The following is a 144,179-nucleotide window of genomic DNA, read 5'->3' as shown; positions in this document are numbered from 1 at the left end:
TACACCTCACAGACCATACAAAACTCAGGCACCAGTCTCATCCTCAGCCTATCACCCTGCATGCAAAGCATGTTAAACTTCATAAACCTTACAAAACTCAGCCGCCAGTCTCATCCTCAACACACCAGCCTGCATGCATAGCACGATACACCTCACTGACCTTACAAAACTCAGCCACTAGTCTTATCCTCAACCTACCAGCCTGCATGCATAGCACGTTACACGTTACAGACCTTACCAAACTCAGCCACCAGCCTGGTCCTCAACACACCAGCCTGCATGCATTGCAGGATACGCCTCACAGAGCTTACAAAACTCAGCCACCATCCTCATCCTCAACCTACCAGCCTTCATGCATAGCACGTTACAACTCACAGACTTTACAAAACTCAGCCACCAGCCTTTTCCTCAACCTACCAACCTGCATGCATAGCAAGTTACACCTCACTGACCTTACAAGTCTCAGACATCAGCCTCACCCTCAACCTACCAGCCTGCTTGCATAGCTCCTCACAGACCTTACAAAACTCAACCACCAGCCTTGTACTCACCCTGACAGGCTTCATGCATAGTACGTTACACCTCACAGACCTTACAAAACTCAGCCACCAGCCTCGTCCTCAACCTATCAGCCTGTATGCTTCGCACGTTACACCTCACAGACCTTACAAAACGCAGCCATCAGTCTCATCCTCAACCTTCCAGCCTGCATGCATAGCAAGTTACATATCACATACCTTACAAAACTCAGCCACCAGCCTCATCCTCACCCCACCAGCCTACCTGCATAGCAGGTTACACCTCACAGACCTTAAAAAACTCAGCCACCAGCCTCATCTTCAGCCCACCAACCAGCATGCCTGGATAGCACGTTATACCTCACAGACCTTAGAAAACTAAGACACCAGCCTCATCTTCAGCCCACCAGCATGCCTGCATAGCACGTTACACCTCACAGACCGTACAAAACTCAGCCGCCAGTCTCATCCTCAACACACCAGCCTGCATGCATAGCACGATACACCTCCCAGACCTTACAAAACTCAGCCACTAGTCTCATCCTCAACCTACCAGCCTGCATGCATAGCACGTTACACATTACAGACCTTACAAAACTCCGCCACCAGCCTGGTCCTCAACACACCAGCCACCATCCTCGTCCTTAACCTAACAGCCTGCATGCATAGCCTGTTACACCTCACAGACCGTTACACCTCACAGACCTTATAAAACTCAGCCACCAGCCTTGTCCTCAACCTACCAGCCTGCATGCATAGCACGGTACACCTCACAGACCTTACAAAACTCAGCCACCAGCCTTGTCCTCAACCTACCAGCCTGCATGAACAAAAAACTCAGCCACCAACCTCTTTCTCAACCTGCCAGCCTGCATGCATAGTAAGTTACACCTCTCAGACCTTACAAACCACAGCCACCAGCCTTATCCTCAACCCCCCAGCCTGCATGAATAGCACGTTACACCTGTCAGACCATGCAAAACTCAGCCACCAGCCTCATCCCTAACCCACCAGCCTGCTTGCATAGCACGTTACACCTCACAGACCTTACAAAACAAAGCCACCAGCCTCGTCCTCAACCTATCAACCTTCATGCATGGCACGTTACATCTCACAGACCTTACAAAACAGAGCAACTAGCCTCGTCCTCAACCTATCAGCCTTCATGCATAGCACTTTACAACTCACAGACCTCACAAAACTCAGCCACCAGCCTCATCCTCAACCTACCAGACTGCATGCATAGCACGGAACACCTAACAGACCTTACAAAACTCAGCCACCAGCCTCATCCTCAACCCACCAGCCTGCATGCATAGCGCGGAACACCTCACAGACCTTAAAAAATCTCAGCCCCCAACCTCTTCCTCAACCTACCAGCCTGCTTGCATAGCACGTTACACATCACAAACCGTACAAAACTCAGCCACCAACCTCTTCCTCAACCTATCAGCCTGCATGCATAGAACGTTACGCCTCACAGACCTTACAAAACTCAGCCACCAGCCTTGTCCTCAACCTACCAGCCTGCATGCATAGCACGGTACACCTCACAGACCTTACAAAACTCAGCCACCAGCCTTGTCCTCAACCTACCAGCCTGCATGAACAGCACGTTACACTTCACAGACTGTACAAAACTCAGCCACCAACCTCTTTCTCAACCTGCCAGCCTGCATGCATAGCACGTTACACCTCTCAGACCTTACAAACCACAGCCACCAGCCTTATCCTCAACCCGCCAGCCTGCATGAATAGCACGTTACACCTGTCAGACCATGCAAAACTCAGCCACCAGCCTCATCCTTAACCCACCAGCCTGCTTGCATAGCACGTTACACCTCACAGACCTTACAAAACAAAGCCACCAGCCTCGTCCTCAACCTACCAACCTTCATGCATGGCACGTTACATCTCACAGACCTTACAAAACAGAGCAACTAGCCTCGTCCTCAACCTATCAGCCTTCATGCATAGCACTTTACAACTCACAGACCTCACAAAACTCAGCCACCAGCCTCATCCTCAACCTACCAGACTGCATGCATAGCACGGAACACCTAACAGACCTTACAAAACTCAGCCACCAGCCTCATTATCAACCCACCAGCCTGCATGCATAGCACGGAACACCTCACAGACCTTAAAAAATCTCAGCCCCAACCTCTTCCTCAACTTACCAGCCTGCTTGCATAGCACGTTACACATCACAAACCGTACAAAACTCAGCCACCAACCTCTTCCTCAACCTATCAGCCTGCATGCATAGAACGATACGCCTCACAGACCTTACAAAACTCAGCCACCAGCCTTGTCCTCAACCTACCAGCCTGCATGCATAGCACGTTACAACTCACAGACCTTACAAAACTCAGCCACCAGCCTAATCCTCAACCTACCAGCCTGCATGAATAGCATTTTACACCTCACAGACCTTACAAACCACAGCCACCAGCCTTATCCTCAACCTGCCAGCCTGCATAAATAGCACATTACACCTCACAGACCTTACAAAACCATGCCACCAGCCTCATCCTCAACCCACCAGCCTGCTTGCATAGCACGTTACACCTCAGAGACCTTACAAAACAGAGCCACCAGCCTCGTCCTCAACCTACCTGCCTTCATGCATAGCACGTTACACCTCACAGACCTTAATAAACAGAGCCACCATTCTCGTTCTCAACGTATCAGCCTTCATGCATAGCATGTTACACCCCACAGACCTTACAAAACTCAGCCACCAGCCTTGTCCCCAACCTACCAACCTGCATGCATAGCACGTTACACCTCACTGACCTTACAAAACTCAGCCATCAGCCTCACCCTCAACCTACCAGTCTGCTTGCATAGCACCTTACAGACCTCACAAAAAGGGAGAAGGACACTTTAGGTCAGCACAGCTTCACCCCCGCATCCTTCAACCCCAGCCACACAGGAGCCCCTTTAATTAGATTAGGGAATGGGATGGAGTGTTTAGGAATCTGAGCCACACCAGTGGGTTGGCTTAGCCTGGTCTAATCTCCATGGAGAGATTTTCTCCATTTTGGATTTTGGAATAATAGTGCCTTCTGAGACAAGAATATGCCACACGTTGGACTAAGTGCATCCCATTGTTCAGGGGTTCCCCCTGTCTGACACCCAGGACCACTGCATAAATATGGAAAAGCTGCATGGCAACTCCAATCTGCTTCCTGAAACTATGAGGAGGAGAAATTACAAAGGTCTGCACTCTAATGCCCACATGCATCAAAGTCAATTGCATTCACTAACGGTGCGAATCGCAATTTTCGGCCGTTTGCGAATGCAATTGACTAATTTGGAATGCATCATGCATTTCGCAATTCTAGGAATCGCAACCATGTTGTGATTTCTAAATTTGTGATTGCATTTAAGAAATCGCAATTTCAGATTTCTTAAATGCAATGCATGATCATTTTTTATTTGCAAATTCGCATTTTGGAAGTGGTAAATTAGCATGAAGTTGCTAATTTACCGAAAACTTTCAAATATGCACAAATTGCATTTTTGAAACTTTTAATTTAAACACACACATGCCCTTGGGGCATGTGTGTGTAAATTGCATTTAAAGTTACATTTCAGGGGTGCAGGGAGGGGTTCTTTGGACCCCCCCCTGCACCCTTGAATTTGCATTCACATTTTGTGAATCACAATTTGAAATTCGCAAAATGTGAATGCCTCCCATTCATTCCTATGGGCCTTCTTGCCCATTGGAATGAATGGGAAGGGTTTTCCTTTATTGGGATGCGCAAATTGTGAATCGCAATTAAGGAAAAATACAGAATCGCAAAAATAAATGCGATTTGTTCATGCATTGCCGTTTCTGATTTCTAAATTGCGATTTCTCCATTTTCGCAATTTAGGAATCGCAAACGGATGCAATGATGCATGTGGCTCTAAGTCTCATTGCTTCCTCCAAGAAGGATTAACAAGTGAACCCTCTACAAGCTACAGGTTAACTGAGTCCACCTGCATCCTCTCCACCAAGATGCCCTAGCCTGGAATGCGTCCAGTGGACTTTTAAGGATTTGGCTAGGTTCATTGTGGGATTTGTAGTGCCAACATCCCATGGACCGTCTCAGAGACTCCAAACCACTGGGATGGTGAAGTGGACACTTTGAACTCTCTTGGGGACCTTCTGGAAGAAGATCCAGAAGTTTGGTGAACTCGGACAAGACGGAGGTCCTCATCCTGGGCTCCTCACCCTCCGCCTGGGACGACTCCTGGTGGCCTCCCGCCCTGGGCACCGCACCCAAACCGACAGACCATGCACGAAACCTGGGCGTCATCCTGGACTCCTCCCTCTCCATGACCAGGCAAGTCAACAACGTCTCCTCGGCGTGCTTCAACATCCTACGCATGCTACGGAAGATCTTCTGGTGGATCCCCACCGAGACCAGAAAGACCGTCACCCAGGCCCTCGTCACCAGCCGACTGGACTACGGCAACGCCCTCTACGCCGGCACCACCGCCAAGCTCCAGAAGAGACTCCAGCGGATCCAGAACGCCTCAGCCAGACTCATCCTCGACATCCCACGAACCAGCCACATCTCCGGACATCTGAGAGACCTTCACTGGCTCCCCGTCAACAAAAGAATCACCTTCCGCCTCCTCACCCACGCACACAAAGCCCTACACAACCAAGGCCCGAGCTACCTCAACAGCCGAGTCAACTTCTACGCTCCCAAACGCCACCTCCGATCAGCCAACCACGCCCTCGCCGCCGTCCCCCGCATCCGAAGAGCGACGACAGGAGGAAGGTCCTTCTCCTACCTGGCCGCCAAGACCTGGAACTCCCTCCCGACCGACCTGCGCCTGACCCAAGACCACCTCTCCTTCAGGAAGAAGCTGAAGACCTGGCTGTTCGAGCAGTAGCGGCACCTCCCCCCCCAGCGCCTTGAGACCCTACGGGTATGTAGCGCGCTTTATAAGTGATTGATTGATTGATGGTTTGGGAACCTTTTTGTAAAATGCTCCAAAATTTGACCGACTCAACGCCAGTGACCAGGCCTGAATTTCAGATTCATCCAACTGAAAGCTCTGGAGCTACAAACTTCCAGGATTTCACAGGGGCACCACAGAACACCTAGAGGATGCCATTAACACGAATCTGGCCTGAAGAGGAGCCTTGCTTGGCGTCGAGAGAAAAAATTCCAGAAAAAGGACTAAGTGAGGGGTAAAATTTTGACCGTGACCTCCGGCTTAGTGTATCTGACTGGGGAATCCATTGTCAAACTTTGACTTTTTCATGGCTAAGAGTGAGCAGATGTCCTAATTTGGCACTATTGTTTTAGTGCACTAAATTGTGTTTATTCTTTAAAAAGTCATATATACTTTTATAAATTAGTTCTGGATTTTTATTGTGTGTTGTGTCTTCTTTGTTCAATGTATTGGTGTTTTTAAATGTATTACACACCTATATCCTGCTTGCTCGTTGCCAGCTACCAAGAGTTCAGCAAGGGACTCCTTCATTGAGACCCTATCTGAACCTGTTATTTTGTTTGTGGCCTAATTACTAGTGGCAAGTCACTACTTATCACTACTAATAAACCTCTTTCCAACAAAAACAAAATGTTTTTTAAAAGTTTGTATCTAGCCATCATATCTGACTCTACTGTCCTTCAAATAATTTGTGCATGGAGGGGAACTGCGATGATAGCAATTCCTGTCAATCTAGAGTGCTGTCCACAGGCCAGCGGACAACTCTACATTTTTTATGGAATTGTCCTTATCCATCCTGACTGGGTTTAATTCGTCTTCAAAACTCTGAATCAAGCCCATTGTTTTTTTTACTTCTGTCATGAGATTGGAATGAAGCCTCTTAAATATACTATGTAGGTCACTACATATGGAGCCCTGAGCAAATGTTTACATTTTGATGAATTCATCCTAAATATTAAATGTCCCTATGTAACTGTAATACCACTTTTCCAATTCCGGTTTTTACTTTTACAAATCATTGTTTTCAAGTGTTTTAGTCTGATTTGCTTACTTTAACTGAACCAGAATGAATAATTCCAAAATGGACAGATTTGCTGCAGAAAAAGAGATGTTCACATAACACGGTTTCTTTTGTTACACCTATATCTGGCTCCTGTACATTACCAAAGCTTTGTGAGTAAAAGTGAGTATATAGCTTTAGAAGAGTAAACAGCATTACCCAGTCTTGCATAGGTTCTGATCATCTTCATTTTTAGTCGTATCTGCAGGTAAATGTGAAGAAGTAAGAACATTTTTGGAACACTAGACAGCACTATGAAGGGCCTCCCAAGTTGCCATGTCTTGGCCCACGTTGTAATGGAGTGGCATTCTGTGCCAAGTCTTTCAAAAGAACTTGGAATCCTTCAAATGTTTGGACTTTTAAATTTAAACGTTAGTGCCTGCCTCTCAGCCAGCCCCAGCACTACGGGCCTCATGTTGCAAAATCACACGGTTTCTGACCACACAAATACTTATCATTATGCTCAAAACACTTTTTTATGGGTTATCTTTAGACTAGTAAAATGACGTTTGCAATTGTTTATGAATTGCAGATAGGAGGGTTTATGAAAGGGGTTTCCTCTCTCCCTTTTCCAATTCAGAAAGGAATTGATTGATAATGTGTGACTGCAAATCTGCTTGCAAACCATTGATGAGCTAATGGCTCCTAGTTGGGGTGGCAACTAAATTGCAAAGGGGAAGGCGTCCCTTTAGGACGGATGCCTCATGGTGGGAGAGCTTTTCAAAAAACTGCCGGCCAATTGAGCAGTATCTCTGCTATTTAGACTACGACCAGACAAATATAGATGTTGTTCTCCTGTTTTCACAGCTGTTGGACAAACAGGCCGAATCTCTACTTTTCAGCCAGCAGCCACATAAATATTTAAGTTTTCCTGCTATTCGCACAGCTGCCAGATGCCCAGTGCAGAATATCTACTATTTAACCAGCTGCAGGGTAAGAAGTGAAGTGTTTCTGCTATGTGCAAGGCTGCCAGCCACACAGTGCAGAATCTCTGTTTATCCGGCGAGTGAGTAAATAGTGAAGTTTTTAGCTAATTGCATGGTGCCAGCGGGACAGACCAAAATCTCTACAATTTAGTCAGCAGTCATGTAAATAGTCAGCAGTCATCTAAATATTTAGGTTTCCTGCTATTTGTACCTCTACCAGAAAGATAGTGTGGAGTCTCTACTATTTAACTAGTTGCCGGTTAAATTGTGAATTTCTTCTGCTATTTACACGGCTGTGAGCCGAACAGTTTCGAATCTCAACAGTTAAGGACGTGGGCAGGTAAATTGTCATGTTTCTCTGCTATTTGCACGGTCGTCTGCAAAACAGTCAGACTATTAGTTAGCCAGTGGCCGGTAAATAGGGAATTTTCTTTAGTATTTACAAGGTTGCCAGCCAAATTGTAAATCATTTCTACTATTTAGCCATTGATTGAGTAAATAGAAGAAAATAAATTGCTATTTACCTGAAGGCCTGGTAAATAGCTGCTAACATTTATTAATTATTGGGAAGCCGGAGAGACATGCCTGTGGGCACTGGTAGGCCTGATTATTAAGAAGTTCAGATTGTGCAGTTTAGTATTGATCATTGCCAAAGAGTGTTCGGCCGTTTATACAACAGTTGTTTGCTTTTTAACGATGTGTGTTTGTCGCAAAACAGCTGGGATCATCACGTTCAATGCAGCTGATAATTCTTACCAATTTGTTTGGTTATTTTGAATTTGGTCTTCTTCTGGGGAGATGATTTCCTCTGAGGCTTGTAAAAAGTCTCATGCACTTGATTCAAGGGGATCTTCATCTGTTATTTGATAAGCGATTGGCTCTGGGGTCTGGTTGGGTGACAGGGAGTGTTTTGTTAGCACCATAGTATTTAAGTCTACTTGGACCGTTGTTCATTTTCATTTACAGTTTGCGTGGTTTTGTTGCTCATTAGCTCTGATATCCCGAGGGCTGGGCATCCCTGGCTTTTGATGGACCATGTAAGGGAAGCCTTTGCCTTGTAGCATCTGTATAAGCTAATAATACTAAAGCGTGAGTATAGAGATCTGTTTAGCTGTTAGTCCTGCTGGCTTTCAATTTATCATGACCCTTTGAGTGGCTCCATGTCACTGTGTATCATGGGAGCCTGAAAGTATTAGATTTTTGGGGAGTTGCTCCTGCAGGGGTATTAATAGAGGTTTTATTAGTTTTGTCGGTCTCCAAAGGGTTTAGCTTTGCGTGAGAGGGTTCTATAAATATTGGGACAGATGTATGAAAAATCTGATTAGTGATTTCCTAATTGCGACAAATAGCACCTCGCAATTAGGAAATCGCTAATCAGAATGCACAATAGTAGTTGCAGCAACAATTTGAGAATCAGTATTTGTTTGGTGCGCTACTTAGGTAATCGCATTCTGCAACTTCATAAATTGTGAATTCAGTCAGAATTAGTATCCATCGTATTTTGTCATAGCCTAATGACCTCACAACTGAAAAGTGATGCTCAATTGGAAACTGCATAGTGTGCATGCTGGAGATTGTGGACAGTATCCAACAATATCGACCTGTGTGTGTTTGGCATCCACCCATGAAGATATTGAATGTCAAGAAAGGACACAGAGAAGGAGGTTGGGGCATGGAAAAGCAAAATATAATATTCAAGAAAAGAACTGGAAATATTGACAAAGCAGTGTGCTGGGCACCATCACAAACCTTTTGGGAAATCATCCCTCACAGTACTTTTATCACAAAAGAATTAAATATGGAATTCAATACAGAAAAAGTCAACTCTGTTGGTGTGATGCAGAGATCCATTGAGGGAAATCAGAAAACAATGGCAAGATCTCGGTCATGGACAAACGAGAAGGTTGCAAACTGTCTAATTGAGGCTAGAGCTACTGGAGGAGGTCCACCACTGCCCAAACCAACTGCGATAGACGCACTGGTAAAAACTACTCTGAGATCACAATCAGTCATGGATTCAGTAAAATTGATGCACCTGACATTGCAGGAGCCTCTCTAGGGAAGTATAAGATAGCATTTTTGCATACAAAAATATATGTGGTTAGGCAATGTTAAAACACTTATACATTATACAAACTTTTTAATTCTTATGTATATATACATAGGGAATGGAATCCACATAACAGTGTACATTAAAAAAGGAGTGATTGTTCATAGTGTATCATTGTAGATGTAGTGATAACACAACCAGAGAATCTGGCTCTGCCTCTGGTTCTTTAACTTAAAGACTAATCGTAACCAGAGAAGTGAGCAGTCCTTTGCGGATTATTAGAGAAACGGAATCTAACTCTGCAAGGACAAGACTTAGGCGCCTCTGGATTTTAACATTGTAAAGAAGAGCAGCAACACACATTGGGCACACCAATTCTGAACTGACTGTATGCCCACGTACCTATATCAACAGGAGCACCATATTGGTAACACGACCCAGATATACAGTTTTAATAATTTGCGTCCAACAATGGAATAATATAGAAATCCAATTCAACCCTCGTATACGGACTCCAAGGGCAATTATATTGACCCCAATACCTCGACAGAAACTAAAAGGTGTCTTGATAAAGGTGGACAAAAATTTGGAAAACCACCGAAACGCGTCGACGCTTCACCCAATATAATTCAGGATCTCGACATCTTTGCTGATATACTGTATTATAGTGCACATAGCTTAGGTGTTAACAATAGTGTCCGAATATACAATCAGTAAAGCACAAATTCCATGTCTTACAGTCTTTTCTGTCCTTGTGATTCAATCTTGCTAGCCAAAATTGAATGTCAAAAAAACCTTTTATTGTTTTGTCTGTGTTGAGTGGGTTCCACTTTGGACCACTCTCCTTTTAACATTTGTATTTTCAAATACATTGTAAGAATTCTTTATATATACTTGTATTTTGTTATTGTTTTTCCTTGACCCTCTGGCTTCTCCTAATTATTTTACGCTCAAGGGATCACTTTATTTCACTGGTGAAAACACATTAACACATTAGCTTGAGTACCACAAATTTATTAATCATGATTCCATTTTCTAACCGATATCAAGGCTCATGGAAGTGATGTACCAGAAGCCGAGGGACTTGTGAAATCTCACGGACCAATTAATCTTCATAGCCAGGGCACAGCACTCTAAGCAGAATATATAAATGACAGAGTCACAGAGCATACACATTTAGTGCAAGAAGTGTGTGGAAGAGACACACAGCGTGTCACCCAGGAAACTGTAGGGAGGCTAAGACAACTCCGGTCGATGTGGATCTCGCACTCGCCAGGTTGCCAACACAATCCTAACAAATTCTAGGAACTGCTCATAGTGATGAAAATGTGCAACTCTTTGGAGTTTTGAAGGCCTCAATGCTTAAGGTTCAGTACCTGGAATGAAAAGACAAACATGAAGAAAATCCTTACATTTGGGTTTCAAAAAATTCAATATACTCCTGCTTAAATCCAGATTTCCTTGAAGGAAAAGCTAGACATTATATTTGTCATTTGTTATTTATGGTATGTTTAGGGTAACAACACACATGGTATACCTTTTATTTTATATTATTACAAGGCAAACATACACCTTTTGTACCTTATCATTTACGTTTTGTGTCATAGAGTAATGTTACATTACTTTGCTTACATAAGTTACCATATTGGAATGTAAAGCGAGACTATGGTTTGCCAACTACCAAGCATTTGTATTATTATGCTAAATGATTTGGCACATTCAGAACTTACCCTTAGTGAGGCGTCCGCAGGCTTGGGCTGTTCTTGAGTCATCATCTTGTTGAGATGCTGATGGCTCTTTCCCCTCTTCATCAGACTCTGACTCAGACATCCAATTCTTTCTGAGTCACTATATTGTGTCATCTTGTTGAGGTGCTGATGGATCTTTGCTCTCTTCTTCAGACTCTGACTCAGACATCCAGACTTCCAATTCTTTCTGAGTCACTATATTGTGAAGAATTGCACATGTTGACATCGTTTTACAACTGATTTCTGGAGAATATTGTAAAACATCACCACACCAATGGAGACATCAGGCATTACTTTTTTAAAGTCCAAAGGTCCTCTTGTACTTCTATGTGCAACATTGTGCCGACGCTCAATCGTAAAGAAGAGTTCAGAAAGCAGTCATTATTCATGGGCGTAAGGCATAACCGCTATTGTATTGTCGTTCTAATGGAATAACAAAACACCCAAGCTCTGGGTTACAACTGGTGGACTTGCTGAAAGGTTGTTGATTTTTCTTCCATTTTAACTGTTGGGTGCTGCTGGGCATGAGTGTTCACACAGATTGTTTCCCTGACTGTTGTAGTCAGTGTGCTAATCTTGCCGGTGGTTTGGGGCACTCCTTCCCTCAAAGAGCTTGGAGACTTGTACAAGTGAGGGCTATCGATATGTGGGGGATGAAAAGAGGGCTCTTCTCCAGATGTAGCGAGCGTTATTTGATGGACTGGTGAGGACTGAGAACAGTGCTGGCATAGTTTGATGAAGGTTTCTCACACTCATTTCTTTAGTTTTCTGGGCTTTATAATAGGGAATCCCTGCAGAGTCCCTATTATATTAACAGGGTTCAATTCCCGCCTCGGCAGGTCTTGGGCTTAATTTCCGCAGACCTGATAATTCTCGCCTTAGTGCCTATTCTAATCATGGGTCCCACTCTGCAACTCTGGGCAATAGCTTGCTTAATCTCAACAACGGCCACAACCATGCTAGGATGCCTGGCTTCACCTTTAGGGTACCCAGGAGTGGGCACTTCACAGGGAATAGCCAGGAAGGGTTCCACAGCGGTATGCGTACAAGCGCCTGAGATACCCCTTCTTGGGTCGATTCGGTGCGCTATACAAATACTACTACATTTACATTTACATTACATAAGGTACCATATCTGAATGTAAAGCGAGACTATGGTTTGCCAACTACAAGGCATTTGTATTATTATGCTAAAATGATTTGGCAGATTCATAACTTACCCTTAGTGAGGCGTCCGCGGCCTTGGGCTGTTCTTGAGTCATCATCTTGTTGAGGTGCTGATGGCTCTTTGCCCTCTTCATCAGACTCTGACTCAGACATCCAGACTTCCAATTCTTTCTTGTGTCACTATATTGTGAAGAATTGCACATGTTGACATCATTTTACAACTGATTTCTGGAGAATATTGTAAAACATCACCACACCAATGGAGACATCAGGCATTACTTTTTAAAAGTCCAAAGGTCCTCTTGTACTTCTATGTGAAACATTGTGCCGACGCTCAATCGTAAAGAAGAGTTCAGACAGCAGTCATTATCCATGGGCGTAAGGCAAAACCGCTATTGTATTGTCGTTCTAATGGAATAACAAAACTCCCAAGCTCTGGGTTACAACTGGTGGACTTACTGAAAGGTTGTTGATTTTTCTTCCATTTTAACTATTGGGTGCTGCTGGGCATGAGTGTTCACTCAGATTGTTTCCCTGGCGGGTGCAGTCAGTCTGCTAATCTTGCCGGTGGTTTGGGGTACTCCTTCCCTCAAAGAGCTTGGAGACTTGTACAAGTGAGGGCTATCGATATGTGGGGGATGAAGAGAGGGCTCTTCTCCAGATGTAGCTAGTGTTATTTGATGGACTGGTGAGGACTGAGGACAGTGCTGGCATAGTTTGATGAAGGTTTCTCACACTCATTTCTTTAGTTTTCTGGGCTTTATAATAGGGAATCCCTGCAGATTCCCTAATATATTACCAGGGTTCAAGTCCCGCCTCAGTAGGTCTTGGGCTCAATTTCCGCAGACCTGATAATTCTCGCCTTGGTGCCTATTCTAATCATGGGTCCCACTCTGCAACTCCGGGCAATAGCTTGCTTAATCTCCACAATGGCTCCAACAACGCTAGGATGCCTGGCTTCACCTTGGGGGTGCCCAGGAGTGGGCACTTCACAGGTAAAATCCAGGAAGGGCTCCACAGCGGAATGCGTACAAGCGCCTGAGATACCCCTTCGGGGGTCGATTCGGTGCGCTGTACAAATACTACTACATTTACATTTACATTACACAAGGTACTATATCTGAATGTAAAGCGAGACTATGGTTGGCCAACTACAAAGCATTTGTATTATTATGCTAAAATGATTGGCACATTCATAACTTACCCTTAGTGAGGCGTCCGCTGCCTTGGGCTGTTCTTGAGTCATCATCTTGTTGAGGTGCTGATGGCTCTTTGCCCTCTTCATAAGACTCTGACTCAGACATCCAGACTTCCAATTCTTTCTTGCGTCACTATATTGTGAAGAATTGCACATGTTGACATCGTTTTACAACTGATTTCTGGAGAATATTGTAAAACATCACCACCCCAATGGAGACATCAGGCATTACTTTTTAAAAGTCCAAAGGTCCTCTTGCACTTCTATGTGAAACATTGTGCCGACGCTCAATCGTAAAGAAGAGTTCAGACAGCAGTCATTATCCATGGGCGTAAGGCAAAACCGCTATTGTATTGTCGTTCTAATGGAATAACAAAATTCCCAAGCTCTGGGTTACAACTGGTGGACTTGCTGAAAGGTTATTGGTTTTTCATCCATTTTAACTATTGGGTGCTGCTGGGCATGAGTGTTCAAACAGATTGTTTACCTGACTGGTGCAGTCAGCGTGCTAATCTTGCCGGTGGTTTGGAGCACTCCTTCCCTCAAAGAGCTTGGAGACTTGTACAAGTGAGGTCTATCGATATGTGGGGGATGAAGAGAGGGCTCTTCTCCAGATGTAGCTAGTGTTATTTGATGGACTGGTGAGGACTGAGGACAGTGCTGGCATAGTTTGATGAAGGTTTCTCACACTCATTTCTTTAGTTTTCTGGGCTTTATAATAGGGAATCCCTGCAGATTCCCTATTATATTACCAGGGTTCAAGTCCCGCCTCAGTAGGTCTTGGGCTCAATTTCCGCAGACCTGATAATTCTCGCCTTGGTGCCTATTCTAATCATGGGTCCCACTCTGCAACTCCGGGCAATAGCTTGCTTAATCTCAACAACGGCCCCAACAACGCTAGAATGCCTGGCTTCACCTTGGGGGTACCCAGGAGTGGGCACTTCACAGGTAAAAGCCAGGAAGGGTTCCACAGCGGTATGCGTACAAGCGCCTGAGATACCCCTGCGGGGGTCGATTCGGTGCGCTGTACAAATACTACTACATTTACATTTACATTACACAAGGTACTATATCTGAATGTAATGCGAGACTATGGTTTGCCAACTACAAAGCATTTGTACTATTATGCTAAAATGATTGGCACATTCATAACTTACCCTTAGTGAGGCGTCCGCTGCCTTGGGCTGTTCTTGAGTCATCATCTTGTTGAGGTGCTGATGGCTCTTTGCCCTCTTCATAAGACTCTGACTCAGACATCCAGACTTCCAATTCTTTCTTGCATCACTATATTGTGAAGAATTGCACATGTTGACATCATTTTACAACTGATTTCTGGAGAATATTGTAAAACATCACCACACCAATGGAGACATCAGGCATTACTTTTTAAAAGTCAAAAGGTCCTCTTGCACTTCTATGTGAAATATTGTGCCGACACTCAATTGTAAAGAAGAGTTCAGACAGCAGTCATTATCCATGGGCGTAAGGCAAAACCGCTATTGTATTGTCGTTCTAATGGAATAACAAAACTCCCAAGCTCTGGGTTACAACTGGTGGACTTGCTGAAAGGTTATTGGTTTTTCATCCATTTTAACTATTGGGTGCTGCTGGGCATGAGTGTTCAAACAGATTGTTTACCTGACTGGTGCAGTCAGCGTGCTAATCTTGCCGGTGGTTTGGGGCACTCCTTCCCTCAAAGATCTTTGAGACTTGTTCAAGTGAGGGCTATCGATATGTGGGGGATGAAGAGAGGGCTCTTCTCCAGATGTAGCTAGTGTTATTTGATGAACTGGTGAGGACTGAGGACAGTGCTGGCATAGTCTGATGAAGGTTTCTCACACTCATTTCTTTAGTTTTCTGGGCTTTATAATAGGGAATCCCTGCAGATTCCCTATTATATTACCAGGGTTCAAGTCCCGCCTCAGTAGGTCTTGGGCTCAATTTCCGCAGACCTGATAATTCTCGCCTTGGTGCCTATTCTAATCATGGGTCCCACTCTGCAACTCCGGGCAATAGCTTGCTTAATCTCCACAATGGCTCCAACAACGCTAGGATGCCTGGCTTCACCTTGGGGGTGCCCAGGAGTGGGCACTTCACAGGTAAAAGCCAGGAAGGGTTCCCACAGCGGTATGCGTACAAGCGGCTGAGATACCCCTTCGGGGGTCGATTCGGTGCGCTGTACAAATACTACTACATTTACATTTACATTACACAAGGTACTATATCTGAATGTAAAGCGAGACTATGGTTTGCCAACTACAAAGCATTTGTATTATTATGCTAAAATGATTGGCACATTCATAACTTACCATTAGTGAGACGTCCGCTGCCTTGGGCTGTTCTTGAGTCATCATTTTGTTGAGGTGCTGATGGCTCTTTGCCCTCTTCATCAGACTCTGACTCAGACATCCAGACTTCCAATTCTTTCTTGCGTCACTATATTGTGAAGAATTGCACATGTTGACATCATTTTACAACTGATTTCTGGAGAATATTGTAAAACATCACCACACCAATGGAGACATCAGACATTACTTTTTAAAAGTCCAAAGGTCCTCTTGTACTTCTATGTGCAACATTGTGCCGATGCTCAATCGTAAAGAAGAGTTCAGACAGCAGTCATTATCCATGGGCGTAAGGCATAACCGCTATTGTATTGTTGTTCTAATGGAATAACAAAACTCCCAAGCTCTGGGTTACAACTGGTGAGCTTACTGAAAGGTTGTTGATTTTTCTTCCATTTTAACTATTGGGTGCTGCTGGGCATGAGTGTTCACTCAGATTGTTTCCCTGGCGGGTGCAGTCAGTGTGCTAATCTTGCCGGTGGTTTGGGGCACTCCTTCCCTCAAAGAGCTTGGAGACTTGTACAAGTGAGGGCTATCGATATGTGGGGGATGAAGAGAGGGCTCTTCTCCAGATGTAGCTAGTGTTATTTGATGGACTGGTGAGGACTGAGGACAGTGCTGGCATAGTTTGATGAAGGTTTCTCACACTCATTTCTTTAGTTTTCTGGGCTTTATAATAGGGAATCCCTGCAGATTCCCTATTATATTACCAGGGTTCAAGTCCCGCCTCAGTAGGTCTTGGGCTCAATTTCCGCAGACCTGATAATTCTCGCCTTGGTGCCTATTCTAATCATGGGTCCCACTCTGCAACTCCGAGCAATAGCTTGCTTAATCTCCACAATGGCCCCAACAACGCTAGGATGCCTGGCTTCACCTTGGGGGTGCCCAGGAGTGGGCACTTCACAGGTAAAAGCCAGGAAGGGTTCCACAGCGGTATGCGTACAAGCGCCTGAGATACCCCTTCGGGGGTCGATTCGGTGGGCTGTACAAATACTACTACATTTACATTTACATTACACAAGGTACTATATCTGAATGTAAAGCGAGACTATGGTTTGCCAACTACAAAGCATTTGTATTATTATGCTAAAATGATTGGCACATTCATAACTTACCCTTAGTGAGGTGTCCGCAGCCTTGGGCTGTTCTTGAGTCATCATTTTGTTGAGGTGCTGATGGCTCTTTGCCCTCTTCATCAGACTCTGACTCAGACATCCAGACTTTCAATTCTTTCTTGTGTCACTATATTGTGAAGAATTGCACATGTTGACATCATTTTACAACTGATTTCTGGAGAATATTGTAAAACATCACCACACCAATGGAGACATCAGGCATTACTTTTTAAAAGTCCAAAGGTCCTCTTGCACTTCTATGTGAATCATTGTGCCGACGCTCAATCGTAAAGAAGAGTTCAGACAGCAGTCATTATCCATGGGCGTAAGGCAAAACCGCTATTGTATTGTCGTTCTAATGGAATAACAAAACTCCCAAGCTCTGGGTTACAACTGGTGGACTTGCTGAAAAAGTTATTGGTTTTTCATCCTTTTTAACTATTGGGTGCTGCTGGGCATGAGTGTTCAAACAGATTGTTTACCTGACTGGTGCAGTCAGCGTGCTAATCTTGCCGGTGGTTTGGGGCACTCCTTCCCTCAAAGATCTTGGAGACTTGTTCAAGTGAGGGCTATCGATATGTGGGGGACTGTTGAGGACTGAGGACAGTGCTGGCATAGTTTGATGAAGGTTTCTCACACTAATTTCTTTAGTTTTCTGGGCTTAATAATAGGGAATCCCTGCAGATCCTCATAGTTTGCGATGGACATAGTTACAGGAGGCCCACTTGGCTCTTTGTTTTTTAAGCTGAGCTTTCTCTTCCTTCCTATTTGGGGTTTTGTTGCTTGTGTTCAGGTGAAAAGTTTTGTTTTAATGTCAATTCTTTTTTACTTTTTCGAAATCATCCTGTAGTTGCTGTTGGAGTTTGGATGAGGAATGTGTCCGTTCAATATCATTCTCTTCTGAAGTTGTTAGATCACATCTTTCAATGTGATTAGTATATGAAGGGGGTTGAGGCTCAGTTTCTAATTTTTTATTTCCTTTGAAAAGGAGGGAATACTATTTCGTTTTTGGGTTAAAGTTGGGTGCAGTTTGATTTCATATCAAACTTGTATTTCTTTGCTTTTGAGTCATTTGTCTCTTATGCTGTTCTTTTTTTAAATACAAGGCTTAAGTTCTTCTTTTAATATATCATTGTGCATCAGGTTTCCTCGATTTTGCGCTGCAGCAAAATCCTCATTCTTTTGTCTGTGTATATTTGCTTTTTTTTTTCGTTGTGTTTGCAGATTCATTTGCCAAAGGCAATAAGTCCATTGTTGAGGTGGGTGATGGATCTTCCCCTAAAAGCCAGAGATTTTCATAGAGTTTCGATCATTTTTTTTTCCGATGCACTGTAGGCATATTATTAGAGAGTGATCAGGCTCCAGGTGTGAAATTATAATGCCGCACTTGGCAATTGTTGATTTTTGTATCGTAATGCAGTCAAGCACATTCTAGTATTTTATTACGACTGGTATGGTTTTTCTACTTTCTCCTTTCAATGCAGAAAAAAATGCTATTTTTTTATTGATTTTTCAGAAAAAAAAATTGGGACATTTTGGAGATACGTCAGGAGTTTGAAAATGTTGCCTTGTTCAAGTAATCATGTTCCCTCTAAGGTTGTATTGCGGTTCTAATAGAATAAAAAAAAGACTTAAGCTCTGTGTTACAGCTGGTAGATTTGCTGAAAGGGTGTTGACTTTTCTCCTATTTCACCTATTGGGTGTTCCTTGGCCTGAGTGCTCACACAGATACCTTCCCTGTCATGTGCTGTCAGTGTGATAATCTTGCTGGTGGTTTGGGATACTCCCTATCTCAAAGAGCTCGGAGTCATGTACAAGTCAGGCTCTTCCATGTGCGGGAGATGAAGAGTGGGCTCTTCCCGAGATTTAGCTAGTGTTATATTTTGGACTGGTGAGGACTGAGAACAGTGCTGGCGTATAATTTGATGAATGTGTTATCATTATGTTAAATGCACCTGTACACCATGAGGGCTATAAGTTAGATATCTGCATCTGCTCAGCTGGGCGAAATGATGGAGGGGCAAATGGTGGCTGCAGGGAATGGGGGAGCGAGGACAAAGCTGAGAAGTTTTCAGTAGAGCTTACATGGTCAGACAGGACACAACAGGCGAGTTTGGGAGGCCAAGCAGTTTTAAGCCCAGACAGCAAGGTAGCAAGGAGGGACACAGAGATGGGGTGGTTCAGAGGGGAGTTATTCACATAGCTGCTGCCATTGGACTCAACTGACAGCATCCACTCCAGAGTCTCAGAGACTACAGGAGACATGGGAACCCAAGCAACTGGGCAGATCAAGAGAAAAGTAAAGCATCTCGCTATGTATCTACTCAAAGCATGCAGCGGAGGGGGCCAATTAACAGCTTGTCCTGGAATATACATGGACTTGGGAACAAAACAAAGAGATGCATAGAGGTTCAGTATCTAAAACCCTAGTGACATGAAGGGGCAATGTTACAAGAAACACACCAGAAGGGAAACAACCGTGAGACACTGAAAAGGGGGATATAAAGTGCTTGCGCATTTGGGACACACATCTCACTCAAAGGGAGTAGGACTGCTAATCAAGAAGTCAACGCTCATCATACTTGTGTCGACGTCCAAGGGTGATAAGTTGAAGAGTCGGGCTGCTAAGACGGCATGCACATCACCCTTTGCTCCCTATAGATCCCACCTAAACTCCTTGCATAGACCTTGAAGACACTGGGCACGCTCCTATTGCTCTTACCTGACTGGGAACTAATTTTAGGGAACTTCAATCTAGTGGTGAGTGATGGGGAGGATAGAAACTCACAATGACAGGGACGGGCAAGGGAGATTCCTTTGGTGGGATTCTGTTGGGTCAAAGGTCTATCTAACATCTAGACAAGCAGCACCCCTGGGCATGAGAAAAGACTTTCCACTCCAGAGCGTGCAACAGTTTATCAAATAACGATCATTATATTGGAAGAGTCACTGCACTAGACTGATTGCGAATGGGATCTCAAATCACTCACAGATCTGGGCCATGCTGCAGGACACATATGTGGATAGAGACAGGGCCTTTACTCAATACCTATGGTACCTCAAAGATATAAGCATCACTCAGGAGTTGAGAAAAGGTACTGTCCACTACTTTGAAGAAAACTTGGGTACAGTAACCTCAAAGCTCATGGCATGGGAAGCCTACATGGTGGTCCTGAGGGGCTTCAAAAGTTGTAAATATGAAAGTAAGTCATTACTGAGGGTACAACAGCAAGAGGAAGGGGACCTGGCTGATAATAAAGAGAGAACCACTGCCTTGGTCTTGCAGAACCGACTAAATGAGGTAGACAATAGACCATGGAGGTTCCTGTATGGCTGAGCAAGAAAGGGATAGAAATTTGGTATAGGAAATACGGCGGAAGAAGGAGCCGCCCGTCAAGAGGCAAACAGAAATAGTGGAAGAAATCGCAAGTTACGATCAAGACCTACATCGGTCAATCATGAGCAAGAGACAAAGGGACACAGGAGGCTTCCTCAAACATATGTGCCTCCTGGTCCCGATGCCAGAGGAAACAAATTAACTAGATGAAGACATAGTATAATGTGAGACAGTTAGGACCATCAAATACATTCATCTGGGAAAGCTCCAGGGCTGAATACATTTCCAATAGAACTATATAAAAGTATGGCTTGGCGCCGCACAAGAGTCAGATGTTCCCTGAAGCCAATGAAATAAGCCAGATACCCTATGACCAGCAGTTAGCTATGGTAGTGGCAGTCCTGAAAGACAGGAAACCATCAGATAGTTGTGCCTTTCTATAGGACTATATCAATGCTTAATACTAGCGAAAGTACTGGGCACCCGACTAAGGCAGGTCATCTTGAAACTGGAGCACCTGGATCAGTTGGGCTTCATGCCTCATGGGGCACTAGGCTGTACCTCAAACACCTATATGGCAACCTTACTAGATTCAGAGCTCACCAAAAAGATTAATCCATGCTATACCTTTACACCGCAAAAGTCTTCAACACTCTGAAGTGTTGGAAAGGGTGGGTCAGAGGTCAAGGTCTTCGACACTCTGGCCAGGACATACCTACCGGAAAGTGTTGGAAAGAGAGGGTCAGAGGTCAAGGTCTTCAACACTCTGATGAGGACATACCTAGCGGAAGCATTGGAAAGAGTGGGTCGGGGTTCAAGGTCTTCGACACTCCGGCGAGTACATACCTACCAGAAATGGTTGGAAAGAGCGGATCAGAGGTTAAGGTCTTTGACACTCTGGCGAGGACATACCTTCTGGAAGCGTTGGGAAGAGCAGGTCAGAGGTCAAGGTCTTCCACACTCCGGCAAGGACATACCTACCGGAAGCGTTGGAAAGAGCGGGTCAGAGGTCAAGGTCTTCGACACTCCGACAAGGACACACCTACTGGAAGCGTTGAAAGAGTAGGTCAGAGGTCAAGGTCTTCGACACTCCAGCGAGGACACACATACTGGAAGCATTGGAAAGAGTGGGTCGGAGGTCAAGGTCTTTGACACTCCGGCGAGGACTTACCTACTGGAAGCGTTGGAAAGAGTGGGTCAGAGGTCAAGGTCTTCCACACTTCGGCGAGGACATACCTACCGGAAGCGTTGGAAAGAATGGGCCAGAGGTCAAGGTCTTCGACACTCCGGCGAGGACATACATCCCGGAAAGTGTGGGAAAGAGTGGGTCACAGGTCAAGGTCTTCGACACTCCGGTGAGGACATATCTATCCGACGCGTGGGAAAGAGTGGGTCACAGGTCCAGGTCTTCCACACTCCGGTGAGGACATACCTACCTGCGCATGGGAAAGAGTGGGTCAAAGGTCAAGGTCTTTGACACTCCGCGGAGGACATATCTAGAAGACACGTGGGAAAGAGTGGGTCAAAGGTGAAGGTCTTCGACACTCCGGCGGGGACATACCGACCTGACGTGTGGGGAAAAAAGGGGTCAAATGCCAAGATCTTCAACAGTCCGGCGAGGACATACCTACCTGATATGTGGGAAAAAGAGGGTGAAAGATCAAAGTCTGCAATACTCCGGCGAGTTCATACCTACCTGACGCATGGGAAAGAGGGGGTTAAAGGTCAAGATCTTCAACACTCCGGCTAGGACATACCTACCTGACACATGGGAAAGAGGGGGTCAAAGGTCAAGGTCTTCAACACTCCGTCGAGGACATACCTACCTGACGTGTGGGAAAGAGTGGGTCAAAGGTCAAGGTCTTCAACACTCCGGCAAGGACATACCTACCTGACTCATGGGAAAGAGAGGGTCAAAGGTCAAGGTCTTCAACACTCCGGTGAGGACATACCTACCTGACGCGTGGAAAAGAGGGGGTCAAAGGTCAAAGTTTTTTACACTCCGGTAAGGACATTCCTACTAGGAAGTGTGGGAAAGAGTGGGTCAAAGGTCAAGGGCTTCAACACTCCAGCGAGGACATACCTACCTGATGCATGGGAAAGAGGGGGTAAAATGTCAAGGTCTTCAACTCTCCGGCGAGGACATACCTACCTCACGTGTGGGAAAGAGTGGATCAAAGGACAAGGTCTTCAACACTGTGGAGAGGACATATCTACCTAATGCGCGGGAAAGAGGGGTAAAATGTCAAGGTCTTCAAAATTCCGTCGAGGACATACCTGCCTGACGCGTGTTAAAGAGGGTGTCAACGATCAAGGTCTTTAACATGCCGGTGAGGACATATCTCCCTGGCGTGATGTGAAAGAGGAGTCAAAGGTCAAGGTCTTCAAAACCCCGGAGAGGACATACCTACCTGATGTGTGGGAAAGAGGGGGTCAAAGGTCAAGGTCTTCAACACTCTGGATAGGAGATATCTTGCTGCTGCATGGGAAAGAGGGAGTCAAATGTCAAGGTCTTACACACTCCGGTCGGGAAATACCTACCTGACGTGTGGGAAAGAGGAGGTCAAAGTTCAAGGTCTGCAATACTCCGGCGAGTTTATACCTACCGGACGCATGGGAAAGAGGGATTGAAAGGTCAACACTCCGGCGAGGACATACCTACTGGACGTGTGGGAAGGAGGGGGTCAAAGGACAAGGTCTTCGAAACTCCCTCAAGGACATTCATACCGAAAAGTGTGGTAAAGAGTGGGTCAAAGGTCAATGTCTTTGACACTCCGGCGAGGAAATACCTACCGGTAAGGTTGGGAAAGAGAGGTCATAGGTCAAGGGTTTCAACACTCCGGCGAGGGCATACCTACCTGATGCATGGGAAAGAGGGGGTAAAATGTCAATACCTGCCTGACGCGTGGGAAAGAGGGTGTCAACGGTCGAGGTCTTTAACATGCCGGCAAGGACATACCTTCCGGACAAGTGGGAATGAGGGGTCAAAGGTCAAGGTCTTCAACATTCCGGCGAGGACATACCTACCTGCCGTGTGGGAAAGAGTGGATCAAAGGTCAAGGTCTTCAACACTCTGTAGAGGACATATCTACCTGATGCGTGGGAAAGAGGGGTAAAATGTCACGGTCTTCAACATTCCGGCGAGGACATACCTACCTGACGTGTGGGAAATAGGGGTCAAAGGTCAATATCTACAATACTCCGGCGAGTACATACCTACCGGACGCATGTGAAAGAGGGGGTCAAAGGTCAAGGTGTTCAACACTCCAGTGGTACATACCTACCTGAAGCTTGGGAAAGAGGGGATCAAAGGTCAAGGTCTTCAACACTCTGGGGAGGATATAACTAACTGACGTGTGGGAAAGAGAGGGTCAAAGGTCAAGGTCTTCAACACTCCAGCGAGGACATAGTTACCTAATGCTTGGGAAAGAGGGGGTCAAAGGTCAAAGTCTTCAACACTCAGGCGAGGACATACCTACCTAACCTGTGGGGAAGAGGGTTTCAAAAGTCAAGGTTTTCAACACTCCGGCGAGGACATACCTACCTGATGCAAAGGCAAAAAGGGGTCAAAGGTCAAGGTCTTCAACATTCCGGTGAGGACATCCCTTTCAGACGCGTGGGAAAGAGTGGGTCAAAGGTCAAGTTCTTCGACACTCCGGTGAGGACATACCTACCTGACGCGTGGGAAAGAGTGGGTCAAAGGTCAAGATCTTAGACACTCCGGCGAGGACGTTCCTACCCGAAAGTGTGGGAAACAGTGGGTCAAAGGTCAAGGTCTTTGCAGCTCCGGCGAGGACATCACTACCGGAAAGTGTGTGAAAGAGTGCGTCGAAGGTCAAGGGCTTCAACACCCTGGCGAGGACATACCTACCTGATGCATGGGAAAGAGGGGGTCAAAGGTCAAGGTCCTCAACATTCCGGCGAGGACATACCTACCTGACGCATGGGAAAGAGGGGGTGAAAGGACAAGGTCTTCAACACTCCAGCGAGGATATACCGACCTGATATGTGGTAAAAAAAGGGGTCAAATGGCAGCAAGGTCTTCAACAATCCGGCGAAGACATGCCTGACGCGTGGGAAAGAGGGTGTCAAAGATCAAGGTATTCAATACTCCGGCGAGGACACACCTGCCTGACTCGTAGGAAAGTGGGGGTCAAAGGTCAAGGTCTTCAAAACTCCGGCGAGGACATACCTACCTGACGCGTGGAAAAGAGAGGGTCAAAGGTCAAGTTCTTCAACACTCCTGTGAGAACATAATAGGTATGCTCTGATAGCAGAGGCATGGGAACGAGTGGGACAAAGGCTTCGACACTTCGGCGAGGACATACCTACCTGACGCGTGGGAAGGAGGGGGTCAAAGGTCAAGGTCTTCGAAACTCCGGCGAGGACATACCTACCTGACACGTGGGAAAGAGGGGGTCAAAGGTCAAGGTCTTCAACACTCTGGAGAGGAGATATCTACCTCATGCGTGGGAAAGAGGGGGTAAAATGTCAAGGTTTTCAACATTCCAGTGAGGAAATACCTACCTGACGTGTGGGAAAAAGGATGTGAAAGGTCAAAGTCTGCAATACTCAGGCGAGTTCATACCTACCGGATGCATGGAAAAGAGGGGGTCAAAGGTCAAGATCTTCAACACTCCGGCGAGGACGTACCTACCTGACGCGTGGGAAAGAGGGGGTCAAACGTCAAGGTCTTCAACACTCCGGCGGGGACATACCTACCTGACAAGTGGCAAAGAGTGGATCAAAGATCAAGGTCTTTAACACTCCGGCAAGTATATACCTACCTGACTCATGGGAAAGAGAGTATCAAAGGTCAAGGTCTTCCACACTCCGGCGAGGAAATACCTGCCTGACGCGTGGGAAAGAGGGTGTCAACGGTCAAGGTCTCTAACATGCCGGCAAGGACATACCTTCCGGACACGTGGGAACAAGGGGTCAAAGGTCAAGGTCTTCAACATTCCGGCGAGGATATTTATACCTGATGTGTGGGAAAGAGGGGTCAAAGGTCAAAGTCTTCAAAACTCCGGAGAGGACATACCTACCTGATGCTTGGGAAAGAGGGGGTCAAATGCCAAGGTCTTCAACACTCTGGAGAGGACATATCTACCTGCTGCATGGGAAAGAGGGAGTCAAATGTCAAGGTCTTCAACACTCTGGAGAGGACATATCTACCTGCTGCATGGGAAAGAGGGAGTCAAATGTCAAGGTCTTACACACTCCAGTCGGGAAATACCTGCCTGATCTGGGGGAAAGAGGGGGTCAAAGGTCAAGGTCTGCAATACTCCGGCGAGTTTATACCTACCGGAGGCATGGGAAAGAGGGAGTCAAAGGTCAAGGTATTCAACACTCCGGCGAGTACATACATGCCTGTTGGTGGGAAAGAGGCGGTCAAAGGTCAAGGTCTTCAACAATACGGCGAGGACATAACTACCTGAAGTGTGGGAACGAGGGGGTCAAAGGTCAGGGTCTTCAACACTCCTGCAAGGACATAGCTATCTGACGCTTGGGAAAGACGGGGTTAAAGGTCAAGGTCTTCAACACTCCGGCGAGGACATACCTACCTGACGCGTGGGAAAAAGGGGGTCAAAGGTCAAGGTCTTTAACACTCCGGCGAGGACATACTTACCTGCCGCGTGGGAAAAAGTCGGTCAAAGGTCAAGGTCTTCATCACTCCAGCGAGGGCATCGCTACCTTACACTTGGGAAAGAAGGGGTCAAATGCAAGGTCTACGACACTCCGGTGAGGACATACCTACCTGATGCGTGGGAAAGTGGGTGTCAAAGATTAAGGTCTTCAATACTCCGGCGAGGACACACCTGCCTGACTCGTAGGAAAGTGGGGGTGAAAGGTCAAGGTCTTCAACATTCAGGCGAGGACATACCTACCTGACGCATGGGAAAGAGAGGGTCAAAGGTCCAGGTCTTCGACACTCCTGGGTGAACTTACCTTTCACAGTCATGGGAAAGAGTGGGTTCAAAAGCTTCGACACTTCGGCGAGGACATACCTACCTGACGCATGGGAAAGAGGGGGTCAAAGGTCAAGGTCTTCAACACTCTGGAGAGGAGATATCTACCTGATGTGTGGGAAATACTCCAGTGAGGACATACCTACCTGACGTGTGGGGAAAAAGGGGGCGAAAGATCAAAGTTTGCAATACTCCCGCGAGTTCATACCTACCGGACGCATGGGAAAGAGGGGGTCAAAGGTCAAGATCTTGAACACTCCGGCGAGGACATACCTACCTGAAGCATTGGAAAGAGGGGGTCAAACACTCCGGCGAGGACATACCTACCTGACTCATGGGAAAGAGAGGGTCAAAGGTCAAGGTCTTCAACACTCCAGCGAGGACATACCTAACTGACATGTGGTAAAGAGGGGGTCAAAGGTCAACGTCTTTAACACTCCGGCGAGGACATACCTACCTGATGTGTGGAAAAAGGGGGTAAAAGGTCAAGCTCTTCCACACTCCGGCGAGGACAAACCTACCTGACTCATGGGAAAGAGAGGGTCAAAGGTCAAGGTCTTCAACACTCCAGCGAGGACATACCTAACTGGCACGTGGGAAAGAGGGGTTAAAAGTCAAGGTCTTCAATACTCCTGCAAGGACATACTTACCTGACACGTGGAAAAGACAGGTGTCAAAGGTAATGGTCTTCGACACTCCAGCTAGGACATACCTACCTGACGCGTGGGGAAGAGGGGGTCAAAGGTCAAGGTCTTCCACACTCCGGCGGTGACATACCTACCTGACGTGTGGGAAAGAGGGGGTCAAAGGTCAAGGTCTGCAATACTCCAGCGAGTTCATACCTACCTTAAGCATGGGAAAGAGGGAGTCAAAGGTCAAGGTGTTCAACACTCCGGCAAGTACATACCTGCCTGTTGGTGGGAAAGAGGGGATCAAAGGTCAAGGTCTTCAGCACTCCTGCGAGGACATAGATACCTGACGCTTGGGAAAGACGGGGTCAAAGTTCAAAGTCTTTAACACTCCGGAGAGGATATACCTACCTGACGTTTTGGAAAGAGTGGGTCAAAGGTCAAGGTCTTTGCAACTCCGGCGAAGGACATTACTACCGGTAAGTGTGTGAAAGAGTGCGTCAAAGGTCAAGGGCTTCAACACTCCGAAGAGGACATACCTACCTGATGCATGGGAAAGAGGGGGTCAAAGGTCAAGGTCCTCATCATTCCGGCGAGGACATACCTATCTGACACGTGGGAAAAAGGGGGTAAAAGGACAAGGTCATCAACACTCCCGCGAGGGCATGGCTACCTGACGCGTGGGAAAGGAAGGGTCAAAGGTCAAGGTCTTCGACACTCTTGGGCGAACTTACCTATCACAGTCATGGGAAAAAGTGGTTTCAAAGGCTTCGACACTTTGGCGAGGACATACCTACCTGACGCGTGGGAACAAGGGGGTCAAATGTCAAGCTCTTTAGCACTCCAGTGAGGACATACCTACCTGACGTGTGGGAAAACTCTGGAGAGGAGATATCTACCTGATGCGTGGGAAAGAGGGGGTAAAATGTCAAGGTCTTCAACACTCCAGTGAGGACATACCTACCCGACGTGTGGGAATAAGGGGGTGAAAGATCAAAGTCTGCAATACTCCGGCGAGTTCATACCTACCGGACGCATGGGAAAGAGGGAGTCAAAGGTCAAGATCTTCAACACTCCGGCGAGAACATACCTACTTGACGCGTGGGAAAGAGGGGGTCACACACTCCGGCGAGGACATACCTACCTGACGTGTAAGAAAGAGTTGGTCAAAGGTCAAGGTCTTCAACACTCCGGCAAGGACATACCTACCTGACGTGTAGCAAAGAGTGGGTCAAAGATCAAGGTCTTTAACACTCCGGCGAGTCATGGGAAAGAGAGGGTCAAAGGTCAAGGTTTTCAAAACTCCAGCGAGGACATACCTACCTGACATGTGGTAACTAGGAGGTCAAAGGTCAACGTCTTCAACACTCCGGCGAGGACACACCAACCTGATGTGTGGAAAAAGGGGGTCAAAGGTCAAGCTCTTCAACACTCCGGCGAGGACATACTTACCTGCCGCGTGGGAAAAAGGCAGTCAAAGGTCAAGGTATTCAACACTCCGGCGAAAAAAGGGGTCAAAATCAAGGTCTTCAACAATCCGTTGAGGACATACCTACCTGATGCATGGGAAAGTGGGTGTCAGAGATTAAGGTCTTCAATACACCGGCGAGGACACACCTGCCTGACTCGTAGGAAAGTGGGGGTGAAAGGTCAAGGTCTTCAACATTCAGGCGAGGACATACCTACCTGACGCATGGGAAAGAGAGGGTCAAAGGTCAAGGTCTTCAACACTCCTGGGCGAACTTACCTATCACAGTCATGGGAAAGAGTGGGTTCAAAGGCTTCGGCATTTCGGCGGGACATACCTACCTGATGTGTGGGAAGGAGGGGGTCAAAGGTCAAGGTCTTCGACACTCCGGCGAGGACATACCTACCTGACTCGTGGGAAAGAGTGGGTCAAAGGTCAAGGTCTTCAACACTCTGGAGAGGAGATATCTACCTGATGCGTGGGAAAGAGGGGGTAAAATTTCAAGGTCTTCAACACTCCAGTGAGGACATACCTACCTTACGTGTGGGGAAAAAGGGAGCGAAAGATCAAAGTCTGCAATACTCCGGCGAGTTCATACCTACCGGACGCATGGGAAAGAGGGGATCAAAGGTCAAGATCTTCAACACTCCGGCGAGAACATACCTACCCTGACGCGTGGGAAAGAGGGGGTCAAACACTCTGGCGAGGACATACCTACCTGACGTGTGAGAAAGAGTGGGTCAAAGGTCAAGGTCTTCAACACTCCGGCAAGAACATACCTACCTGACGTGTAGCAAAGAGTGGGTCAAACATCAAGGTCTTTAACACTCCGGCGAGGACATACCTACCTGACTAATGGGAAAGAGAGGGTCAAAGGGCAAGGTTTTCAACACTCCAGCGAGGAGATACCTACCTGACATGTGGTAACTAGGGGGTCAAAGGTCAACGTCTTCAACACTCCGGCGAGGACATACCAACCTGATGTGTGGAAAAAGGGGGTCAAAGGTCACGCTCTTCCACACTCCGGCGAGGACATACTTACCTGCCTTGTGGGAAAAAGGCAGTCAAAGGTCAAGGTCTTCAACACTCCGGCGAGGGCATCGCTACCTGACACTTGGGAAAGAAGGGGTCAAATGCAAGGTCTTCAACACTCCGGTGAGGACATACCTACCTAATGCGTGGGAAAGTGGTTTTCAAAGATTAAGGTCTTCAATACTCCGGCGAGGACACACCTGCCTGACTCGTAGGAAAGTGGGGGTGAAAGGTCAAGGTCTTCAACATTCAGGCGAGGACATACCTACCTGACGCATGGGAAAGAGAGGGTCAAAGGTCAAGGTCTTCGACACTCCTGGGCGAACTTACCTATCACAGTCATGGGAAGGAGTGGGTTCAAAGGCTTCGACACTTCGGCGAGGACATACCTACCTGACGTGTGGGAAGGAGGGGGTCAAAGGTCAAGGTCTTCGACACTCCGGCAAGGACATACCTACCTGACGCGTTGGAAAGAGGCGGTCAAAGGTCAAGGTCTTCAACACTCTGGAGAGGAGATATCTACCTGATGCGTGGGAAAGAGGGGGTAAAATGTCAAGGTCTTCAACACTCCAGTGAGGACATACCTCCCTGACGTGTGGGGAAAAAGAGGGCGAAAGATCAAAGTCTGCAATACTCCAGCGAGTTCATACCTACCAGATTCATGGGAAAGAGGGGGTCAAAGGTCAAGATCTTCAACACTCCGGCGAGGACATACCTACCTGACGCATTGGAAAGAGGGGGTCAAACACTCCGGCGAGGACATACCTACCTGATGTGTGGAAAAAGGGGGTAAAAGGTCAAGCTCTTCCACACTCCGGTGAGGACATACCTACCTGAGGCATGGGAAAGAGGGTGTCAAAGGTCAAGGTCTTCAACACTCCGGCGAGGACATACCTAACTGGCGCGTGGGAAAGAGGGGTCAAAAGTCAAGGTCTTCACCTACCTGCAAGGACATACTTACCTGACACGTGGGAAAGACAGGTGTCAAAGGTCAAGGTCTTCGACACTCCAGTGAGGACATACCTACCTGACGCGTGGGAAAGAGGGGGTCAAAGGTCAAGGTCTTCCACACTCCGGCGGTGACATACCTACCTGACGTGTGGGAAAGAGGCGGTCAAAGGTCAAGGTCTGCAATACTCCAGCGAGTTCATACCTACCTGAAGCATGGGAAAGAGGGAGTCAAAGGTCAAGGTGTTCAACACTCCGGCAAGTACATACCTACCTGTTGGTGGGAAAGAGGGGGTCAAAGGTCAAGGTCTTCAACACTCCTGCGAGGACATAGATACCTGACGCTTGGGAAAGACGGGGTCAAAGTTCAAAGTCTTCAACACTCTGGAGAGGATATACCTACCTGACGTTTTGGAAAGAGTGGGTCAAAGGTCAAGGTCTTTGCAACTCCGGCGAAGGACATTACTACCGGTAAGTGTGTGAAAGAGTGCGTCAAAGGTCAAGGGCTTCAACACTCCGAAGAGGACATACCTACCTGATGCATGGGAAAGGGGGGGTCAAAGGTCAAGGTCCTCATCATTCCGGCGAGGACATACCTATCTGACATGTGGGAAAAAGGGGGTAAAAGGACAAGGTCATCAACACTCCCGCGAGGGCATGGCTACCTGACGCGTGGGAAAGGAAGGGTCAAAGGTCAAGGTCTTCAACACTCTTGGGCGAACTTACCTATCACAGTCATGGGAAAAAGTGGTTTCAAAGGCTTCGACACTTTGGCGAGGACATACCTACCTGACGCGTGGGAACAAGGGGGTCAAATGTCAAGCTCTTTAACACTCCAGTGAGGACATAGCTACCTGACGTGTGGGAAAACTCTGGAGAGGAGATATCTACCTGATGCGTGGGAAAGAGGGGGTAAAATGTCAAGGTCTTCAACACTCCAGTGAGGACATACCTACCCGACGTGTGGGAAAAAGGGGGTGAAAGATCAAAGTCTGCAATACTCCGGCGAGTTCATACCTACCGGACGCATGGGAAAGAGGGAGTCAAAGGTCAAGATCTTCAACACTCCGGCGAGAACATACCTACTTGACGCGTGGGAAAGAGGGGGTCACACACTCCGGCGAGGACATACCTACCTGACGTGTAAGAAAGAGTGGGTCAAAGGTCAAGGTCTTCAACACTCCGGCAAGGACATACCTACCTGACGTGTAGCAAAGAGTGGGTCAAAGATCAAGGTCTTTAACACTCCGGCGAGTCATGGGAAAGAGATGGTCAAAGGTCAAGGTTTTCAACACTCCAGCGAGGACATACCTACCTGACATGTGGTAACTAGGAGGTCAAAGGTCAACGTCTTCAACACTCCGGCGAGGACACACCATCCTGATGTGTGGAAAAAGGGGGTCAAAGGTCAAGCTCTTCCACACTCCGGCGAGGACATACTTACCTGCCGCGTGGGAAAAAGGCAGTCAAAGGTCAAGGTCTTCAACACTCCGGAGAAAGAAGGGGTCAAAATCAATGTCTTCAACACTCCGTTGAGGACATACCTACCTGATGCATGGGAAAGTGGGTGTCAGAGATTAAGGTCTTCAATACACCGGCGAGTACACACCTGCCTGACTCGTAGGAAAGTGGGGGTGAAAGGTCAAGGTCTTCAACATTCAGGCGAGGACATACCTACCTGACGCATGGGAAAGAGAGGGTCAAAGGTCAAGGTCTTCAACACTCCTGGGCGAACTTACCTATCACAGTCATGGGAAAGAGTGGGTTCAAAGGCTTCGGCATTTCGGCGGGACATACCTACCTGACGTGTGGGAAGGAGGGGGTCAAAGGTCAAGGTCTTCGACACTCCGGCGAGGACATACCTACCTGACTCGTGGGAAAGAGGGGGTCAAAGGTCAAGGTCTTCAACACTCTGGAGAGGAGATATCTACCTGATGCGTGGGAAAGAGGGGGTAAAATTTCAAGGTCTTCAACACTCCATTGAGGACATACCTACCTGACGTGTGGGGAAAAAGGGAGCGAAAGATCAAAGTCTGCAATACTCCGGCGAGTTCATACCTACCGGACGCATGGGAAAGAGGGGATCAAAGGTCAAGATCTTCAACACTCCGGCAAGGACATACCTACCTGACGCATTGGAAAGAGGGGGTCAAACACTCCGGCGAGGACATACCTACCTGACATGTGGGAAAGAGTGGGTCAAAGGTCAAGGTCTTCAACACTAGGACAAGTACATACCTACCTGACGTGTGGTAAAGAGTGGGTCAAAGATCAAGGTCTTTAACACTCCGGCGAGGACATACCTACCTGACTCATGGAAAAGAGAGGGTCAAAGATCAAGGTCTACAGCACTCCAGCGAGGACATACCTAACTGACATGTAGTAAAGAGGGGGTCAAAGGTCAACGTCTTTAACACTCCGGTGAGGACATACCTACCTGATATGTGGAAAAAGGGGGTAAAAGATCAAGCTCTTCCAAACTCCGGTGTGGGAAAGAGGGTGTCAAAGGTCAAGGTCTTCAGCACTTCGGCGAGGACATACCTAACTGGCGCGTGTGAAAGAGGGGTCAAAAGTCAAGATCTTCAATACTCCTGCAAGGACATACTTACTTTGACACGTGGGAAAGACAGGTGTCAAAGGTCAAGGTCTTCGGCACTCCAGCGAGGACATACCTACCTGACGCGTGGGAAAGAGGGGGTAAAATGTCAAGGTCTTCAACACTCCAGTGAGGACATACCTACCCGACGTGTGGGAAAAAGGGGGTGAAAGATCAAAGTCTGCAATACTCCGGCGAGTTCATACCTACCGGACGCATGGGAAAGAGGGAGTCAAAGGTCAAGATCTTCAACACTCCGGCGAGAACATACCTACCCTGACGCGTGGGAAAGAGGGGGTCAAACACTCTGGCGAGGACATACCTACCTGAGGTGTGAGAAAGAGTGGGTCTAAGGTCAAGGTCTTCAACACTCCGGCAAGAACATACCTACCTGGCGTGTAGCAAAGAGTGGGTCAAACATCAAGGTCTTTAACACTCCGGCGAGGACATACCTACCTGACTAATGGGAAAGAGAGGGTCAAAGGGCAAGGTTTTCAACACTCCAGCGAGGAGATACCTACCTGACATGTGGTAACTAGGGGGTCAAAGGTCAACCTCTTCAACACTCCGGCGAGGACATACCAACCTGATGTGTGGAAAAAGGGGGTCAAAGGTCACGCTCTTCCACACTCCGGCGAGGACATACTTACCTGCCTTGTGGGAAAAAGGCAGTCAAAGGTCAAGGTCTTCAACACTCCGGCGAGGGCATCGCTACCTGACACTTGGGAAAGAAGGGGTCAAATGCAAGGTCTTCAACACTCCGATGAGGACATACCTACCTAATGCGTGGGAAAGTGGTTGTCAAAGATTAAGGTCTTCAATACTCCGGCGAGGACACACCTGCCTGACTCGTAGGAAAGTGGGGGTGAAAGGTCAAGGTCTTCAACATTCAGGCGAGGACATACCTACCTGACGCATGGGAAAGAGAGGGTCAAAGGTCAAGGTCTTCGACACTCCTGGGCGAACTTACCTATCACAGTCATGGGAAGGAGTGGGTTCAAAGGCTTCAACACTTCGGCGAGGACATACCTACCTGACGTGTGGGAAGGAGGGGGTCAAAGGTCAAGGTCTTCGACACTCCGGCAAGGACATACCTACCTGACGCGTTGGAAAGAGGCGGTCAAAGGTCAAGGTCTTCAACACTCTGGAGAGGAGATATCTACCTGATGCGTGGGAAAGAGGGGGTAAAATGTCAAGGTCTTCAACACTCCAGTGAGGACATACCTCCCTGACGTGTGGGGAAAAAGGGGGCGAAAGATCAAAGTCTGCAATACTCCGGCGAGTTCATACCTACCAGATTCATGGGAAAGAGGGGGTCAAAGGTCAAGATCTTCAACACTCCGGCGAGGACATACCTACCTGACGCATTGGAAAGAGGGGGTCAAACACTCCGGCGAGGACATACCTACCTGATGTGTGGAAAAAGGGGGTAAAAGGTCAAGCTCTTCCACACTCCGGCGAGGACATACCTACCTGAGGCATGGGAAAGAGGGTGTCAAAGGTCAAGGTCTTCAACACTCCGGCGAGGACATACCTAACTGGCGCGTGGGAAAGAGGGGTCAAAAGTCAAGGTCTTCACCTACCTGCAAGGACATACTTACCTGACACGTGGGAAAGACAGGTGTCAAAGGTCAAGGTCTTCAACACTCCAGCGAGGACATACCTACCTAACACGTGGGAAAGAGGGGGTCAAAGGTCAAGGTCTTCCACACTCCGGCGGTGACATACCTACCTGACGTGTGGGAAAGAGGCGGTCAAAGGTCAAGGTCTGCAATACTCCAGCGAGTTCATACCTACCTGAAGCATGGGAAAGAGGGAGTCAAAGGTCAAGGTATTCAACACTCCGGCAAGTACATACCTACCTGTTGGTGGGAAAGAGGGGGTCAAAGGTCAAGGTCTTCAACACTCCTGCGAGGACATAGATACCTGACGCTTGGGAAAGACGGGGTCAAAGTTCAAAGTCTTCAACACTCCGGAGAGGATATACCTACCTGACGTTTTGGAAAGAGTGGGTCAAAGGTCAAGGTCTTTGCAACTCCGGGGAAGGACATTACTACCGGTAAGTGTGTGAAAGAGTGCGTCAAAGGTCAAGGGCTTCAACACTCCGAAGAGGACATACCTACCTGATGCATGGGAAAGGGGGGGTCAAAGGTCAAGGTCCTCATCATTCCGGCGAGGACATACTTATCTGACATGTGGGAAAAAGGGGGTAAAAGGACAAGGTCATCAACACTCCCGCGAGGGCATGGCTACCTGACGCGTGGGAAAGGAAGGGTCAAAGGTCAAGGTCTTCAACACTCTTGGGCGAACTTACCTATCACAGTCATGGGAAAAAGTGGTTTCAAAGGCTTCGACACTTTGGCGAGGACATACCTACCTGACGCGTGGGAACAAGGGGGTCAAATGTCAAGCTCTTTAACACTCCAGTGAGGACATACCTACCTGACGTGTGGGGAAACTCTGGAGAGGAGATATCTACCTGATGCGTGGGAAAGAGGGGGTAAAATGTCAAGGTCTTCAACACTCCAGTGAGGACATACCTACCCGACGTGTGGGAAAAAGGGGGTGAAAGATCAAAGTCTGCAATACTCCGGCGAGTTCATACCTACCGGACGCATGGGAAAGAGGGAGTCAAAGGTCAAGATCTTCAACACTCCGGCGAGAACATACCTACTTGACGCGTGGGAAAGAGGGGGTCACACACTCCGGCGAGGACATACCTACCTGACGTGTAAGAAAGAGTGGGTCAAAGGTCAAGGTCTTCAACACTCCGGCAAGGACATACCTACCTGACGTGTAGCAAAGAGTGGGTCAAAGATCAAGGTCTTTAACACTCCGGCGAGTCATGGGAAAGAGAGGGTCAAAGGTCAAGGTTTTCAACACTCCAGCGAGGACATACCTACCTGACATGTGGTAACTAGGAGGTCAAAGGTCAACGTCTTTAACACTCCGGCGAGGACACACCATCCTGATGTGTGGAAAAAGGGGGTCAAAGGTCAAGCTCTTCCACACTCCGGCGAGGACATACTTACCTGCCGCGTGGGAAAAAGGCAGTCAAAGGTCAAGGTCTTCAACACTCCGGCGAAAGAAGGGGTCAAAATCAAGGTCTTCAACACTCCGTTGAGGACATACCTACCTGATGCATGGGAAAGTGGGTGTCAGAGATTAAGGTCTTCAATACACCGGCGAGGACACACCTGCCTGACTCGTAGGAAAGTGGGGGTGAAAGGTCAAGGTCTTCAACATTCAGGCGAGGACATACCTACCTGACGCATGGGAAAGAGAGGGTCAAAGGTCAAGGTCTTCAACACTCCTGGGCGAACTTACCTATCACAGTCATGGGAAAGAGTGGGTTCAAAGGCTTTGGCATTTCGGCGGGACATACCTACCTGACGTGTGGGAAGGAGGGGGTCAAAGGTCAAGGTCTTCAACACTCTGGCGAGGACATACCTACCTGACTTGTGGGAAAGAGGGGGTCAAAGGTCAAGGTCTTCAACACTCTGGAGAGGAGATATCTACCTGATGCGTGGGAAAGAGGGGGTAACATTTCAAGGTCTTCAACACTCCAGTGAGGACATACCTACCTGACGTGTGGGGAAAAATGGAGCGAAAGATCAAAGTCTGCAATACTCCGGCGAGTTCATACCTACCGGACGCATGGGAAAGAGGGGATCAAAGTTCAAGATCTTCAACACTCCGGCAAGGACATACCTACCTGACGCATTGGAAAGAGGGGGTCAAACACTCCGGCGAGGACATACCTACCTGACATGTGGGAAAGAGTGGGTCAAAGGTCAAGGTCTTCAACACTACGGCAAGGACATACCTACCTGACGTGTGGTAAAGAGTGGGTCAAAGATCAAGGTCTTTAACACTCCGGCGAGGACATACCTACCTGACTCATGGAAAAGAGAGGGTCAAAGATCAAGGTCTACAGCACTCCAGCGAGGACATACCTAACTGACATGTAGTAAAGAGGGTAAAAGATCAAGCTCTTCCAAACTCCGGTGTGGGAAAGAGGGTGTCAAAGGTCAAGGTCTTCAGCACTTCGGCGAGGACATACCTAACTGGCGCGTGTGAAAGAGGGGTCAAAAGTCAAGATCTTCAATACTCCTGCAAGGACATACTTACTTTGACACGTGGGAAAGACAGGTGTCAAAGGTCAAGGTCTTCGACACTCCAGCGAGGACATTCCTACCTGACGCGTGGGAAAGAGGGGGTAAAATGTCAAGGTCTTCAACACTCCAGTGAGGACATACCTACCCGACGTGTGGGAAAAAGGGGGTGAAAGATCAAAGTCTGCAATACTCCGGCGAGTTCATACCTACCGGACGCATGGGAAAGAGGGAGTCAAAGGTCAAGATCTTTAACACTCCGGCGAGAACATACCTACCCTGACGCGTGGGAAAAAGGGGGTCAAACACTCTGGCGAGGACATACCTACCTGACGTGTGAGAAAGAGTGGGTCAAAGGTCAAGGTCTTCAACACTCCGGCAAGAACATACCTACCTGACGTGTAGCAAAGAGTGGGTCAAACATCAAGGTCTTTAACACTCCGGCGAGGACACACCATCCTGATGTGTGGAAAAAGGGGGTCAAAGGTCAAGCTCTTCCACACTCCGGCGAGGACATACTTACCTGCCGCGTGGGAAAAAGGCAGTCAAAGGTCAAGGTCTTCAACACTCCGGCGAAAGAAGGGGTCAAAATCAAGGTCTTCAACACTCCGTTGAGGACATACCTACCTGATGCATGGGAAAGTGGGTGTCAGAGATTAAGGTCTTCAATACACCGGCGAGGACACACCTGCCTGACTCGTAGGAAAGTGGGGGTGAAAGGTCAAGGTCTTCAACATTCAGGCGAGGACATACCTACCTGACGCATGGGAAAGAGAGGGTCAAAGGTCAAGGTCTTCAACACTCCTGGGCGAACTTACCTATCACAGTCATGGGAAAGAGTGGGTTCAAAGGCTTTGGCATTTCGGCGGGACATACCTACCTGACGTGTGGGAAGGAGGGGGTCAAAGGTCAAGGTCTTCAACACTCTGGCGAGGACATACCTACCTGACTTGTGGGAAAGAGGGGGTCAAAGGTCAAGGTCTTCAACACTCTGGAGAGGAGATATCTACCTGATGCGTGGGAAAGAGGGGGTAAAATTTCAAGGTCTTCAACACTCCAGTGAGGACATACCTACCTGACGTGTGGGGAAAAATGGAGCGAAAGATCAAAGTCTGCAATACTCCGGCGAGTTCATACCTACCGGACGCATGGGAAAGAGGGGATCAAAGTTCAAGATCTTCAACACTCCGGCAAGGACATACCTACCTGACGCATTGGAAAGAGGGGGTCAAACACTCCGGCGAGGACATACCTACCTGACATGTGGGAAAGAGTGGGTCAAAGGTCAAGGTCTTCAACACTACGGCAAGGACATACCTACCTGACGTGTGGTAAAGAGTGGGTCAAAGATCAAGGTCTTTAACACTCCGGCGAGGACATACCTACCTGACTCATGGAAAAGAGAGGGTCAAAGATCAAGGTCTACAGCACTCCAGCGAGGACATACCTAACTGACATGTAGTAAAGAGGGTAAAAGATCAAGCTCTTCCAAACTCCGGTGTGGGAAAGAGGGTGTCAAAGGTCAAGGTCTTCAGCACTTCGGCGAGGACATACCTAACTGGCGCGTGTGAAAGAGGGGTCAAAAGTCAAGATCTTCAATACTCCTGCAAGGACATACTTACTTTGACACGTGGGAAAGACAGGTGTCAAAGGTCAAGGTCTTCGACACTCCAGCGAGGACATACCTACCTGACGCGTGGGAAAGAGGGGGTAAAATGTCAAGGTCTTCAACACTCCAGTGAGGACATACCTACCCGACGTGTGGGAAAAAGGGGGTGAAAGATCAAAGTCTGCAATACTCCGGCGAGTTCATACCTACCGGACGCATGGGAAAGAGGGAGTCAAAGGTCAAGATCTTCAACACTCCGGCGAGAACATACCTACCCTGACGCGTGGGAAAAAGGGGGTCAAACACTCTGGCGAGGACATACCTACCTGACGTGTGAGAAAGAGTGGGTCAAAGGTCAAGGTCTTCAACACTCCGGCAAGAACATACCTACCTGACGTGTAGCAAAGAGTGGGTCAAACATCAAGGTCTTTAACACTCCGGCGAGGACATACCTACCTGACTAATGGGAAAGAGAGGGTCAAAGGGCAAGGTTTTCAACACTCCAGCGAGGAGATACCTACCTGACATGTGGTAACTAGGGGGTCAAAGGTCAACGTCTTCAACACTCCGGCGAGGACATACCAACCTGATGTGTGGAAAAAGGGGGTCAAAGGTCACGCTCTTCCACACTCCGGCGAGGACATACTTACCTGCCTTGTGGGAAAAAGGCAGTCAAAGGTCAAGGTCTTCAACACTCCGGCGAGGGCATCGCTACCTGACACTTGGGAAAGAAGGGGTCAAATGCAAGGTCTTCAACACTCCGGTGAGGACATACCTACCTAATGCGTGGAAAAGTGGTTGTCAAAGATTAAGGTCTTCAATACTCCGGCGAGGACACACCTGCCTGACTCGTAGGAAAGTGGGGGTGAAAGGTCAAGTTCTTCAACATTCAGGCGAGGACATACCTACCTGACGCGTTGTAAAGAGGCGGTCAAAGGTCAAGGTCTTCAACACTCTGGAGAGGAGATATCTACCTGATGCGTGGGAAAGAGGGGGTAAAATGTCAAGGTCTTCAACACTCCAGTGAGGACATACCTCCCTGACGTGTGGGGAAAAAGGGGGCGAAAGATCAAAGTCTGCAATACTCCGGCGAGTTCATACCTACCAGATTCATGGGAAAGAGGGGGTCAAAGGTCAAGATCTTCAACACTCCGGCGAGGACATACCTACCTGACGCATTGGAAAGAGGGGGTCAAACACTCCGGTGAGGACATACCTACCTGACATGTGGGAAAGAGTGGGTCAAAGGTCAAGGTCTTCAACACTCCGGCAAGGGCATACCTACCTGACGTGTAGCAAAGAGTGGGTTAAAGATCAAGGTCTTTAACACTCCGGCGAGGACATACCTACCTGACTCATGGGAAAGAGAGGGTCAAAGGTCAAGGTCTTCAACACTCCAGCGATGACATACCTAACTGACATGTGGTAAAGAGGGGGTCAAAGGTCAACGTCTCTAACACTCCGGCGAGGACATACCTACGTGATGTGTGGAAAAAGGGGGTAAAAGGTCAAGCTCTTCCACATTCCGGCGAGGACATACCTACCTTGAGGTGTGGGAAAGAGGGTGTCAAAGGTCAAGGTCTTCAAAACTCCGGCGAGGGCATCGCTACCTGACACTTGGGAAAGAAGGGGTCAAATGCAAGGTCTTCAACACTCCGGTGAGGACATACCTACCTGATGCGTGGGAAAGTGGGTGTCAAAGATTAAGGTCTTCAATACTCCGGCGAGGACACACCTGCCTGACTCGTAGGAAAGTGGGGGTGAAAGGTCAAGGTCTTCAACATTCAGGCGAGGACATACCTACCTGACGCATGGGAAACAGAGGGTCAAAGGTCAAGGTCTTCGACACTCCTGGGCGAACTTACCTATCACAGTCATGGGAAAGAGTGGGTTCAAAGGCTTCAACACTTCGGCGAGGACATACCTACCTGATGTGTGGGAAGGAGGGGGTCAAAGGTCAAGGTCTTCGACACTCCGGCAAGGACATACCTACCTGACGCGTTGGAAAGAGGGGGTCAAAGGTCAAGGTCTTCAACACTCTGGAGAGGAGATATCTATCTGATGCGTGGGAAAGGGGGTAAAATGTCAAGGTCTTCAACACTCCAGTGAGGACATACCTACCTGATGTGTGGGGAAAAAGGGGGCAAAAGATCAAAGTCTGCAATACTCCTGCGAGTTCATACCTACCAGACGCATGGGAAAGAGGGGGTCAAAGGTCAAGATCTTCAACACTCCGGCGAGGACATACCTACCTGACGCATTGGAAAGAGGGGGTCAAACACTCCGGAGAGGACATACCTACCTGACATGTGGGAAAGAGTGGGTCAAAGGTCAAGGTCTTCAACACTCTGGCAAGGGCATGCCTACCTGACGTGTAGCAAAGAGTGGGTCAAAGATCAAGGTCTTTAACACTCCGGCGAGGACATACCTACCTGACTCATGGGAAAGAGAGGGTCAAAGGTCAAGGTCTTCAACACTCCAGCGAGGACATACCTAACTGACATGTGGTAAAGAGGGGGTCAAAGGTCAACGTCTTTAACACTCCGGCGAGGACATACCTGCCTGATGTGTGGAAAAAGGGGGTAAAAGGTCAAGCTCTTCCACACTCCGGCGAGGACATACCTACCTGAGGCGTGGGAAAGAGGGTGTCAAAGGTCAAGGTCTTCAACACTTCGGCGAGGACATACCTAACTGGCGCGTGGGAAAGAGGGGTCAAAAGTCAAGGTCTTCACCTACCTGCAAGGACATACTTACCTGACACGTGGGAAAGACAGGTGTCAAAGGTCAAGGTCTTCGACACTCCAGCGAGGACATACCTACCTGACGCGTGGGAAAGAGGGGGTCAAAGGTCAAGGTCTTCCACACTCCGGCGGTGACATACCTACCTGACGTGTGGGAAAGAGGCGGTCAAAGGTCAAGGTCTGCAATACTCCAGCGAGTTCATACCTACCTGAAGCATGGGAAAGAGGGAGTCAAAGGTCAAGGTGTTCAACACTCCGGCTAGTACATACCTACCTGCTGGTGGGAAAGAGGGGGTCAAAGGTCAAAGTCTTCAACACTCCTGCGAGGACATGGATACCTGACGCTTGGGAAAGATGGGGTCAAAGGTCAAAGTCTTCAACACTCCGGCGAGGATATACCTACCTGACGCGTTGGAAAGTGTGGGTCAAAGGTCAAGGTCTTTGCAACTCCGGCGAAGGACATTACTACCGGTAAGTGTGTGAAAGAGTGCGTCAAAGGTCAAGGGCTTCGACACTCCTGGGCGAGTCATGGGAAAGAGTGGTTTCAAAGGCTTCGACACTTCGGCGAGGACATACCTACCTGATGCATGGGAAAGAGGGGGTCAAAGGTCAAGGTCCTCAACACTCCGTCGAGGACATACCTGCCTGACACGTGGGAAAAAGGGGGTAAAAGGACAAGGTCATCAACACTCCGGCGAGGGCATGGCTACCTGACGCTTGGGAAAGAGTGGGTAAAAGGACAAGGTCATCAACACTCCGGGGAGGGCATGGCTACCTGACGCAAGGGAAAGGGAGGGTCAAAGGTCAAGGTCTTCGACACTCCTGGGCGAGTCATGGGAAAGAGTGGTTTCAAAGGCTTCGACACTTCGGCGAGGACATACCTACCTGACGCTTGGGAAGGAGGGGGTCAAAGGTCAAGGTATTCAACACTCCGGCGAGGAGATACCTACCTGACGCGTGGGAACGAGGGGGTCAAATGTCAAGGTCTTCAACACTCCAGTGAGGACATACCTACCCAACGTGTGGGAAAATGGGGGTGAAAGATCAAAGTCTGCAATACTCCGGCGAGTTCATACCGACCAGACGCATGGGAAAGAGGGAGTCAAAGGGCAAGATCTTCAACACTCCGGTGAGAACATACCTACCGGACGCGTGGGAAAGAGGGGATCAAACACTCCGGCGAGGACATACCTACCTGACATGTGGGAAAGAGTGGGTCAAAGGTCAAGGTCTTCAACACTCCGGCAAGGGCATACCTACCTGACGTGTAGCAAAGAGTGGGTCAAAGATCAAGGTCTTTAACACTCCGGCGAGGACATACCTACCTGACTCATGGGAAAGAGAGGGTCAAAGGTCAAGGTCTTCAACACTCCAGCGAGGACATACCTAACTGACATGTGGTAAAGAGGGGGTCAAAGGTCAACGTCTTTAACACTCCGGCGAGGACATACCTACCTGATGTGTGGAAAAAGGGGGTAAAAGGTCAAGCTCTTCCACATTCCGGCGAGGACATACCTACCTTGAGGTGTGGGAAAGAGGGTGTCACAGGTCAAGGTCTTCAAAACTCCGGCGAGGGCATCGCTACCTGACAGTTGGGAAAGAAGGGGTCAAATGCAAGGTCTTCAACACTCCGGTGAGGACATACCTACCTGATGCGTGGGAAAGTGGGTGTCAAAGATTAAGGTCTTCAATACTCCGGCGAGGACACACCTGCCTGACTCGTAGGAAAGTGGGGGTGAAAGGTCAAGGTCTTCAACATTCAGGCGAGGACATACCTACCTGACGTGTAGCAAAGAGTGGGTCAAAGATCAAGGTCTTTAACACTCCGGCGAGGACATACCTACCTGACTCATGGGAAAGAGAGGGTCAAAGGTCAAGGTCTTCGACACTCCTGGGCGAACTTACCTATCACAGTCATGGGAAAGAGTGGGTTCAAAGGCTTCGACACTTCGGTGAGGACATACTTACCTGATGTGTGGGAAGGAGGGGGTCAAAGGTCAAGGTATTCGACACTCAGGCAAGGACATACCTACCTGACGCGTTGGAAAGAGGGGGTCACAGGTCAAGGTCTTCAACACTCTGGAGAGGAGATATCTACCTGATGCGTGGGAAAGAGGGGGTAAAATGTCAAGGTCTTCAACACTCCAGTGAGGACATACCTACCTGACGTGTGGGGAAAAAGGGGGCGAAAGATCAAAGTCTGCAATAATCCTGCGAGTTCATACCTACCAGACGCATGGGAAAGAGGGGGTCAAAGGTCAAGATCTTCAACACTCCGGCGAGGACATACCTACCTGACGCATTGGAAAGAGGGGGTCAAACACTCCGGCGAGGACCTACCTACCTGACATGTGGGAAAGAGTGGGTCAAAGGTCAAGGTCTTCAACACTCCGGCAAGGGCATACCTACCTGACGTGTAGCAAAGAGTGGGTCAAAGATCCAGGTCTTTAACACTCCGGCGAGGACATACCTACCTGACTCATGGGAAATAGAGGGTCAAAGGTCAAGGTCTTCAACACTCCAGCGAGGACATACCTAACTGACATGTGGTAAAGAGGGGGTCAAAGGTCAACGTCTTTAACACTCCGGCGAGGACATACCTACCTGATGTGTGGAAAAAGGGGGTAAAAGGTCAAGCTCTTCCACACTCCGGCGAGGACATACCTACCTGAGGCGTGGGAAAGAGGGTGTCAAAGGTCAAGGTCTTCAACACTCCGGCGAGGACATACCTAACTGGCGCGTGGGAAAGAGGGGTCAAAAGTCAAGGTCTTCACCTACCTGCAAGGACATACTTACCTGACACGTGGGAAAGACAGGTGTCAAAGGTCAAGGTCTTCGACACTCCAGCGAGGACATACCTACCTGACGCGTGGGAAAGAGGGGGTCAAAGGCCAAGGTCTTCCACACTCCGGCGGTGACATACCTACCTGACGTATGGGAAAGAGGGGGTCAAAGGTCAAGGTCTGCAATACTCCAGTGAGTTCATACCTACCTGAAGCATGGGAAAGAGGGAGTCAAAGGTCAAGGTGTTCAACACTCCGGCAAGTACATACCTACCTGTTGGTGGGAAAGAGGGGGTCAAAGGTCAAGGTCTTCAACACTCCTGCGAGGACATGGATACCTGACGCTTGGGAAAGATGGGGTCAAAGGTCAAAGTCTTCAACACTCCGGCGAGGATATACCTACCTGACGCGTTGGAAAGTGTGGGTCGAAGGTCAAGGTCTTTGCAACTCCGGCGAAGGACATTACTACCGGTAAGTGTGTGAAAGAGTGCGTCAAAGGTCAAGGTCTTCGACACTCCTGGGCGAGTCATGGGAAAGAGTGGTTTCAAAGGCTCTGACACCTGACGCGGGGAAAGGAGGGGGTCAAAGGTCAAGGTCTTCGACACTCCGGCGAGGACATACCTACCTGAGGCGTGGGAACGAGGGGGTAAAATGTCAAGGTCTTCAACACTCCAGTGAGGACATACCTACCCGACGTGTGGGAAAAAGGGGGTGAAAGATCAAAGTCTGCAATACTCCGGCGAGTTCATACCGACCGGACGCATGGGAAAGAGGGAGTCAAAGGTCAAGATCTTCAACACTCTGGCGAGGACATACCTACCTGACGCGTGGGAAAGAGGGGGTCAAACCCTCCAGCGAGGACATACCTACCTGACGTGTGGGAAAGAGTAGATCAAAGGTCAAGGTCTTCAACACTCCGGCGAGGACATACCGACCTGACGCCTGGGAAAGTAGAGGTCAAATGGCAAGGTCTTCAACACTCCGGCGAGGACATACCTACCTGACGGGTGGGAAAGGGAGGGTCAAAGGTCAAGGTCTTTGACACTCCTGGGCGAACTTACCTATCACAGTCATGGGAAAGAGTGGGTTTAAAGGCTTCGACACTTCAGCGAGGACATACCTACCTGACGCGTGGGAAGGACGGGGTCAAAAGTTAAGGTCTTTGACACTCCGGCAAGGACAAACCTACCCGATGCGTGAGAAAGAGGGGGTCAAATGTCAAGGTCTTCAACACTCCAGTGAGGACATACCTACCTGACGTGTGGGAAAACTCTGGAGAGGAGATATCAACCTGATGCGTGGGAAAGAGGGGGTTAAATGTCAAGGTCTTCAACACTCCAGTGAGGACAAACCTACCTGATGTGAGGGAAAAAGGGGGTGAAAGATCAAAGTCTGCAATACTCCGGAGTTCATACCTACCGGACGCATGGGAAAGAGGGGGTCAAAGGTTAAGATCTTCAACACTCCTGCGAGGAGATACCTACCTGACGTGTGGGAAAGAGTGGGTCAAAGGTCAAGGTCTTCAACATTCCGCCAAGGACATACCTACCTGACGTGTAGCAAAGAGTGGGTCAAAGATCAAGGTCTTTAACACTCCGGCGAGGACATACCTACCTGATGCATGGGAAAGAGAGGGTCAAAGGTCAAGCTCTTCCACACTCCGGCGAGGACATACCTACCTGATGCGTGGGAAAGAGGGTGTCAAAGGTCAAGGTCTTTAACACTCCGGCGAGGACATACCTAACTGGCGCGTGGGAAAGAGGGGTCAAAAGTCAAGGTCTTCAATACTCCTGAAAGGACATACCTACCTGACGCGTGGGAAAGAGGGGTCAAAGGTCAAGGTCTTCTACACTCTGGAGAGGACATAAATACCTGATGCGTGGGAAAGAGGTGGTAAAATGTCAAGGTCTTCCGCACTCCGGCGGTGACATACCTACCTGACGTGTGGGAAACAGGGGGTCAAAGCTCAAGTCCTGCAATACTCCAGCGTGTTCATATCTACCGGAAGCGTGGGAAAGAGGGAGTCAAAGGTCAAGGTGTTCAACACTACAGCGAGTACATACTTGCCTGTTGGTGGGAAAGAGGGGGTCAAAGGTCAAGGTCTTCAACACTCCTGCGAGGACATACCTACCTCACTCTTGGGAAAAAAGGGGGTCATAGGTCAGGGTCTTCGACACTCATGAGAGGACATACCTACTTGATGCTTGGGAAAGGGCAGGTCAAAGGTCAAGGTCTTCGACACTCCATCAAGGACATACCTACCTGACGCGTAGGAAAGAGGGGGTCAAAGGTCAAGGACTTCAACACTCCAGCGAGGACATACCTACCTGTCTCGTGAGAAAGAGGGGGTAAAAGGTCAAGGTCTTCAAAACTCCGGAGAGGACATACCTACCTTACACGTCAGAAATAGGGGGTCAAAGGTCAAGGTCTTCAATACTCCGGCAAAGACATGCCTACCTGATGAGTGGGAAAGAGGGGGTCAAAGCCCACGGTCTTCAACACTCCGGGGAGGACATACTTACCTGACGCGTGGGAAAGAGGTGTTTCAAAGGTCAAGGTCTTCAACACTCTGGCGAGGTCGTAGCTACCTGACGCTTGGGAAAGAGGGGGATCAAAGGTTAAGGTCTTTAACACTCCGGCGAGGAGATAGCTACCTGACGCGTGGGAAAGAGGGGTCAAAGGTCAAGGTCTTCAACACTCTGGCGAGGACATACCTACCTGACGCATAGGAAAGAGGAGGTTCAAAGGTCAAGGTCTTCAACACTCCAGCGAGGACATAGCTACCTGAAGCGTGGGAAAGAGGGGGTCCCAGGTCAAGGTCTTCAACAAACCGGCGAGGACATAGCTACCTGACAAGTGGGAAAGAGTGTGTCAAAAGTCAAGGTCTTCAACACTCTGGCGAGGACATACCTACCTGACGCTAGTGAAAGAAGGGGTCAAAGGTCAAGGTTTTCAACACTCCGGCAGGGACATACCTACCTCAAGCGTGGGAAAGAGGGGATCAAAGGTCAAGGTCTTCAACACACCGGCGAGGACATAGCTACCTGACTCATGGGAAAGAGGGGTTCAAAGGTCAATGTCTTCAACACTCCGGCGAGGACATACCTACCTGACGCATTGGAAAATAGGGGTCAAAGGTCAAAGTCTTCAACATTCCAGAGAGGAAATACCTTTCTGACAGGTGGGAAAGAGGGGGGTCTAAGGTCAAGGTCTTCAACATTCCGGATAGGACATACATACCTGACGCGTGGGGGGAAAGAGGGGGTCAAAGGTCAAGGTCTTTAACATTCCGGACAGGACTCCTCTACCTGAGGCATGGGAAAGAGCGGCTTCAAAGGTCAATGCCTTCAACACTCCGGCGAGGACGTAGCTACCTCATGCGTGGGAAAGAGGGGTTCAAAGGTCAAGGTCTTCAACACTCCGGTGAGGACATACCTATCGGAAAGCGTGGGAAAGAGGGGTCAAAGGTCAAGGTCTTCAATACTCCGGCTGGAACATACCTACAGGAAAGCGTGGGAAAGAGGGGGTCAAAGGTCAAGGCCTTCAACACTCCGGCAATGACATACCTACCGGAAAGCATGAGAAAGAGAGGGTCAAAGGTCAAGGTCTTCAACACTCCGGTGAGGACATACCTATCGGACGCGTGGAAATAGGGGTTCAACGATCAAGGTCTTCTACACTCCGGCGAGGACATAGCTACCTGACGCGGTCAATGTCTCCAGCACTTCGGCGAGGACATACCTACCTGACGCATTGGAAAACAGGGGGTCAAAGGTCAAGGTCTTTAACACTCCCGCGAGGACATACCTCCTGGAAAGTGTTGAAAAGAGGGGGTCAAAGGTCAAGGTTTTCAACACTCCGGCGAAGACATACCCGCCACTACTGAGAGGACATATCTACTGTCTGTGTGTGAAAGAGGGAGTAAAAAGTCAAGTTCTTCAACACTTCGGAGTGGACATACTTACCTGATGCGAGGGAAAGAGGGGGTCAAAGGTCAAGGTCCTAAACATTCCGGCGAGAACATACCTACCTGACACTTGGGAAAAAGGGGGGTTAAAAGACAAGGTCATCAACACTCCGGCGAGGGCATGGCTACCTGGCGCTTGGGAAAGAGTGGGTCAAAGGTCAAGGTCTTCAACACTCCGGTGAGGACATATCGACCTGACGCGTGGGAAAGAAGGGGTCAAATGGCAAGGTCTTCAACACTCCGGCGAGGACATACCTACCTGACGCGTGAGAAAGGGAGGGTCAAAGGTGAAGGTCTTCGACACTCCTGGGCAAACTTACCTATCACAGTCATGGGAAAGAGTGGGTTCAAAGGATTCGAGACTTCGGCAAGGATATACCTACCTGACGCGGGGAAAGGAGGGGGTCAAAGGTCAAGGTCTTCGACACTCCGGCGAGGACATACCTACCTGAGGCGTGGGAACGAGGGGGTAAAATGTCAAGGTCTTCAACACTCCAGTGAGGACATACCTACCCGACGTGTGGGAAAAAGGGGGTAAAAGATCAAAGTCTGCAATACTCCGGCGAGTTCATACCGACCGGACGCATGGGAAAGAGGGAGTCAAAGGTCAAGATCTTCAACACTCTGGCGAGGACATACCTACCTGACGCATGGGAAAGAGGGGGTCAAACACTCCAGCGAGGACATACCTACCTGACGTGTGGGAAAGAGTAGATCAAAGGTCAAGGTCTTCAACACTCCGGCGAGGACATACCGACCTGACGCCTGGGAAAGTAGAGGTCAAATGGCAAGGTCTTCAACACTCCGGCGAGGACATACCTACCTGACGCGTGGGAAAGGGAGGGTCAAAGGTCAAGGTCTTCGACACTCCTGGGCAAACTTACCTATCACAGTCATGGGAAAGAGTGGGTTCAAAGGCTTCGACACTTCAGCTAGGACATACCTACCTGACGCGTGGGAAGGACGGGGTCAAAGGTCAAGGTCTTTGACACTCCGGCAAGGACAAACCTACCCGATGCGTGAGAAAGAGGGAGTCAAATGTCAAGGTCTTCAACACTCCAGTGAGGACATACCTACCTGACGTGTGGGAAAACTCCGGAGAGGAGATATCAACCTGATGCGTGGGAAAGAGGGGGTAAAATGTCCTGGTCTTCAACACTCCAGTGAGGACATACCTACCGGACGCATGGGAAAGAGGGGGTCAAAGGTCAAGATCTTCAACACTCCTGCGAGGAGATACCTACCTGACGTGTGGGAAAGAGTGGGTCAAAGGTCAAGGTCTTCAACATTCCGGCAAGGACATACCTACCTGACGTGTAGCAAAGAGTGGGTCAAAGATCAAGGTCTTTAACACTCCGGCGAGGACATACCTACCTGATTCATGGGAAAGAGAGGGTCAAAGGTCAAGCTCTTCCACACTCCGGCGAGGACATACCTACCTGATGCGTGGGAAAGAGGGTGTCAAAGGTCAAGGTCTTCAACACTCCGGCGAGGACATACCTAACTGGCGCGTGGGAAAGAGGGGTCAAAAGTCAAGGTCTTCAATACTCCTGAAAGGACATACCTACCTGACGCGTGGGAAAGAGGGGTCAAAGGTCAAGGTCTTCTACACTCTGGAGAGGACATAAATACCTGATGCGTGGGAAAGAGGTGGTAAAATGTCAAGGTCTTCCGCACTCCGGCGGTGACATACCTACCTGACGTGTGGGAAACAGGGGGTCAAAGCTCAAGTCCTGCAATACTCCAGCGTGTTCATATCTACCGGAAGCGTGGGAAAGAGGGAGTCAAAGGTCAAGGTGTTCACACTACAGCGAGTACATACCTGCCTGTTGGTGGGAAAGAGGGGGTCAAAAGTCAAGGTCTTCAACACTCCTGCGAGGACATACCTACCTCACTCTTGGGAAAAAAGGGGGTCATAGGTCAGGGTCTTCGACACTCATGAGAGGACATACCTACTTGATGCTTGGGAAAGGGCGGGTCAAAGGTCAAGGTCTTCGACACTCCATCAAGGACATACCTACCTGACGCGTAGGAAAGAGGGGGTCAAAGGTCAAGGACTTCAACACTCTAGCGAGGACATACCTACCTGTCTCGTGAGAAAGAGGGGGTAAAAGGTCAAGGTCTTCAAAACTCCGGAGAGGACATACCTACCTTACACGTCAGAAATAGGGGGTCAAAGGTCAAGGTCTTCAATACTCCGGCAAAGACATGCCTACCTGATGAGTGGGAAAGAGGGGGTCAAAGCCCACGGTCTTCAACACTCCGGGGAGGACATACTTACCTGACGCGTGGGAAAGAGGTGTTTCAAAGGTCAAGGTCTTCAACACTCTGGCGAGGTCGTAGCTACCTGACGCTTGGGAAAGAGGGGGGTCAAAGGTTAAGGTCTTTAACACTCCGGCGAGGAGAAAGCTACCTGACGCGTGGGAAAGAGGGGTCAAAGGTCAAGGTCTTCAACACTCTGGCGAGGACATACCTACCTGACGCATATGAAAGAGGAGGTTCAAAGGTCAAGGTCTTCAACACTCCAGCGAGGACATAGCTACCTGAAGCGTGGGAAAGAGGGGGTCCCAGGTCAAGGTCTTCAACAAACCGGCGAGGACATAGCTACCTGACAAGTGGGAAAGAGTGTGTCAAAAGTCAAGGTCTTCAACACTCTGGCGAGGACATACCTACCTGACGCTAGTGAAAAAAGGGATCAAAGGTCAAGGTTTTCAACACTCCGGCAGGGACATACCTACCTCAAGCGTGGGAAAGAGGGGATCAAAGGTCAAGGTCTTCAACACACCGGCGAGGACATAGCTACCTGACTCATGAGAAAGAGGGGTTCAAAGGTCAATGTCTTCAACACTCCGGCGAGGACATACCTACCTGACGCATTGGAAAATAGGGGTCAAAGGTCAAAGTCTTCAACATTCCAGAGAGGAAATACCTTTCTGACAGGTGGGAAAGAGGGGGGTCTAAGGTCAAGGTCTTCAACATTCCGGATAGGACATACCTACCTGACGCGTGGGGGAAAAGAGGGGGTCAAAGGTCAAGGTCTTTAACATTCCGGACAGGACTCCTCTACCTGAGGCATGGGAAAGAGCGGCTTCAAAGGTCAATGCCTTCAACACTCCGGCGAGGACGTAGCTACCTCATGCGTGGGAAAGAGGGGTTCAAAGGTCAAGGTCTTCAACACTCCGGTGAGGACATACCTATCGGAAAGCGTGGGAAAGAGGGGTCAAAGGTCAAGGTCTTCAATACTCCGGCTGGAACATACCTACAGGAAAGCGTGGGAAAGAGGGGGTCAAAGGTCAAGGCCTTCAACACTCCGGCAATGACATACCTACCGGAAAGCATGAGAAAGAGAGGGTCAAAGGTCAAGGTCTTCAACACTCCGGTGAGGACATACCTATCGGACGCGTGGAAATAGGGGTTCAACGATCAAGGTCTTCTACACTCCGGCGAGGACATAGCTACCTGACGCGGTCAATGTCTCCAGCACTTCGGCGAGGACATACCTACCTGACGCATTGGAAAACAGGGGGTCAAAGGTCAAGGTCTTTAACACTCCCGCGAGGACATACCTCCTGGAAAGTGTTGAAAAGAGGGGGTCAAAGGTCAAGGTTTTCAACACTCCGGCGAAGACATACCCGCCACTACTGAGAGGACATATCTACTGTCTGTGTGTGAAAGAGGGAGTAAAAAGTCAAGTTCTTCAACACTTCGGAGTGGACATACTTACCTGATGCGAGGGAAAGAGGGGGTCAAAGGTCAAGGTCCTAAACATTCCGGCGAGAACATACCTACCTGACACTTGGGAAAAAGGGGGGTTAAAAGACAAGGTCATCAACACTCCGGCGAGGGCATGGCTACCTGGCGCTTGGGAAAGAGTGGGTCAAAGGTCAAGGTCTTCAACACTCCGGTGAGGACATATCGACCTGACGCGTGGGAAAGAAGGGGTCAAATGGCAAGGTCTTCAACACTCCGGCGAGGACATACCTACCTGACGCGTGAGAAAGGGAGGGTCAAAGGTGAAGGTCTTCGACACTCCTGGGCAAACTTACCTATCACAGTCATGGGAAAGAGTGGGTTCAAAGGATTCGAGACTTCGGCAAGGATATACCTACCTGACGCGGGGAAAGGAGGGGGTCAAAGGTCAAGGTCTTCGACACTCCGGCGAGGACATACCTACCTGAGGCGTGGGAACGAGGGGGTAAAATGTCAAGGTCTTCAACACTCCAGTGAGGACATACCTACCCGACGTGTGGGAAAAAGGGGGTAAAAGATCAAAGTCTGCAATACTCCGGCGAGTTCATACCGACCGGACGCATGGGAAAGAGGGAGTCAAAGGTCAAGATCTTCAACACTCTGGCGAGGACATACCTACCTGACGCATGGGAAAGAGGGGGTCAAACACTCCAGCGAGGACATACCTACCTGACGTGTGGGAAAGAGTAGATCAAAGGTCAAGGTCTTCAACACTCCGGCGAGGACATACCGACCTGACGCCTGGGAAAGTAGAGGTCAAATGGCAAGGTCTTCAACACTCCGGCGAGGACATACCTACCTGACGCGTGGGAAAGGGAGGGTCAAAGGTCAAGGTCTTCGACACTCCTGGGCAAACTTACCTATCACAGTCATGGGAAAGAGTGGGTTCAAAGGCTTCGACACTTCAGCTAGGACATACCTACCTGACGCGTGGGAAGGACGGGGTCAAAGGTCAAGGTCTTTGACACTCCGGCAAGGACAAACCTACCCGATGCGTGAGAAAGAGGGAGTCAAATGTCAAGGTCTTCAACACTCCAGTGAGGACATACCTACCTGACGTGTGGGAAAACTCCGGAGAGGAGATATCAACCTGATGCGTGGGAAAGAGGGGGTAAAATGTCCTGGTCTTCAACACTCCAGTGAGGACATACCTACCGGACGCATGGGAAAGAGGGGGTCAAAGGTCAAGATCTTCAACACTCCTGCGAGGAGATACCTACCTGACGTGTGGGAAAGAGTGGGTCAAAGGTCAAGGTCTTCAACATTCCGGCAAGGACATACCTACCTGACGTGTAGCAAAGAGTGGGTCAAAGATCAAGGTCTTTAACACTCCGGCGAGGACATACCTACCTGATGCATGGGAAAGAGAGGGTCAAAGGTCAAGCTCTTCCACACTCCGGCGAGGACATACCTACCTGATGCGTGGGAAAGAGGGTGTCAAAGGTCAAGGTCTTTAACACTCCGGCGAGGACATACCTAACTGGCGCGTGGGAAAGAGGGGTCAAAAGTCAAGGTCTTCAATACTCCTGAAAGGACATACCTACCTGACGCGTGGGAAAGAGGGGTCAAAGGTCAAGGTCTTCTACACTCTGGAGAGGACATAAATACCTGATGCGTGGGAAAGAGGTGGTAAAATGTCAAGGTCTTCCGCACTCCGGCGGTGACATACCTACCTGACGTGTGGGAAACAGGGGGTCAAAGCTCAAGTCCTGCAATACTCCAGCGTGTTCATATCTACCGGAAGCGTGGGAAAGAGGGAGTCAAAGGTCAAGGTGTTCAACACTACAGCGAGTACATACTTGCCTGTTGGTGGGAAAGAGGGGGTCAAAGGTCAAGGTCTTCAACACTCCTGCGAGGACATACCTACCTCACTCTTGGGAAAAAAGGGGGTCATAGGTCAGGGTCTTCGACACTCATGAGAGGACATACCTACTTGATGCTTGGGAAAGGGCAGGTCAAAGGTCAAGGTCTTCGACACTCCATCAAGGACATACCTACCTGACGCGTAGGAAAGAGGGGGTCAAAGGTCAAGGACTTCAACACTCCAGCGAGGACATACCTACCTGTCTCGTGAGAAAGAGGGGGTAAAAGGTCAAGGTCTTCAAAACTCCGGAGAGGACATACCTACCTTACACGTCAGAAATAGGGGGTCAAAGGTCAAGGTCTTCAATACTCCGGCAAAGACATGCCTACCTGATGAGTGGGAAAGAGGGGGTCAAAGCCCACGGTCTTCAACACTCCGGGGAGGACATACTTACCTGACGCGTGGGAAAGAGGTGTTTCAAAGGTCAAGGTCTTCAACACTCTGGCGAGGTCGTAGCTACCTGACGCTTGGGAAAGAGGGGGATCAAAGGTTAAGGTCTTTAACACTCCGGCGAGGAGATAGCTACCTGACGCGTGGGAAAGAGGGGTCAAAGGTCAAGGTCTTCAACACTCTGGCGAGGACATACCTACCTGACGCATAGGAAAGAGGAGGTTCAAAGGTCAAGGTCTTCAACACTCCAGCGAGGACATAGCTACCTGAAGCGTGGGAAAGAGGGGGTCCCAGGTCAAGGTCTTCAACAAACCGGCGAGGACATAGCTACCTGACAAGTGGGAAAGAGTGTGTCAAAAGTCAAGGTCTTCAACACTCTGGCGAGGACATACCTACCTGACGCTAGTGAAAGAAGGGGTCAAAGGTCAAGGTTTTCAACACTCCGGCAGGGACATACCTACCTCAAGCGTGGGAAAGAGGGGATCAAAGGTCAAGGTCTTCAACACACCGGCGAGGACATAGCTACCTGACTCATGGGAAAGAGGGGTTCAAAGGTCAATGTCTTCAACACTCCGGCGAGGACATACCTACCTGACGCATTGGAAAATAGGGGTCAAAGGTCAAAGTCTTCAACATTCCAGAGAGGAAATACCTTTCTGACAGGTGGGAAAGAGGGGGGTCTAAGGTCAAGGTCTTCAACATTCCGGATAGGACATACATACCTGACGCGTGGGGGGAAAGAGGGGGTCAAAGGTCAAGGTCTTTAACATTCCGGACAGGACTCCTCTACCTGAGGCATGGGAAAGAGCGGCTTCAAAGGTCAATGCCTTCAACACTCCGGCGAGGACGTAGCTACCTCATGCGTGGGAAAGAGGGGTTCAAAGGTCAAGGTCTTCAACACTCCGGTGAGGACATACCTATCGGAAAGCGTGGGAAAGAGGGGTCAAAGGTCAAGGTCTTCAATACTCCGGCTGGAACATACCTACAGGAAAGCGTGGGAAAGAGGGGGTCAAAGGTCAAGGCCTTCAACACTCCGGCAATGACATACCTACCGGAAAGCATGAGAAAGAGAGGGTCAAAGGTCAAGGTCTTCAACACTCCGGTGAGGACATACCTATCGGACGCGTGGAAATAGGGGTTCAACGATCAAGGTCTTCTACACTCCGGCGAGGACATAGCTACCTGACGCGGTCAATGTCTCCAGCACTTCGGCGAGGACATACCTACCTGACGCATTGGAAAACAGGGGGTCAAAGGTCAAGGTCTTTAACACTCCCGCGAGGACATACCTCCTGGAAAGTGTTGAAAAGAGGGGGTCAAAGGTCAAGGTTTTCAACACTCCGGCGAAGACATACCCGCCACTACTGAGAGGACATATCTACTGTCTGTGTGTGAAAGAGGGAGTAAAAAGTCAAGTTCTTCAACACTTCGGAGTGGACATACTTACCTGATGCGAGGGAAAGAGGGGGTCAAAGGTCAAGGTCCTAAACATTCCGGCGAGAACATACCTACCTGACACTTGGGAAAAAGGGGGGTTAAAAGACAAGGTCATCAACACTCCGGCGAGGGCATGGCTACCTGGCGCTTGGGAAAGAGTGGGTCAAAGGTCAAGGTCTTCAACACTCCGGTGAGGACATATCGACCTGACGCGTGGGAAAGAAGGGGTCAAATGGCAAGGTCTTCAACACTCCGGCGAGGACATACCTACCTGACGCGTGAGAAAGGGAGGGTCAAAGGTGAAGGTCTTCGACACTCCTGGGCAAACTTACCTATCACAGTCATGGGAAAGAGTGGGTTCAAAGGATTCGAGACTTCGGCAAGGATATACCTACCTGACGCGGGGAAAGGAGGGGGTCAAAGGTCAAGGTCTTCGACACTCCGGCGAGGACATACCTACCTGAGGCGTGGGAACGAGGGGGTAAAATGTCAAGGTCTTCAACACTCCAGTGAGGACATACCTACCCGACGTGTGGGAAAAAGGGGGTAAAAGATCAAAGTCTGCAATACTCCGGCGAGTTCATACCGACCGGACGCATGGGAAAGAGGGAGTCAAAGGTCAAGATCTTCAACACTCTGGCGAGGACATACCTACCTGACGCATGGGAAAGAGGGGGTCAAACACTCCAGCGAGGACATACCTACCTGACGTGTGGGAAAGAGTAGATCAAAGGTCAAGGTCTTCAACACTCCGGCGAGGACATACCGACCTGACGCCTGGGAAAGTAGAGGTCAAATGGCAAGGTCTTCAACACTCCGGCGAGGACATACCTACCTGACGCGTGGGAAAGGGAGGGTCAAAGGTCAAGGTCTTCGACACTCCTGGGCAAACTTACCTATCACAGTCATGGGAAAGAGTGGGTTCAAAGGCTTCGACACTTCAGCTAGGACATACCTACCTGACGCGTGGGAAGGACGGGGTCAAAGGTCAAGGTCTTTGACACTCCGGCAAGGACAAACCTACCCGATGCGTGAGAAAGAGGGAGTCAAATGTCAAGGTCTTCAACACTCCAGTGAGGACATACCTACCTGACGTGTGGGAAAACTCCGGAGAGGAGATATCAACCTGATGCGTGGGAAAGAGGGGGTAAAATGTCCTGGTCTTCAACACTCCAGTGAGGACATACCTACCGGACGCATGGGAAAGAGGGGGTCAAAGGTCAAGATCTTCAACACTCCTGCGAGGAGATACCTACCTGACGTGTGGGAAAGAGTGGGTCAAAGGTCAAGGTCTTCAACATTCCGGCAAGGACATACCTACCTGACGTGTAGCAAAGAGTGGGTCAAAGATCAAGGTCTTTAACACTCCGGCGAGGACATACCTACCTGATTCATGGGAAAGAGAGGGTCAAAGGTCAAGCTCTTCCACACTCCGGCGAGGACATACCTACCTGATGCGTGGGAAAGAGGGTGTCAAAGGTCAAGGTCTTCAACACTCCGGCGAGGACATACCTAACTGGCGCGTGGGAAAGAGGGGTCAAAAGTCAAGGTCTTCAATACTCCTGAAAGGACATACCTACCTGACGCGTGGGAAAGAGGGGTCAAAGGTCAAGGTCTTCTACACTCTGGAGAGGACATAAATACCTGATGCGTGGGAAAGAGGTGGTAAAATGTCAAGGTCTTCCGCACTCCGGCGGTGACATACCTACCTGACGTGTGGGAAACAGGGGGTCAAAGCTCAAGTCCTGCAATACTCCAGCGTGTTCATATCTACCGGAAGCGTGGGAAAGAGGGAGTCAAAGGTCAAGGTGTTCACACTACAGCGAGTACATACCTGCCTGTTGGTGGGAAAGAGGGGGTCAAAAGTCAAGGTCTTCAACACTCCTGCGAGGACATACCTACCTCACTCTTGGGAAAAAAGGGGGTCATAGGTCAGGGTCTTCGACACTCATGAGAGGACATACCTACTTGATGCTTGGGAAAGGGCGGGTCAAAGGTCAAGGTCTTCGACACTCCATCAAGGACATACCTACCTGACGCGTAGGAAAGAGGGGGTCAAAGGTCAAGGACTTCAACACTCTAGCGAGGACATACCTACCTGTCTCGTGAGAAAGAGGGGGTAAAAGGTCAAGGTCTTCAAAACTCCGGAGAGGACATACCTACCTTACACGTCAGAAATAGGGGGTCAAAGGTCAAGGTCTTCAATACTCCGGCAAAGACATGCCTACCTGATGAGTGGGAAAGAGGGGGTCAAAGCCCACGGTCTTCAACACTCCGGGGAGGACATACTTACCTGACGCGTGGGAAAGAGGTGTTTCAAAGGTCAAGGTCTTCAACACTCTGGCGAGGTCGTAGCTACCTGACGCTTGGGAAAGAGGGGGGTCAAAGGTTAAGGTCTTTAACACTCCGGCGAGGAGAAAGCTACCTGACGCGTGGGAAAGAGGGGTCAAAGGTCAAGGTCTTCAACACTCTGGCGAGGACATACCTACCTGACGCATATGAAAGAGGAGGTTCAAAGGTCAAGGTCTTCAACACTCCAGCGAGGACATAGCTACCTGAAGCGTGGGAAAGAGGGGGTCCCAGGTCAAGGTCTTCAACAAACCGGCGAGGACATAGCTACCTGACAAGTGGGAAAGAGTGTGTCAAAAGTCAAGGTCTTCAACACTCTGGCGAGGACATACCTACCTGACGCTAGTGAAAAAAGGGATCAAAGGTCAAGGTTTTCAACACTCCGGCAGGGACATACCTACCTCAAGCGTGGGAAAGAGGGGATCAAAGGTCAAGGTCTTCAACACACCGGCGAGGACATAGCTACCTGACTCATGAGAAAGAGGGGTTCAAAGGTCAATGTCTTCAACACTCCGGCGAGGACATACCTACCTGACGCATTGGAAAATAGGGGTCAAAGGTCAAAGTCTTCAACATTCCAGAGAGGAAATACCTTTCTGACAGGTGGGAAAGAGGGGGGTCTAAGGTCAAGGTCTTCAACATTCCGGATAGGACATACCTACCTGACGCGTGGGGGAAAAGAGGGGGTCAAAGGTCAAGGTCTTTAACATTCCGGACAGGACTCCTCTACCTGAGGCATGGGAAAGAGCGGCTTCAAAGGTCAATGCCTTCAACACTCCGGCGAGGACGTAGCTACCTCATGCGTGGGAAAGAGGGGTTCAAAGGTCAAGGTCTTCAACACTCCGGTGAGGACATACCTATCGGAAAGCGTGGGAAAGAGGGGTCAAAGGTCAAGGTCTTCAATACTCCGGCTGGAACATACCTACAGGAAAGCGTGGGAAAGAGGGGGTCAAAGGTCAAGGCCTTCAACACTCCGGCAATGACATACCTACCGGAAAGCATGAGAAAGAGAGGGTCAAAGGTCAAGGTCTTCAACACTCCGGTGAGGACATACCTATCGGACGCGTGGAAATAGGGGTTCAACGATCAAGGTCTTCTACACTCCGGCGAGGACATAGCTACCTGACGCGGTCAATGTCTCCAGCACTTCGGCGAGGACATACCTACCTGACGCATTGGAAAACAGGGGGTCAAAGGTCAAGGTCTTTAACACTCCCGCGAGGACATACCTCCTGGAAAGTGTTGAAAAGAGGGGGTCAAAGGTCAAGGTTTTCAACACTCCGGCGAAGACATACCCGCCACTACTGAGAGGACATATCTACTGTCTGTGTGTGAAAGAGGGAGTAAAAAGTCAAGTTCTTCAACACTTCGGAGTGGACATACTTACCTGATGCGAGGGAAAGAGGGGGTCAAAGGTCAAGGTCCTAAACATTCCGGCGAGAACATACCTACCTGACACTTGGGAAAAAGGGGGGTTAAAAGACAAGGTCATCAACACTCCGGCGAGGGCATGGCTACCTGGCGCTTGGGAAAGAGTGGGTCAAAGGTCAAGGTCTTCAACACTCCGGTGAGGACATATCGACCTGACGCGTGGGAAAGAAGGGGTCAAATGGCAAGGTCTTCAACACTCCGGCGAGGACATACCTACCTGACGCGTGAGAAAGGGAGGGTCAAAGGTGAAGGTCTTCGACACTCCTGGGCAAACTTACCTATCACAGTCATGGGAAAGAGTGGGTTCAAAGGATTCGAGACTTCGGCAAGGATATACCTACCTGACGCGGGGAAAGGAGGGGGTCAAAGGTCAAGGTCTTCGACACTCCGGCGAGGACATACCTACCTGAGGCGTGGGAACGAGGGGGTAAAATGTCAAGGTCTTCAACACTCCAGTGAGGACATACCTACCCGACGTGTGGGAAAAAGGGGGTAAAAGATCAAAGTCTGCAATACTCCGGCGAGTTCATACCGACCGGACGCATGGGAAAGAGGGAGTCAAAGGTCAAGATCTTCAACACTCTGGCGAGGACATACCTACCTGACGCATGGGAAAGAGGGGGTCAAACACTCCAGCGAGGACATACCTACCTGACGTGTGGGAAAGAGTAGATCAAAGGTCAAGGTCTTCAACACTCCGGCGAGGACATACCGACCTGACGCCTGGGAAAGTAGAGGTCAAATGGCAAGGTCTTCAACACTCCGGCGAGGACATACCTACCTGACGCGTGGGAAAGGGAGGGTCAAAGGTCAAGGTCTTCGACACTCCTGGGCAAACTTACCTATCACAGTCATGGGAAAGAGTGGGTTCAAAGGCTTCGACACTTCAGCTAGGACATACCTACCTGACGCGTGGGAAGGACGGGGTCAAAGGTCAAGGTCTTTGACACTCCGGCAAGGACAAACCTACCCGATGCGTGAGAAAGAGGGAGTCAAATGTCAAGGTCTTCAACACTCCAGTGAGGACATACCTACCTGACGTGTGGGAAAACTCCGGAGAGGAGATATCAACCTGATGCGTGGGAAAGAGGGGGTAAAATGTCCTGGTCTTCAACACTCCAGTGAGGACATACCTACCGGACGCATGGGAAAGAGGGGGTCAAAGGTCAAGATCTTCAACACTCCTGCGAGGAGATACCTACCTGACGTGTGGGAAAGAGTGGGTCAAAGGTCAAGGTCTTCAACATTCCGGCAAGGACATACCTACCTGACGTGTAGCAAAGAGTGGGTCAAAGATCAAGGTCTTTAACACTCCGGCGAGGACATACCTACCTGATTCATGGGAAAGAGAGGGTCAAAGGTCAAGCTCTTCCACACTCCGGCGAGGACATACCTACCTGATGCGTGGGAAAGAGGGTGTCAAAGGTCAAGGTCTTCAACACTCCGGCGAGGACATACCTAACTGGCGCGTGGGAAAGAGGGGTCAAAAGTCAAGGTCTTCAATACTCCTGAAAGGACATACCTACCTGACGCGTGGGAAAGAGGGGTCAAAGGTCAAGGTCTTCTACACTCCGGCGAGGACATACCGACCTGACGCCTGGGAAAGTAGAGGTCAAATGTCAAGGTCTTCAACACTCCAGTGAGGACATACCTACCTGACGTGTGGGAAAACTCCGGAGAGGAGATATCAACCTGATGCGTGGGAAAGAGGGGGTAAAATGTCCTGGTCTTCAACACTCCAGTGAGGACATACCTACCGGACGCATGGGAAAGAGGGGGTCAAAGGTCAAGATCTTCAACACTCCTGCGAGGAGATACCTACCTGACGTGTGGGAAAGAGTGGGTCAAAGGTCAAGGTCTTCAACATTCCGGCAAGGACATACCTACCTGACGTGTAGCAAAGAGTGGGTCAAAGATCAAGGTCTTTAACACTCCGGCGAGGACATACCTACCTGATTCATGGGAAAGAGAGGGTCAAAGGTCAAGCTCTTCCACACTCCGGCGAGGACATACCTACCTGATGCGTGGGAAAGAGGGTGTCAAAGGTCAAGGTCTTCAACACTCCGGCGAGGACATACCTAACTGGCGCGTGGGAAAGAGGGGTCAAAAGTCAAGGTCTTCAATACTCCTGAAAGGACATACCTACCTGACGCGTGGGAAAGAGGGGTCAAAGGTCAAGGTCTTCTACACTCTGGAGAGGACATAAATACCTGATGCGTGGGAAAGAGGTGGTAAAATGTCAAGGTCTTCCGCACTCCGGCGGTGACATACCTACCTGACGTGTGGGAAACAGGGGGTCAAAGCTCAAGTCCTGCAATACTCCAGCGTGTTCATATCTACCGGAAGCGTGGGAAAGAGGGAGTCAAAGGTCAAGGTGTTCACACTACAGCGAGTACATACCTGCCTGTTGGTGGGAAAGAGGGGGTCAAAAGTCAAGGTCTTCAACACTCCTGCGAGGACATACCTACCTCACTCTTGGGAAAAAAGGGGGTCATAGGTCAGGGTCTTCGACACTCATGAGAGGACATACCTACTTGATGCTTGGGAAAGGGCGGGTCAAAGGTCAAGGTCTTCGACACTCCATCAAGGACATACCTACCTGACGCGTAGGAAAGAGGGGGTCAAAGGTCAAGGACTTCAACACTCTAGCGAGGACATACCTACCTGTCTCGTGAGAAAGAGGGGGTAAAAGGTCAAGGTCTTCAAAACTCCGGAGAGGACATACCTACCTTACACGTCAGAAATAGGGGGTCAAAGGTCAAGGTCTTCAATACTCCGGCAAAGACATGCCTACCTGATGAGTGGGAAAGAGGGGGTCAAAGCCCACGGTCTTCAACACTCCGGGGAGGACATACTTACCTGACGCGTGGGAAAGAGGTGTTTCAAAGGTCAAGGTCTTCAACACTCTGGCGAGGTCGTAGCTACCTGACGCTTGGGAAAGAGGGGGGTCAAAGGTTAAGGTCTTTAACACTCCGGCGAGGAGAAAGCTACCTGACGCGTGGGAAAGAGGGGTCAAAGGTCAAGGTCTTCAACACTCTGGCGAGGACATACCTACCTGACGCATATGAAAGAGGAGGTTCAAAGGTCAAGGTCTTCAACACTCCAGCGAGGACATAGCTACCTGAAGCGTGGGAAAGAGGGGGTCCCAGGTCAAGGTCTTCAACAAACCGGCGAGGACATAGCTACCTGACAAGTGGGAAAGAGTGTGTCAAAAGTCAAGGTCTTCAACACTCTGGCGAGGACATACCTACCTGACGCTAGTGAAAAAAGGGATCAAAGGTCAAGGTTTTCAACACTCCGGCAGGGACATACCTACCTCAAGCGTGGGAAAGAGGGGATCAAAGGTCAAGGTCTTCAACACACCGGCGAGGACATAGCTACCTGACTCATGAGAAAGAGGGGTTCAAAGGTCAATGTCTTCAACACTCCGGCGAGGACATACCTACCTGACGCATTGGAAAATAGGGGTCAAAGGTCAAAGTCTTCAACATTCCAGAGAGGAAATACCTTTCTGACAGGTGGGAAAGAGGGGGGTCTAAGGTCAAGGTCTTCAACATTCCGGATAGGACATACCTACCTGACGCGTGGGGGAAAAGAGGGGGTCAAAGGTCAAGGTCTTTAACATTCCGGACAGGACTCCTCTACCTGAGGCATGGGAAAGAGCGGCTTCAAAGGTCAATGCCTTCAACACTCCGGCGAGGACGTAGCTACCTCATGCGTGGGAAAGAGGGGTTCAAAGGTCAAGGTCTTCAACACTCCGGTGAGGACATACCTATCGGAAAGCGTGGAAAAGAGGGGTCAAAGGTCAAGGTCTTCAACACTCCGGCTGGAACATACCTACAGGAAAGCGTGGGAAAGAGGGGGTCAAAGGTCAAGGCCTTCAACACTCCGGCAATGACATACCTACCGGAAAGCATGAGAAAGAGAGGGTCAAAGGTCAAGGTCTTCAACACTCCGGTGAGGACATACCTATCGGACGCGTGGAAATAGGGGTTCAACGATCAAGGTCTTCTACACTCCGGCGAGGACATAGCTACCTGACGCGGTCAATGTCTCCAGCACTTCGGCGAGGACATACCTACCTGACGCATTGGAAAACAGGGGGTCAAAGGTCAAAGTCTTTAACACTCCCGCGAGGACATACCTCCTGGAAAGTGTTGAAAAGAGGGGGTCAAAGGTCAAGGTTTTCAACACTCCGGCGAAGACATACCCGCCACTACTGAGAGGACATATCTACTGTCTGTGTGTGAAAGAGGGAGTAAAAAGTCAAGTTCTTCAACACTTCGGAGTGGACATACTTACCTGATGCGAGGGAAAGAGGGGGTCAAAGGTCAAGGTCCTAAACATTCCGGCGAGAACATACCTACCTGACACTTGGGAAAAAGGGGGTAAAAAGACAAGGTCATCAACACTCCGGCGAGGGCATGGCTACCTGGCGCTTGGGAAAGAGTGGGTCAAAGGTCAAGGTCTTCAACACTCCGGTGAGGACATATCGACCTGACGCGTGGGAAAGAAGGGGTCAAATGGCAAGGTCTTCAACACTCCGGCGAGGACATACCTACCTGACGCGTGGGAAAGGGAGGGTCAAAGGTCAAGGTCTTCGACACTCCTGGGCAAACTTACCTATCACAGTCATGGGAAAGAGTGGGTTCAAAGGATTCGAGACTTCGGCAAGGATATACCTACCTGACGCGGGGAAAGGAGGGGGTCAAAGGTCAAGGTCTTCGACACTCCGGCGAGGACATACCTACCTGAGGCGTGGGAACGAGGGGGTAAAATGTCAAGGTCTTCAACACTCCAGTGAGGACATACCTACCCGACGTGTGGGAAAAAGGGGGTGAAAGATCAAAGTCTGCAATACTCCGGCGAGTTCATACCGACCGGACGCATGGGAAAGAGGGAGTCAAAGGTCAAGATCTTCAACACTCTGGCGAGGACATACCTACCTGACGCGTGGGAAAGAGGGGGTCAAACACTCCAGCGAGGACATACCTACCTGACGTGTGGGAAAGAGTAGATCAAAGGTCAAGGTCTTCAACACTCCGGCGAGGACATACCGACCTGACGCCTGGGAAAGTAGAGGTCAAATGGCAAGGTCTTCAACACTCCGGCGAGGACATACCTACCTGACGCTTGGGAAAGGGAGGGTCAAAGGTCAAGGTCTTCGACACTCCTGGGCGAACTTACCTATCACAGTCATGGGAAAGAGTGGGTTCAAAGGCTTCGACACTTCAGCGAGGACATACCTACCTGGCGCGTGGGAAGGACGGGGTCAAAGGTCAAGGTCTTTGACACTCCGGCGAGGACAAACCTACCCGATGCGTGAGAAAGAGGGGGTCAAATGTCAAGGTCTTCAACACTCCAGTGAGGACATACCTACCTGACGTGTGGGAAAACTCTGGAGAGGAGATATCAACCTGATGCGTGGGAAAGAGGGGGTAAAATGTCAAGGTCTTCAACACTCCAGTGAGGACATACCTACCTGATGTGAGGGAAAAAGGGGGTGAAAGATCAAAGTCTGCAATACTCCGGAGTTCATACCTGCCGGACGCATGGGAAAGAGGGGGTCAAAGGTCAAGATCTTCAACACTCCTGCGAGGAGATACCTACCTGACGTGTGGGAAAGAGTTGGTCAAAGGTCAAGGTCTTCAACATTCCGGCAAGGACATACCTACCTGACGTGTAGCAAAGAGTGGGTCAAAGATCAAGGTCTTTAACACTCCGGCGAGGACATACCTACCTGATTCATGGGAAAGAGAGGGTCAAAGGTCAAGCTCTTCCACACTCCGGCGAGGACATACCTACCTGATGCGTGGGAAAGAGGGTGTCAAAGGTCAAGGTCTTTAACACTCCGGCGAGGACATACCTAACTGGCGCGTGGGAAAGAGGGGTCAAAAGTCAAGGTCTTCAACATTCCAGAGAGGAAATACCTTTCTGACAGGTGGGAAAGAGGGGGGTCTAAGGTCAAGGTCTTCAACATTCCGGATAGGACATACCTACCTGACGCGTGGGGGGAAAGAGGGGGTCAAAGGTCAAGGTCTTTAACATTCCGGACAGGACTCCTCTACCTGAGGCATGGGAAAGAGCGGCTTCAAAGGTCAATGCCTTCAACACTCCGGCGAGGACGTAGCTACCTCATGCATGGGAAAGAGGGGTTCAAAGGTCAAGGTCTTCAACACTCCGGTGAGGACATACCTATTGGAAAGCGTGGGAAAGAGGGGTCAAAGGTCAAGGTCTTCAACACTCCGGCTGGAACATACCTACAGGAAAGCGTGGGAAAGAGGGGGTCAAAGGTCAAGGCCTTCAACACTCCGGCAATGACATACCTACCGGAAAGCATGAGAAAGAGAGGGTCAAAGGTCAAGGTCTTCAACACTCCGGTGAGGACATACCTATCAGACGCGTGGAAATAGGGGTTCAACGATCAAGGTCTTCTACACTCCGGCGAGGACATAGCTACCTGACGCGGTCAATGTCTCCAGCACTTCGGCGAGGACATACCTACCTGACGCATTGGAAAACAGGGGGTTAAAGGTCAAGGTCTTTAACACTCCCGCGAGGACATACCTCCTGGAAAGTGTTGAAAAGAGGGGGTCAAAGGTCAAGGTTTTCAACACTCCGGCGAAGACATACACGCCACTACTGAGAGGACATATCTACTGTCTGTGTGTGAAAGAGGGAGTAAAAAGTCAAGTTCTTCAACACTTCGGAGTGGACATACTTACCTGATGCGAGGGAAAGAGGGGGTCAAAGGTCAAGGTCTTCAACATACCTGAGAGAACATACCTTTCTGACAGGTGGGAAAGAGGGGGGTCAAAGGTCAAGCTCTTCAACATTCCGGAGAAGACATACCTTCCTGACGCGTGGGAAAGAGGGGGGGTCAAAGTTCAAGGTATTCAACATTCCGGACAGGACATACCTACCTGAAGCTTGGGAAATATGGGGTTCAAAGGTCAAGGTCTTCAACACTCCAGCGTGAATGTAGCTACCTGCCACATGTGAAATAGGGGGTCAAAGTCCAACGTCTTCAACACTCCGGCGAGGACATAGCTACCTGACGCGAGGGAAAGAGGCGGTCAAAGGTCAAGGTCTTCAACACTCCGGCGAGGACATAGTTACCTGACGCGTGGGAAAGACGGGTCAAATGTCAAGGTCTTCAACACTCTGGAGAGGACATACCTACCTGACGCGTGGGAAATAGGGGGTCAAAGGTCAAGGTCTTCAACACTCCGGCGAGGACATAGCTACCTGACGCGTGGGAAAGAGGGGTCAAATGTCAAGGTCTTCAACACTCCGGAGAGGACATACCTACCTGACGCGTGGGAAATAGGGGGTCAAAGGTCAACGCCTTCAACAATCCAGCGAGGACATAGCTACCCGACGCTTGGGAGAGAGGGGGGTCAAAGGTCAAGGTCTTCAACATTCCAGAGAGGACATACCTACCTGTCTTGTGCGAAAGAGGGGGTAAAAGGTCAAGGTCTTCAAAACTTCGGAGAGGATATACCTACCTTACACGTCAGAAAGAGGGGGTCAAAGTTCAAGGTCTTCAATACTCCGGCAAAGACATACCTACCTGACGAGTGGGAACGAGGGGGTCAAAGGCCAAGGACTTCGACACTCCGGCAAGGACATACCTACCTGACGTGTGGGATAGAGGAGGTCAAAGGCCACGGTCTTCGACACTCTGGGGAGGACATACCTACCTGACGTGAGGTGTTTCAAAGGTCAAGGTCTTCAACACTCTGGCGAGGTCGTCGCTACCTGATGCTTGGGAAAGAGGAGGTTCAAAGGTCAAGGTCTTCAACACTCCAGCGCGGACATATCTACCTTATGCTTGGGAAAGAGGTGCTCAAAGGTCAAGGTCTTCAAAACTCCGGCGAAGACATACCTACCGGAAAGTATAGGAAAGAGGGGGTCAAATGTCAAGGTCTTTAACACTCCGGCGAGGACATACCTCCCGGAAAGTGTTGGAAAGAGGGGGTTAAAGGTCAAGGTTTTCAACACTCCGCCGAAGACATACCCGCCAGTAAGTGTTTGAAACAGGGGTTCAAAAGTCAAGGTCTTCAACACTACTGAGAGGACATACCTACCGTATGTGTGTGAAAGAGGGAGTAAAAAGTCAAGTTCTTCAACACTTCGGAGAGGACATACCTTCCTGATGTTTGGGAAAGTGGGGGGTCAAAGGTCAAGGTCTTCAACATTCCAGAGAAGACATACCTTCCTGACCCTTGGGAAAGAGGGGGTCAAAGTTCAAGTTCTTCAACATTCCGGACAGGACATACCTACCTGAAGCGTGGGAAATAGGGGGTTCAAAGGTCAAGGTCTTCAACACTTCGGCGTGAACGTAGCTACCTGCCACGTGGGAAAGAGGGGGTCAAAGGCCAAGGTCTTCAACACACCAGCGAGGACAAAGCTACCTGACGCGAGCGAAAGAGGGGGTCAAAGGTCATGGTCTTCAACACTCCAGCGAGGACATAGCTACCTGACGCATGGGAAAGAGGGGGTCAGAGGTCAACGTCTTCAACACTCCGGCGAGCATATACCTACCTGACGCGCAGGAAAGAGGGGATTCAAGCGTCAAGGTCTTCAACACTCCAGTGAGGACATAACTACCTGAAGCATGGTAAAGAGGGGGTCAAAGTTAAAGGTCTTCAACAATCCGGTGATGACATAGCTACCTGACGCTTGGGAGAGAGGGGGTCAAAGGTCAAGGTCTTCAACACTCCGGCGAGGACATAGCTACCTGACGCATGGGAAAGAGGGGGTTAAAGGTCAAGGTCTTCAAAACTCTGGCGAGGACATACCTACCTGGCGAGTGGGAAAGAGGGGTCAAAGGTCAAGGTCTTCAACACTCCGGCTGGAACATACCTACCGGAAAGCATGAGAAAGAGAGGGTCAAAGGTCAAGGTCTTCAACACTCCGGTGAGGACATACCTATCGGACGCGTGGAAATAGGGGTTTAAAGATCAAGGTCTTCTACACTCCGGCGAGGACATAGCTACCTGACACGGTCAATGTCTCCAACACTTCGGCGAGGACATACCTACCTGACGCATTGGAAAACAGGGGGTCAAAGGTCAAGGTCTTTAACACTCCCGCGAGGACATACCTCCCGGAAAGTGTTGAAAAGAGGGGGTCAAAGGTCAAGGTTTTCAACACTCCGGCGAAGACATACCCGCCACTACTGAGAGGACATATCTACTGTCTGTGTGTGAAAGAGGGAGTAAAAAGTCAAGTTCTTCAACACTTCGGAGTGGACATACTTACCTGATGCTAGGGAAAGAGGGGGTCAAAGGTCAAGGTCTTCAACATACCTGAGAGAACATACCTTTCTGACAGGTGGGAAAGAGGGGGGTTCAAAGGTCAAGCTCTTCAACATTCCGGAGAAGACATACCTTCCTGGGAAAGAGGGGGGTCAAAGTTCAAGGTATTCAACATTCCGGACAGGACATATCTACCTGAAGCGTGGGAAATATGGGGTTCAAAGGTCAAGGTCTTCAACACTCCAGCGTGAATATAGCTACCTGACACATGTGAAATAGGGGGTCAAAGTCCAACGTCTTCAAAACTCCGGCGAGGACATAGCTACCTGACGCGAGGGAAAGAGGCGGTCAAAGGTCAAGGTCTTCAACACTCCGGCGAGGACATAGTTACCTGACGCGTGGGAAAGAGGGGTCAAATGTCAAGGTCTTCAACACTCTGGAGAGGACATACCTACCTGACGCGTGGGAAATAGGGGGTCAAAGGTCAAGGTCTTCAACACTCCGGCGAGGACATAGCTACCTGACGCGAGGGAAAGAGGGGTCAAATGTCAAGGTCTTCAACACTCCGGAGAGGACATACCTACCTGACGCGTGGGAAATAGGGGGTCAAAGGTCAACGTCTTCAACACTCCGGCGAGGACATACCTACCTGACGCGCAGGAAAGAGGGGATTCAAAGGTCAAGGTCTTCAACACTCTGGCGATGACATAGCTATCTGAAGCATGGGAAAGAGGTGGTCAAAGTTCAAGGCCTTCAACAATCCAGCGAGGACATAGCTACCTGACGCTTGGGAGAGAGGGGGGTCAAAGGTCAAGGTCTTCAACATTCCAGAGAGGACATACCTACCTGTCTTGTGCGAAAGAGGGGGTAAAAGGTCAAGGTCTTCAAAACTTCGGAGAGGATATTCCTACCTTACACGTCAGAAAGAGGGGGTCAAAGTTCAAGGTCTTCAATACTCCGGCAAAGACATACCTGCCTGACGAGTGGGAAAGAGGGGGTCAAAGGCCAAGGACTTCGGCACTCCGGCAAGGACATACCTACCTGACTTGTGGGATAGAGGAGGTCAAAGGCCACGGTCTTCGACACTCTGGGGAGGACATACTTACCTGACGTGAGGTGTTTCAAAGGTCAAGGTCTTCAACACTCTGGCGAAATCGTCGCTACCTGATGCTTGGGAAAGAGGAGGTTCAAAGGTCAAGGTCTTCAACACTCCAGCGCGGACATATCTACCTTATGCTTGGGAAAGAGGGGGTCAAAGGTCAAGGTCTTCAACACCCCAGCGAGGACATACCTACATGACGCATGGAAAAGAGGGGCTCAAAGGCCAAGGTCTTCAAAGCTCCGGCGAAGACATACCTACCGGAAAGTATGGGAAAGAGGGGGTCAAAGGTCAAGGTCTTTAACACTCCGGCAAAGACATACCTCCCGGAAAGTGTTGGAAAGAGGGGGTCAAAGGTCAAGGTTTTCAACATTCCGCCGAAGACATACCCGCCAGTAAGTGTTTGAAACAGGGGTTCAAAAGTCAAGGTCTTCAAAACTACTGAGAGGACATACCTACCGTATGTGTGTGAAAGAGGGAGTAAAAAGTCAAGTTCTTCAACACTTCGGAGAGGACATACCTTCCTGATGTGTGGGAAAGTGGGGGGTCAAAGGTCAAGGTCTTCAACATTCCAGAGAAGACATACCATCCTGACCCTTGGGAAAGAGGGGGTCAAAGTTCAAGTTCTTCAACATTCCGGACAGGACATACCTACCTGAAGCGTGGGAAATAGGGGGTTCAAAGGTCAAGGTCTTCAACACTTCGGCGTGAACGTAGCTACCTGCCACGTGGGAAAGAGGGGGTTAAAGGCCAAGGTCTTCAACACACCAGCGAGGACAAAGCTACCTGACGCGAGCGAAAGAGGGGGTCAAAGGTCATGGTCTTCAACACTCCAGCGAGGACATAGCTACCTGACGCATGGGAAAGAGGGGGTCAGAGGTCAACGTCTTCAACAGTCTGGTGAGCACATACCTACCTGACGCGCAGCAAAGAGGGGATTCAAGCGTCAAGGTCTTCAACACTCCAGTGAAGACATAACTACCTGAAGCATGGGAAAGAGGGGGTCAAAGTTAAAGGTCTTCAACAATCCGGTGATGACATAGCTACCTGACGCTTGGGAGAGAGGGGGGTCAAAGGTCAAGGTCTTCAACACTCCGGCGAGGACATAGCTACCTGATGCATGGGAAAGAGGGGGTCAGAGGTCAACGTCTTCAACAGTCCTGCGAGCACATACCTACCTGACGCGCAGGAAAGAGGGGATTCAAGCGTCAAGGTCTTCAACACTCCAGTGAGGACATAACTACCTGAAGCATTTGAAAGAGGGGGTCAAAGTTAAAGGTCTTCAACAATCCGGTGATGACATAGCTACCTGACGCTTGGGAGAGAGGGGGTCAAAGGTCAAGGTCTTCAACACTCCGGCGAGGACATAGCTACCTGACGCATGGGAAAGAGGGGGTTAAAGGTCAAGGTCTTCAAAACTCTGGCGAGGACATACCTACCTGGCGAGTTGGAAAGAGGGGTCAAAGGTCAAGGTCTTCAGCACTCCGGCGAGGACATACCTACCTGACGCGTGGGAAAGAGGGGGGTCAAAGGTCAAGGTCTTCAACATACCTGAGAGAACATACCTTTTTGACAGATGAGAAAGAGGGGGATCAAAGGTCAAGGTCTTCAACATTCCGGAGAAGACATACCTACCTGACGCATGGGAAAGAGGGGGGGTCAAAGTTCAAGGTATTCAACATTCCAGACAGGACACACCTACCTGAAGCGTGGGAAATAAGGGGTTCAAATGTCAAGGTCTTCAACACTCTGGCGTGAACGTAGCTACCTGACACGTGGAAAAGAGGAGGTCAAAGGCCAAGGTCTTCAACACTCCGGCGAGGACATAGCTTCCTGACGCGTGGGAAAGAGGTGGTCAAAGGTCAAGTTCTTCAACACTCCGGCGAGGACATAGCTACCTGACACATGGAAAGAGGGGGTCAAAGGGCAAGGTCTTCAACACTCCGGAGAGGACATACCTACCTGACGTGTGGGATTGAGGGGGTCAAAGTTCAAGGTCTTCAACACTCCGGCGAGGACATAGCTACCTGACGCATGGGAAAGAGGGGGTCAAAGGTCAAGTTGTTCAACACTCCGGCGAGGACATAGCTACCTGACACATGGAAAGAGGGGGTCAAAGGGCAAGGTCTTCAACACTCCGGTGAGGACGTAGCTACCTGACGCGTGGGAAAGAGGGGGTCAAAGGTCATGGTCTTCAACACTCCAGGGAGGACATACCTACCTGACGCGTGAGAAAGACGGGGTCAAAGGTCAAGGTCTTCAACACTCCGGCGAGGACATACCTACCTGACGTGTGGGAAATAGGGGGTCAAAGGTTCAGGTCTTCAACCCCCCGTGAGGACATAGCTACCTCATGCATGGGAAAGAGGGGGTCAAAGGTCAAGGTATTCAACACTAAGGTGAGGACATACCTACCGGAAAGCTTGGGAAAGAGGGGGTTAAAAGGTCAAGGTCTTCAACACTCCGGCGAGGACATATCTACTGGAAAAATGCGAAAGAGGGGGTCAAAGGTCAAAGTCTTCAACACTCCGGCGACGACATACCTACCGTAAAGCATGGGAAAGAGGGGGTAAAAGGTCAAGGTCTTCAACACTCCGGCGAGGATATAGCTACCTGATGCTTGGGAAAGAGGGGTTCAAAGGTCAAGGTCTTCAACACTCAGGCTAGGACATATCTACTGGAAAGTGTTGGAAAGAGGGGGTCAAAGGTCATGGTCTTCAACACTGCAGCGATGACATACGTACCAGGAAGTGTTGGAAAGAGGGGTTCAAAGGTCAAGGTCTTCAACAATCCGGAGAGGACATACCTACCGTATTTGTGGGAACAAGGGAGTTAAAGGTCAAGGTCTTTAACACTCTGGAGAGGACATACCTACCTGATGCGTGAGAAAGGTGGGTCAAAGGTCAAGGTCTTCAACATGCCAGAGAGGACATGCCTATCTGACGGCTGGTAAAGAAGGGGGTCAAAGGTCAAGGTCTTCAACATTCCGGAGAGGACATAACTACCTGATGCTTGGGAAAGAGGGGGTCAAAGTTCAAGGCCTTCAACACTCCGGCGAGGACATACCTACTTGACGTGTTGGAAAGAGTGGGTATACGGTCAAGTGCGTGAGTGACTAATGAAATAGAGGCATGAGTGACCTAGTGGCAAACAACGAAGATGACATACTTGCCATGAGCAAAGAGTTCAAGAACATACTGGGTTCCCTATCTAATAAGGTTGAAGAAATCAAGGCGCTCTGGGAAAATTGAAAGATTCGGAAGACGGATCACGTTGAGATAATGTGCTGATCTGGAATGTTTTGGAACAGAGAAATGTAATGACATCATCCTGTACTATAAAAGGCTCTTTTCCAAAAATGTACTCAAAGTGGGCCCACCGCATGAGATTCCCATAATCCAGGCACATCGAGTAAGAGCACTGCGGGAAGCGCTTAGATACCTCTGGGTGATAAGGCCGTTTATTAAAATATAATAACATAACATAACATAACATTGGAATTGTCCTACTGGATAGCTTGAAATACTATTCTGCATTGAAATGAGCTATTCCTAAAAGTAGATACAGTGATTCTGGGAAACAGAGGCTACGCATAAGCTTTGTATGAACCCGAGACAATGGCAGAACTAAAGTGTCATACTAAGTCCATGATTCGATCACGAAAGGAGACCGCTAGATAATTGTATGGGAGAAGGCATTAGTGAATCAAACCCTGATATGGGACAGTGTGGCACAGACTGATGTGCAGAAAACGCAGAGATCTGAGGGATGAGACTAGATATGAATCCGAAAATTGGGGGCTTGTGCCAAGATGGGAGGCTGATACACCGGGGTTGTCCTTTGGGAGGGCTGCCAGATGGCTGAGACGGAGGTATTTTTCTAGCTCCAGACACACCACAGTATGTCGACTCATATAGTGGTGGGAGCATAGGTTGCAAAGGCACTCCCGCTGAAAGACCACCCTGCTGTCAGAACCCCGGGACCTTACAAAGAAACCATCTAACTTGCTTATAGCTGCTCAACAATTACTGAAATGCCATAGAGAAGCTAAAGAGAGCACCCTCGAGAAATAGTGATCTGGGTTAGTTTTTGCCTGGTCCAGTCGCTCTTTCTACATACATCCCACTAAACAAAATCTAGGTTGTGTAAGATGGGGTAAAATAGGGTCACATCTCCATGCCAGAGGATGCAGCCGATTGGGAACCTTTCTTCATGCACAATGGGGCTGCCCAATGTAGGCTGCATGGGCGTGCCAGAACGATGTCACTGGATCCCAGGCAAAACTGTCTCCCAGGCTAGAGGTACTCAACATTTGGAGAGATTGAACACACCCCACACACACAGAACTCTCCCCACCGTTGGGTTGATAACAGCAAAAAGGAATGGGGCAAGAAATAAGGATCTGATATGCCTCAAAATGTGACCTCTGGGTAAACAGGCATAGATGGGTGCATGTTGGTGGAACAGCAGGTCTATGAGTGGAGAAGCCACACCTATAAGTGGGAACGCATATGGCAGCAATGAAGAATGCACAAGGGACAATAGTGGTCTGGTACTTGTGTGAGGCAAAAAAAGAAACCACTTACAGGATAGTGGAGAATGGAAACGACAATTTGGAGCTGTCAGAGCAAAAAGGTTTGGTGTGCTAATCTTGCTGAGTGCTTGAGGTACTCCTGTCCTCAAGAAGCTTGAGGACATGTACAAGCGAGGCCTATCCATGTGCAGGGGATGAGGAGAGGGCTCTTCCACAAATCTAGTTAGTGCAATTTGATTGACTGATGGAGAGGGAGTAGAGCTGGAGTGTTTTGATGGTGATTTGTGGCACTATTTTTGTAGTTTTCATGTGTCATAAAAAGGATGCCTTGCAGTACCTGACAGATTGTAATGGATTTAGTTATAGAATGTCTCTGTCACTCTATTTTCTGTTGATTTGGGGTCTTGTTGCTTGTGTTCATGATAAAAGTTAAATGCTTTTTCCATCTCAACCAGTAGATCTTGATGGAGGTGGGTGGTGATTGGGGTGATCCAATCTCACGCTCCTTTGAAGGTGGATCACAGCTTTTAACATGATCAGTGTATGAATGTGATTGTTTCTTTAAATATATGACTTAAATGTTTTTTTCAATTTTTCATTGTGCGGCCAGTGTCCTTGACTTTCTGTCTGTTGCGTGTTGCCATTGTATTAGCAGATTTGTTTGCCTAAGGCAATAGATTCTTTGTTGAGGTGGGCGGTGAATCTACCACTACAAGCTCAGGATTTTTCACAGGGTTTGATAGTTTTTTTTGTCTCATGCTGTAGGCAATATTGGACAGTGAGTCATCGCAATACTTGTGAACATTGGTCTGCAGAGGGTTATGTTAGGTGAACCGTAGCTTGGTATCTCTATCCAGTTTGTTGCTGTTGCAAATTGTGTCACACCAATGTCTCTCAAATTTTGCCTTTGCACAAGATGGTAGTGGTCTCAGAGAGTCTTCAAATTCCTTAATTTGCTCTGATTTTGTCAATTTTGAATCGGCGCAATGCTGCAGTTTTACCAATTTAGAGTCAATTGTTGGAGTGGAATTTGGCTGGCTGTGTGGGAGATTCAGTTTAAATGTGCCCAACACTGATTGGAATATTGATGGAACATTCCCAATGTTTTAAGTATTTGTGGCAGGGACATGCCCATGGCTCTGATTTGGTGTTATCTTGTGGCCAAATTATTAAGGAGTCTAGATTTTGCAGAATGTTCCGCCCTTAATGCAGTGGCTAGTTGCCTTTCAAACAATTAGATGTCCTCTGGAAGAACTCTAGAGAACTATAATGACAGGAGAAAGGGAAATACTATAAGTTCAGTTCAGTTAGTCACATTAACAAAAGTAAATTCAACATTTAACAAGAGTAAATACAACAGCTGCCCTGATTTAACTGAATACGTTTCTCATGGTGTGGACTGACAGGTTCAGTTTTTTCGCTCAAACATACACAGTAATTCAGGTTGTAAGCCAAAGAAGAACAATGTTCCAGTTATGGACCCTGCAATGTGCCAGCCTTTTTCTGGCCAATAATAGCTGCTTCCATCCGAGAAATCATAGGCCGGAGGTGGTCACTTTCCCCAGGAAGGCAAATGCAGTCTCATTCTTTGTGTAGGACAGGAATGGCCATGTCGGTATCGTATCAGTCTGTCTCATACAATCTTACATTCTTTTCAAGTTAACCTAGTGTATGACAATGAACCTTTAAACAGAAGAGCTGCTTGTTTAACCACTGAGGGCTAGGTGTACAAAGCTTTTGTGAGGTCGCAAACTTCCCTCATCACAGAATACTATGGCGATCTCCAAATAACAATTTTTAATGTACAAAGGCCAAATTTGCAATTCAGTAATCGATTACTGAATTGCAAAATGGGTTTGCGAATCGGTATTAGTAAGGGGCGTGTTTAGTGCGTCCATTTCTAATATCGAATCGCAGTGGAATGGTGAATGTTTTGCAACCGACATGAGGTTGCAAAACATTCAAATCTTTCCGCGCACTTCAAGTAGGTGGTAACACATTTAGAAATGGAAAGGGACCCCTCGGGACCCATTCCCCTGTGAGAATATTTGCAAAAACATTTTTTAGGAGCAGGCAATGGTCCCATGCACCACTGCCTACTCTTAAAAAATTAAAAGAAAGCTTTTTTTTTCTTTTTGAAACAAATCCCATTTTCATACCTGTAATGGACACATGTAACTGCAATGACTACATGAAAAGTTCCCGCTAAAATAAAATCCCATATCTCACATACAGTGCAATCTGCCAACAGACAAATTGCATCGCGTCTCTCACAGCATTCAACAAATACAGTGGACTCTCACAAGTAAGAGTTTACTTTCCAACATTGAATAGCATTACAACTTGCTTCACATTTACTCATAAGTTAACTTTATAACTATTTGATAAAGCTCTAGCAAGTAGTGTAACATTAAAGAAACATCTTATAGTAGGGCGAATTAAAATCTCCTATAGCATCATATTGTTACTTATGTAAGCATAACAGCCCATTAAACCTCTATCTTATCATATGCTGGGACAAAATCCTGATCTATAAAATCAACAAAACAGCTACAGATCAAATTAGTAAATTGAATCAGAAGAAACTAGCAACCTGCAATCTTGCGCTAAGGTAAGGAGTAAGATACTGGTATCTTAAATCACGTCCACAAATGTTGTTACTGCTAATGCTGAATAGGTCACTGTCACTGTGTGAAATGCATCATTCACACTATGACATCACCAAACATCTATCAAGCTTCAGACTAGCGGTTCATGGGCACTAATCTCATGACAACGAGGGAATACTGGTGCAAGAAAGTTCACCTATTTCTAATCAATAATTAGACAGATTTTCTCTTCATATCTGGTATCAATTTATAAATCACTGTGCAATACTCAAATTAATTTAGGACAAATCTTTAATACATGTGTCTTAACCCATTAGAGTTGAGGAACCTGCCACCCGCCAGACTTTATACAGCCGTCAGTACCTTCTGCAGCATGATGGGGTGAATAACAATTTCTGCTTGCCTCCCTCCGCCCATGGTGGTGTTATGTCATCCCTAAAATTATCTTGGTGGTCCTAGGGTAGTGTTATCACGTGGGTATATAATGTTTTGTTAAAACACTGGAATGCCTGTACTATCAAAGCATTCTCCATAATAGGTTCTCCGTTGTATGTACACAGGGATCGAACCACCATTCTTGGTTGCACACCTTTCAGTATCAGCAAGAGGACACTTCGCTCCCCACATAAGTCCCGGCCCAGGTATGTTTCCCAAGGTAGACCATTTTTCTAAATTCTGCAAACAGGAAATCAATTGGGCAAGTGCGGAGGTGCTGGGAGAGATATTGTATCATTGTTAAGGTACATTTAACGGTGTACAAACAGAATATCGAGGACAAAATGTTGAGGTGCACAAATACGAAGTTCGAGATATCAGAGGTCAGAAATATCGACAGCAAAAATATAGTTGAGAATATAAAATTCAGGTAAATAATATCGATTTCACAAATACCAAAGTCTTCAATATCGTTTGCAAAAATACAGTTGTTAAAAATATCGTTTTTTATTATGGTTATGTATTTTAGTGTATATTTTATATGCATGTGATGTATGTTGTGAATAACAATTGTTTGTATTTTTTATATTTGTAGTAGTTATAAAAAAAATTATCTACATTTTGCACTTTTAGTTCTTAGGCGAGTTGTGGGTTCATAGGGGCATAGGTTGGGAGGTAATTTAATTATAATAAATGTATTATTATTTCTTTTTTAATATGAATTTTAATATGAATCATGTGCTTATAATTCCATAGTGGGTTGTGGGTTTATAGGGGTTTAGGGTGGGAAGAAATGTAAATATATTAAATGTATTAATTTGTTTAATATGAATTTTGCGCTTTTAGTTCTGTAGCTGGGTTGTGGGTTTATGGGGGAATAGGGTGGGAAGTAATTTAATTATTTAAAATGTATTGATTAATTTGTATTTATTATCATTTGTTTTATTGATAGTTTTTAGTGTTAAATGTGCATATCCATTTATTATTATTAATTATTATTTAATTGTCAATACTTTTTTTATATACAATGTTTTAGCCTGTTCCCTCATCTTACTTCGCCCTCCCACCCCTAACTCCTCGTTATCCCCTTATCAGCTTTATATCACTCCACCCTCCCTCCTTTCCCCATCTCCTCCAACCTTTAGATCATCATGCTTCATCTTAGTCCCAATCCCACGTCTGAGTCCAACCCTGCTCTCTCCTCCCTACACCCCTCCCTCACCAAACATGGCTCCAACCCTTGGTCCATTCTCTACCCTCCCAATCATTCTAAAAATGCTAAGAAAAAGTTCAAACATAAATAACTAATCCGGCATCCTGAAACCCTAATTGTGGGTAACTACCCCAGCCTCATGTCCCCTATAATGACCAACTACATTTTCTATTCTAAGCGCCCCTCCAAATGGAAGAGCACTGTAGGAGAGTAGGGTCTGCTTTCCTATGGTCACCCCAGATTTTTGCTTTTTGCTTCACTGGTTTTCGACATAATGTCGAAAACCAGTGACTGTGCACTCGGGCCTCATGAACTAATTGTTACTGGACATTATGGGAGAAATTTTGGACTTTGCGTATGTTTACCTTGCTTGGTTTCAGCTTCCGAGCCCCCTACGTCACCCCACTTCCATCAATGTCTGTATAGGGGCCCGCGCCCTCCCAAATAGCCTATTCCAGCTATTTGGTTTTGGGTGATTTAAGAATGGATATATATATTTTTTAATTCCGAATTTGGTGTGGGCCTGCTAATCAGACCCACAGCCTGCTGTTCTCTCTCTAAATTCACATCCATGTACTTTAGGTACATGCCCAATTGGACATTGGGTCACCTTATCAGCCCATGTACAGTGTACTATAGGTACCCAGGGCATAGGTGTATCCAAGGCCTCCCCTGGCTGGCTATCCAAACTGACACAACTGGCTGATCACTCAGCTGGGGCAAGGTCGTGTAATCACCCCTTGCTTAGATATAGTATACCTATATCTAAACCTATATCTGGACACATATATACCTATTAGTCACTCCTATGGCAGGCCTTAACAAACCTGGAGGCAGAGTGCTTGGTTTTATGTGAGATGGTGCTCTAGCATGAGCTGAGCCTGTCTGCAGCTGTAGGGACCAACTGCCTTAGCTGTTCCGGGCTATTGCCATACCATATACTCTTAAGTGCATTATAATCCTCACGGTTACTTGCTAACTTTGGTTTGGCTTTATCAAAACATGTTGTTTCAGGTGTCATATGCTTTGGAATGCTACCCCCTCACCAATCCTGGCGACGGGGTAGCATTCCACCCTTCTAGAGGGAGAAGACATGTTACTTTGCTTAAACGCGTTTAAATCTAACCAAAGCCCCAGCATCACAAAATGGATGCTGCTGCCACAGACACAAGTCTGGCCTCCTGCTGCTGACCGAAACTCCGGCAGGGGAGGCCTGGACAATTGGTATCCTGTCACAGGGAGGTGTTACACCACCCCAGACAGGAGATAGTGGATTGTAGCAGGGAGGGTTGAATGAAACTAGACACTGCCTGGGGAGCACAAGGCTTCCCATGCATAGTCCAGTTAAAACCGGTGCTGGGACACTCCAGTCCCAGCTCTGGTGCGAAACTGGACAAAGGGAAAGGGGTGTAACCACCCCCTTCCTGGGTCCCACCCATAGGAGGGGCCTAACAGGTAATCCAGCCCCTTGATTTGGAATAAAGGTAGGAGCTGTGCCCAGGAGGATTAGATTATCCTGAACGAAACTTTGATACAGAACTCTGGACCCTTCGAAATCTTACTCGACGTGGAAGACTGAAGAATCTCCCTTATGGTCAAGGAGTGACCACCCTGTGCAAACAGGCACCATCCAGCGCCCAATGGTTTGCTTTGTTGCAGTTCCTGCTGGAACACAAGCGACAGAGATCAACAAGACCCAACTTCTCTGATTTACAAAAGCCCAAGCCCCGTGCAGCTTGTGCACCGAAGATCTCCCCTCCACACTCATCGAGTGCTGCGTGGGGCCCTTTTGCATTTTCCTGCTTGACGCATTGGTCCAGTCACTTGCCCATTGGCTAGTGGTCCCAGAACCAACAAACCTTAAAATATACACTGCCAGTCTGGTTGCTCCAGACTGGCCCTCGCTCCCCTGAAAAGGAGCCACCGCTCTGACCTTGCTGAGTAAGAAGCGATCTTCGAGTCCTGCATGGGTTGCATTTGGTAAGGCCTGTTAACTCCAATCTGGAAGCCGACACTGCCGACAGCGAGAACCTTTGTGGGACAGCTCGTGCTCCACTCCTGGTCAACCTCAATGCCCCAGAGTCCACGTGGCAGCGGAGACAAGCTTCATGACAACCACCTGATTGCGCCCAACATCGCCTGGTTCCTTCCTGGTTCCATCCTGGTCACTGGCTAGTGACCCAGACTCTGTCCCCTCTGCTTTCAGGTACTCTACATCTTCGATCCACCCTTGGATCCAACCGGACTCTTCTCTCCTGGCCGCCTGCAGCATCTTCATCTCCAGGCTCCATAGATCTCCACGACGAAACCAGACACACTTTGGCACCTATACACCCGCTTCCTGTGGGTGAGGTAACAAACTAACACTGGTGCTCCTGTAGTGGTTTACACCTCTAGTGTCCTAGTTTAAAGTGGGGTAATTCTATTCCAGTCGGAAGACTTCCAAAACAATAACTCTATAACTTTTACGAGCCATTGACTTTGTATTGGTGCATGCGTGTGCTTTAGGCACTGCACCCGTGTCCTTCGGGCCTCTCCCGACTTCATCACTGTTAGTCCCGAGTAGTCCCAGGGATTCACAATGCTCTAGCCCTTACCATTGTTCGAGAGGTGGTACTTATACCACTATTTTAGTATATGGTTTGAGTGGCACTGGCCACCGGGCCTATCCAAAATTGTGCAACTTTTGAATGTTTAACTGTGCTTTTGTTTAAACGCTTGTGCCTCTGCACTCATAAAGAGTACAGAGGATTATTCTAGTAATAAATACATATATTTTTATAATATATAACTTGTGTGGCATCCTTTCATTTGGTATAACAGGATTGCATATGGTAAAACAGCTGGCTTCACATGCCCTCTTGAGCTTAGCCTAATTCTGCTTAGTCCATGCTACCCCTAGGATAGCTAGTCTATAAGGTTGACTTTACAACCACCACCATAAGGGATTGTTTGGACTGATACAGGGTGCCCACAGAACTGTGGATATCATACTTCAGGCCAACTTCTCACAAGCACCTTCCTACACTACCTCCCAGTTACTAAATCTAACAATATTCCTTACGGTTTCAAACTATCTATTACTCCCTCCCATTTTTCCCCTTTTGAAATGGACATCTCCATCTTCAAACTGGAAATATCTTCATGCAAGCCTCTGAACACCACCTCAACATATTCGAGCATCATTTCAGCACTCTGTCCCACCAGTTGCCCTTACCTACTCCTCTCCTCTCTACTCCCTATTCCCCAGACACGTTCCTGTGCTCCCCTGCTTCCACGACAAATACTCTTCTTCCCCTAGACATCTCTAGCCTCAAGGATATATCCTATTCTACAGTGACCCCTGCCTGCTTGCAGGCCGGGTCGCTCCACTGCTGCTGCACACCTCAACCGGTGTGTCAGCGCCTCCCTAGCTGCCGCTGCCACTCCACCGTGAGTTTCGGTTCTTGTCCCCCTGCATTTGTATCTCTCCTTTGTGCCAGTATTTATTTTGTGTGCCTCTCTACTGTACCGTTGCCCTTGCTTCGGCCCGTTCTCCCCCCACCCACCTCTCCTCTTCGGGTTCTCCTCAGCCCGTTCCCGGCCGCTGCTCCCCTGCAGCCCTGCCCCCTCGTAGTCCATTCCCCACCTCGCTCCTGCCTCCCAACTGCTCCTCCCTCCCTCCCCGCCTCAAATAGCAGCCACTGCGTGACAGCAGGAGTGACCCCTGTCCCTGCTTGCAGGCTAGGTCGCTTCCCTGCTGCCGCACAGCTCCACCGGTGTGTCAGCACCTCCCTCGCTGCTGCTACCACTCCACTGTGAGTTTGTCCCCACTGTCTGCCGTGCCCCGCTGGTCTAGTATTCTGTTCTTGTCTCCCTTCATTTGTATCTAATCTTTGTACCTGTATTTATTTTTTGTGCCTCTGTACCCTACCGTTGCCATCGAGTCGGCCCATTCAACCCTCCCCCTCTTCTCTTCAGGTTCCCCTCAGCCCGTTCCCTGCCACTGCTCCCCTGCAGCCCCGCCCCCTCAAAGCCAATTCGCCGCTCTGCTCCTGCCTCCCAGCTGCTCCTCCCTCCCTCACCGCCTCAAATGGCAGCCGCTGTCGGACCGCGCAGCGGGCGTGCCGCTGGTGTGCCGGAAGCGCGCCAGAGGCAAGCTCGTCTGCGGCCGTCCGCACCTGGACCGCGCCCAATGCCAGAACCCCTGGCCCCGCGAACTCGTCGACACCAGACTCCGCTACCACGCCAGCACCCTCCATGCACTCAACGCCGGCCGAAACCACACCTGCTTCCAGGCCTCCCCAAAACAGACCCACGGACCCTTCTCTTGCCGCACGTGCAGCTTCACCTGCGACAGAGCCACCAAACATCCAAGGGGAGGACCCAACCACCTTCACTGCATACTCCTCAACACCCGCTCCGCACGCAAACATGCCATCGAGCTCAGGGATCTGCTCGACACCTCTGCCCCAGAGGTAGCCTTCCTGACCGAGACCTGGTGGAAAGACTCCTCTGCTCCCGCTCCCAGTGAAGGTCATCAAGAAAATCATCAACATGCACCTGGCCTGCCTCCTCGAAGACAACAACATCTTGGACCCGTGCCAGTCCGGATTCAGACAAAACCACAGCACCGAGACAGCCTGCATCACTGCCACAGACGACATCAGGTGCCAACTAGACAACGGTGAAACATCAACCCTCATCCTCCTGGACCTGTCAGCCGCCTTCAACATGGTCTGCCATCGCACTCCAAAGACATGCCTTCAAGAAGCCGGAATCCAAGAGAAGACCCTCGACTGGACCACGTCCTTCCTCTCCGGCAGAACCCAGAGTGTCATCCTCCCACCCTTGCGATCCGAAGCAACCAACATCATCTGCGGCATCCCCCAGGGCTCATCCCTCAGCCCAACGCTGTTCAACGTCAACATGGCCCCCCTTGCACAAGTGGCCCGCAACCACGACCTCAACATCATCTCCTATGCCGACAACACCCAGCTCATCCTCACCCTCACAAAGGACCCAAACCAACCTCCACGAGGGAATGAAGGCTGTCGTCGACTGGATGAGGAAAATCGTCTGAAGCCTAGGACGACTCCTGGTGGCCAACCACACTGGGAACAGCACCAACACCCACCGACCATGCACGCAACCTGGGATTCATCCTTGACTCCTCCCTCTCCATGTCTAATCAGGTCAACACCGTCTCGTCCTCCTGCTACAACACCCTCCGCATGCTCCGCAGGATCTACAGGTGGATCCCAACCAAAACAAGAAGAACGGTGACACAGGCCCTCGTCAGCAGCAGACTGGACTACGGCAACGCACTCTACCCAGGAATCCCAGCCAAACACCTACAACAACTACAACGCATCCAAAATGTCTCCGCCCGACTGATCGTCAACGTCCCCCGCCGTAGCCACATCATCCCCCACATGAGAGACCTACACTGGCTCCCCATCGACAAGAAAAACACCTTCCAGCTCCTCATCAACGCACACAAAGCACTCCACAAAGCTCGACCAGCATACCTGAACAGCAGACTCAGCTTCTATATCCCCACCCGCCAGCTCCGCTCCACCAACCTTGCCCTCGCCCCTGTCCCCCACATCCAACGCATGACCTCCGGCGGTATATCCTTCTCCTACCTCGCCGCCAAGACCTGGAACACCCTCCCTACCCACCTATGGCAGACCCAAGACCTACCAGCCTGCAGAAGACTCCTCAAGCAGTAGCGGCACCCCACCTCCCCTCAGCGCCTTGAGACCCTCACGGGTAAGTAGCGCGCTTTACAAGTACTCTGATTTATTGATTGATTGATTGATTGATTAATTGATTGATTGATTGATTGATTCATTGACTTCCTATCTACCACCCAACCCCGAACCCCCCAAAAAATCTCAAACTCACTCACCATCCGCGAAACTCCCATGCAACCGTTACCTTCTGACCCTAAGCACCACTGCTAACCCCTCTCCTTCCCCCCAAGCTCCCCTCTTAGCCCGTACCACCATACCCCCTCCTGCCCCTACACCCCCTCTCCGAATTTCCCACGACCCCCAACTCTGATGTTGTCTCTCCACTCACCCCTTACACCCTCTCTTCTCCTACTATTCCATCCCGAACACCTACAACTATCACATCCCTCTCCATGCCTGTCCCTCCATCACACTCCCAGATCACCCTCCTCTCCCCCAGACCTCCCCCATTCCCACAGCTTCAGCACCCCGCTTACCACCCCCCAGGCCTCTCACCCTCTCCCAACACCAGATATCTACCCAACCAACTATGAACACACCTCCTCCACTACTCCTCCTCTCCTCCTGCCCCATTTACCTCTTTAACTATCCCGTCCTTCCCCATGTACCGCCCCTCCCTGTCTGCCAGAACTCCCCTCCCCCCACAGACCTCCTCACTCCCACAACGTCAGCACCGTTCTCGCCCCCCCAGACCTCCGACCCTCTCCGAACACCAGAACACCACCCCCGACCAACTCAGAACACACCTCTTGCCTCAACTACATCCCACCTCACTCTTTTAACTCAGACACTTTGCAACATTGACTGCAATATTGCTTACTTGGTATCTGAAGTCGCCCAGCTTAGAGAGGATTTCAAAGACTTGAATTCCCTTGACCCCCAAACCCGCCGCTTCTGGTCCACTTCACCATACAGCTGGTCCTCAAAAACCCACTAATCCTAAACCTTGGAAAACCACACCACTACACAATCATACACATAGACCTCTTCGCACCTTAAGTGACCACTCCACCACTAACCTATCCAGCATCTGGAACTCCTACCCGCCCAATAACCTCACTTAAGGATACGGCCATTCCTCACTCCAACATCCCTGTTATTATGGGGACCAGCAGAATATCCTCCTCTCCTGCCTCCCCCAGACGCCCTTCTCAACTTTCTGCCATTCACTCGTGCCCCCCCCAAAAAATAACCCTAAGCCCTTGGCCTGCATGCTCGTGAACTGCCATTCTGCGGTTCAAGATGCGACCAAAATTTCCGAAACTATCCTTAGTGAAGATGTAGACGTCGCCTTCCTCACGGAAACATGGCTCAATGATCATTCAACACCCATCCTTGACTTATTTCCCCCCCCCTCCCCCCCCCGGTTACTCTATCATCAGAAAAGACAGACCAAAGAGAATAGGAGGTGGATTAGCAATAATCTTTAAAAGCGAACTCTAGCTCTCCCTAATCAAAAACACAGACTTTCCCCCATGCGTCTACACAACATCTATCACCCTCCGGGTAAACCTCTTCCCTTCGCTGGGGTATTATCTGACCTTTCTTACTCAATCATCACTTTCTAGCTCTATAAATCTCTTCCTAGGAGACTTAAACCTTCACTGGAATGTACACGAGGACCCTATTATCAAACTTCTCAATAACCTTCCTGAGATTTATGACTTCAAGCAACTCTGCCATTCCCCAACCCACTCTAAAGGGGCTACTCTTGATGCCAACATTGCAAATGATTTGGCATCCCTATCCAACATTATCCCTGTCAATTGGTCTGACCACCACCTCATGCTGTTCATGATCTCCCTCTTAGCCCTGCCCCCCACCTAAAAACAACAAAACCAACATTTCTACCAGAAACCTTAATCTTATCACCCCTGGGGTACTGGAGGCCAAACTCCAAGCTTAACTTAGTTGCACCCCTCCCTCTCTTAATGCAAATGAGCTCACTGATCACTATAATAAAACTGTCTCAGAGGTTTTAGATCAACTGGCACCATCCAAACTAAAATCTCAAAAAAATATCCCTTCCAAATCATGGTTTGACTCAGCCCTCACCAATGAAAGACGTGCTATCAGACTGGCTGAAATAACTTGGAGACAACACCCTTCCCCCTCCAATCTCATCCTCCTGAGAACCGCTAGATCTACTTTCAGGAAACACATTTTCTTTGAAAAGTAATCCTTCTTTCGTTCACAACTCGCCCATGCCAAAAATAGACCCAGAGAACTGTTCAACATTGTTAGAAACCAAACCTCCCCCGCCCCCTCCACTTGACGGCCTCCTCCAACAAATGTGAAGAAATTGCTAACTTTTTCTCCGAACAAATCACCAAAATTGACCAATCTTTCATTTTAACTCAGATCCCTCCCAACCTCCAAAATACCCATGTTACTACTCCAACACCCTCCCACCTGATCCTGCCCCCTGCCGCCCCCAACACCAACTTTCAATAAGCACTCCTAAAACCTATCCTGACAAAATACAGCTAAACAATAATGCCTCCAGCAGAATTTCCACTCCGTTTCGGAACTAGAAGTCTTTAACATCCTGTCAAAATTAAAACCGCCCTCTCACACAAAGACCCCCATCTACCCTTGTCCAAGACCTAGCACATCATTGTACCTTGTTGGACCAAACTCATTAACTTTTCCCCTTCCTCGGGGTGCGTCCCCGTCTACCTACAACTCGGACGAATCAACCCCATTCCTAAAAACCCTAAGGCTGACCCCAATGACCCTAATAACCCTCACCCCATCTCAAACCTCCCCATTCTTTCAAAATCCCTTGAAAAATGTGCCCTTCTTCAATTGGATAAATGCATTGACACTTACAACCTACTCGACCATCTACAATCCGGTTTCCGTAAAGGGGACTGCACTGAAACTGCATTGCTAAATATAGTTGATGACATCCACCACACCCTGGATAATGGTGAGACCTGCCTACTCATTCTCCTAGACCTCTCTGCAGCATTTGATTCAGTTAACCATTTAACCTTACTCAATACACTTAAACTTAGTTTCGGTCTTAATGGCACTGTCCTGAACTGGTTCACCTCCTATTTCCAACACAGAACACAGCAAATCAAAATCCAAAACTGTCTCTCTAGCCCCACTCCTGTCTCCCTTGATGTTCCCCTAGGAATTATGCTCTATCCTGCTCTATTCAACTTATTTATTGAACCCCTTACCCTCCTACTTAAAAAACGGTATTAACTGTCACCTGTATGCCGATGATACCCAACTGTACTATAAAATAAAATCCCACTTAGATGTCCTACACCTTAACACTGCCCTGGCTAATATACAAACCTGGTTCTACTCAAATCATCTCAAACTCAAACCAAACAAACTGAAATCATTATTTTCTCTCTTAAAAACAACCCACTCCCCATCCAAACATGGATCTCTGACCTTAATGCCCAAAACTGTTTGCTCTCCTTATCCGAATTAGTAAAATCCCTTAGCATCACCAGTGGCAGTAAGTTAACCCTCAATTCCCATATAAAAATTCAGGAAACGGAGCACTTCTCACGCTTCACATCTCAAAAAAATCAAACCTTTCATTCCACTGTAAGATTTCAAATCTGTTGTCCAATCTCTAGTCCTCTCGAAAATTGGCTATGGCTACTCTCTGGATCTCCCAAAGTCCACCTTGCCCCCCTCAAATCCGTTCTGAATCCAGCGGTCAGGCTTACAACTGACTGCAAACGCTCAGACCACATCTCGCCTGCTCCTAAGACCCTTGAATAGCTTTCTATCGAAGGCAGATCCTCCAATACAATAGCCTGCATTACGTACAAAGCCCTTCATCAAAGGACCCTGCTTTACCTCTCAAACAAGCTCAATAAAGCGGGCAGTGCCCGACCAATGAGAAGCACCAACTGTCTCCTCCTCGCCCCCCTCTGTTAAAAAAGAAAGCTATGCAATCTCGCTTCTTCTCTGGTAAGGCTCCCAGCATCTGGACTGCCCTCCCTAGAGATCTATGACTCAACCCTTCATACGCCAGTTTAAAAAAAGACCTTAAAATGAGCCTGCACACCAAATATCAGGGTCCTTAATCCTTCCCATACCATACCTGTTATACTCCCTCTTCTTGAAACCCCGTCTTCCCCCTCTCTTCACTCCTCCTGTGTCGACCCCACCTATTCACCCCCTTCCCTACCCATCTTCACCTTTTCTTCCACCCTACCACCCCTTTCTGAACACTTCCCCTCACCCCCTTTCTCTCACTCGCACAACCCTTCCTTATTCGCAAAAAATGAGTCCACCTCCTTTATACTGTGTAATAATTTGTAATTACTCTATTCACTTGTTGTTTTGTAAATTGCTACTTCTTTGCATTTTTTTAAGTCAAGCTATCTTACTCAATGTGGTTCTCAAAGTTTGTCATGTCTGAAGGCTTCTTTTGGACACCATTGTTTTGTATTCCATGTACTATTGTCATTCCAATGTAAAGCGCTCTGTTACCCCCGGATGGAGCCAGCGCAATATAAAACCTTTTAAATAAATTAATAAATAAAATAAATATTACATTTCAATTAATTAATTATTACATAATTATGGTAATTATGTCTTTTATTTTAGGTGTGTGTTGCGATGTTTGTAGATATAAATGGCGGAAAGTAATTTCATTTAAATTCATGAATTAATATTTGATTGTTAATTAAATTTAATTAATTTGTACATTAATTATGGTAACTGTCAAATTAATTTTAAGTGTGTGTTGTGGTGTTTGCAAGTGTAAATGGTGGGAAGTAATTTGTGTTTAATTAATATATAGTTGTTAATTAATGTTAATATTTTCATATTTTGGGTAATTTTTGAATATTTTTTGTTACATTTATTTTTTAAAGGGGTAAAGGGTGGGTATTAAATACAGTTTAATAATATAATTATTAGTTTTTCATAGTAATTGATTATAATTTTAAGATAACTTCTAAATGTGTTTTATTATTTTATAGTTTAGTTTAGTTTGTGTTGTGCAAATTATAGTGTTAAAGTGTGTGTAGTAGATTAATGTTTAAAAAATGTATTAGTAAGATTATTTTAATTGTTTATTAATTATGTAAAATATGTAAATAAATGTAATTAAGAAATGTGAAGTGTTCTATCATTAGTACGGTGTTATATGTTAGGAAATTATATAAATACATTTATTTTGTCATTAGTTGATTTTATTGTAAGTATTTTAAAATAAATATGTGTTGGTAAATGTTTTTGTTATTTTTTGTATATAGTATTTGTAAGCTTCTGTTATATGTAATTACTATTGTTATATGTGTTCTTTTTATATGTTTCAAACATTAATTTAGAATATTGATTATTCATTTTTGTTATATTTTTGATTTTTTAATATATATATATATATTTTTTTTTAGGTGTTTCAGTGTGAATAGTAATTTCTTTTACTACAGTATGCAGAACTTTCCCTACTGTTGCACTCATTGGAGTGGTAATAGTAATTTTTACCCCTCCGCTATCAAACACTTACCCTACTGTTGCACTCACTAGAGTGGGAATAGTAATTTTTACCCCTACACTATCCAGTACTTTCCCTACTGTTGCATTCACTGGAGTGGGAATAGTAATTTTTACCCCTCCGCTATCCAGCACTTTCCCTACTGTTGCACACACTGGAATGGGAATAGTAATTTTTACCCATCTGCTATCCAACACTTTACCTACTGTTGCACTCTCTGGAGTGGGAATAGTAATTTTACCCCTCCGCTATCAAACACTTTCCCTACTGTTGCACTCACTGGAGTGGGAATAGTAATTTTTACCCATACGCTATCCAGCACTTTTTCTACTGTTGTATACACTGAAGTTGAACATGTTATTGTAAAGACTTTAAAATAGTTTAATGTTTTAATTTATAATATAATGTTTATCATTAGATTTTATGGTATTGGTGTTTTTGTATATATATATTTATTTATACAGTTTCATAATAATAAAAAATAGTTTACAAATTGTTTTAAAATAAATATATATATTACATTTTATATACATATGTTTAAATTAAATTCATTTGTTATATTTATTCAAATGTATATTAAATCCAATACATTTTCAAGTTATTTTATTTTTTATATATTTAATATTATTTTTATATATATTAAAATCGATATTTTGTACAACTATATTTTTCTCCTCTATATACTTTTTTTAATTAGTACTTACAATTATAAATATAGGATGTCAATATTTTCGACATCAATATTAAAAACTCGATATTTGGGTATGAGGATGTTTTGGGGGAAGATGTTCTGTCAGTTAACCGTTTTAACTCCCTCTTAAGACTCCAAAGCCAGGTCCACATGGATTTAAGGACTTCGTATGCTCTGAGATTGCTGTCCATCATATGTAAACTTTAAATGCTTCCAAGATTGTTTGATAAGAAGCAACTGACCCTACATTCTGTTCAAAATATTCAACTATGACCCGTCCCCTTTGCTTTGAATGCTGCGTCCCTTAATGCTGACGATGGAAACACCTGAGGTTCATGTCTTTATAGTAAGTCGGGTAAAATAATGGCAAGTACAACGGATGAGTGGTCGGAGAATTTGCAGGGTTAGTAACAAAGGGAGTGGACCCAGGGGACCTCCTTGGGGGATTGCACCAAGAAATCAGTCCTCAAATATGTGTTGTGGGCAGCGGAGCACTATGAGTATGCCTTTGCTTCCCCCCGCAGCTTACACGATACATCCACTAAACCATCATGCTCAAGGATTTATTGCAAGGCATATGGTGCACTGGCACTGGGGGCACTAGTCATGTCTCTGTGTCTGCTATTGAGATCTGAATTAAGAACTAGGTTAAAGTTTTAACCCCCAAGTAACACATGTCACCATGTCTACGATAACCCTGCATAACGTCCTCAAAAAACTTTAGAAGTCAAAGTTAGGTGTGTAGGAGTTTTTGACTGTGATGGCAAATTCATAAAGTAAGCCAGCTAAATAAATTAATCTGCCCAAGGAGTCTCAATGAATATAATTAAATGAGAAAGGCAATGTTTGATGGATTAAAACTACAACTCTAGCGATGTATGAGCTGTAGGAAGCAAAGTAATGTGTGGTTCCCCACTGATGCACAAAGTTAGCCCTGTCCCAAGGTATCAGGGGCATTGTTGAAGAAAAGTCACTTCTGCCCCGTGTCTTTCTAAATATGCGAGTATCAATCTGCTTTTTTAGGGATTCCAATGCCTTGTACATTATATCTCATACACCAAATTATATTTGCCACCCTTGAAAAGGAAAAAACATAGTACACATTAATCAACCTGATGCAAATATCCATCAACAGTGGTGTTATGAAGGTCAAGTAGCTCCAGACAACTCGCTCCTCAGTGAATGCCGCCAAACCAAAATTGTGAATGAAACCAAACTCCTTATCTCCCACCTCCTGTACTGATAGCCCAACCATCTGTGACAACTGAAAAACTCAGCAACTCAGTTCAGAAAAGCAAATTTGTGCTTATCACAGAAAACTAGAACATTAGAGCCAGCTACAGGCACACACCCCAGTGCAGCACAACTATGATTTGAAATTAAATACTCGGGGAATATTTACAAGCCCCTTGCGCCACTGGAGTATCACTTTTTTAATGCTCTGGTAGCGCACAGTGCAGGCCAATATCTACAAGTCCCTTTAAAGCCGCTCTGCGTGGCTTTTCTTGGCTTTGTAGATAAGGTGAAAGACCACACAGCACAAGTCGCTGCGTTACCATATAATCTGGAAGGGAGGCGTTCCCATGCAACGCCTTGGATTTTGACACAGCCCCAGATTTACAACATAGCATGAATCTGCGGCAGTGCCAAAAAACATATGCCTCCCCAGATCAGACATAGCGAGAAGAAATGTTTACATTTATCCTAGTTATTTCCACTTTCCTTGTGTGCTGCATTCAGCAGCACACATAGAAAGAGGATAACACCTCTTGTGACTGTGTTTATGCAGGAAGGTGTCCCTTGCTGCACAAATATAATCATGCCAACAACACAGACACCTTGCACCATGGTGCAACGGTTCCTGCGTTAGCGCACATCTGCAATTTATGATTTGGCACTGGATAAAAGAATTGGAATGCACTGTATCTTGTAAATGCAGTGTATTTCTGTCCTTTTAAATTGGCATAGGGCCGCACATCAATACTTTGTAAATATGGCTGTTGAATTTTGCAACAAATGACTAAGGCAGGGTAGAACATCAGGTTGTCGTAACTGTTATTGTTCGGACCACCTATAAGTGTATAGCTAAGACACGCTGCCCTCTATTACTGTCAGCACATCAGAGCTAAGTGTCCACTCCAGGGGACGTCGTTTGTGAAGGAATAGTTAAGGGGGCCATTCCTGGTAGGAATGCTATCGCTGATCGGCCATCAGCAAAAAAACAACCAAAACAAATAACTTCACCACTGCAGTGCATTTTGGTGAAAGCAATCAATCTCAGCAAAGGTGGTCAAATACGAGAGACAGCACTCCACACATACAATGCACATATGTAACTGCAATAACTATATGAAAAGACCTCAGTCTCATAAATTTACATCCCATATCCCACATACCGTGGAATCTGACAACATAGAAATGTGGCAGACTTTTCATCATCTCTCCAAAATCAGAGAACAAATGCAGTGGACTTTCACAAGTAAGAAATTACTTTCCAGCAACGATTAGCATTAAAAAGTGCAGCACGTTTTCACAAACATAAACTTTCTAGCTGTTTAAAAAAGTTCAGGCAAGTAGTGGCACATCAGAAAGTCATTTTACAACAGCCCTGATTAAAATCTTCTAAAACATGCAATTTTCATTTAGGTAAACATAACTGCCCACTGAACTTCTATATCATCTTGTGCTGGGACATACTCCTGATCAATAAAATTGATGTTAAACTTACTAATAAAATTTGTCAAGTGAATTCGCAGAAAGCAGCATGCTGCGACCTTACTCCATGAAAAGCAGCGAGACACTGGGGACTTGAATCAACAGGTCTTTTTACTGCTTATGCTGAACAGGTCACAATGCGGAACACATCATTCACACTATGACATCGCCAAACTTCACAGAGCTTCAGGCTAGCAGGCCAGGGCCCCTAATGCCATGGCAACAAGGGAGCTCTGGTACAAGATAGTTCACCTATTGCTAATAAATTATTAGACAGATTTTCCTATCATATTTGTTGTCAATTTATAAATCACTGTCCACTACAACATTCAATTTAGAATGTACCTCAAATAAATGCCTCTGGTACTTGTTAATATCAAATTCAAAATAATTTAGTAAAAGGAAGACCAGTTGATAAACACAAAGAGATTTTAAGGGACTCATTTACAAACATTTGATTCACTGCAGTGCTGTAGGCCTTTCTGCTGCACTGCCGTGTGTCAAAAGAAAATGGCAGGAATGCGCTGTATCTATAAGATACAGCGCATTCCTGTCCTTCTCCCCTGCGCCAGGGCACAAGCAGCAGCCGTGCTCCAACACTGACACCCTTGCGTCATGTTGCCAGGGTGCCTGCATTGAGGGTATGATTATTTTTGTACATGAAGGAACACCTTCCTGCAAAAAAAACCAATAATTCATGTAATTTGCCTCTTTCTGTGCGTGCTGCAGAATGCATCAAGCATAGAAAGTGGAAAAAAAACAGGAGGAGTAAAAGTATTTCTCCTTGCTGCGCCACTCCCACGCCTCCCATGCCTAGTATTATGACGCAATCCCTGGTTTGCGATTCCTCGGTTGCGTACCTAAAGCGACTTGCTTGTACTCAACCCTCGTTAAATAACTCGTAATGTACCAACTAACATGTCTTGTCTTATTAATATTGCACTACACAACATTTTTAGTATCTAGGGGAAGCTCGCCTATGTCGTTTCACTAATCATAATTCGCTTGCACTAAAATTGCCACGGCTACACAGGATTTTCTATTGTGCATGCGTCTGCCACACTCACATGACATGACGTATCTCTTTGCTTGGAGGGAAACTTTTGCTTTTGTGCACTAGAACTAAGATGGCTGCTCTGTGTCTTAACGTGCAAGAAGCTTGCATCGCTGCTTTTGCTAAGCTGTTCGTTCTGCCTATTACTTAATGCTATAGTTAAAATAAAATAATGGGAATAGTGTAGAGATAAGTGGTATACAGAACATTCATTTATTTATGTGTTCTAAAACTGTTTCTTTTCTATTTTTACATTTATTGCATTTCTGGGCCTGAGATGTGTTTGAAACTCCATTTTGAAAACCTACACTGCACATGCGCACAAGAGTCCAGGAAACCTCGACTCAGGACATTGAATGGAAGCCACGTCTTGGCTTGCTAGAAAATGAGCCTGGGAAACTGACCCTTCAACCCTACAAGAGGAAGCTGAATTGTACAAATGGTAATACATTGTATTTGTCATTGATACATTCACTGCCGGGTGGCATAAAAGTACATGGGAAAATAAAATGATGGGTGGGAACGTTAATTTAAATACCGAATGGAAGTGACCTCATATTATTATGGTGTGATGACCTCTCCTCGTCTTTTGTCCCATCAAAACTGGGGATTCACACATTTGCAACATTGGGGGGTGGTACACTGCTTTGGAAAATGGTATAACTAGGGTAGGCTTAGCTAGTTAGATTGTCTGACTTGTCCGAATAGCTGACCTGTCACTGACCCAACGATAGAGCAGAGGGGCTGGCGGAGCACTCTGTCAGAAGAATCGATAACCCAATCGGGGTTCTGGGAAGGAGTTCTATAACCCAATCGGGGTCTGACTGTTGCTGCAGCCAACAGTCAGACCCCGATTGGGTTATAGAACTCAGGCGCAGACGCAAGCGTTGCGCTTTAGCTGGGGGTGCCAGTCTTAGCCTGTGTTGGTCTTGTCCTGATTCAATTTGGCCCGTACCTGTCCTGATTCTGGTCTGCACCTGTTCTTTCCTGCTGGCACCTGCAATCTTGGGGTTCTATCCTTTATCCCAGCACGTTGCCAGGGTTGGTCTTCACACCATTCTAGGTAACTATAAAGTGTGGGTTTGTCATTGTACTGTTTTACCTTTTCTACCACCTATGTTTAAATGCTTAACAACATTTCTTTCCAATTCATTGCATATTTCGTTTCAATCTTCATCCTTCTAACTGATCGAGCAATTATTGATTTATTATGGTTTCAGACATTTAAGAATTTACATAGGATAAAGAACTTAAACCTTTCGCGAGTTTGTGGTTATTTATGAAACACAAATGTTATTTAATGCCTATTATTCTAACACCTTTGATCCCTTAGGATTCTAGGTACTGGTGGCTTGGATTTGTAAGTCAGTGGTATAGGTCCTAAAAAGGAAAATTATTGTATGTGGTTAGAAGCTGAGGTTCACCTGTTCAAAGTGTGTATGTGATTTTTATGGGCCCAGGTGAGTATGGTAAAACAGACAGGTGAGCCCGCGCTCTATCAGTATTACTTTGGTAGCAGAGCTATGGTTAGGGTTTACTTTAGATAGGTAGTTAGTTGTAGTTAGTTGGTTAATTGAATTGCATTTGTATATTTGAGTTTATATTGATTTTTATGTATTTACCAAACTTGTTCGTACCTGTTATATGTTTGTTTTGGAATCTCTGGGTATAGAATAGCGGGTGGTAAATGGAAGCCACACTGCAGTGAGGTCACTTGCCTGTAAAAGTAAGTGTATGGTTATGTAAAACCAGAAGCAATATTTAGGACTTTCTGTATAAATGTGTGAATAATTGATAGCAAAGAGTTCGCTAGTAAAACTTTGGTGTGATATCACCTAGAAAGGGTCACACTGAAGAAGTAACAGGTTCTTCTGAGCTTGATTGACAGCAAAGGGGTTCGAAACTTTGGCCTTATATCACCTAGAAAGGGTCAGCTCAAGGGAGTAACAGGTTCTCTGATGCTTGCTTGAAAGGTAGACGGAAGGGATCTACTTGTAGTATGTGAAGCGGAAGCGGAAGGGATTTACTCGTAGTGAGGGCAATCATCTTTTCTTTGAATAAGTCACTCAGGCACAGTGGCAAATGTTTTACGTGTTAATTAATGAAATGTGCATTTAAAGTATAAAAAAAAATCTGAGAGACTTGTTGGTATTGGTGAAGCTTTTTGTAAACAATTGAGTGTCATCAAGAAGTAAAGCAGTATCAACATATGTGTTGCATTTAGACCCAGCAATAATAGGAAATTGACCCGATAGGAAGTACTTGGGTTTTGCGCAAGAACAATACATAAGAGGAAGACCTCATATCATGTACGGAGATAAAAGAAAAATGTCATTTGTCAAGAGAATTAAGAACTTTTTTAAGAAAGATAAAGTCATTAAAACCAGAGAAGGGATTAGTATTCAACCACCAAATACGCCCACATCATACATGATGGTTGAAAGGGGCTACCACATTTGTGTGTGGTTAGAGAACTGGATGGAATATAGTAAAGAAGAAAGAATTTTGGCCTTTCCAGAAAATGGTACCTTCAATGGTAGAATTTTGTATAATTTGAGGACTCAAATGAATGAATTAGATCCCAGACCTAGATTGACCCAGTACAAAGCATTAGAAGAATGGGAAACTGAGGCTTTTGAGCGAGATAGACCCAGAAATGACAGAAATTGGAGTAAATTTTATCCCAGATTTCCCAAAGAAACCAGAGATAAGTAAATGAAGAAATGGAGACAATCTATGTTAGTAGAAGGATTATATCCTATATTTTCATTAGAAGAACCATCAGGAAGTAAATTTACAGAAAAAAAGAAAAATCTAATGACTAGTGTTGAACCAGAAGATGATTACCTGGAGGGTTTATTAATGAAAAATCCGCCACCTTATAATGAGGAGCCAAACCAAGTTAATCCTAGTGCTCCGTTCTTAAAGCCACCTTTGGTTCCGTAAGTAATACATGAGACTTCATTAGAAAAGGTGTTACAGGAAAAGGGAACGAGAAGCAATAAATAAACAGAGAAATGAATTAATTCAGAAAACTACACAGTTAAATACAAGTCCCGAAGCCTTAACAATTCCAGTGTCTACAGGTCCTGTTGTTCCCTTGTATGGAGATAAACAGACTAGTCCTAAACCTCGTGTACTGACTACACCTGTAGTACAGCCAAGAAAAAAAACATTAATAGTGGATGATTAAGCAAGTAAATGTGAGTTGAAAATTCCTATGATGGATTTACCTATAAGAGAACCGGTAAGTAGCTCAGTCAGGAAAACTACTCCAGCAAGTTCTAGAGAGGTACGAATGGAAACAACCTCAGGTACAAGAAGTAGTACTGTAGTTACCCCAGAAGAATTCGAGAGATGGTCCAGAGAAATAGAAAAGCCAAAATCACAGCCAAAAGCATTGGATATTTTTAAATTAAGAGTTGAATTGGAAGAATTCCTTGCTGGAAACGTGGGGTTAGATAGATTAAATACATTGAATGAAGATGAATTGTTTTTTATATGCCGAAGTATCACTCGAAATACAAAAGCGTTCCATGAAAAGTTAACGAATTTGGCAAATGAAATGGGAATTGATATTGGTAAATCTAAAGTGTTGAAGAAACCTTACCGAGCTGAATTTTCCGACAAAGGTTTAGAAAACCTGAATGTGTCGGGTTGTAAATTGTAAATAAAAGAGCTATTATCACTATTGCAAAAATGGGGTGATTTAGAAAGGTGGAAAGTTAGATGGACAAAGAAAAAGGAAGAAGCCCAAAAGTACTGTATCAGAATATGTATTGAAAGAACCAGAAAAGGTAGAAAAGATGTGCCCTATGAGAGAAATGCCAGGAGGAGGTTATGTGCATTTCCCATGGTCCCAACAGGATATTTTATCATTTACAAATGATTTCCCAAAACTTAGTGAGAAACCCGTAGAGTGGTACAGCCAGGTCGAAAGATGTGTAAAGGTCTCGAAAGTGTTGCTAAAAGATTTGGATGGGTTATTTGACATTGTTGTTCCTGTAGATCTATGGACACAGTGTAAAATAGCAGTTGATTGGTCTAATGATGAGTACCATAGAGATCCAAAAACAGGAGCGCCATCAGATGAAGTGATGAAGATATATAATAAAGTAATATTGTACTTGAAAGGAAATGTAGCCCTTAAGGAAACTGATTGGACTAGAATAGACAGAACGATTCAGAATAAAGATGAATCTGTACATGCATATTATGAACTACTTTTACAGGTATTCAAGCAGTATAGTGGATTGGAAACTATTGGCACGCAAGATAAGACCCATTTTAGATATTGTTTTGTGTTAAGATTAAAACCAGAAATCTCGCAAATGATTAAAGATCGTAAGATTTGTTGACAGAACAAACCAAATGATGAAATATCAAAATATGCAAAATCCTGTGAAGATGAAATTGACAATAAACGAAAGAATTTAGAAGAAAAAGTAATGTAGGCACAAGTAAAGTTAGCAGAGCAACAAGAACTCCAGTTAAATCAATTGAAAAATAGTCAGAATCAAGGAGGTGGAAGCAAGGGTAAACCAAGAGGAAAATTCAACAGAGATGAAGCCAAAAAGAAGTTTCCCTATCACGTGTACGGAAAATTGGGGCATTGGTAGAACGAGTGTAAAGCTGTATTGAATAATAACCCTGTCCAAACTGAAAATTTGAATTCACAGACACAGAATGGGGTGTCAAGGAAGCAACAGCAACTTGTAATACAGAACGAGTTATCACTAGCGCCTATGCCAAATTCTGGGAGTCAAGCCCCATACAGTGTGGATACCACAAATTGGGAGGGAAGTGGTAAAAGGGACAAAGTGACACCACAATTTCTTTTGAGTGACACATACTTTGATGAAGACAGTTTCTAACGGTACCTGAGAGGGGAGGACGAGGAGTGCCTACTTGGACCATCCTTGTCAGGTTTCAGGTTCCTTTTGCGCCTACCTAATGCCAAAAAACTACATTTCCAATGAGCCTTCTCCGAGGGAGGTACTTAATGACCACACGTGCTGAAGCGAATGCGCGTAATTCTGTTTGTTTCCCAGTTACGGAGATGAAGTCCGAGAGTTCAGTTCTCTTGTCTATCGTTGGGTTCCTTGGTACATCGTGTTTGGTGAGTGAACATCGAGCGGCTACGCCTTCATCCCAGTAACGGAACGCTGTGTGTCGGCAGACCACGAGTTACCGGCTACGCTTCGTTTTCTCTGGCTGATACTGTTACTGCAGCATTCTTTCAGCACGGCTGCGCCTTGGGGGGTAACGGAACCTGGTGTGACGGCTGGCCACGCGTTACTGTTATAATCTCTGTCTCATATTTGGATACGTTGCGGAACATAGTGGTGCCACTACATGTTGCCGTGACATTGGATTCTTCTTTTCCGGATTGCGGAACGCAGTGTGTTTCGGCCACGCGTTACCGTTCATGATTAATCATTATACGTTAGTAGCGGAGTAAGGTGTGTTTGGGGACCACTTACTGCCGTGTATCCTGTGTATGTTCCTTTCTCCAGTGAAACAGCGGAGAATTGTGGTGGCTACTACGTTCTGCCGTGTGTGTTATAAGCTGCATTGGAATACACTATATATCCTTTATCTAAGGTGGAATATGGCTATACAATATTCCAGGAACTAGGAACCGTGATAAGGTCTTATGTTTTGCTGAACTTTCAATGGTTATAGACTGCCAGTGAAGTCTCAACCTAATTGGATACAGAGGTCTAAGCTCAAGAGCAGAGAACAGGACTTATATATTATTCTTGTTTCCTTTCTTGAACTGCTGAATGCTTGCTAGCTCGTTGTTCAGGTGTGTCCAAGGGTTTTTAGACATTGTCCTCAAAGCGATAATTTATGAGAGTAGCTATTGGATTGTATGCCTTGTATAAACTTGTGTTCTTGTGTCATTTCAGAGCCTTTGTCCCAGCAGTTCCTTTCCCTTCCCTTTTATCTCTCGCCTAATGGTTCGAACTCCCTGTATTCTAATATCAGGGTGTTGGTAACATTGGGAGGTGGACCCCTAATAGCAACGACCGGATCCTGTGGAGCATATTCTTGACAATCCTTGCCAGTAGATCAGTCAGGTCCATATATTGAAGGGAAAGTTGAAGGAAATTATGCTAACTTTTTATTGGACACGGGCGCTGCCCGTTTTACAGTGAGAACAGCAGAGGTTCCAAAACTACCCCTCTCGGGAGAGGCGATCCCAGTAGTGGGTGTTTCTATTAAACACATTAGTACCCCAATAACCGAACCAATGGAAGTCAGAATAGGCAATTTCAAAGAAATGCACAAGTTTGTTGTATGCGATTCCAGTCCAGTAAACCTATTAGGTAGAGACTTGTTGTGTAAAATGAATTGCACTATCTTTTGCACACCAAGTGGTGTTGAAATTCAAACCCCAGATGAAGATGGAATTTATAAATGAATGTTAGCAAAACAGGAACCTGAAAATGAAAAGTTAACTCTGGAAGATTTACCCATACAGCACATGGTAAATCCTAATGTGTGGGATTTTACAGGAAAGGACTTAGGATTAATGGCAAATGTCGACCCAATAAAAGTAACAGTAAAAGAAGGTGCAGTTTATCCAAATATTCGACAGTATAAAATGAGCCCAAAAATAAAAGCAAGAGTTGCAGCAGAAATAAAGCGCCTAGTTGAAGCAGACATTTTGCAGGAGATATTGAGCAGTCAGGGTAATTCAGCCATAATCGGCATAAAGAAACCGAGCGGAAAATACAGGGTCATACAGGACCTCAGCAAGGTTAATAAAATTGTTGTCTCATGTTGTCCAGTTGTGCCAAACCATGCTGTGATTTTGTATCAAATACCGTGGGCAGCAGGCTAGTTTACTGTAATAGATTTGTGTCACGCATTTTTCTCTATACCATTACATCCAGATAGCAAATATCTTTTCTCGTTCAAATTCGACAACCATCTCTACGTTTGGAACCGTGTCCCTCAGGGGTACACAGAAAGCCCATCGATTTTTAATCAGAATTTAAAAAAGTGACTTGAATCTTTGGTACTACCTGGACAATGAGTCCTGGTACAGTATATAGACAACGTACTGGTGGCGTCTAAAACTCGAAATGACTGTGTTGTTGATACCATTGCTTTACTGAATCATTTGGGTGAAGGAGGACACAAAGTATCACTTGAGAAACTGCAGTTTTGCACCACATCAGTAAAATATCTGGGGCACCAGATAGAAAGAGGTGTCAGAAGCGTTACCTCAGAGAGAATCAGAATAATCGTAAACATTGTTCTACCTCAAACACAAAAAGAAATCAGAATGTTTCTTGGAGTTGTAGGTTATTGCAGGCAGTGGATTCTGGGATTTGCAGTCCTAGCAAAACCATTGATACAAATGACAAAGAAAAGATCAAAAGACCCAGTAGAATGGGATGACAAAAGCATGTCATCTTTCTGAAAACTACGAGATTGTCTGTGCTCAGCTCCAGCATTAGGAATGTCTGACTATTCTTAAGATTTTGCACTGTTTTGTAACATACGGGACAATAGTGCACTTTCAGTTCTGATTCAGACACATGGTCTAATGAGACATCCTGTGGCATATTTTTCTTCACACAGGATCCAGTGGCATCTGCATTGCCAGGATGTCTGAAAGCAGTAGCTGCAACTTGCATGAGCCTTGAGCAAAGTGAGTCCATTATTATGGGACATCCCGTCACTGTGTATGTTCCAAATGCAGTTGTGAGTTTGTGAACAAGAACTAAAACTCATTATTTAACTCCTAGTCGGCTGACCAACTTTGAGCGAATTCTTCTGGGTGCAGAAAATGTGACCATTGCTAGGTGTAATGTTCTGAACCCTGCAACACTATTACCTGACTCACACTTTGCAGAAGTCAAAAATGAGATTGAACATAATTGCATTGACCTTACAGAATACTGTACCAAACCTCGCCCAGACATAAGAGAAGAGCCATTAATAAATTCAGAGCATGAGCTATTTGTAGATGGTTCATGTATGCGACACGAGGAAGGAGGATTGTGTGCTGCTTATGCAGTGTATACTTTATGGGGTCCAGTAGAAGCATCCTATTTACCTGGAGTCAAGTCTGCACAAGTAGCAGAATTATTTGCATTGGCAAGGGCTTGCAAAATTGGGAAAATTTTTAAAGTAACCATTTACACTGATAGCCAGTGCGGCAATGGGGCTGTGCATGACTTTAGCCAACTCTGGATGCAAAGGGAGTTTCTGACTTCATCAGGTACTCCTATTAAAAATGGAAATTAAGTGAAAGTCTTGCTAAAATCAATTCAAATACCAGAAACAGTGGCTGTGGTCAAGTGTGCTCCTCACCAATCTGGAAACGACAGAGTGACAGCAGGTAACCAATATGCTGACCAATTAGCCCAATACTGCACCAAAAATATAATGGCAATAAACAAGAAAATTGATGCGAGTGGAAACAGCTGCCAACTTATGTTGCTTGGAAGAGTGAAAACGTGGGAAGAAGTGAGAGATTTGCAAAATGATGTAGAATAGAAGGAAAGGGAAGAATGGGCAAAGATAGGTTGTCAGAGAAGGCATGAAGATGGTGTCATTATTTACCTTGATGGTAGGCCTGTGTTACCAGACTGTATGCTTGCTCCTATGGCTAGGATGTATCACGGAGATTCCCACCTAAGGCGGGATGCCATGATCAGGTTGTTCAGACAAATCTAGTTCAATGCGAAGTTGAGGAATGTAGCAGAGAGTCTTTGCCAGAGGTACCTAGTTTGCCAGTAAATGAATCCTAGGAAGAAAACTGAACTGTTACCAGGAAAGATTGGAAAGGCAGAGGGTCCCTTGTTACGACTACAGATTGATTTCATACAGTTACCCCTTTTTTGAGGACTGAAATATGTTCTTTTCATTGTCTGCCTATTTTCAAAATGGGTGGAAGCTTACCCTACTTGTAGAAATTATCGCATCCCTATAGCTAAAATTCTACTTAGAGAACTCATATCACGTATCGGTTTTCCAGAAACAATTGAATGAGACCGAGGGTTTAATAATGAAATAATTGGTCTTGTCTGTGAAGCATTCAAAACTGAGCAAAAGCGTCACTGTGCATATTGCCCAGAGGCTTCTGGAGTCGTAGAACAACTGAATGGCACAATTAAGTCAAGATTGGGAAAGATATATGAATCTACCCGATTGGAATGGCCTGATACCTTACCTCTTGTTCTGATTGGACTCAGAAGCATCCCAGACAGAAACACAAGCTTGAGTCCTCATGAGATACTCATGGGAAGAGCAATGAGGCAGGCTTGGGTGCCAGGACACAAGCTGATAAATATATCTGATGACTTAGTACTGGAGTACTACAAAGAACTGGCTGACCAAGTGCGTTCTATCTCTCACCAGGTTGGAGACGACACTGTCGCCAGACAATCAACTTCAGCACACGATCTGATTCCAGGAGATTGGGTTGTGATAAAGGAAGATACTCAAAAATCTTGCCTAGCTCCAAGGTGGGGAAGACCACAACAAGTGATATTGGTTACCACTACAGCTGTGAAGTGCAAGGGAATTCCGAATTAGATCCATGCGAGTCACACCAAAAGAGTGACCGAACCTGATGAGACTGAAGCTGAAGGTTGTGTAGCTGAGGGGGTCACAAGAAGTTGATTCCGAAGTAGTTGATGTTGAACAACCGAGCACTAGTCAGGATAAATGAATTCCAGTGATTGACATTCCTGCAGATTTCGTAAGAAGCAGAAGTCAAACCTATCTAGATAGACAGAGCGATAGTAAAGATGAGTCAGGAATAGAAGAATATACTCAGATTACAGAACTCAAAGCCAATAGTAATTCTGAGGAGGAACAGATAAGGAGAGATCAATATACTCAGACATTCAAGATACCTGTCACAGCTCCAGAGTCTGAGGAGGGCCAGATAGGAATTAGGGCGAAGGCTCAGGAAGAAGAAGAACAAGAGATCGAGATACCTGAGCAGGACCAGATAGGTGTAGAAAAACATGTTCAGGAAGAAGAAGGCAAACAAAGTCAAAGTCAAATTCAGCACACTCCTGAACAAGGCCAAATTAGTATCCAGGCAGAAGAAACAGAAACAAGACCTGGACAAAGTCAGATACAGAGGGATACAGAAGATGAAAATGTACACATTGTGCCACAACTAAAATAAAATAAAAGAACAATTGAAGAAACTCAAAGCACAGTGCCAGCTAAAAGACTTAGAAAGGGAGATAAGTGGCCTGGTTTTGTCAAAAGATTGATATGTCTCCTAAAAAGCAATAAATGAAGAACCAGAGCAAGTAAACGAAATATCAAGTCAAGCTGGACCATCCACAGAACAACTAAGAAGGAGAAGTCCACGACTGAAAAGCCTGAATAACAAGTTCAGAGGCCCTGAATGGACCTACGCCATCCTTGAAGATTTCGAAAAATTAGAAATTAGTGGCGAAAGTGATGACAAATTAGTTGCTGAACAAGCCGACAAAGAAGTGATACCAACTTGAAAAGTTCACAGGTTAAAATCTGTGGAAAAGTTACAAAGAGGGGTTAAGTCTCCTAAGTCAGTAATGGCTGATCATACTGTTAATGGAAGACCAAAAAGAAACTGTTTAAAAAAATGCTGTAGAATATGCACATGTAGTATAGTAATAGTACTCATAGTATGGCTCGGACTGACTGCAGCTATTCCTTATTTAATGAGTAGAGACATGAAGAATAACACTAACATATATGAGAAGGTGGATGTACCTGAAAGGATAAATACACATGACAGGATGGATAGTCTCAGACAGCAAAAGATAGATTTTGAAAAATCAGATGAGATAGGATTACACTATAGTAGAGTTAGAAATAGTACACACTTGAACGTATTTGCTAACTTATTAGTACACTATGTCGAAGCCATGGAAATAAGAGATTGTTATGTTTGAATGAAATTACCCAGATCTGTTGCAGAAGGTGTGACATACCACCATTTGCCCCGGACATATGGTATTTCATGTAGTATTTTAGCTTGTTTATTTTATAAGAAAGGACCATTACACTATTACTATTCTAACTCAGATGTGATATTTTCTGAACTTCCTATACGTAGTAACCTGGATCCTGTACATACTAAAAGTGACATGACATGTTATAAGGGTAAATATTTCCTAACAGTAGGTACAATAGCTATAGCTGAAGCACACAAGAACAATTTAACATACCCGAAAAGGAGAAAATATTTTTGACTTTAGTTGAGAAGAGGAGACAGGATTTCCAGAGAAAAGCCACTGAACAGAAAGGAAAGATTCCTAAATGGGCTGAGAATATAGGGTTTACCTCAAATGGCAAGACTCATGCTGCTATGTTGCTGGATTTCGAAAAGAAAGGGAAACGCTGTCTCCACAGGGAGAGAACAAGTTATTATAACAATATATTCATTGGTTTCAGTGAATGTGAACATAATTGTAAAGTAATTGGGGGTTGCGGATTCAAAGATGGAACTAAACCTGTGTTTCCTGGAATTTATTACATTTGCGGGAACAGAGCATATTTTAAATTGGCTGACCATTGGTATGGAAATTGCTATTTTGGAATAGTATTCCCAAAAGTATATCATGTAAATAAAATCACTGGAAGCAATGAAGAAGCTAATGGATTAATACGTAAAGAAGAGCTAGTTTTTCCGAAATTGTAGGTGATATATTTAGTGCCTTGATACCTTCAGTAGGAGTGGTTCTGAATACTCAAAGAATCTACAAATTATGAACAGTGGTGGATCGCTTATCAACTGACACTGCTGGAGGATTTTTAATGATCAATACTGAATTGGTTGCGATAAGATCAATGGTTTTACAAAATCGACTTGCTCTTGATACATTGTTGGTAAAAGAGGGCAGAGTCTGCAGAATATTGAAAGTGCAACATTGTTGCACGTAAGTATGGGCGGAAAATCCGTTACGCTCGCGGATTTTGCGGATTTTCGGTAAATTCGCAATCCGCGAGATTTGCGAATTTCCCGCAAAATCCGCAAATTCGCACGCAGCGGATTTTTTTTTTCTTGGTGATACAATTTTGCGGCGTGCAGCGTTTATCATCGTTTGCCAAGTTGTTTTTCTCGATATTTTGCGAGTGCTGCGCCATTTTGGATCTTGCTGCGGGATCCCGCGGGAATTTGGCGAGGGCGATTACGTCATCGCGGCTTGCCAACTTGCACAGCGAGAGTTTGTCAACGCGAGTACGGCGAGATCGCGTCTCGCGGTACTTCGCAATTGCGAGATTTGAGATGCGGCGAGCAGCAACAATCTCGCACAAGCGAAAATATAAAATTTGCAATTCTGCACAAGAAATCCACCAGCAAGCAACATAAACCTTCTTGAAATGATGATTTTTATCTGAATAACTCCTTAGGTTGACATTTGCCTGCACTTTTTTAGCGAGGAGTCCATTTTGGGGAGGGGGGAGGGGGGTGGGAGGAAGGAAGTGCCCCACAGTCTTCAACTTCCTGTTCCTGTCCCGCAGGCTCCTCTTAGTGCTTTGTCCATCTCCTGGTCACTTTTCATTTGGATCTGGAGCTGGAAGGATTACTTTTTGTGGATGCTGCTGGATATTTGGATTTGAGGCCTTTTTGACTTTCTTTGGATCACTGTTGGATTAGAAATTTTACAAGTAAGTTTGTTTGGGGCATTACAGTAGCTGCAACTACAATTTTGGAATTTTCGATTTTTGGGCTGTTTTGGGGCCTTTTGCCCAGGGGTACTCAGTGGTGGGTGGACTGAGTCTTTCTGTGGGGTGTCTTGAACTTAAACATCATGGAGGGCATGGATGGATTGGGATTGTGCTGATTTTTCAGTGATTTTCGATTTTTGGGGCTGTACTTGTGGCCTTTTCACCAGGGGTATTTGAGTCTAGCATGGGCCTAGTCTTTCTGTGGGGTGTCTTGAACTTAAACATCATGGAGGGCATGGATGGAATGGGATTGTGCTGATTTTTCAGTGATTTTCGTTTTTTGGGGCTGTACTTGTGGCCTTTTCACCAGGGGTATTGAGTCTTGCATGGGCCTAGTCTTTCTGTGGGGTGTCTTGAACTTAAACATCATGGAGGGCATGGATGGAATGGGATTGTGCTGATTTTTCAGTGATTTTCGATTTTTGGGGGTGTTCATGGGGAGGGACAGGCCATGTGGCTGGGGGCCATTTTGAGTGCTGCTACAGGCCCTGGCCATGTGCAGGGAGGCAAGTGGCCATTTTGAATGTAGGCATTGTTGTTAGGCCTGCAACCATTTTGCAGACTTTTCAACCTTTATGCCCAGGGGTAGTGAGTCTTGCATGGGCCTAGTCTTTCTGTGGGTTGTCTTGAATTTAAACAACATGGAGGGCATGGATGGAATGGGATTGTGCTGATTTTTCAGTGATTTTCGTTTTTGGGGGCTGTACTTGTGGCCTTTTCACCAGGGGTATTGAGTCTAGCATGGGCCTAGTCTTTTTGTTGGGTGTCTCTTTGAACTTAAACATCATGGTTGGCATGGATGGAATGGGATTGTGCTGCTTTTTCAGTGTTTTTCGATTTTTGGGGGTGTTCATGGGGAGAGACAGGCCATGTGGCTGGGGGCCATTTTGAGTGCTGCTACAGACCCTGGCCATGTGCAGGGAGGCAAGTGGCCATTTTGAATGTAGGCATTGTTGTTAGGCCTGCAACCATTTTGCCTACTTTTCAACCTTTATGCCCAGGGGTAGTGAGTCTTGCATGGGCCTAGTCTTTCTGGGGGGTGTCTTGAATTTAAACATCATGGAGGGCATGGATGGAATGGGATTGTGCAGATTTTTCAGTGATTTTCGTTTTTGGGGGCTGTACTTGTGGCCTTTTCACTAGGGGTATTTGAGTCTAGCATGGGCCTAGTCTTTCTGTGGGGTGTCTTGAACTTAAACATCATGGAGGACATGGATGGAATGGGATTGTGCTGATTTTTCAGTGATTTTCGTTTTTTGGTGCTGTACTTGTGGCCTTTTCACCAGGGGTATTGAGTCTTGCATGGGCCTAGTCTTTCTGTGGGGTGTCTTGAACTTAAACATCATGGAGGGCATGGATGGAATGGGATTGTGCTGATTTTTCAGTGATTTTCGATTTTTGGGGGTGTTCATGGGGAGGGACAGGCCATGTGGCTGGGGGCCATTTTGAGTGCTGCTACAGGCCCTGGCCATGTGCAGGGAGGCAAGTGGCCATTTTGAATGTAGGCATTGTTGTTAGGCCTGCAACCATTTTGCCTACTTTTCAACCTTTATGCCCAGGGGTAGTGAGTCTTGCATGGACCTAGTCTTTCTGTGAGTTGTCTTGAATTTAAACATCATGGAGGGCATGGATGGAATGGGATTGAGCTGATTTTTCAGTGATTTTCGTTTTTTGGGGCTGTACTTGTGGCCTTTTCACCAGGGGTATTGAGTCTTGCATGGGCCTGATCTTTCTGTGGGGTGTCTTGAACTTAAATATCATGGAGGGCATGGATGGAATGGGATTGTGCTGATTTTTCAGTGATTTTCGATTTTTGGGGGTGTTCATGGGGAGGGACAGGCCATGTGGCTGGGGGCCATTTTGAGTGCTGCTACAGGCCCTGGCCATGTGCTGGGAGGCAAGTGGCCATTTTGAATGTAGGCATTGTTGTTAGGTCTGCAACCATTTTGCCTACTTATCAACCTTTATGCCCAGGGGTAGTGAGTCTTGCATGGGCCTAGTCTTTCTGTGGGTTGTCTTGAATTTAAACATCATGGAGGGCATGGATGGAATGGGATTGTGCTGATTTTTCAGTGATTTTCGTTTTTTGGGGCTGTACTTGTGGCCTTTTCACCAGGGGTATTGAGTCTTGCATGGGCCTAGTCTTTCTGTGGGGTGTCTTGAACTTAAACATCATGGAGGGCATGGATGGAATGGGATTGTGCTGATTTTGCAGTGTTTTTCGATTTTTGGGGGTGTTCATGGGGAGGGACAGGCCATGTGGCTGGGGGCCATTTTGAGTGCTGCTACAGGCCCCTGCCATGTGCTGGGAGGCAAGTGGCCATTTTGAATGTAGGCATTGTTGTTAGGCCTGCAACCATTTTGCCTACTTTTCAACCTTTATGCCCAGGGGTAGTGAGTCTTGCATGGGCCTAGTCTTTCTGTGGGTTGTCTTGAATTTAAACATCATGGAGGGCATGGCTGGAATGGGATTGTGCTGATTTTTCAGTGATTTTCGTTTTTTGGGGCTGTACTTGTGGCCTTTTCACCAGGGGTATTGAGTCTTGCATGGGCCTAGTCTTTCTGTGGGGTGTCTTGAACTTAAACATCATGGAGGGCATGGATGGAATGGGATTGTGCGGATTTTGCAGTGTTTTTCGATTTTTGGGGGTGTTCATGGGGAGGGACAGGCCATGTGGCTGGGGGCCATTTTGAGTGCTGCTACAGGCCCTGGCCATGTGCTGGGAGGCAAGTGGCCATTTTGAATGTAGGCATTGTTGTTAGGCCTGCAACCATTTTGCCTACTTTTCAACCTTTATGCCCAGGGGTAGTGAGTCTTGCATGGGCCTAGTCTTTCTGTGGGTTGTCTTGAATTTAAACATCATGGAGGGCATGGATGGAATGGGATTGTGCTGATTTTTCAGTGATTTTCGTTTTTTGGGGCTGTACTTGTGGCCTTTTCACCAGGGGTATTGAGTCTTGCATGGGCCTAGTCTTTCTGTGGGGTGTCTTGAACTTAAACATCATGGAGGGCATGGATGGAATGGGATTGTGCTGATTTTGCAGTGTTTTTCGATTTTTGGGGGTGTTCATGGGGAGGGACAGGCCATGTGGCTGGGGGCCATTTTGAGTGCTGCTACAGGCCCCTGCCATGTGCTGGGAGGCAAGTGGCCATTTTGAATGTAGGCATTGTTGTTAGGCCTGCAACCATTTTGCCTACTTTTCAACCTTTATGCCCAGGGGTAGTGAGTCTTGCATGGGCCTAGTCTTTCTGTGGGTTGTCTTGAATTTAAACATCATGGAGGGCATGGCTGGAATGGGATTGTGCTGATTTTTCAGTGATTTTCGTTTTTTGGGGCTGTACTTGTGGCCTTTTCACCAGGGGTATTGAGTCTTGCATGGGCCTAGTCTTTCTGTGGGGTGTCTTGAACTTAAACATCATGGAGGGCATGGATGGAATGGGATTGTGCTGATTTTTCAGTGATTTTCGATTTTTGGGGGTGTTCATGGGGAGGGACAGGCCATGTGGCTGGGGGCCATTTTGAGTGCTGCTACAGGCCCTGGCCATGTGCTGGGAGGCAAGTGGCCATTTTGAATGTAGGCATTGTTGTTAGGTCTGCAACCATTTTGCCTACTTATCAACCTTTATGCCCAGGGGTAGTGAGTCTTGCATGGGCCTAGTCTTTCTGTGGGTTGTCTTGAATTTAAACATCATGGAGGGCATGGATGGAATGGGATTGTGCTGATTTTTCAGTGATTTTCGTTTTTTGGGGCTGTACTTGTGGCCTTTTCACCAGGGGTATTGAGTCTTGCATGGGCCTAGTCTTTCTGTGGGGTGTCTTGAACTTAAACATCATGGAGGGCATGGATGGAATGGGATTGTGCTGATTTTGCAGTGTTTTTCGATTTTTGGGGGTGTTCATGGGGAGGGACAGGCCATGTGGCTGGGGGCCATTTTGAGTGCTGCTACAGGCCCCTGCCATGTGCTGGGAGGCAAGTGGCCATTTTGAATGTAGGCATTGTTGTTAGGCCTGCAACCATTTTGCCTACTTTTCAACCTTTATGCCCAGGGGTAGTGAGTCTTGCATGGGCCTAGTCTTTCTGTGGGTTGTCTTGAATTTAAACATCATGGAGGGCATGGCTGGAATGGGATTGTGCTGATTTTTCAGTGATTTTCGTTTTTTGGGGCTGTACTTGTGGCCTTTTCACCAGGGGTATTGAGTCTTGCATGGGCCTAGTCTTTCTGTGGGGTGTCTTGAACTTAAACATCATGGAGGGCATGGATGGAATGGGATTGTGCGGATTTTGCAGTGTTTTTCGATTTTTGGGGGTGTTCATGGGGAGGGACAGGCCATGTGGCTGGGGGCCATTTTGAGTGCTGCTACAGGCCCTGGCCATGTGCTGGGAGGCAAGTGGCCATTTTGAATGTAGGCATTGTTGTTAGGCCTGCAACCATTTTGCCTACTTTTCAACCTTTATGCCCAGGGGTAGTGAGTCTTGCATGGGCCTAGTCTTTCTGTGGGTTGTCTTGAATTTAAACATCATGGAGGGCATGGATGGAATGGGATTGTGCTGATTTTTCAGTGATTTTCGTTTTTTGGGGCTGTACTTGTGGCCTTTTCACCAGGGGTATTGAGTCTTGCATGGGCCTAGTCTTTCTGTGGGGTGTCTTGAACTTAAACATCATGGGGGGCATGGATGGAATGGGATTGTGCTGATTTTGCAGTGTTTTTAGATTTTTGGGGGTGTTCATGGGGAGGGACAGGCCATGTGGCTGGGGGCCATTTTGAGTGCTGCTACAGGCCCCTGCCATGTGCTGGGAGGCAAGTGGCCATTTTGAATGTAGGCATTGTTGTTAGGCCTGCAACCATTTTGCCTACTTTTCAACCTTTATGCCCAGGGGTAGTGAGTCTTGCATGGGCCTAGTCTTTCTGTGGGTTGTCTTGAATTTAAACATCATGGAGGGCATGGCTGGAATGGGATTGTGCTGATTTTTCAGTGATTTTCGTTTTTTGGGGCTGTACTTGTGGCCTTTTCACCAGGGGTATTGAGTCTTGCATGGGCCTAGTCTTTCTGTGGGGTGTCTTGAACTTAAACATCATGGAGGGCATGGATGGAATGGGATTGTGCGGATTTTGCAGTGTTTTTCGATTTTTGGGGGTGTTCATGGGGAGGGACAGGCCATGTGGCTGGGGGCCATTTTGAGTGCTGCTACAGGCCCTGGCCATGTGCTGGGAGGCAAGTGGCCATTTTGAATGTAGGCATTGTTGTTAGGCCTGCAACCATTTTGCCTACTTTTCAACCTTTATGCCCAGGGGTAGTGAGTCTTGCATGGGCCTAGTCTTTCTGTGGGTTGTCTTGAATTTAAACATCATGGAGGGCATGGATGGAATGGGATTGTGCTGATTTTTCAGTGATTTTCATTTTGGGGGGCTGTACTTGTGGCCTTTTCACCAGGGGTATTTGAGTCTAGCATGGGCCTAGTCTTTCTGTGGGGTGTCTTGAACCTAAACATCACGGAGGGCATGGATGGAATGGGATTGTGCTGATTTTTCAGTGATTTTCGTTTTTTGGGGCTGTACTTGTGGCCTTTTCACCAGGGGTATTGAGTCTTGCATGGGCCTAGTCTTTCTGTGGGGTGTCTGGAACTTAAACATCATGGAGGGCATGGATGGAATGGGATTGTGCTGATTTTGCAGTGTTTTTCGATTTTTGGGGGTGTTCATGGGGAGGGACAGGCCATGTGGCTGGGGGCCATTTTGAGTGCTGCTACAGGCCCTGGCCATGTGCTGGGAGGCAAGTGGCCATTTTGAATGCAGGCATTGTTGTTAGGCCTGCAACCATTTTAACTACTTTTCAACCTTTATGCCCAGGGGTAGTGAGTCTTGCATGGGCCTAGTCTTTCTGTGGGTTGTCTTGAATTTAAACATCATGGAGGGCATGGATGGAATGGGATTGTGCTGATTTTTCAGTGATTTTCGTTTTTGGGGGCTGTACTTGTGGCCTTTTCACCAGGGGTATTTGAGTCTAGCATGGGCCTAGTCTTTCTGTGGGGTGTCTTGAACTTAAACATCATGGAGGGCATGGATGGAATGGGATTGTGCTGATTTTTCTGGGGTTTTTTTCGATTTTTTTGGGGTGTATAACTGAACTGATGTTCCTCTGTCTTCCATAGTTTTTAGGTGCACAAGACTCAAGAGAACCACCAGTGCCAGGAAGAAGTCCTGCAGCGGTGTGTGTGTGCAGCATAACGTCACGCGACGTCACGTCTGGCCTCAGACAACTCTACAATTCGTGCAACTGCGGCCTGCTGTCTGACCTGCTCTGAAGAAGATGGCCCCAAAAAAAGGTCTCCGTAGCTCCTCTAGCTAGAAAGTTGCTAGTAAGGAGCAGAAGAAGCAAGTTACCAAGGAGGCTGGTGTGCCAACCGCCACGTTTTTTGGGAGCAAAAAAAAAAGTACGCCTGCAGCAGCAGGATCTGCTGGGGACCAAGCTGGGAGCAGCACCCCCGCTCCATTGGGTTCAGTGCCTCCACCACCACGCCAACTTAAGTCAAAGCCCTTGAGTGCTTCAGAGGCAGTCAGTGTACTTCTCCAATCACCATCGTACAGTGATGTTGGCTCATCGCAAGAAAGTAGCAGCAATGTCCCTGAATCAACACAAGTTGTTGTAACTCATCTGACAAGTGTTGAACAACCACAGCCGCAACAACAACATGTGCAAGTAGTACAAGCCCAAGTACATGTGGAAGGAGAGGCAGCGCAAGGAGATGCGCAAGCAGAGGTGCATGGAGGGTCACAAGTGCCCACAATAGTTGTTCCTCCCGAAGTAGGGGCACATCAGGAAATTGACAATCAGACCGAGGTATCATTTGAGGAAGCCACTCCTCCTGATGATCATTCATTGTCTTCCACATCCCTAGCAAGGAAAAGATCAAGGGGGGTGTCTACATCTTCTTCAAGCTCACCTCCTACTGATGATCTGGATGACGAATGGGTACCACCCCGGCAGCCTGAGAGTGAGGCACACCATGATCTGACAAAGATACCTAAGCGGAAAAGGAAGGTCGTCGAAAAACTCATAGCTATGGAGTGTGATGAGGCTTAACAAGAAGTGACGCATACTGCTGCTGATGAAGCCCTTCACGATGACGATCCAGTCATCATAATGGTCACTGCAGCCCCAGCGGGCATGCAGCAAAGAGGCATTTTGACCCTATCCTGAGAAGCTGCTGAAAGTGATGATGATGTCGACGAGGAGTCAATGGAAACACAACAATCATTGGATTTGGAGTTAACTAGTACACCAACACCTACCGCTTCCATATTTCTTCCTCGCAAGAAGGGACTTCCATCCACCTCGACCTCAATTAGTGGTGGTGAAAGTGCAAAACGTACTGAAGTTCGGCAATCCACATCCTCCACTTCATCTGGCATTAGCAGCAGGACCACCACCACCAGTATCGCCGCCTCCTCCGGCCCCCAAAGACATTTCAAGTCTCCAGTTTGGGACTTCTTCAGTGTTTGCCCAAGAATGGAAAACATAGCCATTTGTAGCATGTGTAAGCTTCGAGTTAGTCGTGGTAAGTTTGGTACCAACTATGGTACCGGAGGCCAGAGAGGTCATCTTAGGAGAGCGCACCCTGTCCAATGGTTTGCGCACCTAGAGGCGGTCAAGGAAGCCCGAATTGCACGTAATGAAAACGTTGATTTTTCATCTGATGATGACGAGGAGGAAGAAGACAATTCAAACACTTCACTTACACCCAGTACCCCTGTCAGCAGCACACCCCATGTGAGCCACACTAAGAGTGTGGGAGAGAGTGAGACATCAATGCGGAAAAGTTCATCAGCGAGCGTAACTGGGTCGAAGATATCATCATCATCCCGTAAATCCTTGGTCCAGGACAACATTAAAAAGATGTTGTTTACAGAAGCGCAATATGAACGCAACCACCCACTGATGCGTCTGTATAACACTAAGCTGGCTAAAATGCTAGCGCTGGACCTTCTCCCATTTTCTTTTGTAGAAGGGGTTGGTTTTCTAGAATTAGTGGCAGCGCTCTGCCCTAAATGGAAGGTTCCTAGCCGGTTCTATTTTGCCCGAGTTGCGGTTCCAGCACTACATGAAGATGTTCTGGAGGTGATTGGGGCAGCTTTGCAGAAGAGTGCTGTTCACACTATACATCTGACAACAGACATGTGGACCAGTGGCGCAGGCGCTGATTACATGTGCATCACTGCACACTGGGTCTCTTTTTCAGGGGCTAAAGCAAAGCTAAACGCAGGTGTTGACCCGGACATTGTTTTTAAAGCTGCTCGGAAACATGCAACACTAGCCATGTTTGGTTTGGAGAAACGTCACACAGCAGAAAACATTTTGGATGTCTTTAACACAAAGGTCCTTAACTGGCTGTCCCCAAAAAAACGCCAGGTTGGTTATGTTTCCGTGGACTATGGCGCCAATATAGTTAAGGCCATGAGGCTGGGTTACTATTCCAGAGTGCCGTGTTTGGCGCACTGTATAAACCTGGTTGTCCAAAAATTCTTGGGTAATAAAGGCAGTGCAGCGTACAGAGTATTGGACACCTGCCGAAAAATGTGCAACCATTTCAGCCATTCTTTTAAGGCCCGGAAGCAGCTGAGGAGCCTGCTATATCAACGTCAAATGCCAGTGAAAGCACTCATCCACGAGGTGGTAATACGTTGGAACTCAACCTTCTACATGCTTGAGCGTCTGTATGAGCAATATACGGTACTCGATCAATATTTCTTTACAGAGGGTACAGCTCAGGAGGACCTGAGGATGGGTGCGGCGCAATGGAACATAGTTCAAAGCCTGACACGCATGCTTCGTCCTTTTGAGTTCTTCACGCGTGCAGTCAGCAAGGAGGACTGTAATTTGGGAAAAGCTATCCCATTGTTGTACATGCTGGAGCACCAACTGAAGGAGGTGTGTTCTGTGTTTGAAAAAGATGTAAAAAACCAAGACTCTTTTGTTCTGGCTGAGAAATTATTAGAGCTCCTACAAGGTGATGAACGTCTTAAAATGATCCACTCAGAAGAGCATTACATTTGTGCTACTATTCTGGATCCACGCTACAAAAAGGCGCTGGCAGGCCAAGCATTCTTTCCTTTTGATGATGAACATGTTCCAAAGTACAAACGTTGGCTAGCCTTGTCAGCCAAGAGGTTTGAAAGAGAACGGCAGAAAATTGAAGGAAATGGCAGTACATCAGCAGGCCATCCCCAGTCAAAACAATCCACTTCTGCACCTGTGGCTGTGGCACAAGTGACCTCTCAGCCGTTAAAGACACCGGCAACCGGATCATCTGCACCAGACACAACAGAAACATTGGAGGCTGAAGAGGATTGGCTAGCTCGGCTTGGGTATGGTTCTCAAAAGGGCAGAGGCACAGCAACAGCAAAGCAAAGTGGAGGAACCTTGGATGAGGACCTTGAGTCGATGGTGAAGGACTATCTGAATGACTCAACAGAGGTCTATGTTAATGCTGACCCATTGGCGTATTGGCATGGGAAAAAATAATTGTGGCCAGAGCTCACCAACCTGGCTTTAAACTACTTGTCTTGCCCACTCGCAAGTGTGTCTTCTGAACGTGTTTTCAGTGCTGCTGGTGGCATTGTAACTTCCAAACGGAGCCGCCTCTCGCCCAAAAATGTGGAGAGGTTAACAATGATCAAGATGAATCAGCACCTCATACCACCAGATTTCAGAGTAAGAGAAAGCGCGCCGGATGAAGACGAGGTGGCCAGCAACATAGATGAGGGAATTTCTACTCTGTCAGGTGACACTGAGCTCACCCTGCCTGAATTCGCAGAGTATGATGACGAAGCCTTATTCTTATTCCTGGACCGTGATACCGAGCCCTGAAAATGAGACAACGAATCAATAACTTTCTTTTTCGTCCTTATTCACTTTTATTCCTGTTTGTCTGTCTTTCTTTGTTGTGCACAGTTAATATATTTCAAACTTTAATCAGATAATCACAAAAACAAGCCCATCAGCAGAACTGTCTTCACTGGTTTGCTAATTGATTTGAAGGTGGTGCAGTCTGCATTCCTCAGGTTCACAAGTTCAGAAGAACATGCTCCTCTATCCTCCTCCTCCAGACTCCTATTTCCATCAAAGCAGAAGGCTGGTTTACGCCCAATGAAGAAAGACTCAGCACTTGTGGGGGTGTTGTTCTACCTCTTTGCAGGTGAGTTGACGGCTCTGGGACCATTGTTGGGAAGCTCTAATACCGGATAAAAGTGGTTTGGACCAAATCCGAGGCGCACATTTTTTAGTGTTTTTGCTGACTTGCTTGCCTTTGAGGTGCTCTTAGGGGGGGTTCCGTCTGTTTGTGGGTGAGTTTCGGGGTCTGTCAGCACTGCTGGGACACTCTAATCTTGATTGCATTTGCTTTTCAGGAAATTTGTGGTGGCAACCCCGACTTATGGCCTAGCTACGCAGCGCGTTTGGACCGAAGGCCGAGAAATATTGTAAGTAGGAGATGTTGGTTTTGGCCTGTTTGGGGGTGTTATGCTTTTTGGCGGGTGGGTTGGCGGGTCTTGGGGCATTCCTGGGAAGGTCTAATACCGGGTAGAAGTGGTTGGGACAAAATCCAGGCCGATTTTTTTTTGTTGCTATTTCTGACATTTTGCTCAATGTAGCGTTTTCGGGGGCCTGTTTGGGGGGCTTCCTGGTGTTTGTGGGTGGGTTTCGGGGTCTGGGCGCACTGCTGGCTATATATACTTTACTTTGCAAGAGGTTTGAAGCAAATCCATGGTGGCAGAGGGGAGTTAGGGCCTAGCTTCTACTCGTTTTCTCCTGGGTTGACGGCTCTGGGGCCATTGCTGGGAAGCTCTAATACCGGATAAAAGTGGTTTGGACAAAATCCACGCAGATTTTTTTGTTGTTGCTATTTCTGACATTTTGCTCAATGTAGCGTTTTCGGGGGCCTGTTTGGGGGGCTTCCTGGTGTTTATGGGTGAGTTTCGGAGTCTGGGAGCACTGCTGGGACACTCTAATCATGATTGCAATTGCTTTTCAGGAAATCCGTGGTGGCAAACCGGACCTATGGCCTAGCTACGCAGCGCGTTTGGACCGAAGGCCGAGAAATATTGCAAGTATGAGATTTTGCTTTTGGGCTGTTTGGGGGTGTTATGCTTCTTGGCGGGTGGGTTGGCGGGTCTTGGGGCATTCCTGGGAAGATCTAATACCAGGTAGAAGTGGTTGGGACAAAATCCAGGCCGATTTTTCTTTGTTGCTATTTCTGACATTTTGCTCAATGTAGCGTTTTCGGGGGCCTGTTTGGGGGGCTTCCTGGTGTTTGTGGGTGGGTTTCGGGGTCTGGGCGCACTGCTGGCTATATATACTTTACTTTGCAAGAGGTATGAAGCAAATCCATGGTGGCAGAGGGGAGTTAGGGCCTAGCTGCAGAGCGCGCGCGGAGTGATTTGGGAAATTTGGAAAAAAATGACAAAGTCCCCATTTTTGTACTTTTGCTCTTTGGCTGTTTGGGGGTCTTCTACTCGTTTTCTCCTGGGTTGACAGGTCTGGGGCCATTGCTGGGAAGCTCTAATACCGGATGAAAGTGGTTTGGACAAAATTCACGCCGTTTTTTGTTGTTGCTATTTCTGACATTTTGCTCAATGTAGCGTTTTCGGGGGCCTGTTTGGGGGGCTTTCTGGTGTTTGTGGGTGAGTTTCGGGGTCTGGGAGCACTGCTGGGACACTCTAATCTTGATTGCATTTGCTTTTCACGAAATCCGTGGTGGCAAACCGGACCTATGGCCTAGCTACGCAGCGCGTTTGGACCGAAGGCCGAGAAATATTGTAAGTAGGAGATGTTGCTTTTGGCCTGTTTGGGGGTGTTATGCTTTTTGGCGGGTGGGTTGGCGGGTCTTGGGGCATTCCTGGGAAGGTCTAATACCGGGTAGAAGTGGTTGGGACAAAATCCACGCCGATTTTTTGTTGTTGCTATTTCTGACATTTTGCTCAATGTAGCTTTTTCGGGGGCCTGTTTGGGGGGCTTCCTGGTGTTTGTGGGTGGGTTTCGGGGTCTGGGCGCACTGCTGGCTATATATACTTTACTTTGCAAGAGGTTTGAAGCAAATCCATGGTGGCAGAGGGGAGTTAGGGCCTAGCTGCAGAGCGCGCGCGGAGTGATTTGGGAAATTTGGAAAAAAATGACAAAGTCCCCATTTTTGTACTTTTGCTCTTTGGCTGTTTGGGGGTCTTCTACTCGTTTTCTCCTGGGTTGACGGCTCTGGGGCCATTGCTGGGAAGCTCTAATACCGGATAAAAGTGGTTTGGACAAAATCCACGCCGATTTTTTTGTTGCTATTTCTGACATTTTGCTCAATGTAGCGTTTTCGGGGGCCTGTTTGGGGGGCTTCCTGGTGTTTATGGGTGAGTTTCGGGGTCTGGGAGCACTGCTGGGACACTCTAATCTTGATTGCATTTGCTTTTCAGGAAATCCGTGGTGGCAAACCGGACCTATGGCCTAGCTACGCAGCGCGTTTGGACCGAAGGCCGAGAAATATTGCAAGTATGAGATTTTGCTTTTGGGCTGTTTGGGGGTGTTATGCTTCTTGGCGGGTGGGTTGGCGGGTCTTGGGGCATTCCTGGGAAGGTCTAATACCGGGTAGAAGAGGTTGGGACAAAATCCAGGCCGATTTCTTTTTTTGCTATTTCTGACATTTTGCTCAATGTAGCGTTTTCGGGGGCCTGTTTGGGGGGCTTCCTGGTGTTTGTGGGTGGGTTTTGGGGTCTGGGCGCACTGCTGGCTATATATACTTTACTTTGCAAGAGGTTTGAAGCAAATCCATGGTGGCAGAGGGGAGTTAGGGCCTAGCTGCAGAGCGCGCGCGGAGTGATTTGGGAAATTTGGAAAAAAATGACAAAGTCCCCATTTTTGTACTTTTGCTCTTTGGCTGTTTGGGGGTCTTCTACTCGTTTTCTCCTGGGTTGACGGCTCTGGGGCCATTGCTGGGAAGCTCTAATACCGGATAAAAGTGGTTTGGACAAAATCCACGCCGATTTTTTGTTGTTGCTATTTCTGACATTTTGCTCAATGTAGCGTTTTCGGGGGCCTGTTTGGGGGGCTTCCTGGTGTTTGTGGGTGGCACTTTTTGTAACTTAGGGTTTGTTAGGGTTAGCCCTAGCAGCAGGATTGCATGTGTTTCGGGGTGTTCTAGATTTTTGCAACTGAGTTCTGGGGTCTTAGAGCACTCGTGAGAATGTGTAATTTTGGTTGCAAGTCATTTGAAGAAAATCCATGGTGGGAAAGGGGGGATTTGGCATAGTTAAAGAAAGCCTTTGCCACTATTCTTAACTTAGGGTTCGTTAGGGTTAGCAGTATTTCTATTGCATGTGTTTGGGTGGGGGGGTTTTCGAGTCTTGGAGCGATGCTGGCTATGGATACTTTTGCTTGGTTGCTTGCAAGTGGTTTGAATGCAATCCACGGTGGGTAAGGGGGTACTTGGGCCTACTTTTACTTTCAAAGTACGTTTTGTCACCAGTTTTCTGCTAGGCCTCGTTTTTTGAGATTTGATTGGGGGTCTTCTACATTTTTGCGACTGGCTTTAGTAAGGGTCTGGGTGGGAGCACTGCTGGGAAGATCTTATTTTGTTCTAAAACACAGTTTACAGGACACCTAGCTTGAGGGGAAAGATCCGCTACGTTAATTTGCCCATACTTATTTATCCTTCAAAAGGTGACTCAGACAGAGTACGCACTTTCAAAAATATTGTACTGTCTACTAGGAAAATCAAAGTGTGACTTTTTGCACTCCACAGCCTACATACCTTATATTTATTTATCAGTGATGTTGTAATATTATATCACTTCCTGTTTTTCGTTGAATAATTTCAGGCCGGGTTTCAGTCTGTGCAATGGGGAAAAAAGGATGGAGTCAGGCTTCACATTAGCGAGCCACAATTCAGCATCAGGCAGGCAGTGGACAGGGTGTCTTCTGGTCACCAACATTGATGGACGAAGCGTCAGCTGCAATGGAGGAGTGCCGCTAATAAGAGGATTTTTTTTCTGCAGGCAACTTACTTACCAAATTCAACAGGACAACTACAACAACATACAGATACAGTATCCTTTGTCTTTTTCTCTGACTGTGACTGCATTTCTTGGATCTCTCTCTGCTTCTAAATTGATCCCTTAACACATCACTTAGTCCACTCCACTATCACATCTGCACCACACATAGTCATTTGTAAGTGCTCCTACGTAATTCGCAAGTCGCAGCACGCCCCAGCCCGTAGAGGACTGGGATGGCCCCAATGATGAAGCATGTCACCAAGGGGCAACCCTGGTGAGTGAGGGGACACCTAGAAAAAGAGCAATTTCTCCTTTTCTATCTACTATACCTTCCAGACCAACCCCATTGAGTGTTGTGAATGGATTTATAGTGACCAGCAAGGCTCTCAGGTATCTGGCAACAGAGACCTTATGTTGAATATAGTTATCAATAATTCCACACACGCCCTGTACTGTCGCATTCTTTCTTCCACAGTTGTCGAAAGTACTACTTACTTTTCACTGACATGCATGCAGTAGTGCATGCACTTTCAAAGATTGATGGATAGGTTTGTACCCAAAGATTTGTTTATGTTCAATTGTTTGTCCATGCTGTGCTTTTTTTACAGGGTGTCTTCTGGTGACCAACATCGATGGACGAAGCGTCGGCTGCAATGGAGGAGTGTCGCTAATAAGAGGATTTTTTTTCTGCAGGCAACTTACTTACCAAATTCAACAGGACAACTACAACAACATACAGATACAGTATCCTTTGTCTTTTTCTCCGACTGTGACTGCATTTCTTGGATCTCTCTCTGCTTCTAAATTGATCCCTTAACACATCACTTAGTCCACTCCACTATCACATCTGCACCACACATAGTCATTTGTAAGTGCTCCTACGTAATTCGCAAGTCGCAGCACGCCCCAGCCCGTAGAGGACTGGGATGGCCCCAATGATGAAGCATGTCACCAAGGGGCAACCCTGGTGAGTGAGGGGACACCTAGAAAAAGAGCAATTTCTCCTTTTCTATCTACTATACCTTCCAGACCAACCCCATTGAGTGTTCTGAATGGATTTATAGTGACCAGCAAGGCTCTCAGGTATCTGGCAACAGAGACCTTATGTTGAATATAGTTATCAATAATTCCACACACGCCCTGTACTGTCGCATTCTTTCTTCCGCAGTTGTCGAAAGTACTACTTACTTTTCACTGACATGCATGCAGTAGTGCATGCACTTTCAAAGATTGATGGATAGGTTTGTACCCAAAGATTTGTTTATGTTCACAATTGTTTGTCCATGCTGTGCTATTTTTTCTTGTCTCCCAAAACCTTTCCCAAAACCCCCCGTACCCATCCATTTTTCAAACCCTAACCCTCTTCCCCCGGGCTGTGTGGTTTTGATTGATGTGTGACTAAATTACAGCAATAAATCCACACACTTGCTGGGGAGGATAAGGTGATAGCAACAGGCTGGTGAAGAAATCAGAGGATATATTCTTACTCTGCTTGACAAAGACCCATGGCTAATGTCAAAGAACTTCAACCGAATTAGTTATACTTTACCATTTGTTAGGCTTCAATGTGGCACTGTTCTAGTGTACTTCTGTCACCTGCTATATTCTCTATTGTACAGTTGTATTGCTCAGGAGGACAAACCAGATTTCATTTTCTTTTTTTTCATAGGCATGCAACTGCCACTGTGTCACACCACTAGTACCACCGCTATGAGGAAATTTTATCCGCCCAGGATTGCCAACCTTATTCGCTGTTTCCCGTGGAGCCAGCCCTGGGCCTAGCCCTACTTGCAAACAGAAATTACAGGTAAGATAGGCGTTTGGTTGGAGGTAGTATAATGGAGTATTAGGAGAGACGAGAGATTGGATTGACGGTAGTACTACTAAAGTCCTAGGACTATTCAGGAAAACAAACTTACTGTTAAACCCCCACCCACCAGACTCAAACGCAGTAAAAAACAGGTATGGTCAGATAAAGTTTCAAAAAGTATATTTTTATAGCCCTAACAAAAGAATCTCCCGCAAGACCCTCCCTAACCCCAACGATTGTCCTTCAAAAGTCCCCCAAAAACCCAACTCCCAATTCCCACCCCCCAAAAGTCTCTAAAAAAGGGGCAAGTGACACTATGGCAGGGTGCTGTTGGATTTAGCAGCCAGGGCATCATGCTCCTTGCGGAGGGTGGCAAGTTCGAAGCGGAGGCCCTCCACCAAGTTCTTATAGTTATGGACCTCCTGCTCCAGGTAGGACAGTCTGAGGGATAAGCGGCGCCGGTGTGCCTTGCAAATCCTGTGAGGGGCAGCTGCTTTCTTTGCTGCTCGGCGGTGGCGTTTGGCTTTGGTAGCCCGGCTCCGTACCGCTGGAGCACTGCGCTGGCTGGCAGCCCGCACGGAGGAGGATGCAGCTGTCCCAGTGGACGTTGTTGTTGTACCAGACTGGGTCTCCTCCTCCTCCAGGGCCACCAGCCGCCGATATTCAGCGACAGTGGCATCCAGCCTCCGTTGCCGGGCCATTCGAGCCAGCTCCTTCCTCCTTGATGGTGTCTTGGATTTGGAAGGAGCAACTACATGAAAAAAGAAAGACATAGTCTGTAACCAATGCTCCTTAAGATTAACACAAAATGATTGAGCAGAAAGTTGTCACAGTACAAGTAGCAAATTGAAAGCACAGTACATAACTATTGAGGACAGTATCTATGTAACCTCCGACTTCTTCATCCTTGCTCTAACATTAGTGGGAGTTTAAGGAACAAATTCTACGAGCACTATGGACTTCCATTACAGTCGACTATGACAGTACACCACTCTTATTCCTCTTCTTCTCTCTTGTTTAGGAAAATTGGTACGTTATCTTATGCAAGCCGGCATAATGCCAGCGCAGTGAACTTGCACCCGAGAAAAACAGACGCACACCATGGTGAGTGAGACAGACTTGCGTTACTGTACCGGTCCAGTACATGCAGGTGGTGAAGCTCTTACTTTTCTATTACGGGTGGCACTGAGAATACTCTGTTAAAAGGGCTACTGCTTAATTAATTTAGCTTTCACCCTACAGTGCAAATGAGTATTAGAAAAGGAAAATGAAGAAGCTAAATTATCTGATTATCTATCACTTCACATGGGATGTATTTGATGACATATGGGATGACTTTAGGTGCTTTGCTTATTATTGAGTGAACAGTGATACCCCCACACATGAATGACGTACTACTACTAAACTAAAGTTATTAAGAGAGGTAGGGAGTGTCCACCGTAATAACCGGATATATGCTGTGCTTGCAGTTGCAATACAAACTACTGCTACTATTCATGGTAGTATTTGGACAACGTTACAACTTCTTTTCCTTGCCTTTCCTACACTGGAACGGACGTGCGGGTGCGGTGTTACATGCTCTTCAAAGTAACACTTAGTTCATCCAGTGACCGTCTACTCTCTCTAGATACACATATGCTATCTAAGAGTCAGATAGTACCATGAATGATCCAGGCATCCATCCATTCAAAGTATATGCACACATACAGTTTCTGTCTCACCCACCCAGGCTGTTCTCCTTCCACCCATCCTTGCTTCATCATTCACCCAGCCATGCACCATACCATATTCTTTCCTTCCCAGCCACCTCGGGGACCAAGCAAACACATATCATTCTTCTTTGCCAGTCATCATTACATTTCTCGTCCTTCCACACTTACTTACACCCTTCTTTCGCTTTTCGTTCATCCCATCCATCAAGTTCACCTCTGATCTGATTGGGATTCTTCTCGCCAAAAACTTCACAGCTAAGTCGAAGTACATTTAGAGGAGGCTACTACCTGGTTTATTTATAATACACCTGTGCAGAAAGCACACTCTGCAGTCTTCAATCTCAATGACTAAGGAATGTATAGCTTACCTCTGCCCGCCACCACCGTGTGAACCCTCACAGGCATGTCCCTGTCCGGCACTTGCACCGCCTCCTCCCCAGAGTTGTCCTCCTCGTCCAATGCCACCACCACCTCCGCGCTGGACCCATCTCCAGATGTTCCACCTACAAAGTACATTTCATAATGTTAGAATACACCACTCACTACTATATAATATTTGGTCTAGGAGGAAGAAAGAAATGTGAAAAAAACAGTGTACAATTTAATAATTTATGACTGTGTACTCTAAAGTAAAAATGTCCCTTTTTCCAGGGAAGGCTGTTGTCTTGCTGCACTTTTTGGCACAACTGATGAATGTTTGCTTTTTACTTTTTAACACGCAACACTTTTTCTCCTAACAGACAGAAGCTTGACTTCTAAGAACACGAGCAGGATCAAGTTCAAACCAGGTGAGAGCTCGGCTCGACCACAAGAAATGTGTCCAATTAATTGTCAGCACTAAGCACTTTTCCATTTTCAGTTACACGTTCACTTTTATGACAAACTTGATTTTAATAAATGTGTTTACTTTTAATAAAGCTTTTAAACTTAAATGGACTCTGTGGTTTTTGGTCCTCCAGACTAGAGTGGATGAGCTAAAGGTTTTGGAATTTTTGCAAGCATGAGTCCGTGCCTCTGCCATCGGTGACTTTGGGAGCTAAATGACTCTGCCACACTATCTAGTCAGTAAGGAGATTGGGGGTTCAACTACAAAGTCTGTTATCACTGAGGTATGTGGAAAGTCTAACAGCACCTATTATAATTGATAAGCTAAGCAATGCATTATTTAGTGTCCATAGTTCTGTTTGTGCAGATTTGTCCCTGCAACAGTAGTAGAATGGATTGTCCTCCTATCCAAACCAAAAGTAAAGTAGTATCTTATTCTTTCTTGGTGGTCATTCACCTTTTTATTGTTGTCAATGGTCAAAGCATAAACATTTAGAATACTTGAAAAGACATTATGGATAATCCCAGAGGACTGCACTCAGTGCATAGAGCTATTGCTGACTAGAATGGGAGTCCAATGGAAATGCCAAATGTGCAATCTTAGTTAGCTACACAGACAGACTAATAAGAATAATCTAGTAATACCACACGGAGTCATAGTCGAGGCAGGATAAGAATTTAGATCCTGTCTACAAGAAGATCAAAGACGATTTAGAAAAAATCGAATGAGGAACGCTAGGAAAAAATAAGTACTCTATATCAAAATTAAAACTTACTGGGGCCAGCAAAGGAGCCCTCGCCTGCCCGGTCCTGGCCTGCATCGTCAACAGCACCCTCCTCCTCCTCCTCCTGTGTCCTCCTCTTGCCCCTGGGGGAAGCTGATGTACAACATGAAAGAAAGAAAAACAGAAAACATGGATGATATTTCTCAACCAAATCAAACATTTCAAAAGAACTAACAAAATATTTTTGCGAAATAGCAAATAGGGAACGACTCCACGGGATATATTATTGACCAATCTCATGTGGTCGACTACGTTATTACTTTATTATTGCTTGATTTGCGGACCGTTGAATTGGAAACTACCCTATGTAACTCACTAAACAAAGTACTAAAAAGGTTTGCCTAGGATTGGCAGGCAGCAGTCCGCAGCACGCAAAGTGACAGCCAAAGTCCATCGTGATTGAAGATCAGCGACAACACTAAAGTTTCCTACTACATTAACCAGTCATTAAAATACTCAAACTATTAATCCACCACCACTATTTCTTCTTATCGCCATGTGTACAAAGGAAGGACTGGACTTGAGTCTGTAGGGGCTGATTTAGAAGCCCCTTGCTGCTCTTTTGCTCCATTGTTGCGTGACTTTTGTGACGCAGCGACAGCACAAAAGAGGCGCAATGGTGCGGCGTATATTAACAACGTGACGCATATGGGAGATGCATCACGTTGTAAAGCCCTGCGCCAATAGGGGGCGTTCCGGCGCAAGGGAGGGCGTTCCTGCGCAGGAACGCATCCTAAAAGTGGCTGAGGGAAATCTACAAGATTTCAATCAGTCACTTTGAGGACAATAATGCGTGACTCAAACCCTGCGCCTGCTTGAAGCAGACGTACGGCTTGACGCAGCATTGGGGAGATAGGGCACCCCAGAGCATTGATGGAGCTGCACCATCGTTGCGACGCAACTCCAGCAATGCGCCGCCTTTACGGCACTGATGCGTAACGCTTTGGTGACGTTTTGGGCCCATGGTGCGCCGCATTGTAAATACGGCGCACCATGGGTGATAGTGGCGTGGCGCACAATTACTGGCGCATCCCTGCTACTTTGCAGGGATGCGCCGGTAATTAAAAATCAGAACCTTAGTGTGTAGCATTACGCAGTTCTTTAAACTACACTCATACATAATTTCACAGGCCAATGAAATGAACACAAAATCTAAAACAAATAAGCATAGTAGCAACACTACTGAGAAGAAGGAGAGCAGTGTACCTGAAATGCACAGAAGATTTTGAAATATAATTTACCTACAATGTAATGAGCAGCATTATTGCTCTTGGTAAAAAACAAAAATTTGCAATAGAATAACACAGCAGGAGAAAACATAGTAGTAAAGAAATAGCTACTACTACTCACCAAGCCCGGGGATCTCAAGGCCAAGGAGGTTGAGCAGATCTCGCTCACGGGTCAGGACATCCGTCCAGCGGTGGGTGGCCTGGTTGTAGGTGCACCAGACCCGAGAGTGGTGGTAAATGGCCTGGCACACCTTCTCCCACCGCTTCCGGCGCTCCCGGACCCCGTACCCGGCACTGATCTTGCCGCCTCCCATGATGGTCCTGGGGAGGCGGCGCTGAACATAAAAAATGAGTTGGCCCACCTCCTCCGGGGTAAAGATCTCCCTGGGTACGACCTCCTCCTCCCCCCTCAAACGCCCGCACGGGAGCCGGACACGGGGTGCGGGACCCTTCCCCTTTTTGGGATGCTTCCCGGCTCCCTTCACCATGGTCTGGGCGGAAAGGAATAAAGAAAATAGAATAGGGAAGAGAAGAAAAGAAAAGAGTTTAAAAAAGTAGTTTAAAATTAACCAAAAGTAGCAGTAAACACAAAAATATAGGGCTAGAAAAATAGAGGGATAGATAATAAGTAAAATAGATTAAAAAAAACTTCAAACAAGCAAAGGATGGCAGAGATTGACAGAGGATACAAAGACCATGCCCAGAACCATAGCAATGAATGAGAAACAAGATGGCCGCGCCAGTTCACGACCGCGCGGGTAAGTTCGCGCGAGATTTTCCTTGCGAACACGCGCTAAACTGTACTGGCAAGCCGCAGACTTTGCGAGATTACACTTCGCACCCGGAAACGGAAATACGTCAGGCAAACAAGATGGCCGCGCCCTTGAACGACCGCGAGAGTAACTTGGCGCCTTGCGCTACGAGCGGCTCGCAAAAACGCACAAAACCTTGCCAACTAACACGCCGCAAAAAAAACAAATTGCATATTCGCACAAATTTGCGGCTTCCGAATCCGATCTCGCGCGTGTTCTCGCCCCGCGAATCCTGCGAAATTGCAGAAAAACGAGTTTTTCAAAACTGAAAGCACTCGGCAGGGGCAAGAGTTCAAACTCATCATTAGTAACAATTCCCTGTAGTGCTTCCTGACTGGGGCCCCTCCAGAATTCAGTTGCTAGTTGCACCAATTGTATGACCCTGCTCTGACCCTCACAGCAGGCTCATAGAATAGCTACAAGTAGGCCACAAAGGTCCTGGGGAAAAAAAATGCACTGCAACAGAAAGCAAAATTACAGATAAGGAAGCAGGTGCCAGACTGGAATTTTAAAACAGTGACACATTAATAAACTAACCCCAAATTAATTCATGTCAGTTGAAGCAGGGCTGGTGTGCTTACTTTTCCCCCCCATAATCTACAGTAATGATGAACCAGAGGGTGGCATTGATGTAACAGAGGGTTGCAGTGGTGAAACAGAGGGTGCTGGTAACCTGTGATGATGAACCAGACGTAGAAACAACATAATCGCGACCGTTGCGTGCCGAAATGTAAGTTCGCAATTGCGAACTGGTTCGAAACCCTCGCGAACTGGCAGAAATCCTTGCAAACACAAAAAAAAAATCTGCAAATTCGCAAGAATTCGCAGATTTTGCGGATTGCGTGTTCGAAAATCCGCAAAATTCGCGAACGCGAGATTCGGAAAATTCGCCCATGCTTAGTTGCACGTACATACCTGGCAAAAGTGTTGAAATTAAAAGGTATGTAAAGAATATTACACATTTGGAAAAAGAACTCAAACCACTGGAGGTTGATACTGCATGGAAGAGACTTACAGATGGTCTCTCCTCTATAGGTAGTTGGTTTTCTAACGTAGTAAAAGGTTTTGTAGGTAGAATACTGATTCCAATGGTGGGAGTAGGTCTGTTAATTTTAGGGATAATAATGTGTTGCAAATATCATAAGCACAAAAAAACATATACAGTAAATAAGATAGGAAAGAAAAGAAATATTGATTAAATTGAGTTAGAAGAGTTGAATGGAAATTTGTACAATAAAGTGAAAAACTTTCACATGAATAATGAAAAGAAACAAGATTAGTGATGGCATTAAATATCATCAAAGAGGGGATTGATGGAGCAAGGTTGTACGCGTAAAGTGACGTGATTGTACTTAACCCTCTTAAAATAACTCGTAATGTACTAACTAACATGTCTTGTCTTATTAATATTGAACTACACAACATTTTTATTATCTAGGGGAAGCTCGCCTATGTGCTTTCACTAATCATAATTCGCTTGCACTAAAATGGCCGCTGCTATGCAGGATTTTCTATTGCGCATGCGTCGGTCACACTCACGTGACATGACATATCTCTCTGCTTGGAGGGAAACTTTTGTTGCTTCTGCGCACTAGAACTAAGATGGCTGCTCTGTGTCTTAACGTGCAAGAAGCTTGCATCGCTGCTTTTGCTAAGCTGTTTGTTCTGCCTTTTACTTAATGCTATAGTTAAAATAAAATAATGGGAATAGTGTAGAGATTAGTGGTATACAGAACATTCAGTTATTCATTTTTCTGAAACTGTTTTTTTTCTATTTTTACATGTATCGCTTTTCTAGGCCTAAGGTGTGTTTGAAACTCCATTTTAAAAACCCACACCACACATGCGCACAAGAGTCCAAGAAACCTCGACTCATGACATTGAATGGGCGCCAAGTCTTGGCTTGCTAGAAGATGCTCCTGGGATCCTGACCCTTCAACCCTACAAGAGGAAGCTGAATTGTACAAATATTGATACGTTGTATTTGTTATTGATGCATTCACTGCCGGGTGGAATAAAAGTACATGGGAAAATAAAATGATGGGAAGGAACGTTGATTTAAATACAGAATGGAAGTTACCCCATATTAATATGGTGTGATGACCTCTCCTTGTCTTTTTGTCCAATCAAAATCGGAGATTCACACATTTGCAACATTGGGGGGTGGTACACTACCTTGGAAACTGGTGTAACTCGGGTAGGCTTAGCTAGTTAGATTGTCTGACTTGTCAGAATAGCAGACCTGTCACTGACCCAATGCGCTCAATAGGTGATCGAGAGCAGAGGTGCTGGCGGAGCACTCTGGCAGAAGAATCGATAACCCAATTGGGGTTCTGGGAAGGAGTTCGATAACCCAATCGGGGTCTGACTGTTGGCTGCAGAGAAGGTGTGATGCAGGCGTTGCGCTTTAGCTGTGTGTGCCAGTCTTAGCCTGTGGTGGTCTTGTCCTCAATTTGGCCCATACCTGTCCTGATTCTGGTCTGCACCTGTTCTTTCCTGCTGTCACCTGCAATCTTGGGGTTCTGTCCTTTATCCCAGCCCGTGTCCAATGTTGGTCTGAACACCATTCTAGGTAACTATAAAGTGTGGGTTTGTCATTGTACTGTTTTCCCTTTTCTACCCACCCTGTTTAAATGCTTAACAACATTTCTTTCCAATTCATTGCATATTTCGTTTCAATCTTTATCCTCTAACTGATCGAGCAATTATTGATTTTTTATGGTTTCAGACATTTAAGAATTTATATTAGATAAAGAACTTAAACCTTTCCCGAGTTTGTGGTTATTTATGAAACGTGAATGTTATTTACTGCCTATTATTCCAACACCTTTGATCCCTTAGGATTCTAGGTACCGGTGGCTTGGATTGGTAAGTCAGTGGTATAGGTTCGAAAAAGGAAAATATAATATCTGGTTACAAGCGTAGGTTCACCTATTCATAGTGCGTATGTGATTTTTATGGGCCCAGGTCAGTATGGTAAAACAGGCAGGTGAGCCGGCGCTCTATCATCATGCGTAGGATTATGACGCAATCCCAGGTTTGCGATTCCTCGTAAATATGGGAATGCTTCACATTCCATGCGTGTTGTGTGGGAAAACCCACAGCAACACACATGGAACTCACCTTTAACGCAGTGTCCTGCATGAAAGGGGCACATATTTACAAGGCAATGAAAAGCACCATACAGTGGCTTTGCGTGACCTTGTAAATATGCTGTGGCACTTTGTGCCACCGGAGCGTCAAAAAAGTGATGCTCCATTGGTGCAAAAGGCCACTGGGGCCTCGTAAATGAGGCCCCAAGTGTCCAACCAATACATCTACAGAAGATGTAATAATCACTTTTCATAAATAACACTGTACACCGTGGCTGTCATAGAGACATAGCAATGAAGAAAAACTCCTTACATTTGGAAGTGCATCTTTTCATTCACGACTAAGCACATGCAGATTTATGCTTTATTCAATGAAGTTCCTGATATATTTTTTGTTAATTGTGCAGCTGCCCTGGAGTACCGCAACAGCTTGACTTCTTAATCTGCTGCTCATGTAAAGCACACTAATCCCTTTAAGCCAAGTTCGCAATATATAAAACTGCCCAAACATAAGAATTAAAGAAAGCATATTTGGATTTTATGCCAAGAAGGAAAAGCCAACTTCAATTTAGTAGTAGTAAAGTTACAACTCCTAACTTTAGGACTCCTAAATGCCTTCTGTGAATACTGAAAGTTTTAAAATTAGGATTTTTCTCAACTTTACAACTACTAAACTGAGAAAAATCCTAATTTTAGGACTTTCGGTATTCACAGAAGGCATTTAGGAGTCCTGAAGTTAGGAGTCCTAACTTTGCTACTACTAAACTGAGAAAAATCCTAATTTTAAGACTTTTGGTATTCACAGAAGGCATTTAGGAGTCCTAAAGTTAGGAGTCCTAACTTTACTACTACTAGTCCTAAAGTTAGGAGTCCCACCTTTACTACTCCTAAACTGAGAAAAATACTAACTTTAGGACTTTCGGTATTCACAGAAGGCATTTAGGAGTCCTAAAGTTAGGACTCCTAACTTCACTGAATACCGAAATGAGTAAGTGTCTTCTGTGAATACCAAAATGAGTAAGTGCCTTCTGTGAATACGAAAATGGTAGTAAGTTTAGGATTATGTCTTAAGTTAGTTCTGTGAATCGGGCCCTGTGTTCATCATTTTAAAACCAGCTGTCATACTTACTTGTCCCTCTTTTTAGACTTTCTTAAAACCACTCTGTGACTGTCATGTTACTTAACGAGCTTGACCTGTAAAAGACAAATGCATATTCGGATATCAGTTCTTCCCCACATATTGTCAACTCCTCCAACACCTTGTGATATGGTTTGACAGACACAAACACAGACACAGACACTGAACCCTCTCTCCATGTATCCTTGAGAACCGTCTTCCTGGCTTCTATCAAAATCTTGTTCTTATCCATCGCTGATAACCAGTCAGCATTAGTGACAGCTCTGACCATGCCATCCTTTCCACCATCCAAACATGCCCCAACCTTCTTAACCTCATAACCCCCCATCAATTCCCTATTATTTTGTAGTCATGGAAGGCAATCTGCCCTCCATTTCCTTCACCCCAGAATGTACTACAATGTTTCCCCATACCTACATTCTGAAATGTCCCATTCCCCACACTGCCGCCAATATCTCTCTCTCAATGAACAAAGAGTTCTTTTCTGAAGAATTCAAAGCTCTAGAAGCCAAGGCTACAGTCAGGTCTCTGCCACGGTGCCCCAATCCCTGAAGTAGTGGCATCCACCATAACTATGGATTGTCTGTTGATATCAGAAGGTGTGAGCATGCCCGCTTCTTATATCTCACGCGTGAGACCTTGAATTGCCCAAATATATTCTTTGCCCCAAGAGATTTGAATTTTTTTTACTATCACCCAGAGATCCATTCGTTTTTTTCCGCTATAGTAGTCACAAACTTTGAATTATATAATATCAAACCCATGAAAGATCTGAGCTGATCTTTGTTGCATCAAGTTTGGCCTCTTTAGCCTAGCAAAGAGTTTCTTATCACTGTCTCTTTGGAATTTTTGTTTTGAACATCTTCCAAAGCGGGAACTTCTTCATGCTGGTCATCCTAGATTTTAGCAGTGTTATCTTTAGAAGCCACATCCACTGATCCCACTCTGCCTCTGTTTTCATGACATACACTGTTGAAGTAACTAACCCCTAGATGCATCATTGTAACATTTTGCGATTTCTTAATTGCGAAAATGAAGGAATCGCAATTAAGAAATCGCAAAATGCTATGCATCAAAAAATCGCAAATTATTTTGCGATTCGGTAATTTTCCTTCATTGCGATTCACAATTTGCGAATCGCAATTAAGGAAAACCCTTCCCATTGATTCCTATGGGCCAAGAGGCCCATAGGAATCAATGGGAAGGCATTCACATTTTGCGAATTTCAAATTGCGATTCGCAAAATGTGAATGCAATTCCAAGGGTGCAGTGGGGGTTCAAAGAACCCCTCCCTGCACCCCTGAAATTGAACTGTAAGTGCAATTTACACACACACATGACCCAAGGACAGGTGTGTGTGTAAATTAAAACTTTCAAATATGCAACTAGTGCATGTTTGAAAGTGTTCTATAAATTAGCATGAAGTTCAACTTCATGCTAATTTACCCCTTCCAAATTGCGAATTCGCAATTCTAAAGTAATCATGCATTGCATTTAAGAAATCGCAAAATTGCGATTTCTTAATTGCAATCGCAATTTAAGAAATCGCAACAAAATTGCGATTTCTAAAATTGCGAAAATACCAAAATGCTTGATGCATCCCAAAAACGGGATTTGCATTCGCAAACGGCCGAATTTTGCGATTCGCACCGTTTGCGAATTCAAAAACCCTTGATGCATCTAGGCAATAGTTTCCTACACTTCCTGAATTATTTTTCACATTTGTTGATTCAGAACCATGATATGAGCTCCCCCACCAATGACAGTTCCTGTGAATTGAGATCCGATTTATACTTTGATGTGTTTTATGTCCGTTAGCTTCAGCACTAGGATTCTTGTACCATGCATGTTAGAGTGCTGTTTATTTGTGTGTCCTTAATAGCTTTGCTGTCATTCCTCAACTGAATGTGCAGGTGAACGAGTGTACACTCATGCTTTGTTAGTCGCTTATATAGGGAAGTGAGTTTCTATTGCAGTACCCCCCGTCCCCCATTTTTTGCTTGCCTTGTGATGCAACGTTGACAATAGAGCACTGGGTTTCTGCTAATCAGGTTCCCAGTGCCCGTGTTTTTTATCCAAAACTATAGTATTGTTTCCACAACTGGCACCTCTGGCTCACATATAATTCCCTTGTTAGAGGTACCAGGGGTACCCAGGGCCTTGTGACCAGAGAGGGTCTTTAAGAGCTGCAGCATGTACTGTGCCTCCGTAAGGGACCCCTCACCAAACACAGACATGGTGCCACTGCACCATGCGTGTTTTGGTGCAGATAAAAGTGAAGAGTAGACATGGTGCACATCCCTGTGTGCCCTGCCAGGCAGCACTGCAAGAGGCATAGTTAAGTCACTTCTACAGCAGACCTTAAAGCCCTATTGCAGGGTGCGCCATACCTCTTGTGAGGGAATAACTGCATGAGCGGATATGCCCTTATATTGTGTCTAAGTCCATTCTTAGACATTATAAGTGCACAGTGAAGCCACACTGAGTACACGGGCTGGAAGCTTGCCATTATGGGTTCCACAGCCCCATTACTGCTTCACTGGTATCAAACATCTCAGCTTAATAAACCCTCACTGATGCCAGTGTTGGATTTATTAAAACATGCACCCAGAGGGCACTTCAGAGGTACCCCCTGAAAACTGACCAACTTGCTAGTGTGTGCCTGACTGGTGCTTGCCATCCTGATTCCTCTAGACATGCTTCTGACCCCCTGAGGTGGGAGCCATTTGCTCTCGTTGGTCAGGTCCAAATTTTATTTTGTTTAAAAAGTTTATTTTATTAGCGTAGTTACTTAAAACCATTGCTACAGAATATATCGTAAGAATTTCCATTTTAAATTGCAATTTTATGAGAAAAGTAAAAAGGGATCTTTTGACTTCTTTGCGTTTAGGCAGTGATATCGCTCTGCCCAATGTTAGTGCTGAGATGTTCCTGTCGCAATTGTGGCATTTTCTTCTCCACCTACCTCAAAAACTTTACCAGGCGACAGTTCCGCTGCGAGTCCTCAGGTGCAAAACAAGCCAGTACAGCTTATCTTCGTGTGCGGATGCCTTTATATTTAAAATGTGGTTGTAAAAGCTGTTTTTGTTCATGTGCTAGTTCTTTGCAAATGACAGCAGGTTGATCTGGATTGGCTTTTCAACCAGTGCAGAAAGTGCTTTATGCATGGAAGCAATCCAAGTCAGTACTTTAGAAATTGGATTTTAGTGGATCTAGCAAACCTCAGTGCTAGGTATTTTTGGGCATTGGGTGGAGGAGGTGCACAAAGTCATCCAGCCGTGCGCCCTCTTGGATAGGGCTGCTTTGTCCTCAATCCAGTATACCCGATTTACTGTTTTCTTTACTATTGTTTTTAAAAGACAGTGACTGGTAGGTGTTTCCCAGAGCTCGATAAGGCCAAGGGTGGTCAGACTTGCTTGTAGATATTTTGCAGCAGGTGATGACATTTTATATTGTAGTTCTAACCACAAGCACTAATTGAGAGTTCCTGGTTTTGATTTCTATACCTTGTCCCAAAAAATGGCTATCGTGCCTTGTCTTGCAATGGTATGTTTTTGGACACCACATTCGTGCCTGATCTGTGCTGGAGAGACACTTTTTGGGAAACCAAAGATTATTATATATGCCTTTGCAACCATGCCATCTAGGATTTTGGAGTCCCTGCCCCTCTGTGCCTCACTCCCATAAGCTATTGTGGCTAGGAGTTTTGCCCAAATTACTTCGACTAGTGGGGCGAGTGAAGGGCCACTTAGGTTAGAGATTAGATTTGTTTATCAAGACTTCCAGGGCTGTTCTCTTCCTCCTGATTGAGTCCAGTTGAGCTGTAAAATGCCCGCCTTTATCACTGATCACTCCTAAATATTTATTTTCTGTTGCTGAGTCTATGACCCCAGAACCACGCAGATTTTTTCTTGGAGTTCTTTTGATTGTCATGGTTTTTGTTTTCTCCAAGTTGATGTTCAGGTTATATGCCTTGGAGCATTCAAAAGTGGTATTAAGGATATGCTGTAAATCCACCTTTGTTTGGCTAATTAGATTTAAGTCATCTGCATAGCGTACATGGTAGTGCTAGGTTCCCTTACCTTGGAGAGTGTGAATTGGTATCATTTATTAGTGGGATTAGGTCTGCAAGGAACAGGTTAAATAGGGTCAGGGCAGCACGCAGCCTTGCTTGAGTCCTTTCGTTGCTGTTATCCGTCTCAAAAGGGTTGACCCATCCCTCAGTTTTACTTGAATCCAAGTTTCGGTGTGCAGATTGATTAGCAGATTGAGCAATGCCTGGGGTACGCCCCAGCTGGCCAATTTTGTGCATAGTCTATTGCAGTTTATAAGATCAAAGGCAGCCCTGTAGTCAACGAAGATCAAATATAATGGCATTTTTGTATTCTCAGCCTTGCAATGAGCAGAGCCATGGTTGTTATATTTGTTACTGTTCTGACGGATTTAGAGAAGCCAGTCTGATTCAGAAGAATTATCAAGTTGTCTTCGGCCCATTGTTGTAAATCGTCCAGATGTGTACCCGCAAAAATGTTGCTTTGTTGTCCAGAAGACCAACTAAGCAGCAATTCTTTGGCAGAGTATTGTCTCCTGCTTTACTGATTGGCGGGATTATCAAAGCCCACCAGGATGGAGGAAGTAGGCCTGTCTGCCTTATTTCGGTGAAGAGAGGGCGGAGTGCTTTCGCACAATAAATTGCGTCTTGCTTGGAGAGCTCAGGCGGGATTCCATTGGGGCCCGGGGCCCCTTCTCTTCTTCCCTTCTTTATATGGCATTTAATAGCTTTGAGGTGGTCGCTTGGGAGTATAGCTTCCAGGATTTCCTCTTTGTCCCCTTCCGGTGCTGTTACACTTTCCTCGCTGGGTCGGTACACGATAGTGGTAGTGCTCGAGATTCTTTCTGACCTAGTTACTGTAGGCAATGAGATTTCTTCTTGATGGAAATGATTTCCGAGGTAAGTCACTCAGTCCTCATCAGATATGTTAGACGACAGTCCCTCGTGTGTGGGGCGAATAGGTCGGTTTATTGTCCCCCAAAATCTTGCACTGTCATTCTGCTTAATCTCAGCAAGCAATTTTGCCCATAATGAATCCTCAGAGTCTCTCTTGGCCACACATAGTACGTGTTTCAGCTGTGTTTTCTGCTGTCGCAGGGCTGCTAAGTTTTTGGTATTATTTGGATTCCGCCACAAGTGTCGCAATGTACTTTTTTGTATTTTTGTAAAGTCGGGTGTACCACTGTAACTCTGCTGCGCTATTTATTTAATTGGGTCGGCAAAGGATTTTGCCAATGTGGTTGTGTAGTCCTGCCATTTCTGTTTTTCATTGCCCCCTTCAAAAGTTTCGAATAGGAGTGTTGCATTTTGTAGAAAATTGCCTTCCGTTGCTTGCACAAATTTTATTTTCCTGTAATTGATTGTGGCCGTCGTTCCTGGTTGGCCGCTCCATTTCAAAAGCTTTGGCATGGTTGTGCGAATTGTGAGTTCCTGGGGCTGATGTTGCCCATGCTGAATGTGAAAATTTCATTGAATAGGGTCTGCTTCGAAGCCACCAAGATCATCTGCGGCGTACCCCAGGGCTCATCCCGCAGCCCAGCGCTGTTTAACATCTACATGGCACCGCTCGCCCACGTTGCATGACTGCACAACCTCAACATCATCTCTTACGCCGATGACACCCAGCTGATCCTCTCCCTCACCAAAGACAGCCAAAACCAACCTCCACGAGGGAATGAAGGCCATCACCGACTGGATGAGAAACAGCCGACTGAAGCTGAACTTGGACATGATGGAGGTCCTCATCCTCGGATCCAGCCCCTCGGCCTGGGACGACTCCTGGTGACCGACTGAACTAGGAACGGCTCCAGCGCCCACCGACCACACAAGCAACCTAGGGGTCAACCTCGACCTCACCCTCTCCATGACGAAGCAGGTCAACACCATCTCTTCCTCCTGCTTCAACACCCTCCGCATGCTCCGCAGGATCTACAAATGGATCCCCACTGAAACAAGAAGGACGGTCACCCAGGCCCTCGTCAGCAGCAGACCGGACTACGGAAACGCCCTCTACGCAGGAGCCTCCGCCAAACTCCTGAAATGGGTCCAACGCATCCAGAACGCCTTCGCACGCCTTTATCCTCGACATGCCTCGCCGCAGTCACATCACACCCCACCTGAGAGACCTGCAATGGCTCCCCGTCAACAAGAGGATCACCTTCAAGCTCCTCACCCACGTACACAAAGCACTCCACAACACCGGACCAGCATACCCCAACAGACGACTCAACTTCTACACCCCTACCCGCCAGCTCCGCTCTGCCGGCCTTGCCCTTGCCGCAGTCCCCTGCATTCGAGGAGTCACCGCCGGTGGCATATCATTCTCCCACCTCGCCTCCAAGACATGGAACAGCGTCCCCATCCGCCTATGGCAGACCCAAGACCTACTGACTTTCAGAAGACTCCCCAAGACCTGGCACTTGGAACAGTAGCAGCACTCCCCCTCCCCTTAGCCCATTGCGACCCTCACGGGTAAAATGTGTGCTTTACAAATGCTTGATTGATTGATTGATTGATGGACACAAAAGTATAATCTAGCTTTGAGTTTTTAGTTGATAAGTCATGAGTGATTGCCAGAGGATTGTCACTTCGATTTCTGCTGTTCACTTCTCTGAGATTGAAATGTTCGAGATCCTCTATGAGACGCTGGCTATTTTTTTTAGGCAGTTCTGATAGGCTCTTACCCTGAGGTGGGATGTTCCATAACCGGTTTTGTATACATACTTCCTCCGCAGTTGATGAGCCAATTAGATGTAAGCTAAAGTCCCCTGTGATTATCATGTCTGGTGTATTGACCTCACTTAAACATAGCTCTACAAAATTTGGGGTCCATTAGAATGGGAGACGGACAAAGTCTGTCTGCCATCCTGTTGAGGGCCGGTACCGTCCGCCACAAAAGCGGAGGAACTGTGCCCCCAATTAGGATGCACCTGCCACAGTGGCGGGTGCATCCCGCATTTTTAACATTGCGGCGGACGGTGCTTAAAGCACCGGCCACCGCAATGTGAAAAATGCTTGCTGTGCGTTTCACAGCACAACATCACAGGCACAGCGCGGTGCCTGCCATGTTGTGCTGTGAAACACAGGGGGGTACCATAGGTACCCCTCATGTGCACTCCCACCCCCCCCCCCTTCACCCTGGTGGCCCGCAACAGGCCCCCAAAGCAGGAACCGTATGCCTTTTCGTGGCGGCATGGCTGCCACCGAAAGGCATTCCTCCCAGGCCATCCTAATATGGCTGGCGGTGTCTGATAGACACCACCACCATATCAGGCCTTTTCCACCACGGTCGCAAGGCGACCGTGGCAGAAAAGCAGCAGACGGTCTTCCCCTCCGCCATGGTCCCCCCGCCATTGTAATTTGGCGGGGGAAGAAAGGTGGCGGACGGGCAAGGATGGCGGACGGATCGCCACCGCCTGCATGCCGGTGGCGATCCGTCCGCCATCCTAATGGACCCCTATGTCAGTTATTTTGCTGCCTCGATTTTCCTATTTGGTTCTATATAGGTATTTAATATTACAATGTCCTACACCCGTTTCCTGGTGGCCCCATTGGAGTAGATATTTTTATTGCAATGGATACCAGTGTTATCGAGCCAACTGGGTGAGCTGAAGTTGTGCTTGTGTTGTTCTCATAGATTATAAGGCCTCCCTGCAGATGCCCTTATTTTACCCCTTTGACTGCTGGGGCGAAGAACCGTAGATATCCATGAAAGTGTGGTGGGTAGATCAGCCAGGTCTCCTGTAGTGCAATGTGTGGAATGTGCTTTGATAGTTGATAAACTCCAGGTTTGTCTTCTTGCTGGACATCCCGTTGATGTTCCATAGGTATATCCACAGCAGGTTAATTTCACCTGCTGGTGATTGTTGTCTGCTGTTTTGTTAATTATTTCTTGTTTGGTTGGTAATTGTCCTCATGGGCCATCTTAGATCATCAAGACGAGTTCTTTTCTGTCTAGGGTCTGAAGAATTTGTCCATGTTTCCGGTGGCTGCCTCTTTGTGGGCATAGAATGCCTTCTTGCCCTTCTCAGTACAGACCTTGGGGTATTTTTCCGGGCTGCTGATGTCCTATCTGCATGCAGCTTGGCCAGCGGAGCAGGATAGCCAGGTATGCTGATGGGTTTTATCTCTATGCCCCAGCTTTTAAAGATTGAGCTTTCTAGCAATATTTTTTGTGCATTAGTTGCCTGTCTCCAAGTGGTCAATGTGACCTCACCCCGTTCGGGGTCATTATGATTTACAAACTCTACTGAGTCCAGTTAGTGATGGTATGTGTGACACTAGGCGGAGAATGTTTCCTCAATTTAGTATGTTGTTTGCCCCTCTTGATCTATATACTGGTGTGAACTTCAGAGTGTTTCCGATCTTGTTAGGGTTTTCCGCTTGGTTGGTAAATTGTTGGCTGTTAGTGGGCCTGTAGTTATTGGTTCCTAATATAGGTAATGTTGATGATCCTTCGCCCTGCATTGGTCGCTATGAATTTTTTTTGCGTCTAACCCGGTGCAGTGCAGGCACTCCAGGTCTTCTGCAGAGGCTGCCCGCCATGTTTTGATGCAATTAAGTGCACTGGTCGCTCATCCTCATATGGGCTGGCTGGTAGAAGTGAGCAAGACGGTCTGGGGATTCTTATCACCTTTATCGGCTAGCAATGCTGTTGTTGAAATAGAAGGGCAGCAATGTGATATAATTGCTTCAGACTTCATGCTGCATGGCAGTTGTTGGTATGCGTCTATCTCCATTCCCAGTTTGTTATGCATGGGGACGTGTTTTTCTTCATCTTCAGCCTGCATAGTTGCCATGAAGACCCTATGGTGGTGGGTTGTTTGTTGTTTTTAGGGACCGCCCCCTTTTTGAAAGACATGGAAGTTGTGTGACGTACGCCCACTTCCACTGGAGGTGGTTGATTTGGGAGATCAGGCGTTTCAGCTGGCATCAGTCTGAATAGGGGGTTCAAAGTCTTCCTGTTTAGAAAATGACTTTTGGTTCCAGCCCTTCCTTCTTTGGGCATGTCATTGTTTTGCATTCAGGCTGTCATTTAAATTTGGCCCTAGGTCAACCGACTCTGACAAGGACTCCCAGGCGGGTTTTGGTGGTGGTACCTGAGTCTTGTTCCGTCTGTCATTTTTGGCTTTGCCTCTTAATGATGGTTTGAGGATGAAGGGCCTAGGAGCCAATCTTTCCATGCCATATGCCCTTACTCCGGTTTGGTTCTCAATAGAGGAGCCCTTTGACTGGAGATTGGTGGAGCTCCATGCTGGGTCATTTATTTGTGCACACAGATTGCTCAGCATTAAGGGGAGGGAGGCTAGTTTGTTGACCACTAGGCCGCACCCACAGCTTGGCTCCCTGTCTTGTAATATGCCCTGTATGTTCTGGAAGAGAGTGTTTAGGGCTCCTAGTTTCCCATCAATTGCTACCACAAAAACTGCCAGCGTGCTTATTAAGGTCATATCCATTTGATCTGATTGATACTGGAGGGCTTCCACCAGGAGTTGCACTGTTTTGTGTAAAACGGCCCAGGTGCTTTCAGAGTTCAATTCTTGCTATTGTTTGGCTGGGTTTTCCAAATCAGTCCCTGATGGAAGTGTGAGAAGTTGGCCTGGTATATGATGTTCACTATTCTAGTGAGCACCGTGCACCAGTCCAAACAACCCTTATGGTGATTGGTTGTAAGTCAACCTTATAGACCAGCTATCCTAGGGGTAGCATGGACAAAAGCAGTCTTAGGCTAAACTCAAGAGGGCATGTGAAGCAAGCTGTTTTACCATATGCAATCCTTTTAAATACCAAATGAAAGGACACCACACAAGTTATATATTACAAAATATATGTATTTATTTCTAGAATAATCCCATATACTCTTTATGAGCACAGCAGCACAAGCGTTAAACAAGGAACACAGTATAACATACAATAAGCTGCACAATTATGCATAGCCAAGGTGGCCACTCAAACCATATATTAAGAAAGTGGTATAAGTACCACGTCACGAACAAAGAACAGGCCTAGGGCCTTGGGAATCGCTGGCCCTACACTGGACTAATGAAGGTTAGGGCATAGGAGGCCCACAGGATGCGGGTGCAGTGTCTATAGGCAACCGCGTTTACCATACAAGTCAATGGTGAGTAAAAATCAGAAAGTGTTAGGTTTCGGAGACTTCTGACTGGACTAGAACTTAGCCAGTTAAAACTAGGACACTAGAGGTGTAAACCACTATAGGAAAATTGGAGTTATATTGTTACCTCACCCACAGGAAGCGGGTGCATAGGTGCTAAAGTGTGTCGGGTTTCGTCGTGAAGTTCTATGGAGCCTAGAGGAAAAGATGCTGCAGGAGGCCAGGAGAGAAGAGTCCGGTTGGATCCAAGGGTGATCAAAGATGAAGAGTACCTGAAAGCAGAGGGGACAGAGTCTGGGTCACTAGCCAGTGACCAGGATGGAACCAGGACGGAACGAGGCAATGTCGGGTTGCAACCAGCTGCTGTTGAGTAGTTTGTCTCCGCTGCCACGTGGTCCAGGAAGGATCGAGGATGACCAGCTGGTGAACATGAGCTGTCCCACGAAGGCTCTTGCTGTCAGCAGTGTCGGTACTCGAATCGGAGTCACCAAGCCTTGGGAAAGGCAACCCACGCAGGACTCAAAGATGTCTTCTTGATCGGACCGGGAAGGTCAGATTGATGGCTCCTTTTCAGGGGAGCTGGGGCCAGTCTGGAGCAACGAGACCAGCAGTGTAGTTTTGATGGATCTTCGTCACAGAGGCCACTAGCCAACGGGCAAGCGACCGGACAACGCGTCAAGCAGGAAAAGTGCAAAAGGGCCCCACGCAGCACCCGGAGAGTGTGGAGAGGTGAGCTTTGGAGCACAGGCTGCTCGGGGCTGGGGCTTCTCAAACCCTAAAGCACAGCATTGAGGGAGCCTCGGGAGCTGCACAGGAAGCACTACGTCGACTTTTCAAGATGGCCGGTCTCACGTCGCCTCCATGGGTCCAAGCTTTGCTAGGACTGTGGGTCGGGCTGTTGGAAGTCTGAGAGTCCAGGTCTTGTTGGTCTCTGTTGTTCGAGCTCCGGCAAGAGCAACAGCAAAAGAAGTCTTGATGCGCTGATGGTGCCTGCTTGCACAGGGTGGCCACTCCTTGACCACAAGGGAGATTCTTCAATCTTCTGCGTTGAGCAGGATGTCTAAGGGTCCAGAGTTTTGTTTCAAAGTTTCAGTCAGGATGATCTAAGTTGCATTGGCACAGCTCCTACCTTTATTCCAAATCAAGGGGCTGGATCACCTGCTAGGTCCCTCCTATGGGTGGGACCCAGGAAGGGAGTGGTTACACCCCTTTCCCTTTATCCAGTTTCGCACCAGAGCTGGGGTTGGAGTGCCCCAGCTCCGGTTTGAAGTGGATTATGCGTGGGACGCCTTGTTCGCCCCAGGTAGTGTCTAGTTTCATTCAGCCCTCCCTGCCCCAATCCACTATCTCATGTCTGGGGTGGTGTAACACCTCCCTGTGACAGGATAGCATTTGTCCAGGCCTCCCCTGCCGGAGTTTCGGTCAGCAGCAGGAGGCCAGACTTGTGTCGGTGGCAGCAGCATCCATCTTGTGACGCTGAGGCTCTGATTAGATTTAACCGCGTTTAAAAAAAGTAACATGTCTTCTCCCTCTAGAAG

Source organism: Lissotriton vulgaris, chromosome 2_2, assembly GCF_964263255.1.
Source record: "Lissotriton vulgaris chromosome 2_2, aLisVul1.2, whole genome shotgun sequence".
Taxonomy (NCBI): Eukaryota; Metazoa; Chordata; class Amphibia; order Caudata; family Salamandridae; genus Lissotriton; species Lissotriton vulgaris.
Note: the sequence above shows the minus strand (reverse complement) of the source record.